The sequence below is a fragment of the Phoenix dactylifera genome, chromosome 10, assembly GCF_051530095.1.
Source record: "Phoenix dactylifera cultivar Ajwa chromosome 10, Ajwa_hap1_PhDact_Kaust_v1.1, whole genome shotgun sequence".
NCBI lineage: Eukaryota > Viridiplantae > Streptophyta > Magnoliopsida > Arecales > Arecaceae > Phoenix > Phoenix dactylifera.
The window spans coordinates 19,478,175-19,620,741 of NC_143199.1; the positions used below are offsets into that span (position 1 = coordinate 19,478,175).

A 142,567-nucleotide genomic window follows, 5' to 3' on the forward strand; every position below is an offset into this window, starting at 1 on the left:
CGTTGTCATTATCGGATTGTTTGCAAATGTTAAATATATTAAAATCTATAGTCATATTCCCGAATGACATTTTCATTATTCCATTTCGACAGTTGATCAAAGCATTGGAAGTAGCTAGAAATGGGCGGCCTAAGATGACAGGTATTGGAGTGGTACAGTTCATGACAGGCTGGATATCTAATACTATGAAGTCGACTGAAAAATAGAATTTATCAATTTGGACAAGTACATCCTCGACTACTCCTCTTGGTATCTTTATAGATCGATCTGCAAGTTGGAGAGTAACCTTGGTGGGTTTTAGTTCACCAAGTCCTAACTATTCATAAACTGAATAGGGCAGTAAGTTAACACTTGCACCTAAATCAAGAAGGACTCGTTGTATCCTGAAGTTTCCTATGATGCAAGATATGGTAGGACAACCAGGATCTTTATACTTAGGTGGGGTGTTGTGTTTGAGAATAGCACTCACCTGTTCAGTTAGAAAAGCTTTCTTTTGTACGCAAAGCTTTCGCTTTATGGTACAACGATCTTTTAAAAATTTGGCATAAGATGGGATCTGCTTAATGGCATCTAATAAAGGAATGTTAATCTTTACTTGTTTAAAGATATCCAGAATTTCTTGGTCAAGTATTCCCTTTTTAGCTACAAGCAAGCGTTGAGGGAATGGAGCAACTATCTTGTGATGGGGTATTGGATCATCTTGTTCATTATTATTTTCATCCTTTTTTTCAATAGATTTTTCAGGTTTGTCATCCTTCATTGGAATTTCTTTGTTAATTATTTTTCCGCTACGAAGGGTTGTGACAGACTTAACTTGTTCAAATTTTGGTTGGGATGAACTTGCTTCATGGACCTCATGTTGACCCTTTGGGTTAGATTGAGGTTGGGCTGGAAATGTCCCTTTTTCCCTAACATTGAGTTGAGCCTCAATTCTACCTACAGAATTTTTAAGTTCTTGGAGTGATTGCATTGTATTCTGATTTATTTGAGTCTGCCCTTGCATGAAGGTTTGCAAAGTATCTTTAAGGGATTTCTTATGTGGTGGCACATAAGGAGTAGGAACAGAATTTCCTTGAGATTCATTGGCAGTGGGTCCATGTCTCCAACTAAAGTTAGGATGGTTTCGCCAATTAGGATTATATGTTTTTGAAAATGGTCTTTTAAAAGTATGAAATTTGCTTTATCATGCAACACTTCTTGAAAAGCAGGGATTGTAGGACAATCCTTAGTCACATGTACATTACTATCGCAAATTCCACATATACTTTCAACAATAGTTTGTGCTTTTCCTATATTGGCCTTGCTTAATTCCATGGCTTCAACCTTCCTAGTCAGATTAGCAATTTTTACATTGACATCATTATCATCTTTAATAAGATATATTCCTCCTTTTGCATTAGGTGCTATTTTAGATTTTTCATTTTTATTTGTTGTATCCCAAGTTTGTGCATTTTCTGCTAAAAGATCAAAATAATCTCAGGCTTCATTTGGTTCCTTACTCATGAATTCACCGTTACACATCATTTCTACAAATTGTCTCATATTGGAGGACAAACCATCATAAAAGAAACTAATGACCCTCCAAATTTCATATCCATGATGTGGGCAAGCAAGCAAAAGGTCCTTAAATCTTTCCCAACACTGAAAAAATGTCTCTCCATCTTTTTGTGCGAAGTTCATGATATTTCTTCTAAGTGTGTTTGTTTTATGTGTTGGGAAGAATTTCTTTAAAAATTCTCGTGTCATTTCTTGCCAGGTAACTATGGTCCTAGGCCTTAAGGAGTGTAACCATGACTTAGCTTTTTCCTTTAAAGAAAAAGGAAATAACTTAAGCTTAACTACCTCTTCAGTGACATCATTGAAATGAAGTGTTGAACACACTTCATCAAATTCTTTCAGATGTAAATAGGGACTTTCAGAATCAAGTCCGTGAAACTTTGGGAGTAATTGGATTATTCCTAGTTTCATGTCAAAAGCTCCCGCAGCAGTAGGAATAACCATACAGGATGGGGTACTGGTCCTAGTGGGTTGTAGATAATCACGAAGCATTCTAATAGGTAAGTTATTTTGAAATTCATTATCTCCCTGATTACTATTATTATATTCCATTTAATTATTTGAATTTTGAACAATTAAATTTTTATCTCTTGATTCAACTCGAAATAATCTATTCGTTTTATCTCTCTCCCACAACAGCATATACTGAAATATATATATATATTGTTTTTTTTTATTGTTTTTTTTGGGTTGGTACAAGTACCACCTAAAGAGATCTAAACAAACACCCAAACAAAAATTTAATTAAAATTATGCATTAAAACATTACCCAACAATTTCTAATGTTTTTCTAAAAATTCTAGACAACTCCTAACTGGTTTGAAGAGGACACCTAAGCCTCCAATCCGGTCTAGTAATCTTAGTCGACCAGGTAAGCTCCCAGGTAAGTGGAGGGGTCACGATGCGTGTAGCAAAGGTCCCACTTAAAACCCACTTTTCTCGAACAGAAACTGTCTCCCTTCAATCACTTAGAGGGATAAAGCTTGCCTAGACATCGACCGGGCCACAGAGCGAAATTGGTGCAACTTTCAATGGTCTTCGTCCTATTGAGCTCGAATATCCTTAGGGGCCAACGTCTAGTTGATTTTAATTAGGCTTAGGATATTTATGCACTTGGATGATTTTTGGGCTAAGGACGAGTGATGAAATCCCGACCTTATCTTTTTAATGGGTTCAGCCCTTAGATTATTTTATGCAAATGCTTTATACTATATGCAACAATCAAGAAGATTTTTAACATTTTATGTCATGGCATTAAATTGCATTTAAATAGTTGATCAAACAAACTAGCTAAATTTTTATTATTTATTTATTTTTTTAACAAGAGTAAAATTTTAATCTAGGAATTATTAAAATAGGACTAGTATGAACAAAACAGGAAAAAAAATAATTTAAATACTCACGGCCGGAGTTCGTTTACTCCGGAAATCCAAAATGCGATCTTGATCTTCCTCGTTACTGGTCCCACTTCGTGTCGCCCTTGAATCTGAAAAGATTTGAAATTTCAGCCGTGTTAAAAATAAAGAAAGATTGAAGAACTAGAAATTAAAGATTGAAATTTGCAGCCTTGTTCTCGTTCGCACGTTGCAAATCCCCGGCAACGGCGCCAAAAACTTGCTACGATTTTAATCTTGCTCTTTTTAAAAGAGAAATTAAATGTAGAATACCCCAAGTATAGGGTGTAGCAAAGTAATATTCTCGGTGAGTCCGAGATCGAATCCACAGGGATTTGACCGTGAACAAAAACTAACTGCTGGATAATATTCAGATTGACAAAAATATAACTAAGGCATCAGAATTCAGCCTAGCACTTCATCATGCTTTTCTTAAAATCATCTATAATCTCAACTTAGATCTGAGTGAAGACCTAACCAAAAAGTGGAGCATTGAAAATATCAATTAATCGTTAATAAAATAGATTTAGTTTTATAGGCAGCATTACAGTAATTCTATTTTAAACTACAGGGATTTCTAAGCATCTATTATACCCGAAGGAAATAACAAATCAAAAAAATATATAAGTTTGAAATAATTTCTATAAATTTACTGCACCATAATTCAAATCAAAAACATTAAAATCCCATTGATGATTAAATGAAATACATGAAGAAAATGCTAGGCTTTTTCCTAGCCTTAGCTAAAAGAGATTTAGCTATCCATTTGAGATGCAAGCATTTTTATAAAAAAGATTAGCATAGAATAAATAAAATAAAGCATAAATCCCTTTTTTTTTTCTTTCTTCTCTTAAGAAAACAGAGTGCGCTGTTTTCTTTCTTTTTTTTTTTCTTTTCTCTTCCGATGGTTCCCTGGCTTCCTTTCTTCTCCCGAATCACCTTTCTTCCTCCTGCCTCCACCGGATGAATGATAGGAAGAGGAGATGAGATGTTTTGCTTCGCTAGTTCCCTTGGCTGCCTCCTCCTCCGTCGTCGGCTGCTGGCCTCCTCCTTCGCACGGCTCTCCTTCTCTCTTCCCTCGTCTGGCTGGAAAGATTGGAAGAGGAGATGCTCCCGGATGGAACCCCCCCCCCCTTTTCCTTGCTTGCTCGGCTGCCTTCTTATAGCATGTTGAAGAGGCTGGATGAAACGCGGCTGAGACGCGGGGTGGAGGGAGTTGCGAATATGGGAAGACTCCTCGCGGATGGAATTTATTCGCTGGGAACGGCTGGAAGAAGATAAAACGATCGGATGCATAGAATACGTGGGACGCGGAGGCGACTTGGGTTGATGGCTTGAACGCGGACGATTTGGGAGCTGTTCGGCTGCTGGGACGAACCGAACGGATGCATGGAATACGTGGATGGCCGTTGGGGTGTTGAGAAGACTCCTCGGTTGGAAGCTCTGTTCCGAAACAGAGGAGGTGGAATGGATGATCCGATTGCATGTGTTGGGAGGTCACGGACGGTTGGAAGACGCTGGGAAGCTCCTCACGCGTGCTCTGTTCGTTGGGGAGTTGCTGAGGCGGGATGCAAGAAAGAGCCAGTTTGGGAGCTGTTGGGAGCGGATGAGACACGGCTTGGGGACGTCGTGAGATGCCATGCTCGGCTGGATGCAGTGATATGGATTGCATGCGGATGACGGGCGACATGAGGCTCAGATGAGACGCTAGGGATTTGTTGAGCTCAGACTGCCAGGCATTGGGCTCAAACCCAGCGTTATTGGGTCTCTTGAATCACTTGCACTCAGACACAAATAAAACATTAATTAATCAATTTTATTAATAAAGATTAGCTATAATACTAATTAAGATAATATGAAAATTTCATTTTTATGCTCTCATCACTGGGAAATAAAATTTGTCTACCTTGACTAGGACGTCTTCAATTGTTCCTCGTGGTATTTTAACAGATCGATCAGCCAATTGCAGAAACACCGAAGTAGGCTTTAATTCACCTAATCCGAACTTCTCATAGACTGAATAAGGCAGAAGATTAACACTTGCCCCTAAATCTAATAGTGCACGATCAATCGAATTGTCTCCTACCACACAAGAGATGATAGGCGCACCAGGATCCTTGAACTTTAGAGGGGTTTTGTGTTGGAGGATGGAGCTTACTTGTTCAGTTAGGAAGACCTTTTTAGGCACATGTGTCCTAGATTTTTGTTTCTGGGGACAAAGGTATTTGAGAAATTTGGCATAGGATGGAACTTGTTTTATGGCATCAAGGAGAGGGAGGTTGATTTTGACTTGTTTGAAGACCTCCATTATTTCTTCCAACGAAGTTCCTTTCATGCCAAAGGGAGAAGGTGCTTTCAGACATTGAGGGAAAAGGGCCTTTGGTGTAACAGGTGTGGTCGATACTGGACTAGATGGTGACAAAGAAGAGTTTGGGTTCTCTTTAGGCACAGTCCTATTCTTGTCTTCATTTTCCTTATGTTCTTTTTCTCCAACCTTATTGTCCACTACACGTCCGCTTCTTAAGGTAGTCATGGCATTGGCTTGTTCATGGTGAACATCATTCGGGTGAGTCTCTTGAGCGATGTACTGCCCCCTTGGGTTACTCACTGGTTGGCTCGGAAGCTTGCCTTCCTCTCTCTTATTTAGTGGACTAGCTAGCTGCCCTAGCTGGGTTTCTAATTTGGCAATAGACTGGGTATGGGAGTGCAACAATTGTGTATTGGCTTCTAGTCCTTGAAGGGCAGTCAATACTTTTTGCTCAAAAGCCATATCTCTTTGGGGTGGTGGAGGAGAGACATGTTGAAATTGTGAATAGTGAGTAGGAGGACGGTTTGAATGAACATTCTGGAACGGTTGAAAATTTTGGAAATACGGTTGGGAGGTATTGGGAGTCTGCTGCTTCCAAGAGAAGTTTGGATGGTTGCGCCATCTCGGGTTATAAGTGGTGGAATACGGATCATTACCCAGTCGGGATTGTGTTTGGGCAGCATTAACTTGTTCTTGCACAAATTCAGGGAATTGAGCTGCCGAAGGGCACTCATAAACAGGGTGAGCCGGGCTAGAACAGAGAGCACACACCTGTGTTTGGGGAATGTTCGGAAACTGTTCTCTAAACATTAGTTGGTCCAATTTGCAAGACAGTGCATCTACTTTGTCAGATAGACCTATGGGCTAACTAACTTCATATATGGTCCCTTTTCTTTGGGAACTCGGAGGTGCTTGACGAGCGGAGGAGGCATGGTGGAGGAAATTTTCATTGAGATTTTCAAACAATTGCCATGCCTCATGTTCACTTTTAAGAATGAAAGTTCCCCAACAAGAAGCATCAACCATCTGACGGTTTCGTTCAGACAATCCGTCATAAAAGCATTGCACTAATTGCCACTTCGGTATTTGATGATGCGGGCATTTTCGGAGTAAGTCTCTAAATTTTTTCCAAGTTTCATGAAATTCTTCACCGTCAGATTAGGAGAAGCTCGTGATAGCACGCCTAAATTGGTTTGTTCTTCATATGAAAAAATATTTCTTTAGAAATTCATGTTGCATTTGGGCCCATGAAAGAATGGAATTGGCTTCTAATGAATGGAGCCACTGCTTAGCTCTATCCTTAAGAGAGAAAGGGAACAACCTAAGTTTCAGAGCATCATCAGTGAAGTTCTGAATTTTGACAGTAGTGCAGATCTCAAGGAACTCATCTAAATGTTTGTATGGGTCTTCATTGTTGAGTCCATAAAAAGAGGGAAGCATTTGGATGACACTAGACTTAATTCCAAATTGTACAGCAGAAGTGGTATCAGGTAGTCGAATACAAGATGAAGAGGTGTAAATAGAAGGAGTGAAGTACTCCTTTAACAGTTTGGGTTGTTCTTCAGCCATCTCGACAGGTGGAGCAGATCCTATGGTTCTATAGGTACGGATTTTGGCTCGAAGGGCCCTAATAGAACGCTCTATTTCAGAGTCAAAAGGTACTAATTCAGGAGATCTGGAACGACACCCTAGCATACACTAATACTCTTCTGATCAGTCAAGTACAGTCAAGCATGCACTAAAAAAATACATCAAATCCTTATGTTTGCCCTAAAATCACTAGACAGCTCCTAACTGGTTTGAAGAGGGCACCTAAGCCTCCAATCCGGTCTAATGAACTGACTTGACTAGGTAAGCTCCCAAGTAAGTGGGGGGGTCACAATGCGTTGCAAAGGTCCCACTTAAAAACCACTTGCCTCGAACAGATGAACTGTCTTCCTTATAGGGACAAAGCTTGCCTAGACATCAACTGAGCCATAGAGCGAAATTGGTGCAACTTTCGGTGATCTTCGTCCTATTGAGCTCGAATGTCCCTAGGGGCCAACGTCTAATTGATTTTAATTAAAGTGATAGCTATGTGAGAATTGATTCACCTAATTTGGGCAAGAATCTGGTGATGAAATCCAGTTCTTATCTTGTTGGGGTGATTGCCCTTACTATGTGCGTGATGAATTAAATGATGTGTCAAGCAATCATACACGCCTTACTCAAATTAAATCAAACAATCACAACAAGGATTTAAAGACAGGAGAGGTTTAGAGGTTACCAAGCAAAAATTGCAGCAGGTTAATTGATCAAACCTTTTCCATACGTGTCCTCTAGTCGTCCAAAATTCGTTCCTTCTTTTTTTTTTTCAATAATCCTAACAAAACAAATGATGATTAGTGCATCTCAAAAATATAAGAAAATAGATGTATCCAATCGCTAAAAAGAAACAAATAAAAATAAATAAACAAAAAGAAAACAACCGTGCTAGCAATCCCCGGCAACGGCGCCAAAAATTGATAGTCAGTTTTAAAGACCATGCAATAGCACGTATCTGGTAGGATAGTGATTACGGGTATCAATTATTTTCTTAAAAATAATATTTGAAAAAGAGAGTTTGTGAGGACTATTGAACTAAATAATTTAAAAGAAATGCAATTAAAATGATATCAGTTGAGAGAGCCTAGGGCAAGGAATTCACCACTAACATCGTAACAAGGATTATTTGTATTTTAATTCGTCTTGGATTATCATGCAAATTGGCTACAAGCCCTATAAGTATTCAAATAAAAATTCACTGAAGTAATTTTTAGGAAAACCCATCTTCAGTAGGCATAAAATGTTTACCCTAAAATAAGGTGGCAGGACACTGCATCTTCCTTAAGCATGGATTATCTTTATACTCACTCAGTGATCATGGAAAAATAGTTGTACGAACATCATATTTAAAGTCACAGAGATTAAATATGAGATGAAAGAAAAATATTTATTTAAGAGTAAGAGGATTCATACAACTCCAAGAACAGAAATTAAAGATACAAAAATCCTTATTTCTCTGTTACAGCTTCATCCAGCCCTAGTGAGGAGATCAGCCATGCATATAGTTGTGGACGACAGCAGCAGCGCGAAGAGCTTCCATCGCGACTAGAACTTTTTTCTTTCTTCCTTCGCTCTTTCCTCTCCCGTCGCAACTCCCCTCTCTAGCACTTCATTTTTTTTTCTTTCTGTGGGAAGTTCTTCCCAAAATACCCCAAAGTATTCTCCCTCCTTTTACTCTATGGGATTCCGCCTGAGAGAAGATTGCCACGAAGAGGAGAAATCTCCTCCTTTTATAGCCTCCCCAGCCCACTGTTTTTACCTCATGTGGCTGTTCCGAAGCAAGGGAGATAAGAACACGGGATTCATGCGAGAGCTGATCACAGGAAGTTGATACGTTGCTGAGATTCTGCTGGTTGGAATCAATCCGTGAACGAGAGAAAGGGTAGAGGCTGCTGACGTGGATGCAGGGGATGAGAGCGGAGTACCCAGACGCGGAAGGAACTGGGACGGCTGAGAAAATCCAGAAGGAGTTTGGGATGAATCCGGAAGAAGTTGGCTTGATTCGGAAGAGGAGATATACTCGGAGGGTACGCGGAGAGGACTCGATTGGGAATGCAGGGGATTTTGTTTTGAAGCAGGGGAACCCGATGCTGCTGGATGGAGTTGATCCGGACGCGTGGAAGATGAACACAGGCGCGAGGGGAAGAACGTGTGGATTCGGTTGGGATCATTTGAGCAGGGGAGATGCTGGGATTTGGGTTCATCCCATGGATCATGCGGCTCTGTTTCGAAACAGGGGAAGAAAGGGATGACTTGGAAGGAGCTTTGGATGCGGAACTAGGAACGGCATGCAAACGGGATGGAGATCCGATGGAAAGATGAACATGAGATGCTTGATTTTTGGAGAGGTTAGACTCTGTTCTGGGATGCAGGGGATCCGGAAGGCTTTGATTTGGATCCTTGAGGGGGCGGCTGGAGAATTTGGCTTGATCCTTGGATGCAGGGGATAATGTTCACGGTTGAGAGAAGATGCCGGAATAAGCGGACGCGCTCAGAAGATTGTTTGCTTGGCATGTATCGCGGGAGGAAGCTGGATAAGGATCAATCCGGAACACTGGGTTGGTTCGGAAGATGGCTGGGACGTGATCCACGGAATGGGAAGAGGATGACGCTGAAATGGAGACGTGAGAGGATCTCGGAGGTTGATGGGATGCTGGGATTCATTCATAACCGGGAAGAGATCTGATCTTGACATTGGGGCAAATCTCACGGATGGCTGGAACACATGGATGAAGGGAGTTTGGATTTGGCTCATGGTTGATCCGTGAGATAAAGATGAACTCGGAACAGGGGAACTGGGAGCTGATCCTTGAATCGCGGACGGGAGGGAAGACACGCGGAGGAAACACGTGAGATGAGCGGAAGCCTGGGCTTTATCCATGGGCGGTGGGACTCCGTTCCGAACGGGATGAAATCTGGGTGTTTCGGAAGGCTTATCCCGCCTGAGAAAGGAACTTGAGGGAACTCTGATACGTGGAAGGATTAGATGGATAATTTGTTTGCAAAGTAATCCCGTCATCCAAGTGTTCATGATCCTCCTTTTGAAATCCCATGTACTTTGGCATATAGGCATGTGTCACTCGGGATGGCCGCCACGTGTGCTCTAGCATGATCAGTCTTCATGGTTATGAGCCAGATAAATGATGGGTTCGACCCGACCTGCATACTTTGAATTCGACCCAAAATCAAACAAACCTGAATTACTTTTGATAAATTACTAGAATGCAACGTTGAAGGGAAATATATCTTTTTATAGTGAAATATGTGCATAATAATAATGATAAGTGCTATGATAAAGGGGTTAATTTATGTATTTTTAGCACTTATCAATATCCCAGCTGATTTCCTCACGGAATGGTTTTTCTCTTTGAAAGCTCTCTTGTGAGGATTTGATCTTTGGAAGCATGAATTTTGTGCATTTGGATTTTCTCACTTGTTCCTCTCCTTCGTCTCTTTGGCGCTCCTTTTAATTTATGGGCTACATGCTGACCAGGAAGTACCAACTAGCCGTTAGACCAAAAAACTATCCGTTGACACCCAGCAAAAATCCTGTTGAAAGTATCCGTTGGAGCTATCAAGATAACAGGGGTCGACTCTCCAAATTCAGGGGTCGTCCCATGTACTAAAGGGGACGGCTCACTAAGTACAAGGGTCGGCTCTTTCCTTCAATCTATAGAAAATTCCTGCGCTGGCCTCAAAGGGTCGACTCATCAATGTCGAGGGTCGACCCATGTTGATAGTGCGTCAGCTCATTAAACACATGGGTCGACTCTTCTAGTATATCTCAAGCGGTGATTCTTCTCTGTTTTTCTTGAACTGCACAGGGGTCGACTCATTTTTTGCATGGGTCGACTCATTCAGTCTGTCTCAGGCGGTGATTCTTCTCTGTTTCTCTTGAATTACACAAGGGTCGACTCAGTTACTATGAGGGTCGGCTCATTAAGTTTTTCTCAAAATTTTCAGAGACCTTTGATTTTATTTTTCTTGATTCTTTGAAGGTTATAAGTGCTATTTTCTTCTTGAAATTTAAACCTTCACACTTAAGCCAACATCATTAGAATACACATTACTCAATTGATTTTGTGATCATCAAAATCCATCCTTTAGGGTTAATAATCTCTCTTTTTTTTATGATGACAAAACTATTGAATTTAAAAGAATTTTGCAATAATATTCAGAGCACTTTTGTAATAAGGTTCAGAGCAAAAAGATATTCAGAAAATTCAGAACATGTGCATTCTTGAATCTTAAAACTTTCAATATGTAACTTTTATATGTATACGAGAAAATCTCCTCCTTTCTAATATGATTAAGTAAATTATGCTTCTCTCCTTTTGAAATTCTTTTACTTCTCCGAAATTCTTTCTTTTACTTCTCGCACTTTTTGAGATTCTTTTACTTTTCTGAAATTCTTTTACGTCTCCTCCTTTTTGTCATCAACAAAAGGGTGAGGGGTTAAAAATCTTTCTACTTTCAATTCATGAATAAAGCATTAAGAGTTAAAGAGAATAATTAAATAGAAGGTTCAGATTTGATAGCAATGCTATCAGTGCAGTAATTAAAGCAAGTAATTGATGAGACTTAAGCTATTTGGACAAGGTTTCAGAGCATTATTATTATGAAGGTGATTATGTATCACAGCATTTTAACTTATAAAAGGATTAGATTTTTTTTTAATGTACCATAGCTGTTCAATTTGTAAATGTATTAGAGCATTTTGATTTGTAAGTGTATCAGAGCTTTTTACTTCATAAATGTATCAGAGCTTTTTACATTTGTAAATGTATCAGAGCATTTTATTTTTGTTGCCTAGAAGACAACCCAAGAGGGGGGGCTGAATTGGGTACTAATTAAAATTAGATTCTTTAAATTTATCTATTGAGGATTATGAAGGCTTTCTTGATTTTAAACAAATGTTATCAAGTAATCTATAAGAAAGCAGTAAAGAAGTAAAGCAAGACAAACCACAACACAAATACAAGATTTTTATAGTGGTTCGGAGCCAACCTTGCTCCTACGTCCACTTCCCAAGCTTTTCTTGAGAGTTCACTATAATCTTAAGATTACAGTCCGGTTGTTTTACAAGCTCATAATCCAACTTATTGTTTTCACAGGATCACAACGAACCTGGTCGGTTTTCCCAGCTCACCGACTAAAACCACTCCATTTGTTTTTCCGGGCTCACAAACAACTTAATTAGTTTTGCGGGCTCACTAACAAACCTTAACATCTTGATTCAATTCTCTGATTGAATCAAGTAACAAATATCAGAGAAATAAAGTTTAAAGGTTACAAGTTTCTAAATAAGCAGATATAGCAGTGTAAGCAAATGTAAAGGAAGAAGCCCTCAAACAGAATTTGTTGATGCAAGACTTGGCTTCTCCTTTTACTGGATCCTCTCTTGAATGCACTAGTAGTTGAGGATCACTTCAATGAGCCTTTAATGTGAGGAGTGCTCTGAAATCACTTGGAATACAATAACTCCTCTTTTTCGCTTTGAAAGGCTCTAACTCTTCTTTGGTGGTTGATTCTCATGAATGCTCTCAATGGAATGACTATCTTCTTGTTGTTTATACTTAGAACTGCCTTTTATAACTTAACTCCTCAAAAACTAGCCATTAGATAGGAGAAAAGAGCCGTTCTGACAAAACTGCGCGTCCTGACAAAGTATCCGTTGGGATCGAAGTCGACTCACCCGTCTTGGAGTCGGGTCGGCTGAAACAGGAGATGCCTCAAGAAAATCTGGAGTCGACTCGAATTTGGGCTCTTATAGATAGGCTCTCTGTCGATCCTGTAACAGTCGGCTCGAAGAAATCGGGAGTCGACTCGCCCACGGCACCTTCAGATGTGAACTACCAGCTCTTTTTCAGGAGACGACTCGAGTAATTCCGAAGTCAACTCGCATCCTAGTCTGTGGAAAAATACTGTCAGCCATTTTCTGTAAGAGTCGACTCGTAAATAGTTCGAGTCGACTCGGCCACTATGCCGAAGAAATTACTTTGCGGCTTCAATTTGTGGAAGACAGCTCGAAACTTCTGGGAGTCGACTCGCGCACTGTAGCTCTATTCTTTGTATTTCTCTGTATGAGTCGGCTCTTGAATAGTTGGAGTCGACTCAAACACTGTGCCTTGATAACTTGTTCTCTAACTTTCCTGTAAGAGTCGACTCGTGATCAGTTGGAGTCGACTCGCGCTCTGCGACTTGAAAATCAGCTCTCTGTCTTTTCTATAAGTCGACTAGTGAACAGTTGGAGTCGACTCGCGCTCTGCACTTGAAAAAACTACTCTGTCTTTACTGTAAGAGTCGACTCGCCTCATCTGGGAGTCGGCTCAAAGAAATACCAGACAGTAACTATGTGCCAGAGTCGACTCGAGTATTCTGGGAGGCGACTCGAGTGCAAGGCAAAGACTTAAATAGTTCCAAACATGAGTAAAACTCAACTTAAAATCCTTGAACCATTTTCTAAGGCATTCTTTCGAATTTAAAAGTATTTTACCTGAAACACTCACTTGAATTTATTAGTACAATATGAAATATACTCAAGTATTTTGGGCTCATCAAAATCAGATAGGAAATCAACAATCACTCAGCAATCTCCCCCTTTTTGATAATGACAAAATATTGAGTATATGCAAGTGGATTAACATGTACTAAGTATTGAGCCAAAAAGATTAAAAAGAATATAATGTCTGAATTTAGTTTATCCAAGATGTGAAAGGTATGAACAATAAACTTGAAAACTTAAGGCTTCCCCTTTCATTTGGAATTGTATAAACATTCATAAAATGCATTTAATTGTTTTGCTTATACTTACTTAAATTATTCTTTTATTATTTTTTTGGCAAGTATACATATGTATTTTGCTTTTAGTCATATACTTGCAATCTATTCTTCAATTCTACTTGTTTTTATAGTGCTTCCATTCTTCTCCAATTGTTCTCCATGCTTTTCCAATAATTCTTCTCATGCTTTTACATTTTCTCCCCCTTAATTAATACATTCTTATACTAATTCTTCTCTCCTTTTTGTCATCAGCAAAAGATTAGTTATTAAGCAGCCAACAAGGAGGCATGGCACATGGGGCGAAGCATGACATGTGGTTTCCTAAATCTTAGGAAAAGCAATTAGCAATTTGAATTTAAATTCAAAGCCATGCGGATGAGCCATTTGAATTTAAAGGCATCTCTTGAAAGGAGGAGGATTTTTAGGCTTTAGAGTTGTTGTTTGGAATATGAAATTTGAGTTTGAATTATCTTTCATTTGAGGAGATGGCTGAGATCCTTAGGAGGTCCTATAAATAAGTCTCTCGTGTAATTTAAAAGCATCTTTTGAATGAATGAAAAATTCTAGGCATTAGCTCTAAACCGACCCATGGAAATAGGTGCTAGCTTGAGCTAGTCCTATCTCCAAATCCCACCGCCATCTTTTGATTTTTGGTACTACCCCAAGGTGGTCCATTAATCCCATCCATCCATCACGCCATCAAGCCCCAACCAGCCATCCTACCGTGGACATTCGTCCAATACTTTGGTGAATCCTAACCACCCAACACACCATCAACACATCACCCACCATCCATCGTTTGAGGGCTTGCATCATGCTGCCGCGAGGCTGCCTCCCGTTATGCCCTGAGGAAGACGGAGAAAGAATCGCGATCGCAATCCTCTGTTCTGAATATTTTTTCCTTTGGGCCATAGGCTGAAGTCGGCTGAGCTTGTTGGCTTCAGCCCATTTAGGGCCTATTCTGACACATTCAGTAGCCTGTCTTGAAATATTCCCTTCTTTCAAAGCTTGCTTATTATGGTAAATACTCATTCATGCAATTACCATAGAGGCAAATCATTAATTATGTTGTGAAAATTATAGAGTTAATCTAATACCAACAAGCCCACTTCTGCCAAACCGATGAATTCAAACAAAACATGCCACGAAATTATACAAAAAGAGAGAAAAAGAAAATTTTGTAAGACTACAGAGAAAGAAGCCATCAAAATCACAAAAAACACTGTCATTTGGTTCTAACATTAGGAGATAACTCCACGGATTGCAGCAATCCAGTTGGATTTTAGTTCGAAGGAGCTCCTGGAGTGTAGAACTACTCTCTCTGCAGAAGTCAAGATTATATAGTTAAAACACAGGCTTAATGCTCGAACACGAAAAAGAACAATTTATATAGTTAAGACAATCAGATTGACAAGTTCAAGGAATGATCAAGAACAATTTATGATGATGCTAGAAAACTGGAATTTAATTTCTCATTTAGAATAGTATAATATTCCAGTCACTGTTACACAACTGTAATAATCAAGCCTTACTGATAACCAGCCAGTTATGCAAATAGAAGACACCGTATCCAAATATGATGGGCATAACCTTACACATGATTGTCGTTTATCAAGATGGTTATCAGATAAGCTCCTAGCAAATTAACATGATATATTTGTTACCACCATCTAAATTCTTGTTGTCAAACTGGAATATTTGCAAACCCAAGGCAATGCATGTAATGTCATATAACAGAGTAACATATAATACACAAAAGGAGGCTGGGTTTAACCTTGTACCACTGTTCATCAACATGGCAACAGGATAAACTCAGAACAAATTGAGCTGATAAAACAACTTCAAGTAGAAATATAATAGTATCATTTGAACTCCTCATGTCAAACTGGAGAATTGGTAACCTCATAATTTCCTGGATGATTCCTCAAGCAAGAAAATATTTTGCGGAAAATTTTGCTCTTCCAATATGAAATGAACTCTACATTGGACATCTATTTCAAATTTTCAACATCTTACTTGAATTGTGCCTACGTGAGTAACCCACCCAAGAAAAGTATTACTAAAGCATCAATGAGAACCAAGTAGGCAAGGAATAACTCGGGAAGCTATGGAGAAGAGAGAGAATGGCACATCTCTCATGTTCAACAAAGAAACAAAAAAATGGAAAAAAAGAAGGTTGAGAGTGAGGGAACTCTGCGAGGTTGGAGTTGGTGTTCTTCTGTCCCATTGTTGAAATAGTACTGAAGAGAGTAATTGGCTTTGTTGTTGGTTTCAGTTTGCATAACCATATTTTATTTCTCAATTTGAATGTATCAAAATTTCTTCTGGCTTAATTCCTACATGGTTTGTCTAGTTAGAGGCTTTTCCTAGTGTTGGTGGTTTCTCTTGCAGTTCTCTAGAGCAGCCTCTCCCCAAAAAAACTCATATTAATTAATCCCTAGCAGGTTGGTTCTTGAGGTGCTTAGCACTTGGGAAAATTCAGTATTGTGTGACTTGATGCCCTACATTTCTGGTCAAGCCACAGCAGTATCAAACTATCCAGAAAAGTTTGGTTCCTCTAGGTTTGTCTCCATCTCAAGCTTTAATTCATAGGATTAAGAGTGATGCATTGCAACCAAGCTACAAGCGACATTATCATCTTAAAATACTAAAGTTGGATATCCTTAATGGGTTATACCTTGTGTGCTCTTGTCAGCTTATACATAACAGTTTAACAAAATAAACTACAAGCAATTTTCTAGTCAAAACATAGTTATGGTAGAAATTAATGATATTCCATTCAAGTGATTCCAATTTTTCTCCCCTAAATCTCCATTATGGATTTTGAGTTTCTCATAACAGTATTAACTGAATTTAGTTAGAGTAATAAAAGAAATCATGACCCAAAATTTCATCTAGAAAAAAAAAAGGTGGTGGTGTTATTGGAAAAGATAGACTTCCAGTGTACTTCCTGAGTATTGGCACTATATGGTATATGGTAAAACATGAGAGTTGTTTTATTTTGCTAATCCCTGATGAAACAATCATGACAAAGGAGTTAGGCCAATAGACATTTATACAAGAAGCACTCATTTAGTAAGAGTGCAAATATATGCAATACTATGAAAGCAATTCATTTAAAAGCATATTAAGGAACAAAAGAGTAAAAGTAGACGCATAAGACTTGTATACATAATAAAATGGTGGAACCTATAATTTTTTCTTGAGTAAAAGGGATGGAAGAACCGAACCTAATTTGTTTATGAACAGTAGAAAGAATGGGTAACCCACAATTACTACTATACAAAGCATTTCTTTAAAGCTGCATTGTATATGGGAATAAGAAAAGTTAAGCCTATGGAACAGCTACCCAAACGTTATTCCTATGCTTTTTGGCTACTATTCTGGAATTATTTTTGGAAAAGGGTGTTTTATCTAAAAACAAATGAGGCAAGCATAAACAATGCTTTTATAACAAGAATAGCTTTTGACAGCCTATCCCGGAAATAGTTATCTCTGTCATAAGTAGGGCTGTTAACGAGCCGAGCCGAGCCCGAGCCTCCTCGGGCTCGGCTCGGCTCGTCCCACAAAATTTTAGGCTCGGGCTCGGGCTCGGGCTCGGGCTCGGTACCGAGCCTTGTATCGAGCTCGGGCTCGGGCTCGGTAGGCACAACAAAGGCTCGGGCCCGGGCTCGTAAAGCCCGTTTGCCCGAACCCGAGCCGCTCGGGCCGAGCGTGAGCCCGAGCTCCGGGATGGCGACCAGGGGATGGGGATGGGCGGGCGGGGGAGAGAAGAAAAAAAAGAAAGAAATAAAGAAGAAGGGAAGAATGAAGGGAAAGAAAAAAAAAAGGAGAAGTGGACTCACCTCGTCGCGTGCGGCGGCCACCGGCTTCGGCCGCGAGCACCGCCGGCACGGCGTCGGCCGCAGACACGGCCGAAGACGCCATTACATCCTACCATGGCTAGGCTGAGGGGTGCAGGAGATGGGAGAGTGCAGTGGGGCGGTGACGTCTTTTAATGGGTGTTTGATTGCTTTTTCCTGCGGCGAGTAACAGTGGGCCAGTGGCAGATATTTTGCTTGAGGTTGAGGGAAGAGGGGGGAGCGCCGGAGTTTCCCATCGCTACACCAATATCGAAGCACTGGTCCTGTACGGCAACTGGGTCACTGGGTGTGAGCTTTTAAAAGCTAGCAAGTGCGGGTGGGCCCGTTGGGGGGAGGGAAGAGGGAAAAAAAAAGGCCAGTTCGATGCCCAGATCAACGCCTTGTTCGCGGCCATGTCCGCCCTCAAGTACAACGACGTTAAAGTCGTGGTCTCTGACACGGGGTGGCCGTCGACGGGGGATGCGAACGAGACAGGGGCAGGGGCGGCGTGCGGCGTGTGCTGTCAGGGAACGCTGGAATGCCACGGCGGCCGCAGGCGGACCTGGATGTCTGCCTGTTCGCCCTCTTCAACGAGGACCAGAAGCCGGAGCCCACCTCGGAGAGGAACCATGGCGGCATGTTCTCTTCTACCCGGAAAAACAAATCCAAAGCCGTGCGGAACTGGCTCGGCCTGCTCCGTGCTTGATACCAGGCAGGAAAGTCGCGAGCCCAAACGGGCTCGTGAGCTACTCGGGCTCGAGCTCGGGCTCGAGCTCGGGTTTAAACGAGCTTCATTTTAGGCTCGGGCTCGGGCTCGTTTGACTAACGGGCCGAGCTCGAGCCGAGCTTTTACCGGGCCGAGCCCGAGCCGAGCCCGAGCAGCTCGGCTCGTTAACAGGCCTAGTCATAAGCAAGAATGACCAGCATAACTATTCTTTACTTGTATGTACTTTTTAAATGCTGTTGGGCAGGGATAACCTTACTGCAAACCTTATGCCTACTTTATGCCTGAAAAATCTGTTGCCTGAATTTCTGACATTATGTCAACCATCTAACGCCCACCATTATAGTATTGTAAGAGAGAGCTACAAAGATTACAGATTTATTCAAATTATAGCCTACAAAAAACTCTCCACAAGATAGAAGAAAACATAATTGGAATTATATATGATTCAACATTATAACTCGACAAATAAAAGTGCTGTACATGACAAAATTTATAATAATTTATGGACAATAATGACTGCAATGATTTAAAAATACTACCTTATAACCAAGCAGGCCAAAAATGGACTTGATCACTTTTAGGAGTAGTGGAGCTTCCGACTTCCTACAACAAGAATGATACAATTAGAGTCCTAAAATTTCAAAAAATGGTGGATATCAGTGGACGAAGGTAGGACTCTGATCTATAAGCCTATCGAACAAAGATAAAAATGTGGCAGAAAAGTACAGTATATAACTCAAAATATTACCTCTTTTCTATTTCTCTACTAATGAAAGAAGGATGAGAAAGAAGTAAACAACAACAAGATTTACAGTAAAGAAAGAAATGTTAATTATCATACAAATTAGATAAGTAAATTATCCCATACTTTTGATTTTTCTTTTCTTTCTATCCTACCCTTGATTTTCTTTGGTCATAAACTATAAACTTACAGTTTCTTAGATTTCTTTCACTCATGAGTTTATTCATGGCTGCATTATGGAAATAAAGAGTGAACTCAATTAAAAAATGGAAACTAAATAAGGTGTATACCCTTCATCATTGTTTTCTTTGCTCACTCTTGGTTCCATTTTTTGTCTGTGTCAAAAATGTCAACACATAGTGAGATTCACCTGAAAAGCTTTTAACAAATAGATCAAAACTTTTAAATAACAACAGACCCAGTGGATGGAAATGAAGCATCAATCTCCTCAGCCTCCTTTTGAAAAGCTGAAAGACCTACTATGTCCTCCATCTCTGTACTGTTTGCAGAAAGTGCAGAACAACAAAAAAAGGACATTAAAGATTTTCAATTCTTAGTGAAAACAAGAAATACAAAAGCATCTATATTCCAAGCTTCATGATACTCATGAGTAGTCTACAAATCAATGGAAACAACTCATTTTATGGCATCCGTGTTCATCCCAGAATGAGTGTAAGATGTGTTTTTTGGCAAATGGACACTGCAGTCATTTGAGCAAAACAGAAAAGCAATGGTCATATCTATACACATGCACGCGCGTGCACACACATATATATATATATATATGGAGAGAGAGAGAGAGAGAGGCTGATGGGGACATCAGCTAGGTCCCCATTTTATTTGCATATTTGCTTATTGTTATTTCTGGGTTTATTTGTGTTTAGGGATTTATTTGTGGTTTATTTTATTCTGGGCTTATTTGCATTTTAGGGCTTATTTGTGGGGAATTATTTTATGTAAGGGGTTTATTTTAATTGTTCTTATGGGGCCCAATTTAAAGGGAACTTTTATGTTGATTAGGGTTTTAATGAAGAATTAGAAATTTTCTCCCCACCTAATCTCCTTCTCTCTTCTTCTCTTCTCCCTCTTCTCCCCCTCCTCTTTCTCTTCTCCCTCTTCTTCTGTTCTGGTTTAAAATCCCGCTGAAGTTCTTCCTCCAGATTTGGTCCGGCATCAACTTGGTATCAGAGCAAGGCTGGTTTTGCCCCTGCTGCCAAAGCCCCGATCCAACAACAGCCTTCCGGTGCTTCAAGGAGAACAGGGCCTTCCCTCTGTCAGCCTGTTCAAAAAAAAAAAAAGGATCACTGCCGAGTCTGTGAAGGCCCAGATCAACAGCCACCCGCATCCGACCCTTCCTCTCTCTCGGTCTGTGTTTTCATCAGAGCCAAAAAAAAAAAAAGGGTTCTGCAGCCGAAAGAGAAGAAAGAGCCACAGTCCCTGCGCCGGATTCTCCCTCGCATCCATCTGACTTGATCCCTCGGTCGTCGCCGTTGCCCCACCACCTGCAACCACCGGCAGCCGGTGTATGGCCGATCGTCGCCGGATCCCTAGATTTCTGTGGCCGCACGAGTATTACGCCGTACGTCGACCACGGACACCGGAGCGCGTTGAAGGACCGCGTGTGACTCCCGCTGCCGGAAAGAGGAAGAGCGTCGCCGATCTATTTGCCACCTTGTCCCTCGGCACTGTCGACGCACCCGCCGACCACCGCGCACAAGATTCCGGCCGCCACCACGACCAGCCGCCGCCTGTCGTCGCCGACAACGGAGCCACTGTCACCGTGCCGTTCGGCCGTTCCGCAACCACCGCCGAAGCGGCCGGAACGTCCTCCCGAATCGTTCGGGAGATTGAAGACGGAGACGGGTGGTAACGGGTAAGTTCTAAACCCGTTACCCCAAACCCGATAGCCCGGTTCACATCCAGTAAGTTAAAAAAAAAAAAAAAAAAAAAAATTTGGCACGTGACCCGCACGTGCTGAGTTTCACAGTTATCGGAGCGGGTTTCATTCGAAACCCGAAACCGATAACCCGAACCCGTTAGGGTTCAAAAAAAAAAAAAAAAATCCCGTAGGATCACGTGACCTGCACGTGTTTCCAAAAAAAAAATAAAAAAAAAAAAACTTACCTCTGTTTCTGTCGAACGGAAACCCTAGGGTTTCCGCCGCCGACGCCGTTGCCGCCGCCCCTGCCGTGCCATCTCTGCCGCCGACGCCTTCTCCTCCGTCAACCGAGCCGCGCCGCCTTGCCGTCGCCGTCCCCGCCGCTCCCACGACCGCTCGATCGCCACCACCACATCCTCGGCCGCCTCCTTCTCGCGGTCGACCACAGCGCCATCGCCCGAGACCTCCGCCGCCTCCTTCTCCTCCGTCAACCGAGCCGCGCCGCCTCGCCGTCGCCGTCCCCGCCGTTCCCGCGACCGCCCGATTGCCACCACCACATCCTCGGCCGCCTCCTTCTCGCGGTCGACCACAGCACCATCGCCCGAGACCTCCGCCGCCTTTCACCGCCTCCTGTTTCATCTCGCCACCGCCGCCAGAGCTCCACCGTCCGCGCCCCTCCGTCATTCACCACCGACTCCTCCTCTCACGAGCTCAGATCATCAGCCCGGCCGCCCCTGCAGAGCCCCTTTCAACGGGCCCCTTTCATTTGACTCCACAGACCGCCAACGTTTCTCTCCATTGCAGGCCAAAGCCCATTTTAGTCCAAGCCGTGCGCGTCTCCTTGAGCGCGGCCCAAGGCCTTTGGCCGCAGGCCCTGTTTCAGGTCCAAGCCAGGGTGTTCTTCAGCCCATTTCAACAGCCCAGGAAGCTTTGTGCTGTAGATCCAATTCCATAACTCCAGCTAGCTCTGCCCGGCGCCAACTTCGTGTTCGAGACTCCACACGCAGACGATTCTGGTCAACTGCATTCACCACAGGTAATAGGTTCTTCCTCCTTTGGGCTTGCTTATCTAAATATGTTCTAGTTCTCTTGCATGACAGCCCTATTTTGAAACTTATTTTCTTGTCAAACTGCAAAACCTAGAACATTTTCCACCACACCCGTTCTACCTACCAATTAAATCTAAATATTAAATTAGCACACCTTAGTGTCAGGACATCATCAACATCCATAGATCAGATTACTTTCAGACTTTGAATGACTGTAAAACGTGTTTGCAACCTAACTTCTTATAGTGACTAATTTTCTACTTTAATTCTGAAATAACCAAAGTACAAATTAGTAACATTTAATTTTAAGATTATTTTTGTGAAAAGTTGCTGATTTCCGAATTCATAGTAGGTTGCATTAGTGGGTTGCATCAGTAGGTTGTCCTGCATTACCTTTGGACAATTAGGGTTCATTAGTAGTATTGCATATCATATTACCAACTAGAGTAGTTCCTGTATGCCCACCCGTAGTGGTAGAGAGTACCTCCTCACTGACTCTCAGACCCCTTCATCCACCATGGACCCCAGAGTCATACAAGATATTCTGGAACAATTAGCTGCAATACGAGCTGATAACGACGAATTCAAACGTGAGATCCGTGCTCTAGTACAACACCCTAGGACTCCGGAACCATCATCCCCAATCGCAGCTTATCCCGAGTTTGGTTTGACCACACCGCCTGCAGCTTTTTCCCATCCCCCTAGGAACCAACATCATCCTGATCACCAGCGCGATCTTGACGAGAGACTACTTCGTACCGTGCGAGTAGAAGCCCCCACATTTGCTGGTCAATTAGAGCCGAGCGTGTACCTTGATTGGAGAGCAGCCATGGATAATTATTTTGAGTGGTACGATATGACTGATGATAGAAGAGTACGGTTTGCCAAAATGAAGCTTATTGGGCAAGCTCACTGGTACTGGCATAACGTTGAACATCGGCGTGAGACCCAAAGGCTTCCATGCATCACCACTTGGGAGGATATGAAAGAAAAACTGAATGAGAAGTATCTGCCATTCTCTTACCGACAATGCCTTATGGATAGGTGGCAGAAACTAACTCAAGGAACCTCAACTGTTGCCGATTACATTGCACGATTTGAGGAGTTTCACATGAGGTGCGGTGTAATCGAAGAGGAGACTGTTACTCTTTCTAGGTTTCGAGCAGGACTCCGCGAGGAGATCCAGAAAGAATTGATCCTCCGAGAGATTACTACCCTTGGCCAGGCATACCAATTGGCTCAAGACGTGGATAGTTTTTTACGAGTCCCTGTGGTGAGACGTACCGACTCACAGTTTTTACCTCCAGGAGCTCGACCTAATCAAAGCCATCTCCCACAACCCAGACCACTCTCCAACCAGCCCTCCCAACCCGGTTCTAGCCAAACACCGACTAGGACGTTCCCGGTGCATGCTCAAAGTACATCAACTGATAAAGGAAAAGGCATATTAGGGTCCAACCCACCCTTAAGAAACCAAACCCAGTGTTTCAGGTGCCAAAAGTTTGGCCATATTGCGTCCCAATGTAATGCCAAGACCTATTTAATGACTGAACTGGAAGCAGAAACCCAGGATACTGAATGTGTCGAAGAAGTCTATGAACCAAACTTCGAGGATTTTGTAGATGACTTTGGAGACGAAAAGACCGGATTAGAGTTTGTTCAGACTGAATACCAAAATGAGCCCACTGATAGGAATGACCAAAACCATAGGCTCCATGTGGTTAGGTGCACACTAGCCCAAACAAAGACCGAACAAGACTGGCGAAGAACCTCCCTATTTTATACACTTATTAAGATCAATGGTAAAACATGCAAAATCTTATTTGATAGCGGGAGTTGTATCAATGCCATTGCGTCTGGAGTTGTTTCTCGCCTTGGCCTGAAATCTACCCCTCATCCTAATCCATATAAAGTAGCCTGGGTAGATAAGACGTCCATTTCGGTTTCAGAAAGATGCCTTGTCCCGATTCAATTCCTATCTTATAAAGACGAGATTTGGTGCGACTGCCTTCCGATGGACGTAGGTCAAGTCATTCTAGGAAGACCTTGGTTATACGATAGGGACGTCACACTTCATGGTCGGTCAAATTCGTGTAGTTTTATGTTCCAGGGTCGGAAAATTATACTGAATTCATTGCCTCCTAGAGAGCCCGGCCCTGAGAAGAAGGATGCTACACCACAAAAAGAAGAGCCACTTCACATCATTACTTCGAAAGAAGTAATGAAAGATATCGAAAGCCATTCACCTGTGTTCGCCCTTGTGGCTAGAGTTATTAATGTGGAGTCAAATGTCGAACATCCGGCCGCCGTAGTTCCTCTGTTGGAGGAGTTTCGCTCTGTCTTCCCAACTGATCTTCCAGAGGCACTCCCTCCAATGCGTGATATCCAGCACGTAATTGATCTCATTCCTGGAGCGTCACTGCCAAATCTTTCCCACCATAGACTCAATCCAAACGAGCACACTGAACTGAAACGCCAAGTTGACAAACTCGTCACTCGAGGGTATATTCGTGAGAGTTTGAGTCCCTGTGCTGTACCTGCACTCCTCACTCCCAAGAAAGATGGCTCTTGGAGGATGTGCGTCGATAGCCGTGCTATCAATAAAATCACGGTAAAGTATCATTTTCCCATTCCTAGGCTGGACGACCTTTTAGACTATATGTCTGGTGCTACAGTTTTTTCCAAGATCGACCTAAAGAGTGGGTACCACCAGATTCGAATTCGTCCTGGGGATGAATGGAAAACTGCATTCAAAACCAAAGATGGACTCTACGAATGGTTAGTAATGCCTTTCGGATTAACAAATGCTCCAAGTACTTTTATGAGGGTGATGACACAGATCTTTCGACCTTTCTTGAACAAATTTGTCGTTGTATACTTTGATGACATCCTCATTTATAGTCAAACTCAAGAGCTCCATCTCTCACACCTAAGGCAGGTTTGTGAAGTCCTGCGGAAAGAAAGCTTCTTTGCAAACCCTAAGAAGTGTGCCTTCCTGACTGATCACGTCACTTTCTTAGGATTCATAGTATCTTCCAAGGGTGTCTCCGCTGATCCAGAAAAAGTAAGCGCGATAGTCGATTGGCCTGAGCCCAAGACCTTAGCCGAAGTACGTAGTTTTCATGGTCTGGCTACTTTCTATCGTCGCTTCATTAGGAATTTTAGTTCAATAATGTCTCCCATCACAGATTGCATGAAGAAAGGAGACTTTATCTGGACTAAGTCGGCATCCCAAGCATTTAAAGATATTAAGCATAGGATGACCGAAGCACCTGTCTTGCGCCTCCCTGATTTCACTAAGGTATTCGAGGTCGCATGTGATGCCTCTGGCGTTGGCATAGGTGGTGTGTTAAGCCAAGAAGGTCACCCTGTTGCGTTCTTTAGCGAAAAGTTAAGTGACGGCAGGTTGCGTTACTCCACCTATGATAAGGAATTCTATGCGGTAGTGCAAACTTTGCGACATTGGCGACACTATTTGCTACCGCAAGAATTTGTCCTGTATTCAGACCATGAGGCTTTAAAGTATCTCAATTCTCAAAAGAAATTAAACCTTCGACATGGCCGGTGGATTGAGTTTCTACAAGCCTATACTTTTGTGCTGAAACATAAAGCTGGAGTTGAGAATAAGGCTGCTGATGCGCTCAGTCGACGGATCTTCCTCCTATCCATGATGAGCACTGAAGTAATTGGTTTTGAAAGGATCAGGGAACAATATACCACCTGTCCCGATTTTAGTAATGTATACCTGACCTTACGAGATGGAGTAGAGAGAGAGCACGATGATTTCTTTTTACACGATGATTATCTCTTTCGCTCCGACCGTTTGTGTATTCCTCGAACTTCTTTGAGAGATTTTCTAGTATGGGAAGTACACGCTGGAGGACTGTCTGGGCATTTCGGGAGAGACAAAACCATTGAGATGGTAGAAAGACGTTTCTTCTGGCCGAGTCTCAAGAGAGACGTGGCCAAAATCGTCGCTCAGTGCCGCACATGTCAATTAGCCAAACAACGTAAACAGAACACTGGGCTTTACACTCCATTACCTGTTCCTGATTGTCCGTGGCAAGATGTTAGCATGGATTTTGTGTTAGGACTTCCACGTACCTCGACCAAACACGATTCCATTTTTGTAGTAGTGGACCGGTTCTCTAAAATGGCTCATTTTCTCCCATGTTCTAAGACTTCTGATGCTTCTAGGATTGCAAAACTCTATTTTGACGAAGTCGTTAGACTCCATGGTCTCCCTAAATCTATTGTGTCCGATAGGGATGTTAAATTTATGAGCTATTTTTGGAAAACTCTTTGGCACATGATGGGTACCAAATTAAAATTTTCCTCTGCCTATCATCCCCAAACTGATGGCCAGACCGAAGTTGTCAACCGAAGTCTAGGGAGTCTTCTCAGATGTCTGGTAGGTGAGCATACTAGGACTTGGGATCTCGTGTTACCAACTGCCGAGTTTGCATATAATAGTTCGGTCAATAGGACCATAGGCATGAGTCCTTTTGAAGTGGTGAATGGCTATAAACCTAGGCAACCCATAGACTTAATTCCCATGTCTCATCAACATAGAGTCTCTGAGTCTGCACAATCATTTGCTTCACACCTGCATTCATTGCATCAGGAGATCAGCAAACTTATTCACTCTAATAACTTAAAATATAAATCCTTTGCTGATTTGCACCGACGTTATAAAGAATTAAATGTAGGTGATTCAGTCATGGTAAGAATTAGACCTGAACGACTTCCTTCGGGGATGTTCAAAAAGTTGCAATCTCGTAGTGCGGGACCATTCCAAGTCCTAAAGAAAATCAGTTCGAATGCGTATGTTGTAGATTTTCCTGAAGACTATGGGATTAGTGCGACATTTAATATTGAAGATTTAGTCCCATACAAGAAATCAACATTCATTCCTTCTGACCCTTTTGTTGATACATCCACTATTGTTGGTCACCCTGCTCTAGCACCTGCTAGTGAGCCTCCACATCCACAGTTTTCATGCACGCAGAGAACATATAGAACATATATTAGATGAGCAGGTTATATCTACCAGGAGAGGAAGCTACCAACGTTACCTTGTTCGGTGGAAAGGTCGACCCGAATCAGATGTGTCGTGGATTTCGCGAGCTGAGTTGCAGCGCCTTGACCCGGATCTTCTGGAGTAGTACGACAGCCGACCCGATTTACACTCGACGGGGTCGAGCTTTTCTCACCCGGGAGGAGTTGATGGGGACATCAGCTAGGTCCCCATTTTATTTGCATATTTGCTTATTGTTATTTCTGGGTTTATTTGTGTTTAGGGATTTATTTGTGGTTTATTTTATTCTGGGCTTATTTGCATTTTAGGGCTTATTTGTGGGGAATTATTTTATGTAAGGGGTTTATTTTAATTGTTCTTATGGGGCCCTATTTAAAGGGAACTTTTATGTTGATTAGGGTTTTAATGAAGAATTAGAAATTTTCTCCCCACCTAATCTCCTTCTCTCTTCTTCTCTTCTCCCTCTTCTCCCCCTCCTCTTTCTCTTCTCCCTCTTCTTCTGTTCTGGTTTAAAATCCCGCTGAAGTTCTTCCTCCAGATTTGGTCCGGCATCAGAGGCTAATTTTGAGATCATTTGACTCCAGACGCTTTGTAATGAAAAACAGTTAAGACCTTCTCAAAATGATAATTAGCAATGTCGATCATGATTTACGATATATAAAATACTTAGAAACTAAAATATTTTATTTTAGACTGTTAGAAGTATGCCCTATAAGCCAATGTGGCTGACACATATTTGTAATCTGGAGCACAAATTTAAAATTTGACTCTTATTAATAAATAAGATTGGGCAATTTGTTTAGCATTCATGTTTGTATGTGTCTATGAATCGTCCAAGAAATTAATAGATGATGACACATTCTCAAGGAGTTGAGAATTTGAGGCATGTGTCATTAGGGATTAATTTCTAAATGCTCCTGATCAATGGATCCATTATGAGGGACGGTAATCGATCCGCTGAGATTAGTGCACAGATCACTTAGTCATATGAACGAGTCTCGAGTCCACGGTGTAGAGACACTGGAGTAATTGTGCAAGTACTTGTTAGAGAACAAGGTACTGAGCGTGACCAAAGAAAGTAGTCACATGGATGTCTATCCATTCGTCAGTGACTACTTGTGCTGCAGTTGTATGACTGGTCCTTTGACCTGTGATGCTTCAGCTATTCACCGTGAGGTTGCTGCAATTTGACGAGCACGCGGACTTGGGCCCTAGCCCTTCGGGTCCTTGTGGTGCGGATTGGCTGCAGTAGGTTCATTTTGGAATAGGGTTGCATCTAGATGAGATCTATCGACCTTGATAGATTAGGAGTGATCCTATGTGATTTATGAGACTGAGTTCGATAAATTTCTAGCCAGATATTTTGGAGAAAGAGTTTTCCATATCTCGAACTGGAAGTCGAATAAATTAGACATACGACAGATGATGGGGTTTGACGAGTTATCCATAACCTCCGTCATGTCGGGATCCATGATAGAGGGACTGTATCATACGTTAACTGCACCTAGAGGTTCAGACGTTCCATTCTGCTGGATTGCCACCACATACTGCTAGGTATCACTAGTGGATTGTGAGACTCGAAGGCATTCACTTGGTGATCAGTGAACCCTAAGAGTAGAACTGAAATTGTTTCAGTCCACTGAAAAGAGTTTCAGTGATATTGAGATAGAGATCTCAATATGTCTCACTACCAGATAGAATAGAACCTACGGGGTCACACACATAGAGGATTTGATTAGTCAGACTATCATAATTGTGATTTAGAATCACAATAGATGTCAATTATCAGTATGATTGATGATTGAATTAACCCACTGAGTGTTAGTGCGTTAATGGAAGAAGAATTGAGTGGAATTGATTGCAATTGGGCTGATTTAATGAGCCAAATCAAATTGGTTCGACCCAGATTGATTTGGGTTCATGATTGGGTCAACCTTGATTAGATCAGGATATGTGTGGTTTTTAAAGTCCACATGTCATCGTAGGATGAATATGACTTAAATCGTATTCACACTATGCGGACTTTAAAGACCACATGGCATCGTAGGATATAAATGACATAAGTCATGTGCGGACTTTAAAGTCCACATGTCATCGTAGGATGAAAATGACTTAAGTCATATTCACACTATGCGGACTTCAAAGTCCACTTGTCATGCAATGGTTGTATGGCGCCATGGATACATGGACTGAACAGTTGGCATTGATCCAAAGGTTGGGTGGTTATGTAGAGTTTATCTCTTAGTCTAGATAAGCTTTTGAAAATCCTAGACCCAATCTATAAATAGGAGGCGTGTGAGAGCATTATAGGGCAATTCTTCTTTACGCCTCATCCATCTTCCTTTCTCCCTTCTCCACGGCAGCAAAAGGAGCCATTCCTCCTCTCTCACGGCAACAAGGGAAGATCCTTCTCCCTCTCCTTCCAAGGCGTTGGAAGTTTGAAGAAGAAGGACAAAGGAAGAGAAGCTCTACACGGCAAGGAAGGAGTTCTTCCATCACGCCTCAAGCCTTCCTCTTCCTCCTTGTCCACGGCAGCAAGAGGATTCTTCTTCCTCTTCCTCCACGGCAGCAAGGCAAGGAAGATCCACGCACAAGCTTCCTCCTTCCTCTTCTTCCATTGCAAGCAAGATTGAAGAAGAAAGGGTTCTTCTTCAAAGAAGGTATGTTGCAGATTTTTCTTCCAATCTTTTGATAGTCATGGGAGGTCTTTGCAAGGAGCTAGCACTCCGGTAAAACCTTATCTCAGATGATTAGATCTTCGTGTGGATACCTGTAGAGGCCGAACACGTGTGCGGCTTAAACAGGAACCTAGAAAGACCATCAGGTTGCGGTGTTCTTCACCTGCAGAAATTTTGAAGATAGGATCTTCAAATTTACAACTTCTGATTTTTGTTTTAGTTTAATGATAATTAATCAATCTTCCTCAGATCCTAATCTCCCCTCCCTTATGAGTTCAAAGGTTTTCTGGATTTGGATCCAGAAAAATTCTTGAATTCTACAATTCCAAGCACGTTCATACAATGAGCGACATCTCATACGAAATTCCGCTGCGAATGTCGCATCGTGCGGGGCGTAACTCAACAGTGGTATTAAAGCCATGGTCCTAGGGAGCATGATTAGGATCAAAGGATTGATTACCACATTTTTAATTTGATTTTTTAAAGAATTATGCTTGCTGGATTTTCTGCGTGCTGAAATTTCAGGTTGCTGAAATTTTCAGCATGCAGATTTTTTATTTTCTTTTGATCTTGTATCTTGTCTTGGAATTGCAATTAGATTACAATATTTGAAATCAAGTAATGCATGATCTAAAATCCAGAGAATAGCATAATAGGTTAAAAGTTTCAGATCTAAAAATTATACATGAGAATCAAGGTACGCAGTACCGACTGTACCGACGTACTGGTGGGCATCGGTACCGGTACGGTACCGAACCAAACCGAGCCGAACCGGTACAGTACCGATGGGGCTAAAAGCCAAAAAAAATTTGGAGCCGGTACGAACTGGTCGGTTTGGGTCGGTACCGGATCGGTACGCGTCGGTACCGGATCGGTACGCGTCGGTACGCATCGGTACCGGTCGGTACGGTTCGGTACCGAAATATGTAGATGTACCGTACCGGTAGAGTCCGGTACCGGTATGTACCGGCCGGTACCGATCCGTACCGACCGGTACGGCAGACCATGCATGAGATGCATGTTGTAATCATAATGTTCATACTTGTTTATGGTTATGTTTAAAAACAATGTATGCATGAGATGTATATATAACTTAAACAAAATTTGTTTGCATGAGATGTGAATAAAACTCTTAAACAATAAGACATTTACATAAGATGTAAACTGAAACATTTATATCATTTACATAAGATGTAATCACATAATATATGAAAGGGTTTCATAAATACATAGGATGTAAACTTGAACCAATGTGACATTTACATAAGATGTAAATCGATTGACATATGGTATGGGGTAGATTGTTACATTAGATGTAAATCCCAAGAGACCTAAAACCTTCCTAAATCAATCGAGAGTGAACGATACATTGAGCTAGCCCTATTTGGATAATTGATCTAATTGGTGTCTAGAAAAGCTTAAAGGTGGTTACTTAATTAGGACCTTACTCTCTGAGTAAGGAGAGCCTCCCACCTGCTTACCTTGCCAATTGATCAATTACCTTCTATGAAAAGCTCAAAGTTGGAATCACTAAGACCTGATTACCCAATATTAAGTCAATTGGTCTTCCACCATAGTAGAGTTACTAAGGTCTTTTCAGCGTTGATTTGTCTCGGCTGGATACAGTAGGCAAGTTGCATCGGGGGATTGGACCTCTCTATTGACATGTGATGTTCTGGGGTAAAGATAGGGTTGGGCTCGAATAATTGTTAGGTGAGGACTCAATGACGGTTTTATTTTCGCGGGATATACAGTGGGTCTGACTTAACCAAGGAACGTGTCCAATAACTGTTAGATAAGGTCCTTATGACTTGGAGACCATGTTAGCTCAATTTGCTTATGAAGCATTGTACAAGAGTTGTACACTCATCGTCTATGTGTCTCCAATAACTGTTAGGTGAGGTGGCATGTAGATTGGTAGAACCGCAGCACCCCACTCGAAACCCTAAGTCGCAGGTTTCCGTATCTTTACCAGGAAAGTGTGAGAGATTCGAGAAATAGTGGGAGGATTTGATCCAATTTTGTTTTAAAAGTCCCTAAAACAAATTTATGTCAAATACAAAATTCTAATTAGAATCTTTACTCTCTGCAGATAATAATGGCTTCCAACCCGATAACTCGAATCCTAGATAACAATAGGTTGACCGAACCTAATTACAAGGATTGGCTCCGCAACTTAAAGATTGTCTTGAGTTATGAGAAGATAGCATATGTTGTTGATGATGAACTCCCAACGTTGCCATCCCGTCCAACCAATGAGCAGCATGAGACGCATGCGAAATGGGTGGATGATGACAATAAGGTTAGGTGCTATATTCTGGCATCCATGTCCAGTGAATTGCAATGTCAGCATGAGAGCATGATAACTGCCAAGGACATACTTGATCACCTGCAAGAGTTGTATGGTGAGCAGAGTCGCGCAGCGAGGTTTGAAGTGTCCAAGAGGTTCTTCAAAGCCAAGATGCGCAATGGGCAGTCTGTCCATGACCATGGTTTGACCATGATCAAGGATCTTGAGGAGCTCGGCATGACATGCACAAGGATTTGCAAACGGATTTGATCCTACAATCTTTGCCATCTTCATATGGGCAGTTTATTGTAAACTACCATATGAATAAAATTGATTGCACCAAGCTTGAATTGTTGAACATGTTCGTAACAACTGAGGGAGCCTTGAAAGGTTCAAGGGGCACAGTTCTCACTGCTGAGCTGGCTTCTACTTCCAAGAGAAAGTCTACTGGGAAGAAGAAGAAGTCTGCAAAGAAGCAGAAGACCGAGAAGAAGCCAAAGAAGGAAGTTTCTAAGAAGAAGGCCGAACCCAAAGGAAAGCGTTTCCATTGCAATGAAGACGGCCATTGGAAAAGAAACTGTCCTATCTACATAGGAGGTCTAAAGAGCAAGAAGGGAGACACGCCTTCTGAAGGTATGTCTAATATGCTCATCATTGAAACTAATCTAACGGTTTCTTCTATTTCCAGTTGGGTTATAGACTTTGGTTCTGGTGTTCACTTGTGCACTACCATGCAGGGCCTAAATGAAAGTAGAAGGCTTACAGAAGGTGAGGTTACCCTACGGGTTGGCAATGGAGCAAGAGTTGCTGCTGTTGCTGTGGGCACATTCCCTTTGCATTTACCGTCAGGATTTAGTTTGATACTTAGAGATTGTTATTTTGTACCTAGTGCTAGCAGAAATTTGATTTCTATATCTTGTCTAGTACAGGAACACTTTGAATTCAATTTCAATAAAGACTCTGTTTCCATTTATTTGCGAAATAAATTGTTTGGATGAGGTTTTATGATTGACGGTCTCTATCACTTATATATGGATGTATCTGTGGACGTATCCGAGCATACAGTGAGTACCATAGGATCCAAAAGATCTAGAGATGAGATAAATCAAAAGTATTTATGGCACCTCAGACATGGTCATTGATGAGAGCACAAAAGTGCAATCGTCATACCATCTTAATTAGTATTATAGCTAATCATTAATAATAAAATTAACTAATTAACGTTGTATTTATGTTTGAGTGCAAGTAATCCAAAAAACCCAATAACATTGGGTTTGAGCCCAACTGTGATTCCAGCGTGCCAGCCAGCAACAGCCCAAACCGTGCGGGCCCAATCCTGCCATGATCTAATTAAGCACATTTGCACCCAAACATCCGAGCCCGCGTGCGATCTCCCAGTGATCCTTGCGGATTAGCACCCGCACTCTTCCGGAATAGAAATTTCCACTCTCACTTCATCACAAAGAAAAAGAACTTTTTAAATCCTATGAAGAATAGCTGAAAAGACTATTCCTGAAATTATTATTCATGCTGAAAATACTGTTCATATGAACAGTGTTTTCACGAAACACTGTTCTTCTTCTTCCTCCTGCAGTGCATCACGGCCGTCCATCTTCCAGATCAGATCCCGCGGCCCCGTGTCCGTGATCAACGTGCCAGCAACAACCGCGTCCCAACCGGCATTGCAACCTTCCGCAACAGCCCTTCCCTCCCGTGCCAGCCCAGCTGCAAGGCATCTCCAAATCCATTGATCACGGGAGACCCCAGCTCCATTCCAGATCACGCCATCATCCCGTCCGTATTCATCTTCCGCTTCATCATCGGCACCTTCCGCGTCCGTGATCCAAGCAGCATCCCCATCTCCTCTACCCTTTCGGCCACAGCAGCGGATTCCGCATCCAGCTTCCCGAATCAGCGCCCCGTCAGCCGTGATCCAGCCATTTCCTTCTTCGTCTGCAGCTCCTCCGCCTCTGCCCCCTTCCGTTTCTTCATCCCGCAGACCCCGGCCATGGATCACCTTCCAGATCAGCCTTCAGCGCCCGATTTAAGCACCAGTCCACGGATCCGCTCCTTCCAGCCGTCCGCGTCTCTTCCGGAGCCGATCCAGCCTCCTCCGCCTCTGCTTCCGCTGTGATGCAGTCGAGATCCCGCGTCCATTCCGAAGAGGTGATCTCGCACACGACCGCAGACCGCGCCCTCCTCCTCTCCCGGGATCCATCGCTGGCTTCAAGGCTCGGGCGATCTATAAGAGGGGAGGAGGAGCAGAGAGGAAGGGCATCGGTTGGGGATTGGGGCCAAGGAGGGGAGAAGAAGGTGGTCGGCTGGTTCAAGAAGGAACAGGGGAGAGAAGAGAGAGTGCCTTGCTTTTTTATTTTTTTTAGTTTTAGCTTTCTGTTTTATTTTTTTAGTTTTATTTTAATTAAGAGCAATGTGTTGTTTTTAGTTTGAATTTTAATTGAGAGCAATGTGTTTTGAGTTTGAATCTTAATTGAGAACATGTTGTTTTGGGGTTTTTAGTTTTATTTTAATAGAGAGTTTTATTTATACTAAAGTTTTTAATTTCTGTTGTCTTTAATTTCCGTTCTTCAAATTCTGTAATCTTTCTTCTTTTTTATGCAATACATTAAAATTTCTTTCATGCAATCGATATTCCAGTCTTCAATATTCCTAGCACTGTTTTCATCCATTTTATGCCAGAGCTTTCTTTTTCATTAAATATATAAATGCTTTTCGAATTTAAGTACCTGTCTTTCCGTTAATTTCAAGTAGAAAACATTCTCTGGTAGCCCAGAGAATCATTCAAACATCCTCAAAGTAATGTTTTTCTTCTATCATTCAAAAATCGATTTCGAATCCGAGTGAAAGTTTTAATTTTTATGCAACTCCAATCGCCTCTCTGTGGATCGACCTCTTACGACCACTATTTTTCGAGTAGAAAAGATAAGAGTAAAATTAAATTAAACTTTGTTTGTCGGTTCTAACAACGATCTGTTTAGCATATTTTTAGGTAAACAGGAATTGGACAACAAAATTTTGGCTCCGTTGCCGGGAAGGCAAATCGAGAAGCAAGAACGATCACGAAGATCAAATCGAATTTTGGATGCCCGGAGTGAACGCACTCCGGTAGTAAGTTTTTTTTATTTTTATTAATTTTCCTTGTTTTGATTATTTTTAGTTAATAATTTCGTAGTTATTAAATTCTAAAATTTGAAAATCGGAATTTAAAGTTTAAAAAAAAAGTGAAAAAAAAATTAAAAATTCAAAAAAAAAGATAATCAAAAATTGAAAAAATTTCCAAAATTCTAAAATTTAAAAACTTTCAATTCAAAATTTTTATTCTGAAATTCGAAATTTGAAATTTTAAAAAAAAAAGGGTTAAAAAAAATTTAATTAAAAAAAAATTATTATTTTTGCTAGTAATTGATAGGGTGCAATCCCCCGAGGTGATCATACCTCTATTGGGGCTCCTCACGGAGTAATCTCCAGAGCTTATTCAACGGGCATTCGGAGATTGATTGACGCATAAGAATTAGTTTTTAGTTTACATTCAAGTTATTCCTATATAAAAATTTGAAAAAAAAACATAAAAAAAAAATTTAAAGAAAAATAAATATAAAAATAATAATAAAAAAAAGAGAAAAATTTTTGCTTGCTCATTTAATCAGTACAACCTAATGACATTCTATAAACTTTACAAAAATCATTGAATATTTGCTGCATTTAGTATTAAGCATTTGCATAAAATAATTTAAGGGCAAAACCCATTAAAAAGATAAGGTCGGAAAGTCATTACCTGTCCTTAGCCCAAAAATCACCACCTTGCTTACATATCCTAAGCCAAATTAAATTAAAATCAATTAGACGTTGGCCTTAGGGTTTTCGAGCTCAATTAGGCTCTTGAAAAGAAGCGGCTGAAAGCCACTGCAGTGAGAATTTAGTAATTAGTGATGTCTAGGAAAGTTTTACAACAGTGAGAACTGTTACGGGTATTGTGGTATCGGTGTATCCCTTCTTGCACCACCACACACCCCGGGACTTTCCTGGTAACTGGTTACTGGATCGCTTAACTGGTAAGCTCAAGCTTAATCTGAAAGAGAGATTAGGAGCTGTCTAATCTAGGAGAGAATTTCAGAAACTTTTTAACCTGATAAATCTCTGTGCAACTAGATTAAAAGCTACTAAACCTCACTTAATTCTAAGACTAATAGAGTCAAATTGTTGTGTGGTGTTGGTTGTGGTCATCTGTGTCTAGCCCTTCTCTTCTCTTCTCTTAGGATTTCGTTCATTTTAGGAGTCAAATCTAATGAATTGTTGATAATGTATGCATGGTAGAAGGTCATTAAGGGATAAGTTAACCCCATTTGATCCTGAGATTGACAGAACTTTTCATCACAACTTGCGAACTGTAAACCAACCGTCAATCTCTACAATGGGTGAACATATTAGAACTTTGAATGAGTTGTTTGCACCCGCATCCGCTAGTCCCCCTACTTGCATAGTATTACCAATTAATAATGCAGCCCAATTCGAGATTCAGGCTGCAACAATAAACATGTTACCCAAGTTTCATGGGTTCGAGAGTGAACAACCCAACATTCATCTAAACAAATTTTTGACAATCTGTCAAACGTTTAGAAATCAAAACTTAGATGAAGAGGGTATTAAATTAAGGTTGTTTCCCATGACTTTAGAGGATCGTGCTGTTGCATGGCTGTATTCCCTTGCTTCAAATTTCACCACATCATGGGAACAACTATCTAGAAAGTTCATGGCTAAGTTCTATCCCATGGTAAAAACTGAAAAAATTAAGGATGCCATCAGAACTTTTAGAGGAAAATCTGAGGAGGAATTTTCCTAACTTTGGAAAAGATTCCATGATCTTTTGGTCAAGTGCCCGCACCATGGGCTTGATAAGGCTGATCTGGTCCACTTCTTTTATAAAGGACTAACTCCGGCACATAGAAACATGATTGAGTCCATGCACAAGGATAGGTTCATGAACCAAACCCCAGATCAAGCCTATGAATTTCTTGTTGACTTAGCTGAAAATGCCCAAAATTGGAGTAGCTATAGTGAGGAAGTAAATAGAGATGAGTTCGGGTCTAGAAAATCAGGTAATTATGAAATGAAAGCAGACCCAGATCTAAAAAATGTCATGTCCAATCTGGTGAATGGAATGAACAACTTAAGTAAAAAGTTTGATGCTTTCACTATTTCCACTAGCTCGAGTTCATATAAAGAGTTAAATCCCATCATGAAAGTGGATCACGAGTCACATAGTTTGTGTCTTATGTAATAGTCCGGAACATCTAGTGGAGTGCTGCCCTAATCTGCCTACTATAAAGGCCGAGCAAGCAAATGCTCTAAATTCATATAGAGCCTTTAAGAAGCCCACCCCCAACTCGTTCAGCCCAGTTTACCACCCTGATAATAGGTTCCACCCAAATTTCTCATATAAGCAGAACGAACCTATTCAGCATCAAGGTGGTCCACCAGATTTTCAGAACAACTTTTCCATGATAGGGCCATCACAAATGAACCAACCTTTAGTTCTATCTGTACCTCCTTATAATGCCCCTATTCCACAGCAACCTTCACCATTAGAAACCATGATGGCTAATATGATGAAACAACAACAAGATTTTATCAAGCAACAACAACAGACCAATACAGCCCAAGCCCAGACTAACCAATTCCATGCGCAAGCAATTGCAAAACTTGAGGTTAGTCTAAGCCAAATAGCAAACTCTCTAGGGGATAGGAAGAAAAGTGAACTACCTAGTCAACCAGTGCCTAACCCTAGTAGACAACAAAATCAAGGTCAGATAGGTCAGTATCAAATCGATTCTAATGGAAATCCGACCTATGAAGTCCAGGCAATTACCACTTTAAGGTCTGGCAAGCAAGTGGACAATAAAGTCCAACTTCCTGAATATGAAAAAGAAAATAAAAATGAATCCGATAAGAACCCTATTCAGAAGAGGGGTCAAGAACAGGATAAATCAGAAAAAAAGGAAGAACCCATAAAAACATACAAACCTAAGGTTCTCTTTCCCAATAGACTTCAGGACTCCAAGAAACAATCTAACTTTGATGAAATAATGGAAGTCTTTAAAACTGTTCAAATAAATATACCTTTTCTCGATGCCATACGACAAATTCCCTCCTATACAAAATTCTTGAAAGACCTCACCACAGTAAAAAGAAAAACCAGCATTCCTAGGCAAGCTGTTATGGCTGCACAAGCCTCATCTCTCATTCAACAACAGATTGCCCCGAAATTCAAAGACCCTAGTTGCCCCACCATTGAAATAAAAATAGGAGAGACGATCATCCAGAGAGCCCTATTAGATTTAGGAGCCAGTGTGAACCTACTTCCCTACTATGTGTACCAAAAGTTAGGTTTGGAGGAATTAAAGCCCACAAAATTATCCTTTCCTTAGCAGATAGGACGGTGAAGTACCCCAAGGAGATTGTAGAGGATGTAATAGTGAAAGTAAACGAGTTTTACTATCCTGTGGACTTCGTTATCCTTGAGACTGAACCTGTAATACATCCAGACAATCACACACCTATAATTTTAGGGAGACCTTTCTTAGCCACAGCAAATGCTGTGATAAATTGTCGAAATGGCATGCTGAAGTTATCTTTTGGCAACATGAAAGTCGAGCTTAATGTCTTCAACATAAGTAGACAACCACCAGACAATGAAGAAATCAATGAAGTTGACATGATTGAAAGTCTGGTTCAGAAGACTTTCTTACAAACTTATAGTAAGGACCCTTTAGAGGCTTACCTTGCCCATTCCGAGGAAAGGGTCGAGCATGCGCTCCCTAATTCTGTTCCCCTTATGAGCATAGATCGTCATCAGCTGACTGTTCTTCCTCGGACTCTTCCAAAACCATTCTTAGATACTGGTTGAAAAAAAAAATGAATCTACATTTTGTCTGGCTGAAGACATAAAACTTAGCGCTCTTCGGAGGCAACCCAACATGTAAATATTATAAAAAAAAATATGAAAAAAAAAACAATAAATTACTAACATGCAGGTTTGGGGGATTTTGACCCAATTTTCAATTTACCCACCCATATCAGGTAACTTCTCCTCTGTCCTCTTACTGCTTTAAATTTTCTTTAACATTGAGGACAATGTTAGATTTAGATTTGGGGGTATTTTTAAGCATTTGGAATTTTATTAAAAAAAAAAATTTAGTTAAAATTTTTGAAAAAAAAATTCTAATTTCTTTACAACACACGAGGTATATACAATCTAAGAGCCCAATGACTAGTTGGAAGTAGTGCAAAGTGAGTTCTTTTTATTAAGTTCCTTTTAGTGAGTTGTAAGCTAATTAGTGCTTTGAATTTCACAACACATCTGGCCTGCATTTTCTAAGGTATAGGTTCGACATTGTGTTGAGAATATGGTAGCAACCTCGAATCCTGATAAACCATCTTTTTCTGATCCAAAAAAAAAAAATTATTATTTGGTGGATTTAGTCAGGTACATCGAAAAGGGTTACCTATTGTCAAAGGTCGGTGGGCTTGTGATGAGGAACCCGAGCATAGGTCCGTAGGGGAGTCTTGATGCCCGACACCTCATGCCAACTGGTGTGAGAATTGTCGACTAATTGCTCGCTACATGGAGGAATCATCACAGGAGTAAAAGTGCACAATATATACATTATCATGTTTCTTAAAATTAAAAAAAAATTAATTAAAAAAAAAAAGATTCTGTATATTGACCTTAAGAAAGACAATAGTGTGAAAGCCGTCGTTGCAAAAATTCGAGTAAACTAGAATATTACAGATAAAGCCCATGAGGTATTAAAGTAAACATCCACAGCTCTCGAAATCCTGCAGATAAGATGATTTTGAATCAGCAAATAGGTCTTGTTCGACCAATTCTTGGAAACTACTAGCATTAGTGATATTTTGGAGATCCGAAACCTTAGCTGGTGCATGGTCCAGACTTCACTGAGCACTCAAGTATAAATAAGTCTTATAACTTCCTAACGGAAAACTTAATAACTTCAACTTAAATTGCATACTAACCTAGAATTTGGGCTACTTAGTAATTAAAACCTTGTGTGTTTTCGAAATTCTTATCATTTATGTACTTGAAATTAGACTTTCATTTCAAAAAATTTGTTTTATTTTGTGATTGAAGTTTGTGGGTAACTTCACTGCAAACCCTCACGAGACAACACTCGTCCACTAGGATAACCTAGGGGTTTAAAGGCTTGTTGCACATGCTAAGTGTAATCGTAATGCTCTACGAAAGTGAGTATTTATCTTAGGTCATGTATTTATACAATAATAATTAATACTTTTGCACTCTCATTTCTGCACTAAATTGCTAGAGACTAGCAATAAGCTGGTTGGGGGGTGATGAGAGCACAAAAGTGCAATCGTCATACCATCTTAATAAGTATTATAGCTAATCATTAATAATAAAATTAACTAATTAACGTTGTATTTGTGTTTGAGTGCAAGTAATCCAAAAAACCCAATAACATTGGGTTTGAGCCCAACTGTGATTCCAGCGTGCCAGCCAGCAACAGCCCAAACCGTGCGGGCCCAATCCTGCCATGATCTGATTAAGCACATTTGCACCCAAACATCCGAGCCCGCGTGCGATCTCCCAGTGATCCTTGCGGATTAGCACCCGCACTCTTCCAGAATAGAGATTTCCACTCTCACTTCATCACAAAGAAAAAGAACTTTTTAAATCCCATGAAGAATAGCTGAAAAGACTATTCCTGAAATTATTATTCATGCTGAAAATACTGTTCATATGAACAGTGTTTTCATGAAACACTGTTCTTCTTCTTCCTCCTGCAGTGCATCACGGCCGTCCATCTTCCAGATCAGATCCCGCGGCCCCGCGTCCGTGATCAACGTGCCAGCAACAACCGCGTCCCAACCGGTGTTGCAACCTTCCGCAACAGCCCTTCCCTCCCATGCCAGCCCAGCTGCAAGGCGTCTCCAAATTCATTGATCACGGGAGACCCCAGCTCCATTCCAGATCACGCCATCATCCCGTCCGTATTCATCTTCCGCTTCATCACCGGCACCTTCCGCGTCCGTGATCCAAGCAGCATCCCCATCTCCTCTACCCTTTCGGCCACAGCAGCAGATTCCGCATCCAACTTCCCGAATCAGCGCCCCGTCAGCCGTGCTCCAGCCATTTCCTTCTTCGTCTGCAGCTCCTCCGCCTCTGCTCCCTTCCGTTTCTTCATCCCGCAGACCCCAGCCACGGATCACCTTCCAGATCAGCCTTCAGCGCCCGATTTAAGCACCAGTCCACGGATCCGCTCCTTCCAGCCGTCCGCGTCTCTTCCGGAGCCGATCCAGCCTCCTCCGCCTCTGTTTCCGCTGTGATGCAGCCGAGATCCCGCATCCGTTCCGAAGAGGTGATCCCGCACACGACCGCAGACCGCGCCCTCCTCCTCTCCCGGGATCCATCGCTGGCTTCAAGGCTCGGGCGATCTATAAGAGGGGAGGAGGAGCAGAGAGGAAGGGCGTCGGTTGGGGATTGGGGCCAAGAAGGAGGGGAGAAGAAGGTGGTCGGCTGGTTCAAGAAGGAACAGGGGAGAGAAGAGAGAGTGCCTTGCTCTGTTTTCAACTTCATTGAAAACAGAGCATTGTGTTTTTATTTTTTTTAGTTTTAGCTTTCTGTTTTATTTTTTTAGTTTTATTTTAATTAAGAGCAATATATTGTTTTTAGTTTGAATTTTAATTGAGAGCAATGTGTTTTGAGTTTGAATCTTAATTGAGAGCATGTTGTTTTGGGGTTTTTAGTTTTATTTTAATAGAGAGTTTTATTTATACTAAAGTTTTTAATTTCCGTTGTTTTTAATTTCCGTTCTTCAAATTCTGTAATCTTTTTTCTTTTTTATGCAATACATTAAAATTTCTTTCATGCAATCGATATTCCAGTCTTCAATATTCCTAGCATTGTTTTCATCCATTTTATGCCAAAGCTTTCTTTTTCATTAAATATATAAATACTTTTCGAATTTAAGTACCTGTCTTTCCGTTAATTTCAAGTAGAAAACATTCTCTGGTAGCCCAGAGAATTATTCAAACATCCTCAAAGTAATGTTTTTCTTCTATCATTCAAAAATCGATTTCGAATCCGAGTGAAAGTTTTAATTTTTATGCAACTCCAATCGCCTCTCTGTGGATCGACCTCTTACGACCACTATTCTTCGAGTAGAAAAGGTAAGTAAAATTAAATTAAACTTTGTTTGTCAGTTCTAACAACGATCTGTTTAGCATATTTTTAGGTAAACAGGAATTGGATAACAGTCATATAGGAGAAGACAGAATTAAGAAATTGGAGAAACATGGGCTTTTAAGCTCATTGACTTCTCAGTCATATCCGATTTGTGAATCCTGCCTTCAAGGAAAGATGGCCAAATTATCCTTTATAGGACACGGAGAGAGGTCCACTAAGATACTTGCCCTAGTACACACTGATGTGTGTGGCCCATTCGATGTGCAAGCTAGGGATCAAATTGTTGGGAATTGTATTCTAAGAGTCAACCGTCAGTATGTTGATGATTGAATTTTGTAAATGAATTAAAAAATTAATAAAGTGTTATTTGGCATTATTCATCATTTCATTGTACATCTTCAAATGAACTCTTATATGATGAAGTCCTTACTTATTTTTTGATAAAGGAGGATTTATCTTCAAGTCCTTAAACTTGTTTGCGAATGATATGCTGTTACTAGGATGACAGCATTATCGAGATTAGGTCGTTGTGTGACATATACATTGGTTGTCTTCTTAACCAAGGAGTGTGGAGACACTGATATATCACACAGGTGAAGTGTAAGAGTACATTTCACTGAACGTGACCAATTTCGGAACGCTCTACTGTCTAGAGATGTTCCGAGTGGATATGGGTGTAAGTATCCCTCAGACCTGAGATCACCATAGTGATTAGCAAGAAACTCACTGTACTTTGGTACCGGACTAGCAGAATTTCTAATTCTGGGACGGAAGGTTACTGGGTGCAGTCAAGTACTTGCGAAATTAGTGCGCGAGTCAAGATGGAATTGACCCCTCCTGAAAACAGGAGATAATGCTTTGTGTTCAATTTAGCAAAACCTTAGCCAGGATAATCCTTGTGATGAGTCACAGGATTTCTAAAGTTGATCACATAGTGGATGTACTGATTGGAGAGTTGACAGAACTCTGAGGTCATCCTAGCATTAGAAGTCAAAGGGATGAATTATACAGTAACCATAGTCCAGGGTTTCAGAATATTTGCTTCGCATATATTCGGCCTATCCGTACGTCGGGTACCATTGCTAGATGGTTACATCGATTAGTGTAGGAATTCAGAGAACGATTTCTTCTCTTTTTTCCAAGTGGGGTCGACTCGAGTTTTCTTGGGGTCGACTCGAGCAATCTGGGGTCGACTCTCTCAGAGAATCCAGAGAATGATTTCTTCTCTTTTTCCCAGGTAGGGTCGACTCGAGTTTTCCTTGGCATCGACTCGAGCAAGTTAGGGTCGACTCGAGCTATGAAGGGGTCGACTCGCTGGGCGTATCAGGGAAGAAGTTCTCTGTCGTCTCAGCCGGGGTCGACCTGCGAAGCTATGGGGTCGACTCGGGTCGACTTTGGAGTCGACTCGAAGGGAAAGGAGTCGACTCGAGGTGACTTGGAGTCGACTCGAGATCGGAAAGGTCGACTCCTTCTGAAAATCTTGGAACTCGCGAATGGGCTGAATTCGAGGGATTCGATCCGGAAGTGGATTTTCAATGAAAAGTGATGGAATTTGGATCGTGGGACATGTGGGAGAATGGCTAGATGATGATGGAATATCAGCACCATCTATTTCGATCCTATCTCACTCGCATGAACCATATATTGTTTGAATTTTGAATTCAAACAAGATAAGATCTATCTTGTTACAGCCAACCCCTTCATGCGCCAACAAGATACCAGATTTTTATTTAAATTTCGAATTCAAATGATCAGATGGCGTGCCTTTAAAAGGAAGAGTTCCAAGTGTCGCCAAGACCATGAAAAATGAATGAAAATTCAGCTTTTCCATTTTGCTGACTTCCATCTCCTCTAAGTCCATCTCGCCATAGCTGACAGGGATCCCTGAAAAGAGCTTTTAGATCAGATCTAAGTCCTCTTTAATCCCTACAAACCATTCCTCCAGGTTCTTCCAACAAGGCAAATCAAAAGTTGATAGCGTCGGGAAGAACGATTTTCAGCAACAAGGAAGATCCTGCGCAAGCTAGCACTTCCGTGGGATCGAATCTCTCCAGGAGCTTCGCATGGATTACTCGTAAAGACCAGATGAGTGTGTGGCTACGAAGCTCGAGCATCAGATTCATTACTTTCAGATTTCATAAAGGTATGAATCTAGATCCAAAGATATTTCTTGTAGGTTCCAATCCCCGAGGGCTAAACCTCTTTTGGGACTCTTCACAGAGTAATCTTCAGAGCCTATTCGATGGGCATTCGAAAATTAGTTGGGTGTTAGATTAATTGAGTTTAGAACTTAATTAATAATCTCATTTCAGATTTGAAATTAATCGTGCAATGATTTTAGCATAATCGTTTAAACGATCCCGACATATTGATCAAGAATACTTGTAGTGGTACTTTGAAATTTGATATCTTATGCATGATAGAATTAAAATGTTTAATTCGATTTTTCCGCTGCGAATTTCAAAATTAAAAGAACTACGTGTGGCTTGATCCCCCTTGTGAAGGGGTACGTAGGCAACCCGAACAGGTACAGCCATTGATTTTGAAAAAGTTTTAAATTTCAGCATGCTATCACTACTAGCATCATAGGATAGCTTTCAGTGGTATTAGAGCCAGGTTTACTGTTTAAACTTTTATGTTTTAATCATTGCAATTAAATCTGGAATCATGAACATGTTTGGATTAGATCTAAAGTATTTTTATGATTGATTTAATTGCTGATTATGCATGATTAACTAGATCTGAAATTTGAATGCATGTGATGCAATGTTTATGTTAACATATGTAACATGAATAAATCTGAAATCATAAAATTGTTTAGATTAGATCTAAATAAAATTTATGATTCATTTAATCTCTGATTTTGAAAGAAATATCAGATCTGAAAACAAATACAAAAGTTGTATAATGTTTAAATTAATTCATGACAGTTTATATATATGATATATGAACATAAATTGTAATGATTTAAACATGAATTAAAAGATGAATTACACATGATTAATTACAAACTCAGATCTGAAAAATATTTTAAGAACTGAAAGTTAATAATTAATGTGTAATTAAAAAGATTATGCAATGATCTAAACTTTCATAAGCTTACACTTAATTGAGAATTAAGTGATATGAAAACCTAGATCTAGAATTGTAACTCAATTAAATGACAATTGCATAAGTCTTTAGGCATTTGGGTTAGCTTGAATCAAGTTCTTAAGATTGGATTAGACCTAAGGTTAGAATCATTCATGGACTAATAGAATTAATTGATCAAATCTAATTAAGTAGTAACTAGATTAGGTCAAGGAAATTCTAGTTCAATTTACAATAGTTGTAGATTGATCAAATTCCATGTCTTTGATTAGACCAAGATGGAACTTGATTGAGGCTCAGAGGTAGAGCCCGAGTCATTTGAGTAATCAAATCGAAATTGATTAACCAGCCGGTGTCTAAGATAAGTTTGGCAGACTTGACCGGTGGTTTTTAATTGGGAGCTACTCGCACTGATTCGTCTTTGTCGAGTTAATGGCATATCCCTTCCACTGATCTCACTTACCTGGCTGACATGGTCAATCATATTTTGATTGGATCACTTAATGATTCGAGTTGATCCATGCCTTTAAGAAAAATCAGTATGACTGATTTAGGTGCCTCCTTAACCGGATTGAATCTAGTTCTTATTAATCTGACTTGATGAAGTCAGTGGGAGGATCTAGATTAACCGGTTCTTCTCATCTATTCTCAATTAAATCAAATCCTCTAAAATTATTAGGTCCTTAAAATGAAATAGTTATAGGGATAACTAGGTCATAGCCTCCCATTAAGTTGGATGACAATGGGTCCAATGGCTAGATAATCATTGGAGGCGCCACACGCCTGGTGATTATTTGATCATTAGAATTGTCATTCAATATATGATGAGTCGAGTGTACCTTCAATAGGTGATCAGGTGGGCCGAGCCACACTCGGGCTTGATCATCTATTAGTAGATTACACGGAACCTAGTCATTTAATGGTTGGACCTAACCAAAATTTTCGGTGAAGGCGCCACACGCGTGCCGAAAAGATTAGGGCAAAATTATCACTAGAAATTGTTTGGTGAAACAATTAGTTCAGAACCTACCAATAGGTGTATATGGGTTGGCCGAGCCACACTCGAGCTCATATGCGATCTATTGGGTTCTAGTGCCTACTAAAGAGTGAAGAGTAATTCTTTGAATTAGAGGTAAAGGCTACCAATTTGTATAAAATAGTGGGAGAACCTTTAGACTAAAGTCCAAGTCTTTAGGGTTTTATCAATTCATATACTTATAGCCAATTTTCTTTTTATGCAGAATGACCACTAGTTTGTCACTTTGTTCATTGGTAGATAATGACAAGTTGACTGGACCCAATTTCAACAACTGGTTTAGAAAACTTAAAATTGTGCTAGAGCATGAACGGATTCTTTATGTGATAACGGATCCGGCACCTGAGCAGCCCGCTGCTAATGCACAGGGTACAGTCAGAGACACTTATCAGAAGTGGCTCAGTGACTGTATCACTGTCCGCTGCATTATGCTCACTGCAATGAACGACGAGTTCAGTCGTAGATTCGAGAATGCCCAGCCTGAAGAGATCGTTCAAGTGTTGAACGAATCTTTTGGCACTCTCGACGACGTTGAAAGGCACAATACTAGTGCCATTTTCAGCGCACGGATGAAGGATGGAGCGTCGGTGACCGATCATGTATTGTATATGATGGAGTTAATCGAGCGCCTGAGCACTCTCGGTTTTCTCCTTCATGATCAATTGGGGAAAGATGCTATACTGAACTTTCTTCCTGGTTCATACCGCCCATTTCTCACCAACTTTCGTATGACGAAACCGGTAGTAAATTATCACCAATTGTTGGGTTTACTACAAACTTTTGAGAAGGATCACCAACTCCTAAAAGGGTCGGTGAATTTAGTGGAAGGTTCGTCCAGGGGTCGTGGTCCCTTTAAGAAAGGGAAGAAGAAAAATAAGAATTAAAAGAAAAAGGTGCAACATGCTAAGCCAAGTCAGACCAAGAAGATGAAGGCCGATCAAAGTAAGGCAGAGTGCTTCTTCTGCAAGAAGCAGGGGCATTGGAAGAGGAATTGTCCTCAATACATTGCCACACTTGACCCAAACAAGCCTAGGAGAAATGTGCAATCTGTTGCAGATCAAGGTACTTATATGATAACGCCTTGTAATTTTTTCATTTGTGATAATTCGACTTGGGTATTGGATACCGATAGTCCTTTTAACATTTGCAATTCGTTGCAGGGACTGCAAGTCAATAAGAGATTTGGAGAAAGCGAAAGATTCCTGAACGTTGGAGATGGAAGATCAGTTCCAGTTCTAGCTTTAGGAAGTCTGAAACTTGTATTCAATTCTCAAGAAATTGTCTTAAGTGACTGTCACTTTTGTCCAAGTTTTTTATTGAATATTATTTCTGTAGCCCTTTTGGCCATGAAAGGTTATGAGATTTCAATAAAAGAAAATTATTGTGATATCATTATGAATGGTGTTACTGTAATTCATGGACATTTGAGCAATGGAATTTATATATTGTCACAGCCTGTTAATGTAATGTACAAGTCAAGTAAGCGCCCTAGAATAGATAATGTCACGGATGTCTACCTTTGGCATCATAGGCTCAATGTTAATGATTGTGAATCATTGACAACCTGCGAGTCATGTCTTCTTGGTAAGATGACCAAATCACCTTTTACCGAAAAAGGTAAACAAGCCAGTGACTTATTGACCCTTGTACATTCTGATGTATGTGGGCCAATGAGCACAAATGCTTGAGGCCAATGAGCACCAGTTTGTTTACAGACGACCTTTCTAGGTATGGTTATGTCTATTTAATGAGACATAAATCTGAATCATTTGAAATATTCAAATTATATCGTAATGAAGTAGAAAAACAAACTAGAAAGAGTATTAAAACTCTTCGATCAGATCGAGAAGGTGAATACCTCTCCAGTGAGTTTTTGACATATCTAGGAGAAAATGGGATTCTCTCTCAATGGACTCCTCCTGGTACACCGCAATACAACGGAGTATCAGAAAGGAGAAATCGAACACTGTTAGACATGGTTCGATCCATGATGGGGTTTGCTGATCTGCCCATATCCTTTTGGGGATATGCACTTGAATCAGCCTGTTATATACTTAATAAGGTTCCAAGTAAATCTGTGACTAAAACACCACATGAGATGTGGACGGGATGAAAACTGGTACTTTCTCACCTTAGGGTTTGGGGGTGTCCGGCTTATGTCAAACGTTTGAAAGCAGACAAACTTGAAGCCAAGTCTGACAAATGTTTCTTTGTCGGTTACCCTAAAGAAACTAAAGGATATTATTTCTACCTTGCTGAAGAACAAAAGTTGTTCGTAAGCAATAGAGCTGTATTCTTGGAGAAGGAATTTCTTGGAGAAGGAAGTAGAAGCTCTAATGTAGAACTTAGGGAAGTTCAACATGTAGAAGACCCAACATCATCCACTGAACTAATTGAGTCAGATTTGATTAGATCAGATCCAGAACCCATCTTAGATGCACCATTAAGGCGATCTGGTAGAGTACCACGTCAGCCAGACAGATACTACGGTTTCTTGGTCCGGGACGGAGATCCTGTCGAACTTGATGAAAACGATGAGGATCCGATCACCTATATGGATGCAATGCAGAGGTATGACTCTGATAAATGGCTTGGAGCCATGCAATCCGAAATGGAATCCATGAAGGTCAATGATGTATGGACATTAGTTGACCCACCCAAAGGGATTAAACCCATAGGGTGTAAGTGGATTTTCAAAAGAAAACGGAGCGCAGACGAAAAGGTGGAGACCTATAAAGCTCGTCTGGTTGCCAAGGGATATCGTCAGCGTTATGGTATTGACTATGACGAGACATTTTCTCATGTGGCAATGCTCAAGTCCATTCGGATTGTGCTTGCAATAGCAACACATTTAGATTATAAGATCTGGCAGATGGATGTTGTCAACCCTAAAGGATGAATTTTGATGATTACAAAACACTTGAGATGATGTTGTGTATTAATGATGTTTTTAATTGTGAAGTTTTATAAGTCAAGAAAAATCAGAAAAAATGAAGCACTGCAAAATCATAAGTTCTTCGCAAACACTTCATTGGATATGTTCTTAAAGGAAAATGATCTTAATCTAATCCATGGAGATCAAAGATGAAGTCTAAAGTTTTCTGTCTGAAAAACTTGAGTCAACCCCTAAGCAAAAAGGACAAGTTTGAGTTGACTCTGGTATGTTCTCTTCAAGTGACACAGTCAATGAGTCGACTCTCGCAAAACATGAGTCGACCCTTGTGTAGTTCAAATTTAACAGAGAGCTTTTTCCGCTTGAGACCAAGTTTGAAGAGTCGACCCTTGTTCCAAATGAGTCAACCTCCAAAATTGAAGAGTCAACCCTTGTTCCAAATGAGTCGACCCCCGAAATTGAAGAGTCGACCCTTGCGTTTGAAGAGTCGACCCCAATTCAGTCTCAGCGTCAGCCAGAAAAACTAGTGCATGAGTCGACCCTTGTGTTTAAAGAGGCGACTCCTGAAGAAGATGAGTCGACCCTTATGGTTAAAGAGTCGACCCTTTGCAGTTATCACAGCAAGAGCCGTCTCAATATCTTGAAGAGCTGACCCAGGATAAACATGAGTCGACCCCTGAGTTACATGAGTCGACCCTTGTACTGCTGGGACCACAACGGAAAGCTTGCACCAACTTTTGTCTTCTTATGTAACAGAAAAGATTTCCATCCGAACGGAAAGAAAAGAATTCAAATCCTTCTGAAGAACTCGTCTATAAATTCAAGGAAACCTTAAAAAGAAAACAACAATGAAAGGAAAAAGATTCTATCAAGAAAGAAAAGTTTCCACCAAGAAAAAGAGAAGAAAAAGCTAAACAGTTCATCATCCTCACCGGCACTCATCTGAAACTTACTCCTATGAGGAAATCAATCGAAGCTTCTCATTGAATCGAGAAGAGCTGCTGCTCAAGCATTGGGATATTCTTTCACAGCCAACTTCTTCATCGGCTTCAGCTTTATTTTTATTGATTCGTACTATATATTCTGAAGCTTTAAGTTTTCCAGTTACAGCTTTCATTTATTTGGATTAAATGTTGTTGTAACAGTTTCATTCATTTGAAACTTGTAAAGGCTCTTCCAAGCCTTGATTGGAAGTTGCTGAATCGGAAGTATTCAGCAAAGGAAATAGTTTCTAGTTGGTTTGTCTGAAAACCAACTGGGTGGTTTGTGAGCCCGGAAAAACAAACGGTGTAAAGTTTTTGGTTGGTTTGTCTGAAAACCAACTGAGTTGTTTGTGAGCCCGGAAAACAAACGGTGATAGGTTTTCGGTTGGTTGCCTGGAAAAACCAACTGGATTTTTGATTGTGAGCCCGAAAAACAATCAGGCTATAATCTGCTAGGTTATAGTGAAATCTCAAGCTAGGCTTGGCGAGTGGACGTAGGTGCTGGAAATGCACCAAACCACTATAAACCTTGGTGTTTGTGTGTGTGATTTATCTCTCTTCCTCCACTGCATATTTCTGATTGCTTTCCTCATCTTATTCACTGCTTCGTTTGTGCAATGTTATTTCCGCTGCTAAATCTGCAAGTTATTGAAAGATAACAATAACTCACATTCTTCACACGTTTAACTTTAAAAGACCCAATTCACCCCCCCTCTTGGGCTGCACCTCTGGGCAACAAGTGGTATCAGAGCCTGGTACTCACAGTAACCTTTTGATCTAACAATCAAGAGTTAAAGATCATGGCAGCCACCATGGGATCCTCTGTTGCCGAAGGGCAATCTACCAGCAGACCACCTCTTTTCAATGGCACAAATTTTACTTATTGGAAAGCTCGTATGCGTATTTTTATTCAAGCACTTGATTATGATTTATGGACTGTTATTGTCAATGGACCTCACACACCAACTAAGATTATAGATGGCATCACCTTATTTAAACCTGAGATTGAATGGGATGACCATGATAAAAGAATGGCTCAGCTGAATGCAAAAGCCATGAATGTTCTTTACTATTCTTTAGATGCAAATGAGTTAAATCGTATATCTATTTACATGACTGCTAAAGAAATCTGGGATAGGCTGGAAGTTACACATGAAGGCACTAACCAGGTCAAAAGAATCTAAAATCAGTATGCTAGTGCATAAATATGAATTATTTAAAATGGAAAACAATGAGTTTATAACTGAAATGTTTACTAAATTCACTGATATTATAAACGGCTTGAAAAGACTTGGTAGATCTTACTCTAATAGTGATCTTGTTCGGAAAATTCTTAGGTCTCTTCCTAGAGCATGGGAAGCAAAGGTCACTGCCATCCTAGAAGCCAAAGATCTCAACTCTCTCATACTGGAAGAACTGCTGGGTTCCTTAATGACTCATGAGCTTTCAATGAAACAGAACCTTGAGGAGGACGAACCCAAGAAGCACAGAACCATTGCTCTTAAGTTCACTCTACATGAAGATGAGAGCGACGATTCTGAATCTGACAACAGTGAGAAAATGGCCCTGATTACAAGAAGGTTCAGAAAATTCTTCAGAAGAAATAAAGAAAACTTCAAGAAAAGGCCTGTAATCAAAGGGGAGCAAAGCAAAGAAAATAATCATAAGGAGCAATATGTTTGCTATGAGTGCAAAAAGCCTGGACACTTCAGAACTGATTGTCCTCTATTGAAAAAGGTTCCGACAATGTTAAGGAAGAAAGCTATGCTGGCTACTTGGAGTGATAGTGATGAATCCAGCTCTGGAGAAGAAGAACAGCAACAAGAAGCTGCAAATCTGTGTCTAATGGCGCACGAAAATGAGGTATATTTGAATACTGAATATGATTTCACTTTCGATGAACTTCAAGATGCTTTTTCTGAGCTTATGATTGAATATAAAAAGCTTAGTTTAAAGAATAAGGAGCTGAAGATTAAAAACCAATCATTGGAAAAAGAAAATGCTCTGCTTCTGGATAATAAGAAGGAACTGCATGAAGAAAATCAGGAGTTAGCTGAAGAAGTTGGAAAACTGAAACCTATAGTGGATAAATTCACCCTAAGCTCTGAGAAATTAAATCTAATTCTAGAAAGTCAGAAAGCTGTTTATGATAAAGCTGGTTTAGGATATAATTCTTGGAGAAAATAGAAATCATTGAAAAACATATTTGTGAAGCCAACTTATGTTCAACCGAAATCTGCACTGTTTAAGTTAAACAAACTGAAACAAGAATACACTGCATGCAATCCTAAAAGCCAAAAACTTGTACGTAATGTTTCAATTAAAAAAATATGGGTTCCAAAGGGAACCATCATTGCTAACATCCAAGGACCCAAGAAAGCTTGGGTACCAAAGATAAAGAATTAAATTTTTATTTTGCAGGTGTGTCTAGCATCCCAAGCATCAAACAGAAAATGGTATTTGGACAGTGGGTGCGCTAGACACATGACAGGGGATGAATCCCAATTTATGTCCCTCAAAAAGAAAGATGGAGGAATGGTTACCTTTGGTGATAATGGAAAAGGCAAAATCATTGGTATTGGTAACATTCGGATTACTCCAACAACTTTTATTGAAAATGTTTTATTGGTAGATGGATTAAAACATAATTTGCTAAGCATTAGCCAATTCTGTGATAAAGGATATGTTGTGACTTTTGAATCATCTATGTGCTTAGTTTCAAGTAAGAATGACAATGGTGCAATATTTACTGGACATAGACATGGAAATGTGTATTTGGTTGATTTAGATCAAATACTCATGAAAAACATGAATTGTTTGGTAGCTATGAAAACCAAAAATAGTGAAGCTAGCTGGTTATGGCATCGAAAATTAGCTCATGCAAGCATGGACTTAATTTCAAAACTTATCCGAAAAGAACTTGTTTTCAGCTTGCCTAAATTATCATTTGAAAAAGATAAAATCTGCTCTGCATGCCAACTAGGAAAACAGACCAGAGCTTCTTTCAAATCTAAAAATGTTGTCTCCACAAATAGACCTTTAGAGCTTCTGCATATGGACTTATTTGGACCAACTAGGACTGCAAGTCTAGGTGGAAAACATTATGGCTATGTTATTGTAGATGATTTTTCTAGATACACATGGGTTCTATTTTTGGCACACAAAAATGAAGCATTTTCAGCTTTTACTAAACTGTATAAAAAGATTTTAAATGAACATGGACTGCAAACCATTGAGATTAGAAGTGATCATGGAACTGAATTTGAGAATCATGACTTTGAAAATTTCTGCACTAAAAATGGTATTGATCATAACTTTTCTGCACCAAGAACACCACAACAAAATGGAGTTGTAGAGAGAAAGAATAGAACACTTACTGAAATGGCTAGGATAATATTATGTGAAAGTAACTTACCTAAGTACTTTTGGGCTGAAGCTATAAACATAGCCTGTCATGTTCTTAACAGAGTTACTATTAGGTCTATTATAAAGAAAACTCATTATGAACTTTTGAAGAATAAGTAACCAAATCTTTCATACTTTCATATTTTTGGTTGCAATTGTTTTGTTCTAAATAATGGTAAGGACAACTTGGAAAAGTTTGATTCCAAATCAGATGAAGCTATTTTTCTTGGGTATTCTTCATCAAGCAAAGCATATAGAATATTTAACAAGAGAACTCTAGTTGTAGAAGAGTCAATACATGTTATCTTTGATGAATCTAATGACCCTTCTTCAAGGAAGAATGTAGATCTCGATGATGATGCAGAAGAACTCAACAAACAAATCAAAGAGTTAACCCTAAAGGATGTTTCTGCATCTGAAAATTCAGAATATGATGAAAGTCAAGGAGAAGAAGATCAAATGTCTAAAAATAGAACTAGTCTACTAAAAGAATAGAGGTATGCACATAGTCATCCTAGAGACTTAATAATTGGTGATCCTTCACAAGGCATTAGGACTAGATCTTCTATTAGAGATGTTTGTAATCACCTTGCATTTGTTTCTCAAATAGAACCAAAATCTTTTGAAGAAGCTGAAAAAGATAATAATTGGTTAATGGCTATGCAAGAAGAACTAAATCAATTTGAAAGAAACAATGTTTGAAATTTGGTTAGAAGGCCTGAAAATATTTCTGTAATTGGGACAAAATGGGTTTTCAGAAATAAATTAAATGAGGATGGAATTGTAATTAGAAATAAGGCTAGATTAGTTGCTAAAGGATATAATCAAGAAGAATGAATTGATTTTGATGAAACCTTTGCACCTGTAGCTAGACTTGAAGCTATTAGGCTATTACTTGCATTTGCATGCTTTATGGACTTTAAATTATTTCAGATGGATGTCAAAAGTGCATTTCTAAATGGTTTTATAACTGAAGAAGTTTATGTAGAACAGCCACCTGGATTTGAAAATCATAAACTTTCAGATTATATTTTTAAATTGAACAAAGCACTTTATAGCTTGAAGCAAGCTCCTAGAGCTTGGTATGATAGATTAAGCAACTTTTTAATAAAAAATAATTTTTCAAAAGGAAATGTTGATAAAATTCTGTTTATTAAAAAGAAAAATGCTGATATTCTGATTGTTCAAATATATGTTGATGATATTATATTTGGTGCTACTAATGAAAGTTTATGTGAAGAATTTGCTAAGCTCATGCAAAGTGAGTTCGAGATGAGTTTAATGGGTGAACTCAACTTCTTTCTTGGACTCCAAATCAAGCAAAAAAGAGATGGAATCTTCATCTGCCAAAGCAAATACACAAAGGAAATCTTAAAGAAATTTGGTACGTAGGATTCATAATCATTAGGTACTCCTATGAGCCTCTCTTGTAAATTAGAAAAAGATGAGCATGGTAAATCCTTTGATTCAAAGCTGTATAGAAGAATGATTGGATCTTTACTTTATCTTACAGCAAGTAGACCTGATATAATGCATAGTGTTTGTATGTGTGCAAGATATCAAGTAAATCCTAAAGAATCACACTTAATTGCTGTTAAAAGGATATTAAGATACTTAAAAGGAACACAACATTTAGGTTTATGGTATTCTAAGACATCTACAATTAACTTAATTGGATATTCAGATGCTGATTTTGCTGGTTGTAGATTAGACAAAAAAAGTACAAGTGAAACTTGTCAATTTCTTGGAATAAACTTAATCTCTTGGTTTAGCAGGAAGCAAAATTACGTAGCACTATCTACAGCTGAGGCTGAATATATTGCTGCAGGAAGTTGCTGTGCCCAAATCCTATGGATTAAGCAACAACTCGAGGACTATAGTATAAAGCAAAATAAAATTCTTATAAGGTGTGACAATACTAGTGCCATAAATTTGATTAAAAATCCCATACAACACTCAAGATCTAAACATATAGAAATCAGACATCATTTCAGAAGAGATCATGCTCAAAATGGGGATATAAAAATGGAATTTATAAATACTGATAAACAAATTGCAGTTATATTCACTAAACCTCTTAATGAAGAAGTCTTTTGTAAATTTAGAGGTGAATTATGCATTTGTGATCCTTTTTGATGACTGATTATGAATGATAAATTGCATATTTTAAGTGACTATTATTTGTTGAATTTTAGTTGATTTAATATATGGTTTACAATTGATTTTTAAATCATATTTAAAAAAATTTTGTCTCTTGAACTGTCTGAGGAGACGACTCATGTGAATGAGGAGTTGACTCATGTAGTAAGGGACGACTCTTAAGTTAAAAGGGTCGACTCCTAACCTACAGGAGACAACTCTTAAGTTAAAAGGGTTGACTCCTAATCCACAGGAGACAACTCATTAGTTGAATGAGTAGACTAAAGTAGAAACTATTTGAAACGGATTCTAAAAGCCCTCTCTCTCTCTCTGAAACGTTGAACCTGAAACGTTTAATACCTCTTAGAACGCCTTTTAGTCTTCAAACTATCTTTCAAGCAAAAACCTCCAAAACCCTAGAAAGCCTTTCCAAGGTCCTGATTGATCTTCCAATGGTGAGAAGAAAGCAACTTACATCCAGACCAAAGAGGAAGAATACCACTCCACACACAAAGAGGAGAACGAAGGCTAGGGCAGAGAATGAAATGAATCCACAAAGGGAAGAAACGCCACCACCTCAACCCGTTACGACCCCTCTGTCACCTCCTTCCTCAGTTTCGAAACAAGGTCCCCTCTCCATAAGGAATGTCTCTACCGGAAGAAGAGTGGATTTTGAATTTTTAGAAAAAGAAAACTTCCCATTAGGGCAGAGTTTAAAGGAGATGGGTTGGGAATATCTTTGCTCACTGAATATGCCGACCTACCCAGATTTGGTACGAGAATTCTACAATAACGCCAGATATGGACAAGGACAAATCTCGTCCAAAGTTAAAGATATCCATAGTGATTACAGAAGAGATTCTTAGAGATGCTCTTCGGATTCCAAATGATGGAGAGAATGGAGATCATTTAGAGAATAGGAACGAAGGGATAAGCACCATTCCCAACAAGAAAATCACAGAAGATTGGACTGAAATCAGTGCCAATCAACTGAATGCTGAGATGCGTCTGCTGCATCACATGATTAACAAAATGTTTTTCCTGAAGACAGAGAAATTTGATCATGTCTCAGAAAGGGATATACTAGTAATGCATCATGTAATACAAGGACTCCCACTGAATCTACCCTACCTAATGCTCAGATACATGGAAGCTCAAGGACAGAGAAAAGGAGCTTCACTTCCCTTTGGTATGGTTCTGACTTTAGTCTTCACCTATTTCAATCTGTATCTAGAAGGGGAAACCAAGAAGGAACTACTGTCTTCAGATATCTACAATGACAAATCACTGAAGAGAATGGGATTTGTCAAAAATGAGGGAAAATGGATTCATAAGGGGAAAGGAATTCAAGATGAAAGTGGTCAAGACACTCCAACACCACTTAAAGGCAAAAGAATCCCTACTCAAGCACCTCTAACAAAGCCTCCAGTCAGTCAACCTCCTCCAATCCAAAGACCATCAGATCCTCCACTCAGACTTGAGAAGTGGCAATTAAAGTTTATTGGAGATAACATCATAAAGGAACTGTTCAATTCTGGAGTCTGCTGGAATTCAGTTGTTAACCTCACTGACTTGGTAAAAGAAGTAAAATCTGAACTGCAAGGATTGAGGCAATTAGCAACTAATCAGCAGAGGAGAATTACTGAAATTGAAAAATAGTTGAGAGAACAAGAAAATTCTGTTCAAGGCTCTATACAAGAACTGAAAGAAGAACACACACAGCTTACTGGCTCTATCTTTGCACTAAACAACAAGATTGAGAAGCTGATGGAAGAGCCAAAGGAAGATCAGTCTGGACCTTCATCTTCAAAACCTTGAACCTAGATTGACCTTAGACTGAACCTAACCTGAGCTTAGACTGAAACCCATATTTTTCAAAACATAAACTTGTACTAAGCTAAGTTTCATATCTATGCGGCACACTTGTACACTGACTGATACCAATTGTATCTTTTTTATTTATCAAGTGTACTTCATTTATCAATTCCAATGAATACTTATCTTTCTTGAAATATATGTTTTCTTGGATTGTATGCTGGTCTGATACATCTATTGAGTCTAATACCCTCTCTCCTTAACACAACTGTTAATCCTTAATGATTAAGCTCACAAAAAGAGAGAAATTGAAATCATTTTTCCTTCCTTTTGTTGATGACGAAAAGGGGAAGAAAATTAAATGTGAAAAGAATTCCAATCTGAGAAATGAGAAAATGAAATGTGAAAAGAATTCAGAATTCCAATCTCTACACTAAAAATAATATATAGGGGAAGATTTAAATATACAGATATGGAATGGTCTACACTATTAATTAAAAAAACTTAAGAAAAAGAAGAAGAAAAAGGACTCCGCATAATTTAAATGTTTGTCACTGATAGGGGGAGATTTTTTTTTTCTCCTTAACTTGTTGAAATTATGCATATATCTCTGAATGTCATATTTGCTATGAACTTTATTACAAAATTCTTATAATTGTTGTGAAATTTATTGCTAAATTTTTTTATACTCAATGGTTTTGTCATCATCAAAAAGAGGAAGATTGTCAACCCTAAAGGATGAATTTTGATGATTACAAAACACTTGAGATGATGTTGTGTACTAATGATGTTGGCTTAATTGTGAAGTTTTATAAGTAAAGAAAAATTAGAAGAAATGAAGCACTGCAAAATTAAAAGTTCTTCGCAAACACTTCATTGGATATGTTCTAAAAGGAAAATGATCTTAATCTAATCCATGGAGATCAAAGATGAAGTCTAAAGTTTTCTGTCTGAAAAACTTGAGTCAACCCCTAAGCAAAAAGGACAAGTTTGAGTTGACTCTGGCATGTTCTCTTCAAGTGACACAGTCAATGAGTCGACTCTCGCAAAACATGAGTCGACCCTTGTGTAGTTCAAATTTAACAGAGAGCTTTTACCGCCTGAGAGCAAGTTTGAAGAGTCGACCCTTGTTCCAAATGAGTCGACCCCCGAAATTGAAAAGTCGACCCTTGCATTTGAAGAGTCGACCCCAGTTCAGTCTCAGCGTCAGCCAGAAAAACTAGTGCATGAGTCGACCTTGTGTTTAAAGAGGCGACTCCTGAAGAATATGAGTCGACCCTTATGGTTAAAGAGTCGACCCTTTGCAGTTATCACAGCAAGAGCCATCTCAATATCTTGAAGAGCTGACCCAGGATAAACATGAGTCGACCCCTGAGTTACATGAGTCGACCCTTGTACTGCTGGGACCACAACGGGAAGCTTGCAACAATTTTTATCTTCTTATGTAACAGAAAAGATTTCCATCAGAATGGAAAGAAAGGAATTCAAATCCTTCTGAAGAACTCGTCTATAAATTCAAGAAAACCTTAGAAAGGAAACAACAAGGAAAGAAAAAAGATTCTATCAAGAAAGAAAAGTTTCCACCAAGAAAAAGAGAAAAAAAAGCTAAACAGTTCATCATCCTCACCGGCGCTCATCTGAAACTTACTCCTGTGAGAAAATCAGTCGAAGCTTCTTATTGAATCGAGAATAGCTGCTGCTCAAGCATTGGGACATTCTTCCACAGCCAACTTCTTCATCAGCTTCAGCTTTATTTTTATTGATTCATACTATATATTCTGAAGCTTTAAGTTTTCCAGTTACAGCTTTCATTTATTTGGATTAACTGTTGCTGTAACAGTTTCATTCATTTGAAACTTGTAAAGGCTCTTCCAAGCCTTGATTGGAAGTTGCTGAATCGGAAGTATTCAGCAAGGGAAATAGTTTCTGGTTGGTTTGTCTAAAAACCAACTGAGTTGTTTGTGAGCCCGGAAAAACAAACGGTGTAAAGTTTTTGGTTGGTTTGTCTGAAAACCAACTGGGTTGTTTGTGAGCCCGAAAAACAAACGGTGATAGGTTTTCGGTTGGTTGCCTGGGAAAACCAACTGGATTTTTGATTGTGAGCCCGAAAAACAATCAGGCTGTAATCTGCTGGGTTATAGTGAAATCTCAAGCTAGGCTTGGGGAGTGGACCTAGGTGCTGGGAGTGCACCGAACCACTATAAACCTTGGTGTTTGTGTGTGTGATTTATCTCTCTTCCTCCACTGCATATTTCTGATTGCTTTCCTCATCTTATTCACTGCTTCGTTTGTGCAATCTTATTTCCGCTGCTAAATCTGCAAGTTATTAAAAGATAACAATAACTCATATTCTTCACACGTTTAATTTTAAAAGACCCAATTCACCCCCCCCCCCCTCTTGGGCTGCACCTCTGGGCAACAGATGTCAAAACCGCTTTTCTAAATGGGGATTTAGAAGAGGACGTGTATATGATACAACCTGAAGGTTTTACATCTGCAGATGAGTCTAAAGTGTGCAAGCTTCAAAGATCCATTTATGGATTAAAGCAAGCTTCACGGAGTTGGAATATACGTTTTGATAAGGTTATCAGAACATATGGCTTCATTAAGAATGAAAAAAAACCCTGCATTTATAAGTGGGTCAATGGTTCAATAATTATATTTCTAGTTTTGTATGTGGATGACATTCTATTAATTGGGAATGATGTCCCTGCATTACAAGAAATAAAGGTCTGGTTATCATCTCAATTTGCCATGAAAGATTTGGGTGAAGCATCTTACATCCGAGGGATGAAGATCTATAGAGATAGATCTAAAAGATTGCTTGGATTATCCCAATCTACGTACATTGATACTATGCTGAAGAGGTTCATCATGATTAATTCCAAGAAAGGCTATCTTCCGATGGGCCATGGAATTAACCTCTTTAAGAAGGATTGTCCGACAACTCCTCAAGAAAGAGAGAGTATGAATAGAATTCCATATGCTTCGGCAGTGGGATCTATAATGTACGCCATGACATGTACTAGACCAGATGTGGCATACTCACTAGAAGTAGTGAGTAGATACCAGTATGATCCAGGTAGCAATCACTGGAAGGTTGTAAAAACCATCCTTAAGTATTTGAGAAATACTAAGGACCAGTGGCTTGTCTACGGTGATTCTGATTCAAAACTTGAGGGATATACTGATTCCAGTTTCTAATCAGATTGAGATGATAGCAAGAGCGTGTCGGGTTATATCTTTACTCTTAAGGGTGGTGCTATCTGCTAGAAGAGTTCCAAGCAGCACACAGTGGCAGTTCTACATGCGAAGCAGAATACATCGCAGCATCTGATGCTGCCAAGGAAGCTGTATGGTTGCGTAAGTTCATCACCGAGCTCGGAGTGGCACCCTCTATTAATGGTCCAGTTACAATATTTTGTGACAACATTGGAGCCATAGCTCAAGCAAAAGAACCCAAAGCAAATCAGCGGACCACGCATATTCTGCGACGCTATCACCTAGTTCGGAAAATTATAGAACGACGTGACATTGATCTACAGAAGATTGATACAGAAGAAAATCTGGCTGACCCATTTACCAAAGTTCTCGGCATCAAAGAGTTCAACGAATACAAGTCGAAGATGGGTATTAGATACTGTGCCGATTGGCTTTAAGCTAAGTGGGAGTTGTTGGGAATTGTATCCTAAGAGGCAATCGTCGGTATGTTGATGATTGAATTTTAAAATGAATTGACAAATTAATAAAGTGTTATTTGGCATTATTCATCATTTCATTGTACATCTTCAAATGAACTCTTATATGATGAAGTCCTTAGGACTTATTTTTTGATAAAGGAGGATTTATCTTCAAGTCCTTAAACCTGTTCGTGATCAAATGATATGCTGTTACTAGGACGACAGCATTATCGAGATTAGATCGTTGTGTGACATATACGTTGGTTGTCCTCTTAACCAAGGAGTGTGGAGACACTGATATGTCACACAGGTGAAGTGTAGGAGTACATTTCACTGAACGTGACCAATTTCGGAACGCTCTACTGTCAAGAGATGTTCCGAGTGGATATGGGTGTAAGTATCCCTCAGACCTGAGATCACCACAGTGATTACAAGCAACTCACCGTACTTTGGTACCGGACTAGCAGAATTTCTAATTCTGGGACGGAAGGTTACTGGGTGCAGTCAAGTACTTGCGAAATCAGTGCGTGAGTCAAGATAGAATTGACCCCTCCTGGAAACAGGAAATAATGCTTTGTGTTCAATTTAGCAAAACCTTGGCCAGGGTAATCCTTGTGATGAGTCACAGGATTTCTAAAGTTGATCACATAGTGGATGTACTGATTGGAGAGTTGACAGAACTCTGAGGTCATCCTAGCATTAGGAGTTAAAGGGATGAATTATACAGTAACCATAGTCCAGGGTTTCAGAATATTTGCTTCGCATATATTCGGCCTATCCGGACGTCGGGTACAATTGCTAGATGGTTACATCGATTAGTGCAGGAAGTCGTTCCTGTACTACCGGCTTAGGTTCGAACCTATGAGGTCACACGCATAGAAGTTTCCTGATTGATCAAGATGGCTGATGGATGATTGAGAATCATTCAGGGATAATTTGGTCAATTTGATTGGCAAATTATCCTATAAAATAATTAAAGTAATTATTGGAGGATTACTAATAAACTCAATTTGATGGAATAAATGGACTAAGGATGAGCCAAATTAAATTGGATTCAATTTTGGATTCAATCAGGTTTTTGACCTGATTAGGGTCGACTCGAAGTAAAGAGGGGTCGACTCGAGATGGGCTGGGGTCGACTCAAGCTTGGCTGGGGTCGACTCTCTCAGAGAATCCAGAGAACAATTTCTTCTCTTTTTTCCAAGTGGGGTCGACTCAAGTTTCCTTGGGGTCGACTCGAGCAATCTGGGGTCCACTCTGCTTGGCTGGGATCGACTCTCTCAGAGAATCCAGAGAACGATTTCTTTTCTTTTTTCCAGGTAGGGTCGACTCGAGTTTTCCTTGGGGTCGACTCGAGCAAGTTGGGGTTGACTCGAGCTATGAAGGGGTCGACTCGCTGGGCATATCAGGGAAGAAGTTATCTGTCGTCTCAGCCGGGGTCGACCTGCGAAGCTATGGGGTCGACTCGGGTCGACTTTGGAGTCGACTCGAGATCGGGAAGGTCGACTCCTTCTGAAAATCCTGGAACTCGCGGACGGGCTGAATTCGAGGGATTCGATCCGGAAGTGGATTTTCAATGAAAAGTGATGGGATTTGGATCATGGGACATGTGGGAGAATGGCTAGATGATGATGAAATATCAGCACCATCCATTTCGATCCTATCTCACTCGCATGAACCATCTATTGTTTGAATTTTGAATTCAAACAAGATAAGATCTATCTTGTTACAACCAACCCCTTCATGCGCCAACAAGATACCAGATTTTTATTTAAATTTCGAATTCAAATGATCAGATGGCGTGCCTTTAAAAGGAAGAGTTCCAAGTGTCGCCAAGACCATGAAAAATGAATGAAAATTCTACTTTTCCATTTTGCTGACTTCCATCTCCTCTAAGTCCATCTCGCCATAGCTGATAGGGATCCCTGAAAAGAGCTTTTAGATCAGATCTAAGTCCTCTTTAATCCCTACAAACCATTCCTCCAAGTTCTTCCAACAAGGCAAATCAAAAGTTGATAGCGTCGGGAAGAACGATTTTCAGCAACAAGGAAGATCTTGCGCAAGCTAGCACTTCCGTGGGATCGGATCTCTCCAGAAACTTCGCGTGGATTACTCGTAGAGGCCAGACGTGTGTGGCTACGAAGCTCGAGCATCAGATCCATTACTTTCAGATTTCATAAAGGTATGAATCTAGATCCAAAGATATTTCTTATAGGTTCCAATCTCCGAGGGTTAAACCTCTTTTGGGGCTCTTCACAGAGTAATCTTTAGAGCCTATTCGATGGGCATTTAAAGATTAGTTGGGTGTTAGATTAATTGAGTTTAGAACTTAATTAATAATCTCATTTCAGATCTGAAATTAATCGTGCAATGATTTTAGCATAATCGTTTAAACGATCCCGGCATATTGATCATGAATACTTATAGTGGTACTTTGAAATTTGATTTCTTATGCATGCTAGAATTAAAATGTTTAATTCGATTTTTCCGCCGCGAATTTCAAAATTAAAAGAACTACGTGTGGCTTGATCCCCCTTGTGAAGGGGTACGTAGGCAACCCGAACAGGTACAGCCATTGATTTTGAAAAAGTTTTAAATTTCAGCAGGCTATCACTACTAGCATCATAGGGTAGCTTTCACAAATTTTTTACTTTATTACTTTTACCAATGATTTCTCACGGTACGGTTATGTCTATCTTATGAGACATAAATCTGAAGCATTTGAAAGGTTCAAAGAATTCAGATGTGAAGTAGAAAAACAGACATGGAAACTCATTAAGGTTCTTCGAGGAGGTGAATACCTTAGTGGAGAGTTTCGCGATTATCTCAAAGAAAATGGTATAGTTTCACAATGGACACCTCCTGGTATACCTCAACTCAACGAGATGTTAGAAAGGAGGAATCGGACCCTATTGGATATGGTCAGGTCCATGATGAGCTTCACTAACTTACCCTTATTCTTGTGAGGAGATGCCCTAGTTACAGCTATCTACATATTGAATAGAGTTCCCTCTAAGTCCGTTCCTACCACACCGTATGAGATATGGCATGGTAAGAAACCAAGTCTTAGTTATCTCAAAATTTGGGGATGTCCGGCCTAAGTCAAGCGACAACAGGCAGACAAGTTAGAGGCTAGGACAATTGGTGCTCGTTTCATAGGATATCTTAAAGAGTCGTTAGGGTACAATTTTTACATTCCAGAGGATCACAAAGTGTTTGTGAGCCGGCATGCCATCTTCTTGGAAAAACAGTTTATCCTTGATAGAGGCAGTGGGAGGAAAATTGAGCTCGAAGACAAAGTCTCTGAAGAGCAACGAGCAATTGAGCCTAGTAAACCTATTCACATTGAGCCAATACATGAACAACCTTATCCACTTCGTAGATCCAGTAGGATCTCCCATCCTCCTGAAAGGTACTTAGGTATGCTTACAGAGGAAGTAGAGGAAGAGTTCCTCATGGGAGAAAAGGAACATGGTGATGATCCCAAAACCTACAACGAAGCGATGTTAGACATCGACTCCGAGAGATGGATGGATGCAATGAAGTCAGAGATAGACTCCATGCATTCCAACCAAGTTTGGACCTTAGTAGATCTACCTAAAGGTATAGTACCTATTGGGTGTAAATGCATCTACAAAAGGAAAATAGATTCGGATGGCAAGGTAGAGACCTATAAAGCAAGGTTGGTGGCAAAAGGTTATAGTCAGCGCGAAGGCATTGACTATCAGGATACTTTTTCACCGGTAGCTATGCTGAAGTCCATTCGAACGTTGCTTGCTATTGCAGCTTATCATGATTATGAGATATGGCAGATGGATGTGAAAACTACATTCCTTAATGGATATCTTGAGGAAGATATCTATATGGAGCAGCCTCTGGGTTTCACTTCCAGTGATGGTGATCACAAGGTCTGCAAGCTGCAAAGATCCATTTATGGACTAAAGCAAGCATCTCGGAGTTGGAATACTCATTTCAATGATGTGATCAAATCGTTTGATTTCATCAAGAACGAAGAGGAACCATGTGTGTACAAAAAAGTCAGTAGGAGAGCTATAGTATTCCTCGTATTGTACGTGGATGATATACTCCTGATTGGGAATGATATTTCCATGCTCACATCGGTCAAATTATGGTTGTCTAAGGAGTTCTCCATGAAAGACCTAGGAGAAGCATCATATATTTTGGGGATTAAGGTCTATAGAGATAGATCTAAAAGGATGCTAGGCCTGTCACAGAAGATGTACATGAGAAAGTGCTGAAGAGGTTCAGCATGAAAAACTCTAAGAGGGGATTGTTACCTCTAAGGTATGGGATAAATCTCTCCAAGAAGATGTGCCCCAAAACATCTGAAGAGATTCAGCGCATAAGCAGGATCCCTTATGCTTCGGCAATAGGGAGCCTCATGTATGCCATGCTATGTACTCGACCTGATATAGCACATGCTGTGAGTGTTACGAGCAGATATCAGTCGAATCCAGACGAGGAGCACTGGATAACTGTGAAAAATATCCTTAAATACTTGAGAATGACTAAGGATATGTTTTTGGTCTTTGGGGGAGGCACTGAGTTAAAGGTAGAAGGATATACTGATTCAAACTTTATGACTGACCCTGATAATAGAAAGTCTACATCAGGATATGTATTCTTATGCAATGGAGGATCGGTAAATTGAAAGAGTTCCAAACAACCGATTATTGCAGATTCTACCATGGAAGCAGAGTACATTGCCACATCAGATGCTGCGAAGGAAGCGTTCTAGTACAAGAAGTTTGTCGAGGAGCTAGGTGTCATGTCATCAGATGCCATAACCCTTTTCTGCGACAACAACGGTGCCATAGCACTCGCTAAGGAGCCAAGGTCTCACCAGAAGTCCAAGCACATAGAGCGGCGATTTCATCTAATACGTGACTACCTCAAAAAGAAGTATGTAGAGGTGCAGAGAGTAGACTCCACTGACAACGTGGCGAACCCATTCACTAAGCAGCTGAGTCAGAAGAAATTAGAAGTCCATCTTAAGAAGATGGGGCTTAGATACATGTCTGATTGGCTTTAGTGCAAGTGGAAGATTGTTAGAAGTATGCGCTAGAAGCCAATGTGGCTGACAAATATTTGTAATCTGGGGCACAAATTTATAATTTGACTCTTATTAATAAATAAGATTGGGCAATTTGTTTATCATTCATGTTTGTATGTGTCCATGAATCGTCCAAGAAATTAATAGATGATGACACATATTCTCAAGGAGTTGAGAATTTGAGGCATGTGTCATTAGAGATTAATTTCTAAATGCTCCTGATCGATGGATCCATCACGAGGGACGGTGATCGATCCGCTGAGATTAATACACAGATCACTTAGTCATATGGACGAGTCTTGAGTCCACGGTAAAGAGACACTGGAGTGATTGTGCGAGTACTTGTTAAAGAACAAGGTACTGAGCGTGACCAAAGAAAGTAGTCACATGGATGTCTATCCACTCGTCAGTGACTACTTGTGCTGCAGTTGTATGATTGGTCCTTTGGCGTGCGATGCCTCAGCTATTCACTGTGAGGTTGCTGCAGTTTGACAAGCACGTGGACTTGGGCCCTAGCCATTTGGGTCCTTGTGGTGCGGATTGGCTGCAGTAGGTTCATTTTGAAATAGAGTTGCATCTAGATGGGATTTATCGACCTTGATAGATTAGGAGTGATCCTATGTGATTTATGAGACTAAGTTCGATAAATTTCTGGCCAGGTATTTTGGAGAAAGAGTTTTCCATATCTCGAAGTGGAAGTCGAATAAATTAGATATATGACAGACGATGGGGTTTGACGAGTTATCCATAACCTCCGTCATGTCGGGATCCATGATAGGGGGACTGTATCATATGCTAACTGCACCTAGAGACTCAGATATTTCATTCTGCTGGGTTGCCACCACATACTGCTAGGTGTCGCTAGGGGATTGTGAGACTCGAAGGCATTCACTTGGTGATCAGTGAACCCTAAGAGTAGAACTGAAATTGTTTCAGTCCACTGAAAAGAGTTTCAGTGATATTGAGATAGAGATCTCAATATATCTTACTACCAGACAGAATAGAACCTACGGGATCACACATATAGAGGATTTGATTAGTCAGACTATCATAATTGTGATTTAGCATCACAATAGATGTCAATTATCAATATGATTGGTGATTGAATTAACCCACTAAGTGTTAGTGAGTTAATGGAAGAAGAATTGAGTGGAATTTATTGCAATTGGATTGCAATTGGGCTGATTTAATGAGCCAAATCAAATTGAGTTCGACCCAAATTGATTTAGGTTCATGATTGGGTCAACCCTGATTAGATCAAGGTATGTGCGGTTTTTAAAGTCCACATGTTATCGTAGGATGAATATGACTTAAGTCGTATTCACACTATGTGGACTTTAAAAACCACATTGCATCGTAGGATATAAATGTCATAAGTCATATGCGAACTTTAAAGTCCACATGTCGTCGTAGGATGAAAATGACTTAAGTCGTGTTCACACTATGCGGACTTCAAAGTCCACTTGTCATGCAATGGTTGCATGGCGCCATGGATACATGGATTGAACACTTGGCATTGATCCAAAGGTTGGGTGGTTATGTAGAGTTTATCTCTTAGTCTAGATAAGCTTTTGAAAATCCTAGACCCAATCTATAAATAGGAGGCGTGTGAGAGCATTATAAGGCAATTCTTCTTTACGCCTCATCCATCTTCCTTTCTCCCTTCTCCACGGCAGCAAAAGGAGCCATTCCTCCTCTCTCACGGCAGCAAAGGAAGATCCTTCTCCCTCTCCTTCCAAGGCATTGGAAGTTTGAAGAAGGACAAAGGAAGAGAAGCTCTACGTGGCAAGGAAGAAGGAGTTCTTCCATCACGCCTCAAGCCTTCCTCTTCCTCCTTGTCCACAGCAGCAAGAGGAGTCTTCATCCTCTTCCTCCACGGCAGCAAGGCAAGGAAGATCCACGCGCAAGCTTCCTCCTTCCTCTTCCTCCATTGCGAGCAAGATTGAAGAAGAAAGGGTTCTTCTTGAAAGAAGGTATGTTGCAGATTTTCTTGCAATTTTTTGATAGTCATGGGAGGTCTTTGCAAGGAGCTAGCACTCCGATAAGACCTTATCTCAGATGATTAGATCCTCGTGTAGATACCAGTAGAGGCCGGACACGTATGCGGCTTAAACAGAAACCTAGAAAGACCATCAGGTTGCGGTGTTCTTCACCTGCAGAAATTTTGAAGATAGGATCTTCAAATTTACAACTTCTGATTTTTGTTTCAGTTTAATGATAATTAATCAACCTTCCTCAGATCCTAATCTCCCCTCCCTCATGAGTTCAAAAGTTTTTTGGATTTGGATCCAGAAAAATTCTTGAATTCTACGATTCCAAATGCGTTCATACGATGAACGACGTCTCGTGCGAAATTCCGCTGCGAATGTCGCATCGTGCGGGGCGTAACTCAACATAGACGTCTCTTATCTATGAAACATCGGAAGAAAATGAATAGTAGCAATATATACAATTTGCAATCCCAAACCATTTTTCTTGATGTAAACATTCCAGAATATACAGATTAAATCTCAAATATTTTGGACATTTTCACGCTACATATCAAACCAAAACATGATATCATACTATTAAAATGGTTAGTTTTGTTTCCATTTGATGTAAGAGTAAAATATCATAAAAATTCATGATTTCCTTTGATTTCTAGCCAATTTCAATGTCATAGATCAAGATCAACGATGTTGATTTTCATTTTGAGAGGCCCTTCGTTGATTTCCACTAGGAAAGATTTGGAGCCAATGCTCTTAGAAGCATCCAGACCTATACAATGTATGAATGTATGCCAATAAATTCTTTGGCATAGATAATTTTAATATTTACAAAAACCTCACTCACATAATGTAACATCCAGGCCAATTTGACCAACCAGAATCGTGATAAACTTCCACCCAGGCCGGACATGTGCTCTGTACGCGACGGCACTGCACCAAGACTCCCCATGCGACTCAGATTTTTTCGACAACTCCCGACTGGATTTGGAGTTCCAGGACACTGAGTCAACATAATCCCTAGGTTTTCCTCTATATTAATCTTTCCCCCTCCCCATTGATGCACCCATCACAACCAGCTACAAGCCTTTCCTCTTCCTCATTGTTTTTCTTGGAAATTTTCTCACCTGTGCCTCAACCAAACCCCTTGCCGAAGTTGAGTTATCACTCTCCCACCAAACCCCTTGCCGGAGTTGAGTTATCACTCTCCCACCTCTCTAACGCTCCTTTTTGTCCCCACCGGCTAGTCATAGCCATTGCTACCATTGGATTACACTAGAAAAAGCCACCCTGTTCCATTTTCATGCTCTATGGTCGCACGATAGAACCTCCACTGCCGGCAAGCAAGCCAAGTTGCTATGAAGCTCACAACCCCTGTTCTAGGTTGTTCCCCTATTTTCTTGTTTTCTTTTTCCTCCTGCCGGCCATCCGCCCTCACTATCAACATGTCGTCGGTCTTCTAGCCACTGCTTACCACCACCATCACTGGATCATTATCCCTCCTACTTTCTTTTCCTCTATTCTAAGAAAGAATCAGAGAGGGTTTTCCCTTTGTTTTCTATCTATTTCTCCTTCCTCTTCTCTCTCCCTCTATAGGGTCCAGTGGACCCAACAAGAGGGCCCCATACTCTTTCTATGAAGACCCCATGTTGATTCCCATAGAGGGCCTTAGACCAGCACTGCTACAACCATTCAACGCGTCAACCTCCACCTTGGCCTCTATCAAGCATCCTTAAACCCCATCATTAACAATGCTTGTCGTATCCCCTTTGAAGTGTTTGGATTCTTGCATTGTGATCAACTGGTGGAGTCACCAGGTCTAATTTGCATAGGCTACTGGACACCGTTATCCGACTAGCCATATTCTTCCTCTCTCATAATTTTTCCACTATTGACCATAATCACTTTATGACTTCTCCTAATTGTTGGTTTTGGTTATGAAGTGGAGCAATTGTCCGAACAAGAAGATGCTGAGCAAGAGAATTTACAATAGCTCTTAAATCGGGGAATAATCCAAATTTCTTAATTATTTATTTAGTCTTGAATTAAGTCGGATAGAGGAATTAGATTCAAGTGTAATTCATATATTAGATCTCTAGAAATAGGAAGCTAACAAAAACTTATTTATTTCTTATGTTAATGGTCAATTAAGGATGAGTTGGATTTATATTGATTAATTGGACTTGCTAAGTGTGGATTGGTAAATGTTGTTGTCTTTCCCCTCTATTTTTTCGGCATCATCTACCTATGTGTATATTTTAAGAAAAAGATATGAATATTTCAAAGGCTCTCAGATAGCTATGTATGAGCCCTAAAATTGAAAAAGAGGGACACCTAGAGCTAGCATCCATATGAACACAGGCCCGGCCAACGGGTACAAAGTTGGCATACAAAACATGATATTGTGTCAATTACAAACACAGACCCTGTCACGGGTATAAAGTAACCATAGCACGAATATCTGTGAACAATGCTTTAAACTATGATATGACTAAATGACAAAAAATGATTTATGATTTTCTTTGTACAATATACTTGGAACCATGCTTAAGAAATATTGATGATTTATGCATGATTGGCTTTATGTTTTGTTTTATCATACTGTACTATGAAATGCTTTATTTTTGTAATACCTGCTAGTTTCTTTAGATGATGTATTGTCATTGAAAAACTTATGATTGATCCAATAAGGTAGTATAAGGTTTACTTACTGAGCTATATAGCACACATCTATTTATTTTTCTTCTCTCTTTTTAGATGAAGAGGGACACTAGGAATGAAGGATGGTCCAAGCATATAGTTCGCGCTAGCAAGCTTGGCGATTTTGTAGCAAAATTTTAGTTCTCTAATTAATTATGAATTTGTAGTTGATGACTTTCTGAATTTTGAGGTTATGGATTTTTAGTATTTAAATTTGGATTTAGTCGCTCTAGACCAGCACTTATTTAATATTTAATGGATGATGGATTTGGATCATTTTGTTCTATTTTATTTATGATGGATTTGTGGGCTGATTACAATTGTTGGCTTCGTGTTATCATGGACTGTACCCCATGGTAGCATGGCAGTATTATATTCCAGATTTGTGGTGTGAAAGTTTCAAACCGAGGCATGAGGTTTTGGCACGGGAGCACGGAGGTACCAAATCTAAGCCACGAAGCAGGCAGGTAACTACACAGTCCAATTCAGTACGCCCCAAACTAGCCAATTCGTCATGGTTTGGCGAACGATAGTTAGAAGTTCTGATTCATTAAGTTGTAATCATAGTAGACCAATATATGGCTCAAATGTATAAAATTAAGAAAGAAGTGGATATTCACTATATGTTATAAAAGGAAAGAATTAAATTCATACTTTTCACATATGTGAAGACAAATTATAGACCATTGGATAATAAGAATAACATGATTTCTTGTCTTTTGCTCTAGAGAAAAAATTCTGTACACCAATTAAGCTTCCTTTGGATGTGTATTTAGCATAATATTCTTAACTGTTTATTGAATGCTTTATCTTTTATCTATCATTCTGCTCTTTCTTATTTGTCCTTTCTCCTTCATGGTTATCTAAAGCATAATATTGAGTTGATATCAATTCTACCACAAACTGCCATGTATATGTCGGTGTCAAGAGGACAGAGAAATAATATTATATTTGCCACTTGCTATTCTTCTCTTTCTTCTTTATTACTATGCAATTTTACTTTCTAGTAAGACAGAGATAAATTTAGAAAAGAATGTGTTTCAAAATTGATTCCACTATCAGGAATAACTGAAGAAATATGCATATCTAGTAACAGTTCTAACCAAATGAAAATGTAATGAGGAATATGGATATCATTATCTAGAGGAATAGAACATGGAAAGAGGGAAAAAACTCACCAAGTTGATAAAGTGGAATCATAGGTCATGCTGTCTGCACTGGAGCTTGAATGACATATTAGCTCTTTCTTTGAATCGGTACTATATCAACAATGGAACACATTCAGTAGTTAATCATCTTTGTTCATCAAAAAAATTCTATATTACGTATAAAAAACCTGCTGCTTTTCAAACATATTCAGCAAAACATAACTAGTTGAAGCTAAAAACTACTTGCTAATAGTTAAGTAATACTGACTATTTCACTTGCCACTTCTTCATATTATTTCTTGTTTTTGTTTCTGTCCTGTATCAACAACAGCAGTAGATAATTTGGACTTAGTAATATGATTTTTTTCTTGCAGTATGATATAAGAGTGGCATCAAGTTTCAGCTAATTGATGAAAACAACAGGAAAAGGAAAGGAAAAAGTCTTGATTGTGCAGGAAAAGTAAGAAAGAATGTTCTTCTCTCTTATTTGTATAATTAAATTTCTTACCGTCTCCAAAACAACATGCATGCACCATCATTGAACATGGAATTACCCTTAATTTTGTCAATATTTTAAAAATGAAAGATGGTAATCTTAGTTACATCATACCTCGAATTAGCTGTAGAATATGTACAGCCTTTTCCTGAGTTACGTGGAAGCAACTGAATAGATGTATTCTTCCTTGACTCCAAATTTTCAAGGCATTTCGGTGAAATAGAATCAAAATGAGTTTTTGGAAAGAATATACCTTCGAATTTCTTGCAAAAGAAGGAAAAATATGTCAATCATTGTAAATTAGTATGATCTAGTGTAAATGGAAAACAAGAGCACAAATATTAAAGAGACTAGTAAATAAATAAGATTGATTACAGAGATAAAATCTTGTGCCGTCATTAAGCTCATAATTTATGATAAATTATGTAAATAATTTTAAACAATACAATATTTTACATAGGAAAAGATAAAAAATTTGCATTAGTCTTCCTCCTAATTTCCAATGTCCAGAATAAAAATTTGAAGACAGGCAGAACTTTTCAGGCAAGCGTGAAAACGATCCCGTCACATTGGTAATCAAGGATCTTATCAAGGAGTTCTAATGATGGCCTTCGATAGTATGTGTCATATGGTCTGTACAATACTACTCTGAGATCCTTCTTTATTGTGTCTGCTTCTCTCCCTTAAGTCATTGGTCCAGCAGGAAGTTATAGTAGGATAATTACTCCAATCATTCAAACAGGGCCTAAATCAGAAGAGTATACAGCTAATGGTCAACCCTCATATCAGCTATTGAAACATTGTTTGGCATGAACATGTAAGGATGCTAAACCCACGTCTGCCAGGGATTGATTAAAAAAAAAAACAAGAAGAAAAGAAGAAAAAAGCCCACACATGTGATAATGACATGAAATTTAAGATATTTTTTCAGAAGAAATTCTGTTGCTGATGATTGTGATTAATTTAAGGTTAAAAAGGGAAAATATGTGGAGGTGCAAAGGCTAGGACCCAGTAGATGCCCTTTCCTTCTGTAACCCTCCTCCAAGGTAGCGAGGCATCAACATATAAAGAAAGGAGAATATAAACAAATGAATTGCTGGCTAGACCTCTAAGAACTACTCAATGGCATGCAAGGCATCCCCATTATGTAGACGAAAATGAGAGAGCTTGAGATCTGTGCATGGAAGAAAAAGTATAAGTTCTCTCCTTGCCATTCTTGGACGTACTCACAAGCAGCACATTCAAGGTTTCGCAGTGGCCTGGATGGAAGCTACATTTATTAAACAAAGCTAGGTTCAACTATTAGAGAGTTTATTGCATACTATACTTCACAAAATAGTAAAAAAAATTTACTATTTTCTTCTCCTAGTCCAGTCACTCACTTAAACAGGGAATAGTCGACTCCTATTAAAGGGTGGAATAGTTTAACCCAGCATACACCATTTAATCTAGATAATTTTGATCTTTTACTCTCAGAGCAAATTAGAGGAACTGATAGATCGTGATTTATACAGATAAGCAAGTAAAAAGCCACTTACAAAAGACTTTGGAACTAGAGTAAAGCTTCAGTTAATTCATCCATATCTTCTATTTGGTTCTTCAGCTCATCAAGGAAGCAGAAACTATATCATGTATTTACTATTTGCTCACTTCATCAGCCATAGTTAAATGGATCCTATAGTGATGGTGATTGATGAAAAAATTCTCAGCAAGTTATCCATTTGGAATTGAAATGTGCAAGCAATGTAAGTTCAAAGGAGAATGGTAAACTTTGTGATAACTACTTATGGGCTATCCAATACATCCCTTGATGGTTGAAACACCAAAAAGAAGAGAAGACAGACAATGTGCCACCCCTGAACCAATTATGACCCTTAAATCGATATAACATACGCATTTGCACCCATCTTGTCAGGTATTAAAATAGTACAAGTTCATGTGATAAACAAATAGGCAGGGACTACACATTTTGTGATGAACTCTACAAAGATAAAAATCTATGCTAACACTGTTCAGTGCATTCTTTGGCATATAGTATGCCAAACAAGCATAGAGAAACAAAAAATATATATAGAATCTGAAAAGAAGTTACCATGACAATTGTGCTACTAATGACCTCTTAATCAAATCACATTTCAGCATTCAGGCATTATCAGAGTTCACCTAAATAGAAAAATAATAATAGAGACTGTACCTTCTTCCCTATCTTATTCAGGTGTAGAGCATCAGTGATTGCATTGGCGATGGCCTCATCTTCATTTGCATTGAAGAAACATCCACGATCCCTTGCATCACAGACTAACTTCTCCCAGATAGATCCACTGTTAAGTAAGGTAGGTCCATTCCCCAGAATCCAAAGACAATATCTGCAGCATAAAAGAACAATATTCTAAGCAACAATGGCATGAGAAACTATGACAAAAATATATGTTGATTTAACAAGGTACCTTGCTCTGGTCAAAGCCACATTTGCTCGCTGAGGATTAGAAAGAAAACCAACAGAACCAGAGGCATTGGATCTCACAGTAGATAATATGATCACATCCTCCTCACTACCTTGAAACCCATCAACCGAACTGACTTTCACAGCAAAGTCTGAATTCTTCCAACAATCTTTTCCCAACATCTCTTGAATTGCAATAACTTGGGCAGTGTAAGGGCAAATGATCCCAACACTAAGTCTTTTCTTCATTCTACCACATGCTACATGGTAATTTGGAGTAGTTAGTATTCATAAAAGAGAGCTTGTTAGAAAAGAAAAATACTACTGCAGATCAATTAGCAAATTGTTGATAGAGAATCCTTTCTTTAAGGATATATATTTATGTAAGAATCTGTGAAAAACCTACAAGTTTCTAAAATGCATGATTTCATGACGCTAACTATCACACCCCAAATTCGGGACATAGCACGGCCATGGTACCGAGGGTACAGCCCACAATAATACAAAGCCAACAATCAAAATTAGCCTACAAATCCATCACAAATAAAGTATAGCAAAATGATCCAAATCCATCATCAATCAAATACATAAATAAATGCCGGTCCAATTCATCATCCATTAAATAAGTAAATAAGTACAGGTTTAGAGCGACAAAATCCAAATTTAAATACCAAAATCTATAACCTCAAAATTTAGAAAGTCATTAATTATTAATTCATTGTCAATTAAAATATTAAAATTCTTCTAAAAAATATTCAAGCTTGATAGCATGAACTCCAAGCTTGGACCCTCCTTCGTTCCTAGTGACCTTATTCGTCTGGAAAGAAAAAAATAAAAAGAGAATATGAACTACATAGCTCGTAAGTAAACCTTTTACTATCTTACCGGATCAAGCATAAGTTTGTACATGCATCAACAAATCATTTAGAGAAAATAAATGCCGTTAAAAATAGGATATTTCATAATAACAGTATAATCTTAAATCAATCATGCTCTTGCATTTGCACAAATCATGAAAATTACATAAATATGGTTCCTAGTGCATAAACAAAATCATAAATCATGCTCACTTTATAAAGTCATAAATTATTTATCATTTTTTCATATCATAATTCATAATAATTCTCTTAGACAAAATACTAGGATCACCTTATACCCGTGATAGGGCCGTAATCAATATCATGCCAACTACTATAACCCGATGGCGAGGTTGTATGCCAAGTTACTATAACTCACTGGCGAGGGTCGTATGCCAAGCTATTGTAACCCACTGATAAGGACCGTATGCCAAGCTACTTTAACCTGCTGGCAAGGTCCGTATGCCAAGCTACCGTAACCAGCTGGTGAGGGCCCTATGCCAACTACTGTAACCCGTTGGTAAGAGTTGTACATAGCTATCTAAGAACCCATTGTTATATTTTCTTAAATCATATTTTCTCAAGTCATATTTTCTTAAATCATACTTTCTTATATCATATATGAGTAAATCGCTAAAAAGCTATAAAGAGATCATAGTCCATAATTAAACATTCAATAGTAGAACATTCATGAAATTATTTTTTCATAACAAAAATAAAAATTTTCATAATTTAGAGTCCATAATTCTTTAATTCGTAAAGAAGTCATTAGCATTAGAATATTCATGGAACAAATCTTTAACAACAAATTATGATTTTCATAATGTCATATGCTTGATCCTTAATTTTAAAAAAATGAGATATCATCAATATTTAACATTATTTTCATATTTTCATATAAATCATAAACATGAAAAATATGTGAAAATTTGAAAACTAATAAGGAATATCAGGATTCCTTACATCTTCCACCTTAGACTTTCAAACTTCGCTAGGCAAACCTACTAAACCTATATATGACATCAACGACAAAATTAATTCCTATTCAATGACTTGAATAGAATTAAAATACAAGAACAAGGATGATTGGACCGAAGATGGTGTTCGGCGGCTTTAGATGGATCGGATCTAATCAACTGGAACAATGAATCATGAAACACGGACTAGATCAAGATCAAGCTTGTTCAACAAGGTTCATCAACGGTAGGGTATAGAGACACTCAATAGGATCGGGGTTATCGGTCCGGAAGGCTGCTCGAGCACCCGGACAATTCAGGGCCTCTTTTTGGGGGTCAACTCAAGTCCGTCGAAAAATCGATGGGACCCTGTGCTGGAATTCATAGGTCTGTTTAGAGAGAGAAACAAGGAAAAGAGAGAAGAAGAGAGAGAAACTAGAGAGAGGAAAAAGAGGTTGAAATTATCAAAGGTCATCCCAGAGGACATGGCCGGCGGTTAGAGGTGGTGGACAACCGATGGCAGTGGCCGGCTGGCGAAAAACCCAAGAAAAAGGGACCAAAAAAATAGGGGACCAGGGGGTTTCTCCGCTTTTTGGTCGTTGGCCGATCACTGGCGACCATGGCTCTGTTGGAAAGGGTTGTAGGAAGGTCGGGGCATTCGTTTGGAGCTCTAGCACGAAGAGGTGGCAACATTGGTGGCCAAAAAAGGCAAGAGAAATTTGACCAAAAAATAGAACGGAGTTTTCTAATCAACTTTTCGGCTGATTCCTTAGCCGGCGATGATGGTTTAGGACCATAAAAGGAAGAGAGGATAAAGAGGAGGAAGACCGAATCCTTACCTTGGCTCCTGTGGCGTCGGCGACCTCATTTTCCAGCGAGCACGACGACAGTTTATTGCGATTTCGAAGGGAGGAAAGATGGAGAAAGAGAGTCGTTGCTCTGTAGTGGAGAGTCGTAGAGGGGAGGGGCTTCCGTTTTATAGAGAAGACCTAGGGTTCCGACAGCCCTAAGTCTCCGATTTGAGCTCAGTGTCGCCAATGCTCACAGAGGGAAAGGAGACTCCCATCGGCAGTCTGCTATTGCTCGTCACATGCAAAGCACACGCAGGAATAGTGATGGACCTAACCTAGTCGGGCCGGTCAAGTGGACTGGGCCCTGGACAGGCTTTCACACTAAGAACAACCCGTGTCAACCAGTTCTCCACTCTTTAGTCAACTTCAAGAGAAATAAAGAGCCTAAGTTCATAACATGTAGGCGATTCTCTGCTCTTTAGTCAACTTCAAGAGAGAAAACAACAAATTTCAATTGCACAATTAGTGTTGGTGTGAAGATCTTGGAAAATTTTGTGGATCTATGGTCCCATAGTGTTATATTTTACTTAGAAGTTTCAATAAATAATTTTGTCCAGAAAAAGCCAGCACCTTAAGGACCGCTTAAGTTGCCCCTAGTTGATTGGGGAAGGGGGGGTGTGGGGAGAGAGAGAGAGAGAAGGTGTACACAATGCTTATTTTGCTGTAAGAAGAAGTTTATGGTCAGTCTGGTGGTTAAAGCCCATATGGAGTTGAGATTGTATTTGCTACAAATAAAAAACAAATCAAAATTAGTATACGAAAGAGATGAATACGAGTTTTTTTCTTTTTGTTGTAAACATGAGAGCAAGTTTTTCAATATCTAGGGAATTGGCAGATTCTATGCCCAATTTATAGTTGAACTGAGAGTGATTAAGGGACAGAAATACCATCTGGACTAGTTTACAGTAGCGAACAGTCATGACACTGAAATTTCTTTCACTTGTAAGATGTGTTGTAGTCTTGAAAGCCCAGATTGTAGTTCAAACAAAACAACAGAGAGAAGCATATGATATCATGTGAGAATAAACAAAGCATATAACATTGTTAATAATGGATTCAATTGTAAAATGAGGTTTATGACTTGTAATGGCCTTCATATATTGCAGTCAGAAAATTAGATTAAAACCTGTTTCTTCCAGTTTTTGTGCATTTATTTTTCCCTACAAATAATTGAAATGCTTCTGGAGATTGTTACTGGAGATAGCATTTACACTGGAATTCATTCATTCCTTACTTCTATTTTCACTTTTTTTTTTTGTAGAGCAATAAATCTTTGATTCTAAAATCTCTAAAGGATTTAGAAAAAACCGAAAAAACAAATTTTCAGCCTAATTCAGTTTTCTTCAATTTTTGTTAAAAAAAAACAGAAAACAGAAGCAATAACAAGCAGGCCCCGAGTTCCTTAATATTGTTTGCCCACAAGAAAAGGAGATTTCGATGTGATTATGGTAAATTAACAATTGGCTTTTGTGTACTGCAAAAGGAGTCCCTGATGTGACTACAGTAGATATTTTGTTTCGTCATTGCTCATAGCTAGAAAGACCTGACAAGGTTTTAGGAATGAAGTTTGTTGATAGACTAGCTAGTATCTCAATGAACGTCCACAAGTCATGTTTCATCTATTAAGTTGAACAAGATCCATGATTTTAACAATTGATATTAGATATGAATAAAAATATTAAGAAATGATTCACTATCAAACATTCTATTTTGCAAAATAACTCAATAATACAATGAACGTACCCTGACGGAGTTTCCCCAATATTTGCAAGGTAACAGCTACCTCAATCATATTTTTCCTGCTATGTCCAAGATCATCACTTATCTCCTTTCCAAATTCAATATTTAGAAAAGAATAGGGACCATACATGCGTCCAGAAAGATATATTCGTGAATGGTTGTTATGAATGACATTTGGAGCATCCAAAATTTTGTTGTCATAAAAGTTGGAATTAGGAAAAATTCTTATGGAGGTATGCATCCTATACTGCATGTTAAGAAGGTGTTTCTTGTGTCCCAATGAACTCAACCTCTCAAATAGACTCCTTCCAAACAGTGCATTCTCAGCAACCTAAGGAAAAGAAATACAGACATAAACTTCTTGAAACATGGAAAACATTATGGTGAAGGGTCAGAAGTTGCAGAAATGTCATAGAATATCTTCAAGAGAGGGAAACAAATATAGGATAATGAATATTTTGTGTGGCTTATGTATAATAAATGTAACGCTGTTCTTTAGTAAACCAGACAATAAAAATAGTTTGAAATAAGAAGGGAATCTGTTGCCTATTAAATGAGGATAGAGGACCTGACCTTGCTTTTTACTGTTGCAGACAATTGACACTCATCACCAATAAGAACAGCATGCCTTATGCCACAGAGTTGTAAGGGAATCAACGATTCACACTCCTTCAACTGGGCAGCCTCATCAATAACTAGCACCTCCAATGGTTTTTTCATCCTCACGTTGTACAATTTGGATGAACTAGAAGTTGTACAGAAAATAATGCAAGCACTTCGCAAACAGAAATCTGTAATGACAGCTTTGGATGAGGTTATGGGAAGATTAAGTGATTCTTCAAGAGTTTTTAAGATTCCACAGCAGTCAGCTCTAGTTTTCCGAAGCCTTGATGTTGTACTGGAATCATTTTTCCCAGAACTAAGCATACCATGAGATACAGATGCTATACCTTTTTCTTCATCAGTAGAAGCAAAGATCTCTTCAAGACTATTGCCAACATATTTCTTGTGGAGAAGTCCTCTGAAAATTTCGATCAATTCAAGAACCATATTCATGTTTGTGGTGTTTGCTTCTGAAATGGAAGTGCTTGGCAGATGCAGATGTAATGTCTTTAAACATTTAGTTAATTCTTTCGAAAAAGTAGCAAACTTTCGTCTAGCAAAATCCTGAAAAGTTATCTCAACAGTATCCTCTTTACTTTCCAAATATGACCGGTACCAAGTAAAACCATCCTTGAGAAAACTTGTCATTGTATTCAGACAATGCTTCCAACCAGTATTTGGTGCAAAACACTCTAAAAGCCTATGCGCACGAAAGTCCAAAAATACGTCTTGAAGAATGCCATCTACACTCATCCGATCTTGATTTCCATACAATATAATATCTCCCAAGGTGCCATCCGACGAGTACTCTTTAACCAATCTTAAAAGACGCAAGGCAATTTCCTTGATAGCAATATTTGTAGGTGCACATGCAAGTGTTCTGCATTTCATTTCTTTCAGAATCCATAGCAAGGCACTAATTGTTTTAGTTTTCCCCGTGCCAGGCGGCCCCCAAATAAGGTTAATGGAATTATTATTCTGACATTCTCTTGCTGAAATACAAGATAATATTGCATTAGTTTGCGATTTGTTGAGCTTCAATGCAGACAAATTGTTCTGTATGTTTCTGTCATGGATGTATCTGGATGCTTCAGACAAAGAGATATCATCACATCTGGTAGCCTGTCAGCAAAAAGAACATCAAACAATGTAAAGAATATGTAACAGCTGAACCGCTCTTATATGCTTCATCAGTTACTGCAGTCCCATTAATGGCTATGCCTAATGCAAGAAAGCAAGCAAATGTCATCAGAACAGGCCATATTGAGAGAAAACACAACAAGATTTTGTATTAATATCCGAAAGCTGATAGATGATTCTCATGATTGTTTTCATTGCCATCAGTGGATACTGTTTTTTGCCCTGGCACAACAGTCTTCAAAAGAAATATTTAAGCCACACAAGCATCTGATGGCCAATAAAAACATAAAAATACAATAAAGTAACCAAAAAATAAACAAGCTATAACATTGATAACATGTTCATACCGATGGATCAAAATTGAAAATCTTCTTGACAAGGTTCAGATTTCGAAGAACAGACAACTTAAAGTCCAGTGCCTTCCAAATATGACGGTATGTTGTGATGTTTAACAAGTAAACAGCACAAAATGGACTTCTTTTCTCGTTCTGTTTTCTATATTCTGAAACTTCTATGCTGCTTGATGCTCTAATTACAAACGTATTAGGTGGTAGGTCATCGTATTTTCCACCCCTAATAATTAAGGCAATACGATATGATTTCCCATTTCCAGTAAGATCAGAAACGTGAACAGGTCTCCTATCTGACAAGACAAATATATCACCCTTGTTTGGAATGTAGTTTCTATTGACACCAGGAGATGGAACATTTGCAGGAGCATCACCAACGATAATCTGATATGTACATTGCTTATGTCTCTTAGTACTGTCAAGTGACAATATTTTGACAGAAGGTACTTGGGATAAAGCTTCCAAGCTAGAATACATGTCGGCACGTATTTCTTCAATCAAAGGAAAAGTGTATGAACTCAAGTAGTTCTTCAAAGAAGTGAATGTACTGGGTATCTTCACCACCTGTATATATCCACAAGTAGCAGAACTCAGAAGAGTAACTAGACAACATATATAAAAATTTTAACAGTATTAAAGATTGCTATTAAAATTTTTAACAGTACATTGTACATGTTTCACATCCTTGATTGTCTGTAACAACATTGATTTTATGCGAATCACCTATTTGAATGAATAAGTTATGGAAGGAAATTGTACACAGTAATGGAACTTCAAAAAAAAGATATAGAGAAACAATTCCAAATAAAATCCTACAACATAATCAAATCTTAGATAAAAGAAAACGTATCATAATATTCAATTTATGTGAAAATCAGCATCAGAAGAGATTAGGTCTAATTACGTACATTACTAAGAATAGTTTTTGTTTATACTTTTCCATTAAAACAACCATCCAGTAGGGATTAGTGTAATATTAAGAATAATTTCAGTTAACCATCACTTGATTTCTGTACAGTGGACTTCTATGAAACATGTTAACTTGGAAGTTACTTCCAGAAAGCAATCATACTTCTGGTGCACTGCAATTCTGCTCATCAATTAAAATTTTCAAAATTTGGCTTGAAATTAAGAGCATTCTTACATTGAAGTGTTTATATACTCGTGCACTTGGGTTCTAGTGCAGTTGATAGAAAGGCTTGATGTACCATCAGAATAATTAATTCAAGTATTTTTGTATTTTTCAAAATAACAGGCCCAAAATCAAAAATAAACTGCCTACATCATATTGCAGACAAATGAAAAGTACCACAAGATGCTTTGAAATTAAACTTGAAAAGAAATTCGTCGATGGCAATGATGTGGTTCTTCCACTGTTAAGGCAAGCAGCTGAGAGTATTAGATAAGAGCACAAAAGGGCTCTCTAATCTCATATGTTACTACAAATACAATTTGGATACTGATGCAGATACACCCCAAAAATAAAACCACCACTGTTGTAGAATAGGCACATTGTTGTCATACATAATACTCGATTACTGTCACTATAACATTATATGCTGAAAACCAAGGAAACACCTACACTAGCTATTTTTTGATGTAAAAGTTTGATGAAAGTTTTGTGCCATCACCTGTATTATCCTTATAACATGTCCATTAGAAAATGTCTTGGCAATTCTATGGAAGCTTCAAGGAAAAGAAAGTACCAGATTGCAAACATATCTTGTTAAATCTAGGAAAACTGACAAGTTGAGGATACACCACAGAATGAAGAAATAACTAAACAAAGAAGAAAAGACATACCAGAATGTACTTTCAGGCATATAATGCCACCCCCTCGCGCCCCAAAAAAACAAAAGAAGAAGAAGAAGAAGACATACACTCCTATGCATGGAAATAAAAAAAAATGAATTCCGAATTTCATAATAGGCAAAACAAAGAGATTTTCTGGGGTAAAAAAGAAAAATTGAAAACATTAAATTGTTAGCAATTTGTGGAAAAGGCCAAGTCATGGGGTGCATAAAAAGTTAGACTATAGTAAATTAATGAGTTTGTAAAAAGACTTTAGTAATATTACTAATAGACCATGACTCTATATGTAAGTATAATTGAGTGTGAATCATCCCAGCTTTGGCAACTTTGCATGAGACAAAATTTTGCTCGACAGCATTCCAAGCTATGAGAAATAAATAAACTTACAAATATGATAGAAGAATCACCCATAAAATCATCAATGATTTGTGTGGAGTGATTGAGTAAACCCCTAATTGATTTTGATGAGCTCAAAGCATTTGAGTATGTTTTATGTTGTTCTAATGAATTCAATCTAGTGTTTCAGGTAAATCTTTGTGAATTTCTGTCTAAGTACCTCGGGTTTTGGTTCAAGATATTTTGGTTAAGTATTGAACTCTATTTGAACCAAAGTCTGAATCACGAGTCGACTCCTGAACCTTGCGAGTCGACTCCTGCACACTTTGAGTTTCTGGCACAAGCTCGAGTCGACTCCGGGACTCTCCGAGTCGACTCCGACTGAGAACAGACAGAAAGACAGAACGATGATTTTTGGACCCTGTTAACGAGTCGACTCCAAAAGGTTGCGAGTCGACTCCGATGCTTGGCGAGTCGACTCCAGATGGTCCCGAGTCGACTCCAAAGGGTAACAGACAGAAAGACAGAACAATGAATTTTAGACCCTATTACCGAGTCGACTTCAGAAAGTTGCGAGTCGACTCCGATGCTTGGCGAGTCGACTCCCAGTTTGTCCGAGTCGACTCCCAGAGGAAAGCAGCCTGAAAGGCAGAGACTCAGTTTCGGAGACCCTGTGAACGAGTCGACTCCAAGTGTTTCAGAGTCGACCCCCAAGTTAGCCGAGTCGACTCCAACAAGGCCCGAGTCGACTCCGAGGCAGATCAGTTCAAAAGACAGAGAATAAGTTTTTGCGGTCTCTGAGAACGAGACGTCTCCTGAAGATCTCGAGTCGCCTCTCAAGTCAGCCGAGTCGACTCCAAGTAAACCCGAGTCGACTCAAGGAAGAAAAACAGAAAGTTGGATTTCTGAAACCCTGAGAACGAGCCGACCCCTAAGTGTCCGAGTCGTCTCCAGCTATTGGCGAGTCGACTCCAGTTTGGTCCGAGTCGACTCCAGGACGAGGCATGCACTTTAATTCAAATCTGGAACAGCGGGCGAGTCGTCTCCAGTAAAGCGCGAGTCAACTCCAGTAACAGCCGAGTCGACTCCAGATCGCACGAGTCGACTCCGATCCCAACGGATACATTGTCAAGATGTGCAGACGGAACAGAACGGCTCCAAATCACTCTCTAACGGCTAGTTTTCGAAAGGAACCATTTAAATAGCCTGAGTGAACAGTAGTAGACAACAAGAGAGCTAATCCATTTGAGCATTAAAGCATTTCAACCACCAAGAGCTTCAAAAGAGTGAATCCAAGAAAAAGAAGGAAGAAGTGCATTCAACTCAACCAAAAAGTGCTTCCTTTGCATTCAAGGCTCTACTACTGTCCTCCATCCTTCGGCACATTCAAGAGGAGACTCAGAAATCGAGAAGCCCCCACTTCTTCATCTAAAATCTGTTTGAGGGCTTCTAACTCAACTTTGTTTATATTGTCTCACACTTGCTTTTTAGAAGCTTTCTTGAGAACTTTTAAACTCTTGTTTTTCCTACTTGATTCAATCAGGGGATTGAATCAAGGGTTGTAAGGTTTGTTGGTGAGCCAAAGATAAAACCAACGGTGTAAGGTTGTGATTGGTGAACCGGAAAAAACCAACTGGGTTTGATTGAACCCGGGAAAACAATCGAGTGGTTATAGTCGGTGAGCCTGTCAAAACCAACCGAGTTCGTTGTTACCTCGTGAAAACAACAAGTTAGGTTGTGAGCTTGTAAAACAACCGGCTGTAATCCTAGGAATTATAGTGAACTCCCAAGTGCGGCTTGGGGAGTGGACGTAGGAGTGAGAGTTGGCTCCGAACCACTATAAATCTTTCTGTGTTTGTATTGCATCTTGTCTCTCTCACTCTCTTTACTCATTGCATCTAGTGATCTAACTAATTCTCTGGGAATATATTTAGTTAATCACTAACCTTATTTTTAATTGATCAATATTTAATTAAAACCCCATTCACCCCCCCCCCCCCCCCCCCCCCTCCTTGGGTTGTCTCCTTGGGCAACAATTTGCTAAGCCAACATGAATGAGAAAATAGATAGATAGATAGATAGATATGATATAACTTGAAACGAGCTAATGGTTCATAGGATAACTGTCGTAGAAAAGTAAGAAGGAATGTGGAAAAGCAGGCTTTAGGCAAGAGCACATTATTGAGATCATCTCTAAAGGTAAATCTGCAATAATAATCAAATGGGAGTAAATTAATTGGTTTTGCTGGAAGAAGGGGCTGGAACAGAGGAATTCCATCTCCTCTTGACCCTTCATTTCAGCTTCAAACGTTCTTCAGTCTATTAAAAATAGCATTTAACAAAGATTTGGGTCATGTAATTCCTTCAAAGCAGGTATGAAATTCTAAGTATGAGAATGACATGCCATTATCTTGCAGATGATTTAAGCCCATTAATCTAACTTGAAGTTGGTTGCATCTTTTATTTGTTTCCAGTTTTCACAAAATAGTTCGAACTTTGAAGTCAACACGCAAGTCAATGAATTATAAAATCCACAACCTTATGATCGCTTGTTAACTTCAAACAAAATCCCATTCTCAGATAACTTTGCCACTGGTTCCCGATTGATAGCTTCAACAAATGTCCAGTAGATGGCATTTTCGACAAATATTTATATATATATACACTCCTTAATTACATTTACATTGTCATGGTTCTTAATATACAAGTGAAATGGCATTTCTGTGCTTAGTGTTAAGCATGAAAAGAGTAACGAGGAATACATGAGAATAGATTATTCCCCCTGAAAACTAACCATTGTGACTCCAGCAGCGCTAGTAAACCAGCTGGGATCGAAACAGAACTGGACCGGAAGCAGCTCAGAAATGGAAGGGAGGGTCATATTATGAGTGGAACGGGAGATGTTGTTCGATATTTATTTTATAGAGGAAGTTACACCAAAGGAAACATATAAAACAAGATTAATCACAGACTCATAACAATAATATAATTCTAGAGTCATAAAATAAAAGAACAAAATACGTGAGAGAGACCTCGTCTTTGAAGAGATCTTGGTTGAAGACGTCTTCGAGAGACCAAGAGAAGATTAGTTTCGCAAGATCTCCTTCCCGTTTCTCACCCTTCGCCATGCCTTCCCCTTCTACTACCAACTCCTCTTTAAGTTATGGCGATAACAATGGGGTGTGGTTATTATTTATTCTGAGGATCGTGGTATATATCTTTCGCACGAAAGGAAACGGATTCCCTCGAGCCCGGGGACCGTTGGATTATTCACTAATCGCTTTCAGATCTGTGCAGTGGATGATCCAACGGTCTCGGAGCTCCAGGGAAGGATTATCTTTCTTTGGCGCGAAGGATACAACCATGATCTGGTAGTGTGAACGGACGCTTGTGCGCAATGGGAATTATAGAAGCTTATGTGCGACGGCTGGAAAATTGGACCACAAGTCGGAAAAAGAATAGCCGGCTACATTATTATTATTATTATTATTATTATTATTTTGGTACAATGGTACTTTATGCTAGCCTAGCATGAACGCTACCCTCAGCATCAAAAAAAATAAGACGGCATAAAGATAAGGGGGCAGAATCGGACTCAGTCCATAGAACCTCTCCCGAATGGTGAGCAGCATAGGAGGCGACCCAGTCTGCAATCCTGTTCGCCTCCCAAAACATATTGGTAACCTGAATCGAACGGCAGACTACCACTAGCCTGTAGATATCCCTGAGTATAGGGTGGTCGTCTCCCTGGCGCTCGACATCACAAATCCACTCGGTCACCATAGTAGAGTCTCCCTCCAGAATTGGGCAGTCTGCCCCAAGGCTCCACCTCGCATAGGTGACTCCTTCTCATGTTGCCTTAAGTTCGGCTCTAATAGCCGTCATATCACAGGTGTGTCTTCCGCCTGCCGCCACAAGTCTGGAGTCATGATCCCAGATCACAAACCCAGTCCCTCCTTTATCTCCTCCTGCTGAGGCATTACCGTCAAAGTTCACCTTGAGGTGGCCAGTGGGTGGGGGTTCCCAAGAGACAAGAGTCACTCAGGACACTGTAGCAGCGAAGTGGGAACCCCAGATGTCCCTAGCCAGCTCCGGTCAATGATCTCAGTCGCGTGATGAATGGCCGTGTCCACCACGACGTTCGGAGGGGTTCTCCGATCCTCAAAGATGTGAGCATTCCAATCCAGCCAAATATGATATGCTATATAAACGCAGAAGATGCCTCTCTCCACGGTACCCGGTGAGCCTACCAATAGCCTCAAGTTGTCCAAAAGATCCTCCGCCGACTCCACATCCCGCAGAAAGAAAATGGGCGCCTGCTGTCAGGCTTTCGTAGCCCGAAAACATCCAAGCAGAGCATGGCTGATAATCTCCTTTGAGTCCATGCACTCCTCGTACATCGAGGTGACCCTGACTCTCCTGCTCGCCAAAACACCCTAAGTTGGTGGACACCCTAAGCCACCTTTCATAAGAATAGGGCCACTCAGGGGAGCACCTGCATCCTCCATATCTATCTGCCACTCAGGGGAGCCGACTACTTTTTGGAGCACTTCTTCGGAACACGAACAAGCTGTGTATATATTTTTTGCCATATAACTAAGAAAGAAATTCTCCTGCATCCATGGGACTTTACTCTAAAATTCACTGTTTCCTCTTATTTCCTTAAGGACCAAGGAAAGCAAAAGAAAAGTCAAGCAGAAGTGGCAATGCTTTTGGAGAAAGGACTTGACCAACACACAAATATCGTCCTGCGATGGTTTTAATAAAGCCAATAATATACCTGATCGGCTCCCTTAGTCGCTCCATCATGCAATCCTACGGATCTGGTCCTAACTCAATGGCAATTTATGGAGCCCACCCCAACACTTTTGGTCTTCCTTTTACTTTTGTTTAGCCTTAATGCATCATGCACATCATCACCTACATCCCATCCCATAGGAAAAATTATTGCATCCACTTCATTTAAGTATTTTGATGTATTGAATTAGAAGAAATAGCATTTACTGTCTCTAGTTGTGTCCTAGCTTGTCTAAGAGCTAGATTTGCTTCAATTGCTTTTCTCTTACCCTCAGCTCTACTCAAGTTAGCTTCAGCTATTTCAATGTTTGCTGAGCTTCTTACGAATCATTGTCAGTACTCATCTCTACGTCATTTCTTAAAATGGTGATATCATTATTATCTATTCTAGTGAAATCACCTATCAGAGCCACCTTAATCATTGGTCGTTGAGGCGTATTCTCAAAAGATCTACATCTACAACCATGGCAATAGGGGCGTGGTTTGGTAATACGGCAATTTGGCCACTATTAGTAGATAAAATAATTTATTTCACTTCTAAATTCCAAATAATTCGATTACAAATTGGTACACAAAGATTTAAGGTCATTTCTTCAATTTGCTCTCTTCTAAGTTCGCATGCACGACTACACTGGTGCACACCATCAACGATATGATATGATATATATTGTGAAAATTTAATCAATCCTCTATAATCAACGAAAAGATGAAGCCACAAAGGGGTGCTCTATAATTTACCCTTTAATCAATCCATGATTGCATACAAACCCATAGGATGAGTTATTCTTTTTCTCATGCATGCATGTGTATGGGATCAATCTTCCTCAAGGGAAAGCTGGTCAAAGCGGCTAGAAATCTCTCCTAAATAGAGTAGAGCTTTGGTTGTAATGGTTTTGGTGAGGAAAGATACTTATTTGTTTATATTAATCCATGCTTGCATACAGGACACTAAGGTCAATGCTGAAAGAACATGTCAGTTGCTAATAGGACGGAACATAAACTAATTATTTTGGATTGTCAAAATTCTGGACATGTTACATAGCATAGATCAGGGGCGATGATCAGGGGCGCGGTTGCAGCTGAGGGGCTCTTCAATTGGCGAAAATTTAACTTGATCGCAGCAGCTCAGTGGACCTGAACTTGGCAACTCTGAAAAAGATTTGGTGGGCCTGATGACAGTGATCCGTTTGCATAGAAGAAAGGGACCTGCAGGTTGTGAGCCTGATGGGGTTTGGGCCAAATGGAATGAAAGCTTGTTGTGATGGCAAGATGAAGGAAAAGAGCTTATTGGGCCCGTGAATTGAAGATATCACGCGGGCCTGTTGGACCTCTTGGCGGGAAAGGTGGCGGGTTGGCCTTCGGGCTTGTTGGGCCCGAAAGGAAGGAGTGTGGGAGGTCGTGTGAAGTCGGCCCGTGGAGGAAGGATGGGGCGTTTAGATGTGTTGGGTTCGAGGGCCTGTTGTCGGGTTGGGTTTTGGGGCTGGTGGGTGAACAAGGAGCGGGAGATGTGAAGGGGGGGGGGGGAAGAAGGCGGCGCCGGCAGGGTGAAGCGACGCTCTGCCGGGCTCCGGTGGGCTTCGGTGGGGTCAAAGAGGGGGGGGGGGGGGGGGGTGTTGGAGGCGGTAGAGCTCGGGGAAGGAGAAGGGGGGGCCGACGGCGAAGGGGAGAAGGGTTTTGTGCGGCGGAAGCGGAAGATGAAGGGGAAGCTACGGCGGAGTTCGAAGGCTATGATGCGGCGCAGGCGGAGGCGGATCGGCACGAGCGGAGGCGGCGGTGTTGCTAGGCCGAGAAAACGGCGGTGAAGGCGGAGATCGGCGAGGGGAGGTAGCGGTGGAGGCGACGGCAGCGGGCGGGGCGGCGCCGCGGGCGATCGCGGAGGGTAAGCGGGAGACGGCGAGGCGGAAGCGGTGACAGGCGGCGCGGCGCTACGAGTCCGGTGATGACGGTGAAGGAGGGGAAGGCCGCGGGAAAAGAAAGAAGATGAACATGTACACTTTTTTTCTTTTTTTTTCTTTTTTTTCTTTTTTTTCTTTTTTTTCCACTCAGATCCGGTTGGATTCGAGTTATCGGGCGCGACCTGTTCCGATAACCCGTTACGGATCCATCACATGCAGGTCACGTGACACTCTTTTTTCTCTTTTATTTATTTATTTATTTTTTGGGCGGAGCCAGGCTAGCGGGTTAACGTGTTTGGAGCTTACCCGTTAGTGCAGTCAGTCTTCAACCACCGACGGACTCGACAGATCATGGTCTTCATGGCGGCGGTTGTGTGATAGGTAGAGGATCCGGCTGCGGCCCATGGCCTGTGGCGACTGGAGCAATCGGTCGTGGGCTTCCGACGGCTGGCGTTTCTTCCGACAACAGCGAGGCACGGCGAAGCCACCGTGGGGTGCGACGTTCTCCGGCGGCGACCCAGAGCACGACGGCATGTGGCGGCGGGGCGCTCGAGGGCGTGCGGCGCTCGGACAAGGAGAGGGAAAGGGGTGGATCGGAAGATGCGCTGGGACGAGGAGAGGGGAAGGAGCCAGGTGTGCGGTGAATCGATGAAGGGATCTTCTGTTTTTTCTTTTGTGAAGCCTGATGAAACGGGTGTGAGGTGTGGGCCGGATGAAAGAAGACGGGACTGGGAGATAAGAAAGAGGAGGAGGACCTGGGGCTTTGGTAATAGAGGCAAAGCCTGGCCTACTCTGATACCAAAGTTGATGCAGAACAATGCAGAGAAGAGAGAGAGGAGGAGGAAGAAGAGGAAGGGAGGAGAGGCGGAGGAAGAACCAGGCTTCGTACCTGCCCTGAATGTGGCTTCACACCAGGGTTTCAAAGAAAGAAGGAGGCTAATTCATTCAATCAATCATCAAACTTAAACAAGTGTATGGACATATATATATAGGGTCACAAAATGACAAATAGACCCCTACAAAGAAAATAATCCCAAAAAGCCCTAAAATAACAATATGCAAACAAGCTCCTAAAATAAAACAAAATTAACATAAAATCAATCCAAAATAAAGTCAAGCTGGCTGGACCCTGTGAACTGGCTGGACCCTGTGGCGATCGTAGACTCGAGCGCTGGCTGATCTGGCACTGGTGTCCACACCAACTATGCCCCAACCTTCCGCCAGAGTTCTAACATCGTTAATGGCGAGCGAGAAATTACTAATTTATTCTTTTATTTTAAAATCCATTTCGAGGGAAAAACTGCCCAACACCCTACTAATCCAGTAATCCCTAATCCATACCTACCATCTTTTTTTCCTCCATTTCGGCCGCGCATTAGAGCTACCCCTCGCCTTCCTCCTCCCTTCCGGTCGGGTGTCCGATGCATGACCATCTCAGCCCGACTAAGCCCTCCTCCAACATCTTCGTTCATTCTCATTTCCTCCTGCTATCTAGCTATGCAGCCCAAGAGGGGGGTGAATTGGGCTTTTCGAAAACTTAAAAGTAATGTATCTGGATTAAAAGCTTGACAGATGAATATTAATATTAGCAAATGAGTAATAAGTAAATATGCACAAATTAATGCAAGCAAATCAAATGCAAACACACAAAATTTATAGTGATTCAGTGCCAACCCTGCACCTACATCTGCTTCCCAAGACTTTCTTTTTGAAAATTTCACTATAATCTTTCTAGAATTATAGTTTGATTGTTTTACACGGACTCACAATGAATCTAGTTGGTTTTTATAGGCAATCAACCAAAACCTAGACTGATTATTTTACTCGGGCTCACAAACAACCCAATTTATTTTTCCAAACAAATAACCAAAATCTATACCGAGCCTAACTCAGGCTTAACACTATCCAATTTAAGATTTGGATAAACCTTTTTTCAAATTTCAATTTCTGAAACTTGGTACGATAGAGTATAGAAAGAATTAAGTGCACGTATAATAAAATACAACCTTAAACAATAAACACAAAGAAATAAATGTAGCTTGACTTTGTTAGTTGGCTTTGATTGATCTTGAATGCACTTCACCAATTCTCAGCTATAGAAGATGTGATCGTTCATCTCACTATAAATGCTCTTAAATAATTTTCTCTTTGAAGCTCTCTTCCTTTTTCTTTCTCTTTCTTGCTCTAGTAAATTTTTCTTTGTACTACTTGAGCTCATCTTATCCTTTGGTGTTCCGATGCATTTATACCATTTGGAAGAGGCTGGAACAGACTCCTAGCTTTTAGACAGGTAAAAGAGCTGTTGTGAGATAAAAATAGTCGTTCTGACTCATAGAAGAACCAATCGTTACTGTGGATAGGCGTAGAGGGGTCGACTCAACATCTTTTGAGGTCGACTCATGATCTCTAAGAGTCAACTTGTGATCTTCAGAGGTCGACTCGAGCATGTTTCTACTTTTACTGCACTCTGTCTTTCTTCTATGTATCCTGTGGAGTCGACTCTCTAAGTGTAGGGGTCGACTCGTCTAGTGACAGAAGTCGATTTATTGTTTTCTGAAGTCGACTCTTTAATGAACTAAGTTTTACTATTCTCTATCTTTCCATTGTAGTCGTTCAGGGACTCATTATTTTTTGGGGTGACTCTTGTTTGATTAGAGTCGGCTCGTGACTCCTATGGGTTGACTCGCCAATGCGATGAATTTTTTAGCTCTTTGTCTTTTCTCTTAGGCATTCAGGGGTTGACTCGCTTGTCTCTGGGGTTGACTCTTGTTAGACTAGAATCGACTCGTAAACTTTATGGGTCAACTCGCCAATGCGATGTATTTCATGGCTTTCTATCTATCATCTGAGATTGTTCTGGGGTCGACTCGCGATCTGCTAGAGTCGGCTTGTGAATGTGTATTAATTAACGATAGTGTGTTAGGGTCGACTCGTAGCAAACTTAGTGTCGACTTTTGAAGTAGCTCAAGATGAAATTTTCTGTACCTACATATGAGCTTCCTAGGATTGTTTTCATGGCTTTTTTGGAGTTGTGCTTCTTGATATAGAGCTTCAAATAGATGATTTTCATTTGAGAGTTTTCTTTTTTACTTCCTGAAATCAATCAATTAAAACCAAGGCAATAGTAATTATCATGTTACTCAATTATTTTATATCATCAAAATCAACCTTTTAGGGTCAACATTCTTCCATTTTTTAATGATGACAAAATCTTTGAGTTCCAAAAGAGAGTGATATAAATCAGTAATAATATTTTTTAGAACTGAGTGTAAATTTAGAGAGGAGATATAAGCAGGAATAACATCTGATTTTATATTTCCAAAATTCTACAGTGATAATATCCTTTTAAATTGAGTTTATATTTGCTTGATACCATTCACTCTCTATACTTAATTGATTGAATTTACTTTTATCATAAGGTTTATAAGTAATTCTCCCCCTTTTTGATGTACAAATATAACTTTTAAAAGAGAATTTCAAATTAACATTTTCATAGATTTTATATTAACTTGCTTAGTTTTCTTACCTCCATAGCAGTTTATATGCTATACTTATAGCTTTGTTATTGATGCCATTTTTTCATTCTTGTATATCTATTCTTTTTTTGCTTAAACTTTTCTCACCCTTTTTACTTTTCTTTTGATCTTATTTTGAACTTTTTTGCTTTTTTTCTCTCCCTTTTTGTCGTTATCAATAAGGAGGGAACTTAAGAGATGATCATTTCACAAGATAAATAAGGAGAAATACTTGAACATTCAAACTGAAATATTCGTTCATTAAATAGAATTACAATATTGAAGCATATAAAATAGATAATCAAGCACATGCCACAAAAACAGATAAACACATGTCATTTCAACTTAAACTGTAGATATTCATTAAGTAACTAAGTTCAAGTACAAGTATAATTCATTAAATCTGTAGGTATGGTGTGTAGGAGTTAGTTTTAAATCAAAACTTAGGAATCTATACAAAATGAGAAGGAAAGGAAGGTTCCTAAGCTCTAGATTCATTTGAAGAGGTGGAAGAAGATGAGGAAGATAGCGAGCCACGATAAGGACGATAGATGGTGGATCTTTAGGCCCTAAACTCTGGTGGAGGACGAGGTGGACGAGAATGACTAGGTTGATGGGCTTGACTAGGTCTCGGCTTCTGGTAGAAGCGATCGATCATCTCAATAAAAATAGAGGCTGAAGTAGTAAGAGATTCTGTCAATCACCTTGATTCATCTCAAACTTCTTTGAGCATCTCTAGAATCTGTTCATTGATCCTCTGAGCACTTGCAGTGAATTCGCTGATCTCTCTTTTCATAGATGCCTGCAAGTGTCTAGTCTCCCCCTCAATCTCTGCAATGCTCCTATACTAACTAGTCACCAAAAATTGTATGTAAGAGACTTCATGCCTCAACTCAGCAATCATCTAGGTCAATAAAGAAACATAAGGCTCCAATCTCTGATCTGTAGGAAGAGTGCCATATGGTGACTTAGGAGCTTGTTGTCTCCTGACCAATAAAACCAGAAGTCATCAGTTCGGCAAGCATTTGCTTAATAATGGACTTCATTTGCTCCTCATCGATTCTGATAGTGTGGCTCGAGCTGCTCTCTAGATGTGGAAGTTGAAAATCGAAAGATGCCATGAAGTCCTCACCTCTAAGCTCCGTAGCTGAATGCATCTTCATGGGTGCAGGTGGCTCAATGTGCTCATCAATATGGGCTACAGGCTCACTAGGTCCAACCTCTGCAGCCTTATCACTTCTGTGCTCATTATGTCTCCCAGCACCACCACATCGCACCTAATGACCATCAATCTTGTAATAACCCATTCGATGCAGAGATCGGTCATTGTAGGCATCGGTGTGCAGTAGTACTCTCCAGGTTTTCTCGTCAAGTACTACACCATGTTCCTTAAACACCAAGGTCAGAATCATGCCATAAGGTAGAGATACCTTCGACCAGCTTGTTGCCCTGTGTATGTGGCGGAACATAAGTGAAGGCAGATTCAAAAGACTCATCCTGAGCACATGAAACATCACCAAAATATCTCTCTCTGAGACAAAGTCAAATCTTTCCATCTTAGGGAAGAAAATTCGGCTGATCATGTAATGAAGAAGTCTCATTTCCATGGAGACTTGGCTCACACTGACTTCTTTCATCTTATTTACTTTTTCCAAAATGAGTTGCAGTCCTATCTGATGCTCTTCAAGATAGTCATCTGATGGTCCAACAATCGATATGTGAAAGATTCTTTCCAAACTTAATATATCTACCAGAATACGAGTCTTTGACTATGGACTCCAAGCTCCCAACCCCACTTTACATTTCTCTAAAACTCTCTTACTAGGTTGGGGTACATAGGAACATCTAGAGAGCACATAAACTCCCAACCCATCTACTTTAGCTTGCTTCCAATCAAGAAACCCTCTCGTTCCAAAAATTTGAAATCAATATTCTGATCAATAGTTACTATTCTTGTAGAGAGGGGTACTGGACTTGTAACAGCTTAAGGAGGACCTGTTTCTTCAGTCTGTGGGGGCACTCGTCCATCCTAGCTTTGGTTCTTCTTTTTGACGGTACTAGAGTTTCCGTTCTCTTCATCCGTTAAGCAATTTGCTTCTTGAGAGCCATTGAGAGACCAATCCACCCGAAAGGAAAGAAATTTAGGTCGAGGATGAAATGATTTTGGAGGAGACGAGGGTAGAGCAGAGTTTCAAACGGAATAAAGGAGAGACAAAATGAAACATAATTGAGATGGTTCGGATATAACATCCATCTCCCGACATAGGGGTCGGCTCGAACTCACTTGCAAATTGGCTTCTAAGTGGTGTGGTCATCCCCTCAATTTCTAAAAGTCAACTCGTCCATAGCTAGCAGAATTTCAAGTTAACTCTCGAGTCGACTCGAAGCTCTCTCTTACTCCAAGAGGTCAGCTCCTCATGATCTAGAGTTGACTCCTTAGATTAAGAGTCGGCTCACACAGAAAAAAAATTCATGATTTTCAATAGAATGCAATCGAAATAGAATTAAAGATAATTAGAAGTTTAACAAATAGATATTAACAAAAAGGATTAATTCATCTCTAATCAAACAAAATTTGTTTACACTAAGAGGTTTTGTAAAAATATCAGCTAGTTATTTTTCAGAACAAACAAAGTCAATTATTACATCATTAATTTGCAAATGACCTCTTATGAAATGATGCCTTATTTCAATGTGCTTAGTTTTTGAGTGCTAAAGTAATTTTTCTGTTAAATTAATAGCACTTGTATTATCACATCTTATGGGTATTTTATTAAGTTTTATGCCATAATCTTCAAGTTGTTGCTTAATCCATAAGATTTGAACACAACAACTTGTGGTTGCTATATATTCAGCCTCAACTGTAGATAAAACATTGTATTTTGTGTCTTGCTAAACCATGAGATTAAATTAACTCTTAAGAATTGACAAGTTTCATCAGTACTTTTTCTATCAATTTTACAACCAACAAAATCTATATTTTAATACCCAATTAGGTTGATTGAAGATTATTTAGAGCATCATAAACCTAGATCTTGTATTTCATTTAAGTATCTTAATATTCTTTTGACTGCAGTTAAGTGTGATTCTTTGGGGTCAGATTGATATCTAGCACATAAGCAAATACTAAATATGATATCAAGTCTACTAGCAGTAAAATATAACAAAGAACCTATCATGCCTTTATAAATTTTTAAATCAATGCTTTTACCTTGCTCATCTTTGTCTAATTTACAAAAGGAGCTCATAGGGGTACCGATGAGCTTTGCTTTCTCCATGTCAAATTTCTTAAAGATTTTTTCTGTATACTTGCTTAGGCTAATGAAGATTCCATCTCTTGTTTGCTTGATTTGGTGTCCAAAGAAGAAGATGAGTTCACCAATCATGCTTATCTCGAATTCTTCCTACATGAGCTTAGCAAAATCTTGATATAAAACTTCATTAGTTGCGCCAAATATAATATCACCAACATATATTTGTACAATTAGGGTATCATTAACTTTTCCTTTTATAAAAAGAGTTTTATCCATATTTTCTCTTGAAAAATTATTTTCAAATAGAAATTTGCTTAATTTTTCATATTAAGCTCTAGAAGCTTGCTTTAAACCATGTAGTGCCTTATTTAATTTGAAGACATGATTTGAAAATTTATGATTTTCAATCTAGGTGGTTGTTCTATATAAACTTTCTTAGCAATAAAATCATTTAGAAAGGCACTTTTAACAACCATTTGAAATGGTTTGAAATTCATGTAACAAGCAAATACAAGTAATAATCTGATAGCTTCTAGTCTTGCTATAGGAGCAAAAGTTTTATCAAAATCAATGCTTTCTTCTTGGTTATATCTTTTAACAATAAGTCTAACTTTATTTCTTACGACATTTTTATTTTTATTTAGTTTGTTTCTATATACCCATTTTGTTCATTTTACTGAATAATTCTTGGGTCTACTTACAAGTTCACAAACATTATTTCTTTCAATTCTTCTTGCATGGCAATTAACCAATTACGATCTTGTTCGGCTCAACACTATCTAATTCAAGGTTTGGATGAATCTTTCTCCAAGTTTCAATCCTCGAAACTTGTTACAACAGAGTATAGAAAGAATTAAGTGTAAGCACAATAAAGTATAGCTCCTAAATAATAAATACAAAGACATATATGGAGCTTGACTCTATTGGTTGTCTTTGATTGATCTTAAATGCACTTCACCAACTCTCAGTTGTAGAAGATATAATTATTTAGCTTACTATGAATGCTCTTGAATGATTTTTACTTTGAAGCTTTCTTTCTTTTTCTTTCTCTTTCTTGCTCTAGTAAATTTTTCTTTGTAATGCTTGAGCTCATCTTATCCTTTGGTGTTCTCATATATTTATACCATTTGAAAGAGGCTGAAACACACTCCTAGCTTTTAAACAAGCAAAAGAGCTGTTATGAGATAAAAATAGCCATTCTGACTCACAAAAAAACTAGTGGTTATTGTTGTCAAGCATAGAGGGGTCGACTCGACACCTTCCAAGGTCAACTCGTGATCTCTAAGAGTTAACTCGTGATCTTCAGGGGTCGACTCGAGCTTGCTTCTACTTTTGCGGTGCTCTGTCTTTCTTCTGTGTATATTGTGGAGTCAGCTCTCTCAGTTCGGGGTCAACTCATCTAGTTTCTAGTAATAGGAGTTGACTCGTTTTCTAAAGTCGACTTTTCAACGAACTAAGTTTTACTATTCTTTATCTTTCCACTATGGTCATTCAGAGGTGGACTCATTATGTTCTGGGATTGATTTTTGTTTGATTAGAGTCAGCTCGTAATTCTTATGGGTTGACTCGCCAATGCGATGAATTTTTTAGCTCTTTATCTTTTCTCTATGGCCATTCAAGGGTCGACTCGCTTGTCTTTGGGGTCGACTCATGTCAGACTGAAATCGGCTCGTGAACTTCATGGTTTGACTCGCCAATATGATAAATTCTATAGCTTTCTGTTTATTTTCTGAGACTGTTCTGGGGTCGACTCGTGATCTACTAAAGTCGGCTTGTGAGGGCGTATCAGTCAACGACAGTGTGTAAAGGTTGACTCGTAGCAAACTTAGGGTCGACTCTTGAGATAGCTCAGAATGAAATTTTCTATATCTACATGTAAGCTTCGAAAGGTTATTTTCATAGCCTTTTTGGAGTTATGCTTCTTGATGTAGAGCTTCAGATAGATGATCTTTATTTGAGAGTAACCGAAGGCTTTCTTCTTTGCTTTTTGAAATCAATCAATTAAACTTAAGTCAATAGATTAGTTATCTTTTTACTTAATTATTTTGTATTATCAAAATCTATCTTTTAGGTTCAACACCTCCTCCTCGTCTATTTCAACTCTAGCCCTCTCATTCCCTCCCCACCTCCACCACCACCACCCCCCCGACTATTGTCCTTCTTGCTACCCTCCTTCCACTATTTCCATCCACACGGTCGAGGTGGAAGTCATGCCCTGCTGGTGCTCCGGCATGCTCAAGTCAAAGGCTATACTTGAACCCTCAAATAGGTAAGAGAATTATAGGGTTCTATGCATTTTTACTTGAATATTGCTAAGTGTGCCTTTTAGTTGGTTTGAATATGTGATGCTATAAAAAATTTGTGCCCTACCTTCAAAGTTATTGTTTATTCTTGTTCAAAGGGAGACAGAAAAGCTTTGTCTTCATTGTACTCTTCTAACAAATAAGAACCTGCAAGGACCATAATCCCTGCAACATAATATTATCTCCATCCTCTAGAATGTTAGAGGTCCACAAGGTGGGATTATCCCTCAAAAGTTGCATAATCTAGGTGCTACCTTTTTAAGATTCTTCAATCCATGTGCTGGTAGTTTTAAGTAATATCAAGCTGCAATACTTTGGGGTACTACAAACATGCACAATAAGTTAAACTTCTGGTTGAATAACCCTTACCTTTTAGCTGAATTCATGACTTCATAACCACATGCTGGGGACCACATAATTGTTTATGTTAGACTTTATGGCTTTATCACCATATGACCACATGACCACATGGCTTCCACAGCTATTAACACTATTTTCTATAAATAGAGCATGGTGTTTGAGCTTTTCACTTTTGAAAATCCACCATGGGGCTCCCTTTGTTTCGCCCCCATGATGCAGAATGTGGGTGGTTCTGTCAATTACTACGATAATTGTGACCAAGATGAGCCTAATTGAGATAAAGAATTTGACCAAGGATCTCGACTACCATAAGATTGAATGGTTGTATTATTTAGTCCTTGAGTAGTCAATGGAAGAGGGACTAAGAATACTTAATAGTGATATGGGTATGTTGAAGATGATGGAGGATACAAGAGTTGTGAGCAATATAGCAATACACATAGAACATGGCATGGATGAAATTGATTTGGATCTAGTGGAGGCACCCCCTCCACTTCTATCTACTCAGCAAGATGAAGAAGCAGGACCTGCTCATCATGTTGCACCATAGGTTAGGGCAACAGAGCATTCTACGGAAGAGGAGGGTTTAGTAAATGTAAATATAGATAGGGGAGGAGATGAGGTAGCACATGAATAGGGAAGAAGGTCTAGTAAGAGACCTCTACAAGAAGTACAAGAAGATAGTAGTAGTGGGGCAGTGGTAATGGTAGTGACCTTTTCTTGAGTGACTTCAAGAAAAATGATGAGGACGATGATGACCTCTTTGAGCATTATATTGATGCCTCTGTTACCGAGATAGAGGTCCACAAATAGTAGGGAGGAGAAACTGGAGAACAAAGTAGGCAAGAAACTGGACAGGCAAATGATGTGTTTTTTGGTAGGAAAGTTAAGTTACCTAATAGTGATAAGGTTAGAAGCTTAGGTAGCTTTCAGAAGAATTCGGAGTTCAATGAGAAAATCAACATTGGTAAGCCTATTCAGCTGAAGATTTGCATGTTTGTTGCTTTAGTGCATGTATTTAGGAAGGCACTGAGGTGATATAGGAGGGCTTTGACCATGTTTACAAATACAATGAGAGGGCTAGATTCACCGCAGTGTGCAAGAAAAACTGTAGATGGAGGATCCATGTCTCTCCCCTTTAGAGGGCAGAGACATATCAAATTAAGAAATTTGAGCCTACTCATAATTATGGTAGGCATTTTGAAAACCACAATATAAATTCCAAATGGCTTAGTCAAAAGTACATGGAGGATATCAAATTTGATTCCAATTGAAGTGCTAAAGGATCTGTGGATTGGATCAAAAGAGAAGTCAAAGTACAAATTTCTAAGGCCCATATAGGGCTAAGAAAAAAGCACTTATGGCCATTCATGGGTCACATAGTGAGGAATATGGGGAGCATTGGGAGTACTATGACATCATCAAGAAGACAAACCCGGGTAGCACCATGCTTATGGGAACCTTACCTAGGAAAGCAGACCAGCCCATCTTCCAGAGGCTTTATGTTTGCTTTGATGCATGCAAGAGGGAGTTCTTAAATGGATGTCAACCCATTATAGGCTTGAATGGGTGCCACTTGAAGGGTACCATAAGAGAGCAGCTGCTAGTAGCCGTTGGGAGAGATGGAGAATGATGACATATTTTCTATTGCATGGGCAGTGGTGGAGGCCGAGAACAAGGACAGCTAAGGAGTTGGTTCGTTACGAATTTTTTGGGAGATATAGGGTCGGTGGAGGAGAAAGGATGGACATTTATATCAGATAGGCAGAAGGTGAGGCTTAGTTATTCATTTTTTTATCATATTAGCCACACTAATCATAAAGTGGTAACCTTTGTTTTGGTTTGTTGCATAATATTATTTTTTTATAAGGGTCGGTGGAGACCTTTAAGTCCATCTTGCCCAATGCCGATCATAGATTTTGCATAAAGCATTTACATTTGAACTTTAGAAAGTTGTGGAAGGGCAAGAACTTTAATGATGCAATGTATATGCAGCAACAAGGGATTTCACGACCTCTAAGTTTCAGTCTAAAATGAAAGTTTTGGCTGATTTGGACTCAAAAGTAGCTGAATGGTTGATTAGACAGGATTTATCTTTGGGGTGTAGACATGCATTCAGCCCTAGACCTAGATGTGAGGCTTATTTAGTTGTATGCTTAGCACATTGGCCTTACTAATCTTATTGCAGTAACCTTTATTGCATTATTCTATAAATTTTTTATACGAGTGATATAATTTTAAACAACATTTGTAAATGTTTTGATAGCTACATCATGGAAGCTAGGGACAAGCCTATTATAACTTTAATGCAGATTATAAGAAATCTTCTTATGCAACGCTTCCAGTTTAAGATATAGGCTTTGCATAGGTATGGAGGTCCAATATGTCTTAAAATCCAAAAGAAAGTTAAACTCGCTAAACTGCATGCAATGGACTACCATGTTACTGTTGGTTACCCTGGTGGTCGCATGCATATATTTTTAAATTTTTTTACAGCGGAAGCATGAATTAAACTATTTAATTCCTATGCATGCTAGAGATCATATCTCTACAACAAAAATAGATCCAGAACTTTAAACAATTATCCTAAACAAGTAGGCATGATTCTATGTCTAACATGTAGTCATACAGAATTTCAGCAACCTAGTTGATTTCTAATTTTAATTTTTAATGAGATCAGATCTCATACCTTTTTGCTTTGAGAACTTTGATGATGCCTTGATCACCTTGTATAGCCGCACACGTGTCCGGCCTCTACGGATAGTCCACGCGAAGCTCTAGGAAGATCCACAACTGCAGGGTGCTAGCTCGTACAGAGGTGCTGCAGTGGCTGAACTTTTCTCCCTCGAAGCACTCAATTTTTGATTCTTCTTCGAGAGGATGAAGGATGGAGATGAAGGAGAAGAAGGAGGAGAGAAGGTGGCTGGCTCTCAGAATTTTTTCAGAATTTAGAGCCCTTTCTAACGACCATCTTTTTCAAACCCTAAGTGTGGGGGTCCTTTTATAGCCAAAAGACCTCCCATGCCTCACACCTCTTTTGGCCAACGAATTTGGATGATAAAATTCCCAAAAAATTCTGGTGAATCGGCAGCTAAGAGATGAACAAATTCTATTGTAATCTTGTGCCAAGAATCCCTAAAAATTAGAGGGTTATTGCGCCCCAAACTTCAGCTGCACGTCACCCCGCTTGATGCGTCATGCACTCCCTACAAATTAGGGATTTGATTCCTATCTTTTTAGGAAGATTTGAGGAGCCATATTTTTCTGAAAAATAACCCCACGCCTCCTCTTTCCTCACGCCAAAAATTGGCCAAAAATAAAGAGGATAGGCACCACTGCTTTTAGGGATAACGATGAGGTGTCTTTCTTCTTCAAGAAAGAAAGCTAGGGTCCTAAATTTTAGGAATTCTTCTCCATAATAAATTCTGATTATTTGGACTCTTAATCCTCATCAAATAAGGACTCTTAATTGACTTGAGTCAATCCCAATCCAATTGGGTCAAGTCCGATCAATTAGGTTATGCCCAATCGGCTCGGGTCGAACCCGATCGAATTAGGTCAAACCCTAATTTAGCCCAAATTAAATCTAATTCAATTTGGCTTAATTAAAGTCCAATAATTCAATCAAATTGAATTTATTAGTAATCCAATTACTAATTAACGCTCCAATAATTCAATAATTATTTTAATGCAACTTTTGCTTAGGATAATTTGTCAATCGAATTGACCAAATTATCCCTGAATGATTCTTAATCATCAATCAGCCATTTGATCAACTTAGAAACTTCTATGCGTGTGACCCCATAGGTTCCAACCTAAGCCTGTAGCATAAGAACAACTTTTTGTACTAATCGAAATGACCATCTAGCAATGGTACCCGACGTCCGGATAGGCCGAATGATTGCAAAGCAACATTCAAGAACCCTTGGACTATGGTTACCGTATAATTTATCCCTATGACTCCTAAATGCCAGGATGACTTCAGAGTTCTGTCAACTCTATAATAAGTGCATCCATGATGTGATTCAACTTTAAAAATCCTGTGACTCCTCACAAGGATTACCCTGGCCAAGGTTTTGCTAAATTGAACACAAGGCATTATCTCCTGTTTCCAGGAGGGGTCATTCCATCTTGACTCACAACTGACTACGCAAGTACTTGACTGTACCCAGTGACTTTCCGTCACTGAATTAAAAATTCAGGTAGTCCGGTACCAAAGTACAGTGAGTTGCTTGCTAGTCACAGGTGGCGGTCTCAGGTCAGAGGGCCAAACTTATACCCATATCCACTCGGAACATCTCTTGACAGTAGAGTGTTCCGAAATTGGTCACGTTCAGTGAAATGTACTCCTACACTTCACCTGTGTGACATATCATTGTCTCCACACTCCTTGGTTAAAAGGACAACCAACGTATATGTCACACAACGACCTAATCTCGATAATGCTGTCGTCCTAGTAACAACATATCATTTGATCGCGAACAGTTTTAAGAATTTGAAGATAAATCCTCCTTTATCATAAAACAAGTTCGAAGGACTTCATCATATAAAAGTTCATTTGAAGATGTACAATGAAATGATGAATAATGCCAAATAACACTTTATTTATTTGTCAATTCATTTATAAAATTCAATCATCAACATGCTGACGATTGACATTTAGGATACAATTCTCAACAACTTCCACTTAGCCTAAAGCCAATCGGCACAGTATCTAATGCCCATCTTCGACTTGTGTTCGTTGAACTCTTTGATGCCGAGGACTTTGGTAAATGGGTCAGCCAGATTTTCTTTTGTATCAATCTTCTAGAGATCAATGTCACCTCATTCAACGATCTCTCGAACCAGGTGGTAGCGACGTAGAATATGCTTGGTCCGCTGATGTGCTTTGGGTTCTCTTGCTTGAGCTATGGCTCCAGTGTTGTCACAAAATATAGTGACTGGACCATCAATGGAGGGTGTCACTCCAAGCTCAGTGATGAACTTCCACAACCATACAGCTTCCTTGGCGGCATCAGATGCTGCGATGTATTCTGCTTCACATGTAGAATCTACCACTGTATGCTGCTTGGAACTCTTCCAGCATATGGCCCCACCCTTAAGAGTAAAGATATATCCCGACACGCTCTTGCTATCATCTTGATCTGACTGAAAACTTGAATCGGTATATCCCTCAAGTTTTAAGTCAGAATCACCGTAGACAAGCCACTGGTCTTTAGTATTTCTCAAATACTTAAGGATGGTTTTTACAACCTTCCAGTGGTTGCTACCTGGATCAGACTGGTATCTGCTCACTACTCCTAGTGAGTATGCCACGTCTGGTCTAGTACATGTCATGGCATACATTATAGATCCCACTGCCGAAGCATATGGAATTCTATCCATACTCTCTCTTTCTTGAGGGGTTGTCGGACAATCCCTCTTAGAGAGGTTAATTCCATGGCCCATCGGAAGATAGCCTTTCTTGGAATTAAGCATACTGAACCTCTTCAGTATAGTATCAATGTATGTGGATTGGGATAATCCAAGCAATCTTCTAGATCTATCTCTATAAATCTTCATCCCTAGGATGTAAGATGCTTCTCCCAAATCCTTCATGGCAAATTGAGATGATAGCCAAACCTTTATTCCTTGTAATGCAGGAATGTCATTTCCGATTAGAAGAATGTCATCTACATACAAAACAAGAAATATAATAACTGAACCATTTGCCCATTTATAAATGCAAGGTTCCTCTTCATTCTTAATGAAGCCATACGATTTGATCACCTTATCAAATCGTATGTTCCAACTCCGTGAAGCTTGCTTTAATCCATAAATGGATTTTTGAAGCTTGCACACCTTAGACTCATCTGTAGATATAAAACCTTCAGGTTGCATCATATACACCTCCTCTTCTAAATCTTCATTTAGAAAAGCGGTCTTTACATCCATTTGCCAGATTTCATAATCTAAGTGTGTTGCTATCGCAAGCATAATCCGAATGGATTTGAGCATTGCCACAGGAAAAAAATGTCTCGTCATAGTCAATATCATAATGTTGACGATATCCTTTGGCAACCAGATGGGCTTTATAGGTCTCTACCTTTCTGTTTGCGCCTCGTTTCCTTTTGAAAATCCACTTACACCCTATGGGTTTAATCCCTTTGGGTGGGTCAACTAATGTCCATACATCATTGACCTTCATGGATCCCATTTCGGATTGCATGGCTCCAAGCCATGCATCAGAGTCATACCTCTGCATTGCATCCATGTAGGTGATCGGATCCTCATCGTTTTCATCAAGTTCGACAGGATCCCCATCCCGGACTAAGAAACCATAGTATCTGTCCGACTGACGTGATACTCTACCTGATCGCCTTAATGGTGCATCTAAGATGGGTTCTGAATATGATCCAATCAAATCCGACTCAATTGGTTCAGTGGATGGTATCGGATCTTTTACATGTTGAACTTTCCTAAGTTCAACATTAGAGCTATTAGTTCCTTCACTAAGGAATTCTTTCTCTAAGAAAACAACTCTATTGCTTACGAACAACTTTTGTTCTTCAGCAAGGTAGAAATAATATCCTTTAGTCTCTTTAGGGTAACCGACAAAGAAATATTTGTCAGACTTGGGTTCAAGTTTGTCTGTCCTCAAACGTTTGACGTATGCCGGACACCCCCAAATCCTAAGGTGAGAGAGTACCGGTTTCCGTCCCGTCCACATCTCATGTGGTGTTTTATTCACAGATTTATTTGGAACCTTATTAAGTATATAACAGACTGACTCAAGTGTATATCCCCAAAAAGATATGGGCAGATCAGCAAACCCCATCATGGATCGAACCATATCTAATAGAGTTCGATTTCTCCTTTCCGACACGCCGTTATACTGCGGTGTACCAGGAGGAGTCCATTGGAAAAGAATCCCATTCTCTTCCAGATATGTCAAAAACTCATTGGAAAGGTATTCACCCCCTCGATCTGATCGAAGAGTTTTAATACTCTTTCTAGTTTGTTTTTCTACTTCATTACGATACAATTTTAACATTTCAAATGCTTCAGATTTATGTCTCATTAAATAGACATAACCATACCTCGAAAGGTCGTCTGCGAAAGTAATGAAATATGCATATCCGCCTCTAGTATTTGTGCTCATTGGCCCACATACATCAGAATGTACTAGGGTCAATAAGTCATTGGCTCGTTCACCTTTTTCAGTAAAAGGTGACTTGGTCATCTTACCAAGAAGGCATGATTCACAGGTTGTTAATGATTCACAATCATTAACATTGAGGATTCCCTCTTTATTTAATCTGTTCATCCTGTTCTTGTTAATATGACCTAGCCTATGATGCCAAAGGTAGACATCCGTGACATTATCTATTCTAGGGTGCTTATTGGACTTGTACATTACATGAACAGGCTGTGATAATATGTAAATCCCATTACTCAATTGTCCATGCATTACAGTAACACCATTCATAACGATATCACAGTAATTTCTTTTTATTGAAATCTCATAACCGTTCATGGGCAAAAGGCCTACAGAAATTACATTCAATAGAAAAGAAGGACAAAAGTGACAGTCACTTAAGACTATTATTTGAAAATTGAATACAAGTTTCAGAATCCCTAAAGCTAGAATTGGAACTGATCTTCCATCTCCAACATTTAGGAACCTTTTGCTTTCTTCAAATCTCTTACTGATCTGTAGTCCCTGCAACGAATTACAAATATTAAAAAGACCTCCGGTATCCAATACCCAGGTCGAATTATCACATATTGAGAAATTACAAGGTGTTATCATATAAGTACCTTGATCTGCAACTGATTGCATCTTTTTCTTTGGCCTGTTCGGGTCAAGAGAGATAATGTACTGAGGACAGTTCCTCTTCCAATGCCCTTGCTTCTTACAGTAGAAGCACTCTGCCTTACTTTGATCAGCCTTCTTCTTCTTAGTCTGACTTTGCTCAGCACGATGCACCTTTTTCTTTTGATTTTTGTTTTTCTTCTTCCCTTTCTTAAAAGGACCACGACCATTGGACGAACCTCCCACTAAATTCACCGACCCTTTTAGGAGTTGGTGATCCTTCTCAAAAGTTTGTAGTAAACCTAACAATTGGTGATAATTTACTACCGGTTTCGTCATACGAAAGTTGGTGAGAAATGGGCGGTACGAACCAGGAAGAGAGTTCAGTATAGCATCTTTTCCCAATTGATCATGAAGAGGAAAACCGAGAGTGTTCAGGCGCTCGATCAACTCAATCATGTACAATACATGATCAGTCACCGATGCCCCATCCTTTATCCGTGCGCTGAAAATAGCACAACTAGTCTTGTGCCTTTCAACGTCGTCGGGAGTGCCAAAAGATTCGTTCAACACTTGAACGATTTCTTCGGGCTGGGCATTCTCGAACCGGCGACTGAACTCGTCGCTCATTGCAGCAAACATAATGCATCGGACAATGATACGGTCACTGAGCCACTTCTGATAAGTTTCTCTGACCACACCCCGTGCATTAGCAGCAGGCTGCTCAGGTGCTGGATCCGTTATCACATAAAGGATTCGTTCATGCTCTAGCACAATCTTAAGTTTCCTAAGCCAGTTATTGAAATTGGGTCCAGTCAACTTGTCATTATCCAACAATGAACGAAGTGACAAACTAGTGGCCATTTCTGCATAAAAAGAAAATCGGCTATCAGTATATGAATTGACAATACCCTAAAGACTTGGACTTTAGTCTAAAGGTCATCCCACTATTTTATACAAATTTGTAGCCTCTACCTCAAATTCGAAGAATTACACTTAAATCTTTAGTGAGCACTAGAACCCAATTGATCGCATATGGGCCCGAGTGTGGCTCGGCCAACCTATATGCACCTATTGGTAGGTTCTGAACCAATTGTTTCACCAAACAATTTCTAGTGATAATTTTGCCCCAATCTCTTTGGCAGGCGTGTGGCGCCTCCACCGAAGATTCTGGTTAGGTCCAACCATTAAATTACAGGATTCCGTGTAATCAACTAATAGATGACCAAGCCCGAGTGTGGCTCGGCCCACCTGACCATCTATTGAAGGTACACTTGACTCATCATATATCAAATGACAATTCCAATGCCCGATAAGCACCAGGCGTGTGGCGCCTCCAATGATTATCGAAACATTGGACTCATTATCATCTAACTTAATGGGAGGCTGTGACCTAGTTATCCCCATAACTATTTCATTTTAAGGACCTAATAATTTTAGAGGATTAAATTAGGATAGATAAGAAGATCCGGTTAACCTAAATTCTCCCACTGACTTCAACAAGTCAGATTATAAAGAATTAGATTCAAACCGGTTAAGGAGGCACCTAAATCAGTCAAACTGATTTTTCTTACAGGCATGGGTTAACTCGAATCATTAAATGATCCAATCAAAAATGATTGACCAAATCGGCCAGGTAAGTGAGATCGGTGGAAGGGATATGCCATTAACTCGACAAAGACGCATCAGTGCAAGTAGCTCCCAATTAAAAACCACCGGTCGAGTCTGCCAAACTTACCTTAAACACCGATTGGTTAATCAATTTTGATTTTGACCATCCTAATGACTCGGGCTCAACCACGGAGCCTAAATCAAGTTCCATCTTGGTCTGATCAAAGACATGGAATTGATTAATCTACAACTATTGTATTTGACCTAGAGTTTTCTTGACCTAATCTAGTCACTACTTAATTAGATTTGATCAATTAACTCTAATTGGACCATGTTTGATTCTAGCCCTAGCTCTAACCCAATCTTAAGAACTTGATTTGAGCTAACCCAAATGCCCCATGAATTATGCGATGTCATTGAATTGAGTTCACAATTCTAGATCTAGATTTTCATCATCACTTAATTCTTAATTAAGTGTAAGTTTATGAAAATTCAGATCATTGCATTATTCTTAATTGCATACTAACTACAAAGTTTCAGTTCTTAAAACTTATTTTTCAGATCTGAGATTTGTAATTAAGATTTAATTCATGTTTAAATCTTAGATGATTTATGTCCATATATCACATATACAAACTCATATGAATTAACTTAAACAACATACATCATATGCATTTGTTTTCAGATTTGATTTGTCAAACAAAATCAGAAAATAAATAAATTATAAATTTTATTTAGATCTAATCTAAATAATTTTATGATTTCAGATTTATTCATGTTCTTTATATCACATATACATCAACATGAATTTACCTAGATCTCATGCGTCACATGCATTCTATTTTTCAGATCTAATTAATCATGTAAAAACAGCAACTAAATCAATCATAAATCTCTTTTAAATCTGATCTAAATATATCTATGATTTTAGATTTAATTATAAAGATTAAAACTACTTTTAATCTTCTTTTTGTGGTTCATCTTCAAGGATTGAATCACAGTGGCACCCCTACACGCCATAAGAGATCCCATTGAATGGCAAAAGAGGGTTATGAACCCTTCTTTCTCCTATGACTGGACGGCCTGGTGATCATTCCAATCAGATTACTTGACTACTAGGATTAGAAAACTTGTTTTTGGCATAAATGTTTAAACTACTTTGAACCTGGCTCTGATACCACTGTCGGTTACCCTGGTGGTCGCATGCATATATTTTTAAATTTTTTTACAGCGGAAGCATGAATTAAACTATTTAATTTCTATGCATGCTAGAGATCATATCTCTACAACAAAAATAGATCCAGAACTTTAAACAATTATCCTAAACAAGTAGGCATGATTCTATGTCTAACATATAGTCATGCAGAATTTCAGCAACCTAGTTGATTTCTAATTTTAATTTTTAATGAGATCAGATCTCATACCTTTTTGCTTTGAGAACTTTGATGATGCCTTGATCACCTTGTATAGCCGCACACGTGTCCGGCCTCTACGGATAGTCCACGCGAAGCTCTAGGAAGATCCACAACTGCAGGAGTGCTAGCTCGTGCAGAGGTGCTGCAGTGGCTGAACTTTTCTCCCTCGAAGCACTCAATTTTGATTCTTCTTCGAGAGGATGAAGGATGGAGATGAAGGAGAAGAAGGAGGAGAGAAGGTGGCTGGCTCTCAGAATTTTTTCAGAATTTAGAACCCTTTCTAAAGACCATCTTTTTCAAACCCTAAGTGTGAGGGTCCTTTTATAGCCAAAAGACCCCCCACGCCTCACACCTCTTTTGGCCAATGAATTTGGATGATAAAATTTCCAAAAATTTTTGGTGAATCGAAAGCTAAGAGATGAACAAATTCTATTTTAATCTTGTGCCAAGAATTCTTAAAAATTAGGGGGTTATTGCACCCCAAACTTCAGCTGCACGCCACCCTGCTTGATGTGTCATGCAGTCCCTACAAATTAGGGATTTGATTCCTATCTTTTTAGGAAGATTTGAGGCGCCATATTTTTATGAAAAATATCCCCACGCCTCCTCTTTCCTCACGCCAAAAATTGGCCAAAAATAAAGAGGATAGGCACCACTGCTTTTAGGGATAAGGATGAGGTGTCTTTCTTCTTCAAGAAAGAAAGCTAGTGTCCTAAATTTTAGGAATTCTTCTCCATAATAAATTATGATTATTTGGACTCTTAATCCTCATCAAATAAGGACTCTTAATTGACTTGAGTCAATCTCAATCCAATTGGGTCAAGTTCGATCAATTAGGTTATGCCCAATCGGCTCGGGTCGAACCCGATCGAATTAGGTCAAACCCTAATTTTGCCCAAATTGAATCTAATTCAATTTGGCTTAATTAAAATCCAATAATTCAATCAAATTGAATTTATTAGTAATCTAATTACTAATTAACCCTCCAATAATTCAATAATTATTTTAATGCAACTTTTGCTTAGGATAATTTGTCAATCGAATTAACCAAATTATCCCAAAATGATTCTTAATCATCAATCGGCCATTTGATCAACCCAGAAACTTCTATGCGTGTGACCCCATAGGTTCGAACCTAAGCCGGTAGCATAAGAACAACCTCTTGTACTAATCAAAATGACCATCTAGCAATGGTACCCGACGTCCGGATAGGCCGAATGATTGCAAAGCAACATTCAAGAACCCTTGAACTATGGTTACCGTATAATTTATCCCTATGACTCCTAAATGCCAGGATGACTTCAGAGTTCTGTCAACTCTGTAATAAGTGCATCCATAATGTGATTCAACTTTAGAAATCCTGTGACTCCTCACAAGGATTACCCTGCCCAAGGTTTTGCTAAATTGAACACAAGGCATTATCTCCTGTTTTCAGGAGGAGTCAATTCCATCTTGACTCACAACTGACTACGCAAGTACTTGACTGTACCCAGTGACTTTCCGTCACTGAATTAAAAATTCAGGTAGTCCGGTACCAAAGTACAGTGAGTTGCTTGCTAGTCACAGGTTGCGGTCTCAGGTCAGAGGGCCAAACTTATACCTATATCCACTCGAAACATCTCTTGACAGTAGAGTGTTCCGAAATTGGTCACGTTCAGTGAAATGTACTCCTACACTTCACCTGTGTGACATTCAGTGTCTCCACACTCCTTGGTTAAGAGGACAACCAACGTATATGTTACACAACGACCTAATCTCGATAATGCTGTCGTCCTAGTAATAGCATATCATTTGATCGCGAACAGTTTTAAGAACTTGAAGATAAATCCTCCTTTATCATAAAACAAGTCCTAAGGACTTCATCATATAAAAGTTCATTTGAAGATGTACAATGAAATGATGAATAATACCAAATAACACTTTATTAATTTGTCAATTCATTTACAAAATTCAATCATCAACATGCTGACGATTGACATTTAGGATACAATTTTCAACAGTTACATGGGGTGGTGGAGACAATTTCGAGGTTGATCATCTAGATGTCACTTTTGTAGTTGACTTAGAGAGAAGAATTTGTGGGTGTCGGAAGTTTGACTTACTGGAATCCCCTTTTGCCATGTAGCTGCAGCTATCATGTTTTCAAGGAAGGAGGTAGAGCATTGTGTAGACCATTGGTACTCCAGGAATATGTTCTTCAAAGTCTATGAGCAATTATTAAGCTTGTCCATGGTATTCAGTTTTGCTTATTGTCTGACTATGCAGCTTAAGAGTGAGGGTGAATTGGCCTTTTCAAAAACTTTAAACTACAAGTATAGCGGAATGAAAATTTAATTTGTATATGAAGTACAATGGGAGATATGAGAAATAAATAAGTGAATAAGTACAAAGAATAAAGCACACAAAACAAGCATCACAATCACAAAAGATTTACAGTGGTTCGATACCAAACCCTTCACCTACATCTACTTCCCAAGACACCCTTCTTGGGAATTTTTACTATAATCTCTTTAAGATTACAGCAAGATTGTTTTGAACAGGCTCACGATCAACATAGTTGAATTTTTACAGAAAATTAACCAAAACCACCTCCGAGCCTTCTCTAGGCTTGATACACTCCAATTCAAGGTTTGACTAGATCTTTTATCCAAGTTTCAACCCTTGAAACTTGTTACAATAAAGTATAAGAATTTGTAATGAAAATAAACTAAAGCTCCTTAAAAAGAATTTGATAGAAAATTGATGGAGCTCTTGGAAGCATTTGGTTGGCCATGAATGGACTTGAATGCTCTGCATCAACTCTCTTTGATAGTGGAAGATATGATCTTTAATCTTACACTTAATGCACTTGAATATTTCTCGTTTTTCTTTTTTCCATTTTCAGCTCTTTTTTTCTTTTTATTGTCAACTCTTCTTCTTGTTGTCTTCCTTAGGCATTTCCATGCATATATAGCTTTAAAAAGTGGTTGGAAGATATTTCTAGTCGTCAGATAGGCTGAATAAGCTGTTGGGAGGCGAAATTGCCATTTTGGTTTTACAGAAAAATCTGTTGTTACTGTTGTCAAGCGCAAATGGGTCGACTTGACTTTTCAGGGGTCAACTAGTGATATTTAAGGATCGACTCAAGATAGCTCTTATTTTTACTATGCTCTACTTTCACCTGTGGTCATTGTAAGGTCGACTCTTCTATTCTTTGGTGTCGACTCATCCATGACTGGGGTCAACTCATTGTCCTGCATGGTCGACTCGCTAATATGCTAATTTTGGTTATTTTTTATCTTTTATCTGGGGCCATTCTAGGGTCAACTCATCAAGTTTTAGGGTCGACTCTTGTTCAACAGAAGTCGACTTGTGATCTTAAAGGGTTGACTCATGAAAGTGTATGTTTTGACCTCTTTCTGTCTTTCTTCTAAGTTTGTTCTAGGATCGACTCGACTTATCTAAGGGTCGACTCGTGAACGCGTGCTAGTCTTTGTTAACATGCCGAGGTCGACTCGTGTTTTTCTTGGGGTGACTCTTAAAACTGCCCAAAATTGAAGTTTTCTATTTTTGCTTGTGGACATTCAAGAGTCGGCTTGTAGTATTCTTGGGGTTGACTTCTCTTAATTCAGAGCTTCATAAACTTGAGTTTCATTCTTCCACATTAAGAGTTTTGGATTGATATCTTCTTGGCTTATTGTGAGCATTCTAACACACTCTAAATAGATAATTAGTAAACTTTTTACTCAAACATTTTGTATCATCTAAATTAAATCTTTTAGGTCCATAATCTCTCCCTTTTTAGTGTTGACAAAATCTTTGAGTATCAAAAGAAAATAGTATCAAAGAAAATAACAACCTTTTTGATACTAAGATAATTTATGAAATTCACTAATACTCTTAATTAAATCATAAGGAAATAGTACTTGAATCGTGCAAATAAAGTTTTTCAATTTCTATGGACTTACATTTCCTTAAAAAATTTCTTTAAAATTTTGCATCTTCTTGATGTTTAAAATTTTGTTTAAAGATTTTGTAACTTCTTAATGTTATAAATTTTCTTTTAAAATTTTGGTTATCTCTTACTACAATAATTCTCCCCCTTTATAAATTCTTCCCCTTTGTGTCATAATCAAAAAGATATGGTGAGGGAAAGTAAGAACTTGAAAGTAAGCATCATGCAAAGAGGCATATACACAACATAGATAATTTCATTGCATTCTCAATATATTTCATGCATTTTCTGCTGAACATAGAATAGAAGTAAGAATCCCACAACACTACATTAGGACAAAGTCATCCGACAAAATAAAGTCATTCATGAAACTTTCCAAAAGTCCAAAATACATAAGGACAAATATAGGAGCAAAACTACATAAAGGCAACATAAGAACACATTACATAAAAACACATGTAAGAACTAAAAATGTAAACATCTTGCAAAGAGGCTAATAGATAACTTCATTGTATTCTTCTTTTAAGAGCACATACAATAAGTTGTATTTCTAAAATCTTTAGGAGTCTATACACAATAAGAAGATAAAGGTTTCCTAGGTGACTAATTAGAAGATGAAGATGAAGATGATCTTCAATGGGGACGGTGAATGGTGGAGTGCCTAAACCTATGGGCTGATGGTCTAGAGGGATCAGGATGAATAGAAAAGTAGAGTTGACAGGTTCTCATCTCCTCAACGAGAGTAGATGAGGATATAGTAAGAGACTCGGTCAATCGACTGGACTCATCCCAAATCTTCTTGAGTATACCCTGAATATGTGCTCTAATCTTCTATGCTTCAAAAGTAAATTGCTTGATGTCCTTCTGCAAAGAGGTTTGCAAGGTCCTTATCTCCCTCATATTATCCTTGGTCTTCTTGAGCTACCTAGTCACCAAGAAGCAGATGTCCAAGATGTCGTGCCTCGAGACTTCTATCAACTAGGTCAGTGAAGATACATGAGGCTCCAACCTCTGATCCGTAGGCAACAAACCATGTGGTGACTCAGGGGCTCTCTACTCCCCCTGACTAATATCTCCGGATGCGATCATCTCGGCAATCACCTGCTCAACTATAGATCTCATCTGCTCCTCATCCAATCTGATGGTGTGGCTTGTGTTGCTCTCGAGATGTGGAGGCTGAAAGTCTAATGATGCCGTGAAATCTCCAACTCCACGCTCTACTGGAATCTCTGGCTCTGCTGAAGGCATCTTCATGGGGGTAGGTGGTTTGGTACCCTCATTAGTGGGAACAACAGGCTCACTGGGTCTAGCCTTTGGACAGGTCAAGCGTAGATGAGTCGACTCAAGTTTTTCAGGGGTCAATTTATAATCTTCAGGGGTTGACTCAAGATAGCTCTTGTTTTTATTGTATTCTATTTTTCACTTGTGGTCATTGTGGGGTCTACTTTTCTATTCTTTGGTGTCGACTAGTCCATGACTAAGGTCAACTCATTGTCCTTCAGGATTGACTCGCTAACATGCTAATTTTGGTTGTTTTCTGCCTATTCTAGAGTCGACTAATCAAGTTCTAGAGTCAGCTCATGATCTTCAAGGATCGACTCATAAAAGTACTGATTTTAACATCTTTTTGTCTTTCTTCTGAGACTGTTCTAGAATCGACTTGACTTATCTAAGAGTAACTTGTGAACGCATGATAGTCTTTGTTAATGTACCGAGGTCAACTCATGTTTTTCTAGAGTCGACTTTTGAAATTGCCTAAAATTGAAGTCTTCTGTTTTTGCCTATGGACATTTAGGAGTCACTCATAATGTTCTTGAGATCAACTCCTCTTAGTTTAGAGCTTCATCGACTTGAGCTTTATTCTTTCACATTAAGAGTTCTGGATTGATATCTTCTTGGCTTCCTGTGAGCATTCTAGTACACTCCAAATAGGTAATTAGTAAACTTTTTACTCAAATATTTTGTATAATTAAAATCAAACCTTTTAGGTCAACATGGAAGCCCTCACAGTTTCATACATTAGTTGCACCTCCCTTGAGTAGACCATCTGGTAGGTCAAAGAAGTCTAGAAGAAGGGAGGATGATGATGTGCAAGACCCACATAGAATCAAAAGAAGTGGCTCCTCTCTTAGATGTAGCAATTGCTTGAAGTAGGGCCACAATACCAGAATATGCAAAGGTCTTAAGAAGGACAGACCTCCTAGAAAATAAGGGGCCAATAGGGGAGAAAGTTCCTCAAGCCAAAAGGCAAAGGTAGTTGGGTGGTCAAGTGCTAAAAGGGGGAGTCCTAGAAAAGACACGAGAGAGAGAACAACTCATCAGAAGGCAAGTGTTTCCTTTTCAAGTGTTTGGTTTTTGAAACAATATTAACAATTGGTTTCTAATTGCAGGTGGCACACTCCGAACAACAATCTGGCACCACCCTCTAAAGAGTTTCTTTTAAGTGTTTGTTAATGGATGCATCATATTTGGCATATAATTGCATTTTGTGTTTGTTGATGGTTGCTTCATGTTTGGAAGATACCTTGCTGTCATTTTGCGTTTGGCATTATATTAAAGTGGCATTTTACCTTGCTATCATGTTATGGCATTCGCAATATAAATTGGGTTGTTTATATTAAAAGAAATGTGTTTGAGTTTCTAGGTTGTAGAAAATCCAAGTGTGCCACCTCAACAGTAGCATATTCGAAGCACTCAAAAGCGATATTTTGGGATTGCTAACAGAGATGTCCCAAGATACACATGGAGGGGCTAACATTTCACTACAACCAGTCAATTACATAGAGCAGCAGCAGCCTCTAGGAGCAATGGAGCAACAACAACATCAGCAGCACCACCAACAGCAGGCCAAGCAGCACGAAGAGGAGCAGCATCAGCAGCCCAAGCAGCATCATCAACACCAGCAGCTGTAGCACCAGTAGCATCAGCAGTTGTAGCACTAATAGCATAAGCAGAACTAGCAGTAGATCGTTAGAATCAGTAGCATCAGCAACACCAGCAACACCACCACCACCAGCATCTTCAAGAAGTCAATACTCTTAAAGGCTTCTATGGAGAATTTGATAGTTGTCTCATTTTGATACCATTCTGCATCATTTTGATACCATCTTTTTGTGATACCATTTTGTATTTATGATATAGTTTGATACCTTTTTGTTATACTTTGTGATACTTTTTTATTATTAAATATGATACTTTTTGGTTTATGGTAGCTTAGTTGAAATGTTATACCTTTTGTTTCAGTTGACTATAACACTTTCAATTTTGTTTTAGTTGAATATGACAAGTTCAGTAGCTTGGTTTATTTTGTAGAATGTTTAGAACTTAAATATCAGTCCAACCTACTAATACTTAAATATCAACTTATATTTCAGCAGATTGGATTGGTTTGCAGAATGTTTAGAACTTAAGTATCAGCAGGTTGGGTTGATACTTAATATCTACTTATATTTCAGCAGCTTGGCTTGCAGAATGTTAGGTTTGTTTTATTTGTACTGCTAAAATTTAAGAATCAGCAACTGAAGTTATTCTATAACCTTGTTCCATAAATTGAAATGTGATTTCATACCCTTAGTATCAATTGTAGTTTCCTTAAGTATTAGCTTGAGTATGAGCTAGTTAGTGCCCTTAAATATCAACTTTAGTGGCTGAAACATGATTCTATTATGTCAAAAGCATCATAAACATGACATAGCTAGCACCAGATAGCAAGAATTTCTATTCACTGCATTCTCAGGTTATTATACACAGATCCTAAAAATTTATAGTAGTAACACACAGACCCCACAAGTTTACAATAATAACACTTAGACTCCAAAAGTTTACAATAGTATCTCTTAGTCCTCCTAAACACTTACTATATATATATTGGAACCCCAAAAGCAACCTGTGTCACTAGTGATTCCATGGTTCAGAAAAGTTATAGCACATCATTCTTGTCTTTAGACATAAGATATAACAACATACTTAGTCCCAAAAAGCAAACATTCTCATTCATTGCATTCTTAAAATATTACAAATAGATCCCATAAGCTTACAATAAAAACATTGGGATCAAAACTTTCAAAAAATTACACTTGGCCCCTTCCCTAACTGCTACATTTACAGTTGCTTGTGGGATAAAATCCTTTATATTAATTGTCCTGTCCCACTTCCTAGTGCTCCATTTCAGTGCCAACAAACCTCCTATGACTACCCAAGAAGCAACTAGCACCATGTCAAGCATTTTTTCCTCAATCTGCAAGCTTGGATCTCATTCTCTAGATTTCTATGTTTCTGCATCAACTTGCATATCACCTCTTTGGAACATGGTGAAGATGGAGGATCATACCATTCAAAAAATCACATTCTCTTCTTACTTGTATTATCATATTCAGGAGATTTGCGAGAGATCTTGCTTGAAAAATTAGTTAAAAACTACATCCTCTTCTTACCTCGTACATGGAGCACCAATAGAACTATCGTTCGGGATTGGTTGTGGTCCATGAGGTCTTCAATGGATCCCTCAGCCCACAGCTGTAGAAAATAGGAAAGAAGTGATGGGAACGTTGGCCAGAGCTTTTGAAGGAGCATTGGGTAGAGTTCATACTTGAAGCCATAAACGATTTCCAGGTTCCTCTTTTCTCCCTCTGCTCTCTCCCCCTTTTTTTCCCTTTGCTCTCTCCTCCTCTCCTCTCCCTTTGCTCTCTTCTCTTCTCTCTCTTAATCAGACTCAATCAGATTGAGAAGCCCTTATTCAGAAAGAAAGAAAGAGGAAAGGAAGGAGTCACCTGGTCGCCATGTGATCTTCTTCCGATTCCGCCAAAACACATCACTTCTTCTAATCCAACCAACAAGGGTATTATTGGTATATTATGTGTAAACTTATCTCACATAATAATTATATCTTCACATATCCTGATGGAGATGGACGACTAGGGCACATAACTGCTTCGTAACTTTTGGGGTCTTACTAAAAAAAATAGAACTTTTGGAGTGTAACTGCAAATTGCAAGATGTTGAAGGGGTGCCTCTATAATTTATCCTTAATTTAAATGAAGAGCAACACATCTTTACCCACCATAACCATTTGATCCAAGCTTCATTCTCTCTTGGTAAGGTTTCTAGCAGACATGTGCAAAACTATCTCAAGTCGGCCGATGTTGGAGGGGCTTGAGTTAGAGTTTTATAGCTCTAATCACAAGGCATAAAATCATAAGTTAGAAAGATAAAAAGAAAATCATGCAAGAGAGCGAATGCTAAGGATATGGGTGGTTTAGATTTGGTTACTTCACTAGCTATTGTGAGATTACCATTTCAGTGAAATGTGAATAACTCTTCTTAAAAACAGTATATCAAGTGCCTTACTATCCACAAGGGGAACCACTCCAAAGATGTGTATGAGCACCATCCCCTCCCTTTAAGAGTAAGAAAAATACAGGTGCCCCTTCAAAGACGTCATGCAATGAAAATCCGACACCATCCCTTGCCTTCTGCTAAGGGCAAATCCTAATGTCTTGGTCTCCCTGGAATAGTATATAAATCATGCACAATCTACATACCTTTCATGGGCCCATTTGACAAGTTCGCCTCTGTTGAGTGATTGTTGATCCCCTATTTGATTTTGATGAGACTAAAACACTTGAGTATATTTCATATTGTACTAATGAATTCAAGTGAGTGTTTCAGGTAAAATACTTTTAAACTTGAAAGAATGCCTTAGAAAATGGTTCAAGGATTTTAAGTTGAGTTTTACTCATGTTTGGAACCATTTAAGTCTTTGCCCTGCACTCGAGTCGACTCCCAGAATTTTCGAGTCGACTCTGGCACATGGTTACTGTCTGGCACTTTCTCGAGCCGACTCCTAGATGAGGTGAGTCTACTCTTACAGAAATGACAGAGAATAGTTTTTCTAGAGTGTAGAGTGCGAGTCGACTTCAACTGTTCATGAGCCGACTCTTACAGAGAAAGAGAGCTAGTTTTCAAGTTGCAGAGCTCGAGTCGACTTCAATTGTTCACGAGCCGACTCGTATAAAGAAAGACAGAGAACGAGTTTTCAAGCTACAGTACGCGAGTCGACTCCTACAAAATGCAAGCCGACTCCCGCAGAAAAAGATAGAAACCCAGTTTTGAAGACCCAAGCTCGAGTCGACTCCCAACAAGCTCGAGTCGACTCCAAGCCTGCAAGAGCCGACTCCAAATCTGCTGGAAGGCATAACGGCTAGTTTTCACGGCTCCAACGGCTAGTTTTTCACGGCTCCCAACGGCTCTATTTTATCTCTAATGGCTAGGAGAAGCTTTCCACATGTTCTTAAGGCTATAAATTTATGGAAACACCATCAAACAAGAGAAGGGAGAGCTCCACAAGATCAAATCTTTCAAGAATCCTAAAAGAGAGGGCATAATGCCAATATCCACAAAAAGGACCAAACATTTCAAAAAGAATTGAGCTATTCAAGTTAGGATCAATCAAAGCATACACCAAGAGCCTCAAGATCACATTCTCAACCTCAACAAATTGGTGAAGAGCTTCAAAGATTAACCACTTCACCAATCTGAGTTTTGCTCCTTTTTATTTGTGTTTTATATCTTGAGCTTAACTCTAGTGTGCTTTAGTTCTTTTAATTCCTTGTAAAGGTTCTTCTAAACCTAAATTGAAAGTTGTTGAATCAAAGAGATTCAACAAGGAAAAAGATTTTGGTTGGTGTGCCTTGGAAAAAACCAACAGGGTTGTTTGTGAGCCCGAAAAACAAACATTGAAAAGATTTTAGTTGGTGTGCCTTGGAAAAAACTAACTGAGTTGTTTGTGAGCCCGAAAAATAAACGTTGAAAAGATTTTGGTTGGTGTACCTTGGAAAAAACTAACTGGGTTATTTGTGAGCCCGAAAAATAAACGTTGTAAAGATTTTAGTTGGTGAGCCTTTGAAAAAATCAACTGGGTTGATTGTGAGCCCGGAAAACAATCGGAATAGATTTTGGTTGGTGAGCCTGGGAAAACCAACTTGGGTTCGTTGTGATTCCGAAAAAATAACGAGTTGGGTTGTGAACTCGTAAAACAACCGCACTGTAATCAGGACGGATTATAGTAGAAATTTTTAGAAGATCTTGGGGAGTGGACGTAGGTGTAGGTTTAGCACCGAATAACTATAAAATCTTTGTGTTTGTGTGTGTGCATTGGTTTCTTTGTTTACTGCATTTACATTACAGTTATTTATCTTAAATTGTTTTATTGAGCTTATTTATCCGCTGCTTAATAGTTCTAATCTTGATTAGATAAGAATTAATTTGTTGCTAAGTTTAAATTACATTGTTCATCCATATAACTTAGCTTAATTAACGCAAAAGTTTAGAAATAGTTAAAAAGATTTAAAAGCCCAATTCACCCCCCCTCTTGGGCTGCATATCTGGGCAACAAGTGGTATCAGAGCAGGTGCTTTAATATTAGTTGTTGACCTAACAGTCAAAAGCCAAAGATCATGGCAGCCCCGCACATTGATTTATTTTCTGAGGGATCTTCCACAAACAGACCCCCACTGTTTGTTGGAATTGATTATGGGCAGTGAAAAGCTAAAATGAAAGTTTTTTTTCAAGCCCAAAACTATAACTTTTGGATCATTACAGTAAATAGCCCTCACATACTCTCTCAAACTGTTAATGAAAAAGACTTAGCACAATTGAATGCTAATGCTATGAACATATTATATTGTGCTAATCATGAAACTATATTTAATGAAATCTCTGCATGCTTATCTGCTAAGAAGATCTGGGATACTTTAGAAAATATTTATGATAAATCTCAGATCAGCTCACATATGCTTCAATTACATACTAACAGTGAGCCTACAGGAAAAGCTTTTGAATCTCCCAATCAGGAAGAAAGAGCAATAAATGAAGATTCGGTGATGAAAACAAGGATCCATCCTCAAACACCGAAAAATTCAAAAGCTTCTTAAAGACAAAGAAGAAGACGAAGCAAGAAGAAAGAAAGAAAGAAATTAAAAGCAAGAAAGCCTTGACTAAAAGAGAGTCAAGCAAGAAGATAAAAGGTAGGAGCAACAATGAACTACAAGAGGTAACTAACTTGTGCTTTATGGCACAAGAAGATGAGGTAAAATTTAAATCTAATTTTACATTTAGTGATTTTCAAGAAGAATTCTCTTTTGATGAACTACTGAATGTTTTTCATGATTTGTATGGTGAATTTAGAAAACTATCTATGAAGAACAAACATCTTAAAAAGCTAAATCTGAAAATTTCAGAAGAAAAAAATTCTATTGCTGAAATAAAAGACAAATTAAATTCTGAGAATGAAAGATTAAGAATAAATTCAGAAGAATTGATTCAGAAAAATCAAAATTTAATTAAAGAAAATCAAAACTTAAGTAAAGAAGTTAACCAACTGAAATTCTTTGTTAACAAATTCACTGTAAGTTCAGAAAGATTAAAAATGATGTTTGAAAGCCAATATGCTATTTTTGATAAATTAAGACTTGGCTTGACTCCCTTGCTTAACCTTAAACCTCTAAAGAAAAGGATTATAAATTCGTCAATCAAAGCATTAAATAAGGTAACTTATTCCAAATATGTGCATAAAAACTTTACCTATAGTTCCAATACAAACAAATCAAATGGTAAAGTTATTACAATTAAACAGATTTGGATTTCAAAAGAAACCATATGCACTAATCCTCAAGAAGCCAAGCAAGCTTGGGTACCTAAAATGAAAATATGAGGGTGTAGATATAGGTGTACCAAGCTACCCATAGAACAAATAGAACTTTCATGCAAATGGGTGCATTGACACATAATTAAAGATAAATCTCAATTCATTTATTAAATCTAGTATAAGGTTTAATGTTCTACATCGTGTATTGAGATTATTTTTATTTGAAATTGCGATACTCTCTGCATCAAAGCTTTAAATGCCTTATATGTATGTTAAATTTTATCTCAACGATCTTAGCATGAAATTATCTAGTGCTTGCATATGATAAAAAAATAATGAATAAATATGTATAACTTTCTTCTTAAAGTTTTCAAAATCTAAATTTTTTCTCTAGTACAAATGTTTGATGCTAATTTCATGCCTTCATGTTAAAACTTTATTACGCATAATACTTATAAAATCTTATTTCATCATTTGTGAAGGTATGAATATAATTTATCATTATATCACTTATTCCTTATATGATTATTTGAAATATATTATGATTTGCTTTATAAGTCGCATGTATGCATCATATGTTAAATCATAATCAAATCATAATTGTTTCAATTATAAATGATTAATGTGTCGTGATCATAATGGGACACTCTATTAAAAAGTCTTATAACAACGGATTATTTTTTTTTTACAAGTAATTCTCAAGACTATTCTAAAAACCTAAAATCAATAAATTTGATTTTTAAAGTGTTTCATTGAGTATAATCATTGTATTCTTGATTGAATGATTAATATCCTTCCATAAAATTATCTCAAATTCTACTGATTAATTTTAATACGTCATGTTTAATCTGAGCATAAAAATCTTTTAAAAATATGAATATTAATTCTTTTGAACTATCTCTCATAAGTCAAAAATAAAATCTTATTTGATCTAAAAGAAGATTGCTTATCTTCCTGAAACATGATTATTTGTATTAAAAGCTGAATCATAATCAGAATTTTGATAGAAACAACTGTTTAAGATAATTTGATTAAAACTTAACTGGTATATCCTATTGATAATTATCTTAAGCAAATAGAATTTAAGCTAAATTGATTCTGAAAACAAAAAATTGATTTGACCTTGATAAATCTTCTTATTGCCTCACATGGGTGTTTTTGAACTATTTTGTTTAATGAAATTATCTCTTTAGTTCAAGTGACCTGTGCTTATTTTTGGAAAAAAAACTCTCATGAGTAGTGTGACTCAATACTTAATTAATTTTATAACTTATGTTGAGTCATCCAATTAAAATTTATTGTATGAACGTTATGTACTTTGACAAAACTGATGACCTCTCTTTCAAGAAAGAAAAAGAATTTTGTTAATAATGCAGGATCCTTGAGCAAGAAAATGAAAAATTTCAACTTAAAGGACCTCTATACAAGATGCATAGAACATTCACAAGCAAACAAGAGAGAGGACCTTCTTCAGTCAAAAGTTTACATATAAGAAATCTAAAAGGTATATAGCTTGAAGAATGCAAAATATGCTGGTAATTCTAAATTCTTCTCTTGTGAGTTAGTTGAGCAAAGTCAATAACTTAAATCTTAATGTGGCATGATTAAAGCCTTTAATTATTAATTTCTTAATATTATGTCTACATATATATTGATTGACTTATGCTTTTGAAAATTGTCTCATAGTTTATTTAAATTGACATATGCCTTTGTTTATGTGATGCATAACTATAAAATACACAAGTTTATGCTTCAAATCTCTAATTCAAAATAACTTGTGATCCTTGAGCATAATGAAAATGTTGTTTGCATGCATGATGTACATTCATATGTTATGCAGCATAATAAATCATCTCTTTATTCTGCTCTTTCATAAAAATCACTTAAAAAATAACAAAAAGAAAGAGAGATAAAGAAAAAAAAATGAACATTGTTCAAGAAAAGTAAAAGCTAAGTAAAATTAAATACTCTAACCATAAGTAAAAGCAAAACAAGCATAATATATTCAGCACATTCATGAGACTTGTTTTTGGAAGGGATAAATCTATAATTAGTTGTATTTAAACAGGGAGAGTTTGGAGTGAACACTTTTTTGTTAAAAGGAACGATTTGACTTTCCTATATTGCTCATCAAAGGGATGGTGCTAATGGGGAGGCTAGTGGTAGTATCCGGCACTATTTGACCCAACTATTCGGTGTAGGGTATATTAGAAACGACACAAGAGGAAAGCTAGTGGTAGTACCTCGTGCCCTTTTTCAACTCCACCGGATAGGAAGCAAATAGAGTATAGAGCATAGAAAAGTAAAACCAAAAATAAATGAAGATAATGAAAATGTACATTGATTGCTTAAAGAAAGAAATTCATAAAAATGAGGAAATGAATGACAAGATAAATAAAAGTATATAAGAAGTTTGTGAAAAGTCAAATGAAGTTTCAATCACTTGAAAACACATCTTAAGGATAAAATCAGTGCAGAATTACATTTAAGTAGGGAGAGTTTTACTTGAAAAGAATTGATTTTGATCCTTAACATGATTGTTCTTAATGTTTTAATACATAATGTTATGACTTAATGCATATTATGTTTTGCATGTGACATAATGTTTTGAATTATGAATTCAGATAACAAATATCTTCTTTAAATATAACTTGTAATGCTTCATGCTTGAACAACTTGTTTGAAACATGTTTCTACCAATAGCAATTTTATTTTTCTTTTTATGACATTCATAATTTGAAATAGGCTTTAACTTTGCATACAAGTTTTTGCTTCAACTTTGACTTCGAAATAACTTGTGTTCCAAAGCCTAATAAAAATTATTTTCACTTACATTCCATACTCATCAATGATATTTTGGATTCCTCTTGTACTCTTCTGATCAAAAATTTTCTTATTAAATCAGTTCCAATGCTTGAATATTTGAAATATTACATAAAAATTTTTCTAAAGTATTTTTGAAAGAAATTTCAGATTTGTCGTTCATGATTACCTTTGAAATCTGAAAGTTGAATATATTTGCAAAAAGGAGAAGAGAAGGCTACTTCTATTTTAATGAATATCTTCTGAAAAATATAAAAAAAAAATCTGAATTTGCAAATTAGGCAGAATGAATTGATTCTAATTTATCTTTCAACTTGCCTAACATTAGTACATAATGTCCTTCAATTTATACCAAAATTCAATATGAATTACAAAGATTCTGGATGTACTCTAATATTTTTGAAATATGTATTTTCAATCTTAATAATTTAAGATGAGCTACAATGTAGAAGATACTTATCTTAAATTATAATCTTGAAATCTTTCTTGAAAATTTTTATGAAATTCAGAATCTGATTTTATATAAAAGCTTAAACTTAATTTAAAAATGCTTCTATCGTTGCATTTTTGTAACTTTAGTTATATGCTTCAATGATTGCATCATTCAAAAGAATGACTCAATATGATCCCTAGATGAAAACTACAGTTTAAGAAAAATAGAATTAATTTTGATGCCTTTGTTGATTGCCTTGATACACATCTGAAACATATCATTTTTTATCTTATAAGTATACTGAAATTGCTCTAAATGATGCATGTTTCAATGATCTTGATTGTGAACAAATATTCTTATATATATAATTTTATTTTGATATTAAAAAAATTTATTGTGTTTCATGCATACATTGCTGTGAAACTATGACTAAGAAATCAAATTTTATAAATATACACTTGAATGATCTTCTATATATTTTTTCTCCTGCATAATTAAGAGCTTCTATCAGTAAAAAAAAGCTATTTTTAAAAGGAGAGTGAATGATCTTAAAACTAGAAATATTTTAATTCACTCAAATGATTCTTGAAGAAAAGAAAATGTAATTACTTTTGAAAGAGCTTTGAGCTTCAAAAGAATTATTTTCTGATTAATTTTTTAGTGCATATTCTCAAAAATTAAGAGGAAGCATAACTTGTTCTTGAAAGATTAAATACAGTGATTGCTATAAATTTTGAAAAACTCTAGATCACTCTACATTCTTGATATCATAGAATTTCAGTTTTATTCACGCTTATCATCAAAATCTGAAATTCAACAAAAGAAAAGAATGATTAAAGAAGAATGTATTTTTTGAGGGAGAGCTTTAAACATTCAATCTCTTTTTATTCAAAAGTCACTTTCATTTGATGCATACTTTGAATGTTTTATTTAAAAAAATATCTTCAAATTCTAAACTCTTAAATAGAATGATCAATTAAGGGGGAGAAAGAAAATTTCAGGAGGAGAGATATAGAACTTAATCGCATAAATTCATAACTAAAGGAGAGAGAAAGAATACTAAATGAGAAGTGATCCTAATACTCTCCAATATGTATCATCCGAAATTTAAATCTAAAAATCTTTATGATACACCTTGAGGCTTGCTATTTGGTTAATATATCTTGTGCATCAATCATGAACCAAATTGTAATTCAAATAGATGATCTTAAGTGCCTTTAATTTAATAAAAAAAAGAGGAAGAAAAATAAAAGAGAAAAATTAACCTAGAACGTAGTGTTTTATGTTTGCTTCATGATCATTGTTGTCGATATCTCAAAGCATGAATAGATCTCAAGAGGCTTACATAAATGAAAGAAGAAATGCATGTTCTTAAAAGCTAAATCATTAAAAGCTACTCTATGAAAATTTAGAAAAGATCTTAGTATGCTTTTAATGTCTAATTGACATCAACTTCAGCATATTTCGGTATCACTTTATCTTGGTATCAAACTTTGTACTTCATTAAATATCTTTTGAAAGCTGGATTTCAATTTGTACTTAAATTGGTAAATCATTTATTTTGAAAACAAATTAAAAAGGATTTCATTTGTCTCAGCATCAAAAATTTATTTTGGAATCTACTAATGGATTGTTATTAGCTTGCACTTTACTGTTTCAATCTTGTGCCAATTCATGTTACTTGATTTTGATGCCTTGATTTTTTTTAAAAAAAATAAGAGAGTTATCAAAGAGCTCTAAAAGAACCTTCAAAGCTTTGAATTTTATGTATGATCAAATATATATCATGAAAGAATTTTGACTTCATTAAGAATTAATTCTTTAATGATTCAACATAATTTCTTTTAGTATATAAGTCTTGATCTTATACCATACTCTGAAACTTAATTAAATTGCTCTCATGCTGGTATATATGTAATATATTGAGAAAAAGAATTTAAATAAAAAAATAAACAAAAAAAACTTTCATATGCTATTGAAGAACTTTCAAAAAGAAGGAAAAAAGAGGTTGGATTTTCATTTGTGCTTTAATTGAACATCATCCTTGCTACTCCTTGAAATAAATTGAAAAAGACTCCATCTGCACTTGATTTGAAAACTATCTTTGAAATTAAATTTGATGTGCTCTCATTATAATTTGCTCTGAAATCATCTTAATTGGCTCTGATCTATGCTCATTAATCTTGTTCTGACATTATTGCCTTGAGTTTCATGATTCTTATTCTTGCAATCCTTTGACATGCATTAAAAGAAATGTTGCTTTGTGCTTAATGCTTCATTATCTTGCAACCTTTTTGCTGATAACCAAAAGGGAGAGAAGAATTAGTATAAAAATGTATTAATTAAGGGGGAGAAGATTGTAAAAGCATGGAGAACAATTGGAGAAGAATTGAAGCACTATAAAAATAAAGAAGAAAACAAGCAGAATTGAAGAATAGTTTAAAAACTAAAAAAATAATTAAGTATAAGCAAAACAATTGAATGCATTTTATGAATGCTTATATAATTCCAAATGAAAGGGAGAGCCTTAAGTTTACGAGTTTATTGTTCAGACCTTTCATATCTTGGATAAACTAAATTCAGTCATTATATTCTTTTTGATCTTTTTTGACTCAATACTTAGTATATGTAAATTCACTTGCATATACTCAATGCTTTGTCATCATCAAAAAGGAAGAGATTGTTGAGTGGTTGTTGATCCCCTATTTGATTGTGATGAGCCCAAAACACTTGAGTATATTTCATATTGTACTAATAAATTCAAGTGAATGTTTCAGGTAAAATACTTTTAAACTTGAAAGAATGCCTTAAAAAATGGTTCAAGAATTTTAAGTTGAGTTTTACTCATGTTTGGAACCATTTAAATCTTTGCCCTGCACTCGAGTCGACTCCCAAAATTCTCGAGTCGACTCTGGCACATGGTTACTATCTAGCACTTCCTCGAGTCTACTCCCAGATGAGGCAAGTCGACTCTTACAGGAATGACAGAGAGCAGTTTTTCCAGAGTGCAGAGCGCGAATCGACTCCAACTGTTCACGAGCCGACTCTTACAGAGAAAGACAGAGAGCTGATTTTCAAGTTGCAGAGCTCGAGTCGACTCCAACTGTTCACGAGCCGACTCGTACAGAGAAAGACAGAGAACGGGTTTTCAAGCTACAGTGCGCGAGTCGTCTCCTACAAAACGTGAGCCGACTCCCACAGAAAAAGACAAAAATCCAATTTTGAAGAACCCGAGCTCGGGTCGACTCCCGACAAGCTCGAGTCGACTCCTGTTTCAGCTGAGTCGACTCCAAGCCTACAAGAGCCGACTCCAAATCCGCTGGAAGGCATAACAGCTAGTTTTTCACGGCTCCAATGGCTAGTTTTTCACTTCCAACGGCTCTATTTCGTCTCTAACGGCTAGAAGAAGCTTCTCACATGTTCTTAAGGCTATAAATTTATGGAAACATCATCAAATAAGAGAAGTAAAAGCTCCAGAAGATCAAATCTTTCAAGAACCCTAAAAAAGAGAGCATAATACCAATATCCACAAAAAGGGCCAAACATTTGAGCCAGAATTGAGCTATTCAAGTTAGGATCAATCAGAGCATACACCAAGAGCCTCAAGATCACATTCTCAACCTCAACAAATTGGTGAAGACTTCAAAGATCAACCACTTTACCAATCCGAGTTTTGCTCCTTTTCATTTGTGTTTTATATCTTGAGCTTAACTTTGGTGTGCTTTAATTCTTTTAATTCCTTATAAAGGTTTTTCCAAACCTAAATTGGAAGTTGTTGAATTAGGAAGATTTAACAAGAGAAAAGGTTTTGGTTGGTGTGCCTTGGAAAAAACCAACTAGGTTGTTTGTGAGCCCGAAAAACAAATGTTGAAAAGGTTTTGGTTGGTGTGCCTTGAAAAAAAGCAACCGGGTTGTTTGTAAATCCGGAAAACAAACGTTGAAAAGGTTTTGGTTGGTGTGCCTTGAAAAAAACCAACTGGGTTGTTTGCGAGCCCAGAAAACAAACGTTGTAAAGGTTTTGGTTGGTGAGCCTTTGGAAAAACCAACTGGGTTGATTGTGAGCCCGAAAAACAATCGGAATAGATTTTGGTTGGTGAGCCTGGAAAAACCAACTTAGGTTTGTTGTGATGCCGGAAAAACAACGAGTTGGGTTCTGAACTCGTAAAATAACCGCACTGTAATCAGGGAGAATTATAGTGAAAATTCCCAGGGGGTCTTGGGAAGTGGACGTAGGTGCAGGGTTAACACCGAACCACTATAAAATCTTTGTGTTTGTGTGTGTGCATTGGTTTTTTTGTTTACTACATTTATATTAAAGTTATTTACCTTAAATTGTTTTATTGAGCTCATTTATCCGCTGCTTAATAGTTCTAATCTTGATTAGATAAGAATTAATTTGTTGCTAAGTTTAAATTACATTGTTTATCCATATAACTTAGCTTAATTAACGCAAAAGTTTAGAAATAGTTAAAAAGATTTAAAAGCCCAATTCACCCCCCCTCTTGGGCTGCATATTTGGGCAACAGCCTCCCCTTCTTATAACCTCTCCCATTTCCAAAGTACATGAGGAGGTTTAAGATAATGTCAGCCTCAACTGATCTCTTTTAAGTACTGCACTAAAATTATTCTTCACATCCATCTATTAGAGCTCATGCGGGCTTATTTAGTCCCATGTCATTTGTAGGGCTTAGGACCTCGCCTAAAAATGCTACTCAGTGTTGAGTTACTGATCGGTTCTTTCAATTTTGAAAATAAACCACGCAATAGCACGTATCCTGTAGGATAGTGATTACGGGTGTCGGTCCACAGGGATTGGAGAATAAGTTATTTTTCCTAATTAAATAATTACTTCAAAGGGCATAAGCTAGAGTAAATGATAAAAACTAAGAATTAATATGAATGTAGTAGTATGAATTATCTATGGAGGGAGGTGTTTAGGGCTAGAATCCACCGATAGATTTATATTCGTGATGCTTTCAATGATTGAGTTGTATTTAAGACTTGATTGCTTCCGACTACAAGCCAAAGCAATCATAAAAGAAAATTATAACTAATTCCCAGCATGAATCATCTAAGTCTAGCACAAACCATCTACTCTAACGATAAGCATGACGTGTCTAACCTAGCATGATGCATCTGATCATTAAATCATTAAACATGAAATCGATGTCACATGAATATCTCCTCCAAACCACAGGTGTTGGATTTGATGAAATAGATCAATCTATGTAAAATATTTTATGCAAGATAAATGATTCACATAAATTGGATAAATCATGAGATCAATTGATAAATTCTTCATCATGCAACAATCTTACAATACAAACTCAAATCAATAAAAATGAAACGAATACTCCTCTATGGCCTCATCAAACCCCTAAACCGAGGTTTAGCTGCTCATGATGCTCGGCGACTTTGATCGGCTTGCTGAGATGCTCCACGCCATCCGTTTCAAGTCCTTCCTTCTTTTTCTTTTTTTTTTCTTTTTTTTTCTTTCACTAACTCATCCGCTCACAGCATCCCTCTTTTTTTATTCTCCCTTCTCGGCACCATAACAGAGCATGCTCTGTTCTTTCTTTCTTCTCACCGTCCTCCCCCCCTTTTAACCGAACGCCATCCTCCTCCTTTTATAGTTGTCCGGAGTGCTCATTCGGGAAGGGAGAAGAGATCACGGGCGGCTGATTCCGGGGCGTGATACCGGAGGGCAGATTGCGGACGAAGACGGTGAATGGCTGGTTCTTGGGAGGAAAGCGTGATCCGTGGAATGAGGCGGGACGGCTGAATCATAGGTTGCTGGGATTCCGGGGCGTGATGCCGGAGGGCGGATTGCGGACGAAGACGGCGAGAAACGGGAGGCTGGGTTGTGGGCTGTAGATCCGTGGCTGGAATCACGCTTCAAGGCTTTCTTTCTTTGGACCATGGGAGGCTGGTTGGATCTCGGGAGGAAGGCGTGATCCGTGGAGCGGCTGGGACGCAATGCTGGGAGGAGCGGAAGAAGAAGGTGGCCGGATCCATGGCGTGATACACTGGGAGAATGCGGAGCCTGTCTCGGATGCTCGGAACGGCAGCTGTGCGGAGGCGCTGGATCTCGGCTGCTGGGAAGAGGGCTGGCCGCGGGATCGACGGGGAGACGCCGTGGAAGATCACGGCCGTGATGCACTGCGGGAGGAAGAAGATAAACAGTGAACTGAGTTTTTTTTATTATTATTATTTTTTTTGTAACACTGTTCATATGAACAGTGTTTTTTCACGGAACACTGTTCATATGAACAGTGATTCCAGTAATTTTTTCGATATTTAATTATTTTTTTTTAGTTTTAAAATTATAAATTTTATACAAAGGTAGGTAAGGAATTGGTTGGGAATTGGCTTTGGATTTGAGGTGGGTCATGATCGTTGATTTGCTTGAACTTGTTCTCGAGCCCAATGTTATTTAAATTTAATTCTTGCTAAACTGCTTCAGACCGAACTCGATCAGATAAAATAAACAAGAATGTGACTTAATAAAAAGGATTAATCAAACCTTTTTCCTCATACAAAAATAATTATCTAATCAGGACCAAAACCTGTTTAATCATAGCATTAGCTTGATTACAACTCCATTAGGTTACTAAACCGGGTCAACACAATCTTCTCCTTATATGTTTTCCTGTATTTTTCATGAAAGATCGCAACCAAGAGAGAGACAAGTTCAGAGTCTGGTTTAAGAAAAAGAATTATTTACTTCTTACCATATTTTAAATTTATTTCAATGATTATTCAATTTTATGATAAAATATGTATTTATCAGTTTAAGAACATTGATAAGTGCTATGGAAAGATAACTAAATTATAGATTATTAAGCACTTATCAGTTACACCCCATATGATGCGACGTTCGCAGCGGAATTTCGCACGGAACGTCGTTCATCGTATGAACGCGCCACGGATCATAGAGTTCAAAAATTTTTTGGATCCAAATCCAGAAAACCTTTGAACTCATGAGGGAGGAAAGATTAGGATCTGAAAGAGGTTGATTAAATATCATAAAACTAAAACAAAAATCTGAAACAAAGATTTGAAGATCCCATCTTCAAACTTTTGTGCGGGTGGAAAAACACCGCAGCCTGATGATCTTAGGAGGTTCCTGTTGGAGCCGCACAAGCGTCCGGCCTCTACAGGTATCCACACGAGGACTTGATTATCTGAGATCAGATATTACTGGAGTGCTAGCTCCTTGCAGAGACCTCTCATGACTATCAATAAAGATTAGAAGAAGATCAGCCACATACCTCCTTGAAGAAGAACTCTTTCTTCTTCAACCTTGCTCGTGATGGAGGAGGAGAAAGGATGAAGCTTGCACCGTGGATCTTCCCTACCTTGCTTCTATGGAAGAAGAGGAAGACGAAGCCCTCTTGCTACCGTGGAGAAGGAGGAAGAAGCTTGGACTTGAGGCGTGATGGAAGGAGAGAAACTCTTTCTCTCTAAGTGCTAATCAACAATTGATTGGATTGATCTCTTCACACCAACAAGGGGTCCTTTTATAGATGGCAGATGGAGGGAGCTAAGGATCAGATCAAAGCTCATAATCCAAGGGATTAAGGCTTATCAACAAGGCTCCTAATCAGATTAGGATGACCCCTCAAACCGCCCACCATGGATGAATGCCAAGTGTCAATGTATGGCGCCATGATCAAAAGTTTCAGCCCAATCCAATTGGATTTGATCCTTTCCTATGGCGCCTACCTCCACATGATGACATGTGTCATTTGATCAGGAGATTAGAGCCTAATCTTATTAGGCTTAGACCTCCTTCATGCCGCCCACTTAAGGATGAATCCATGTATCCATGGCACCATGCAACCATTGCATGACAAGTGTCCATGGATCAAGATCAAGGTGATAAAAATCTAATCATGAACCTAATTCCTAATCACATTAGGAGAGAGGGTGGGCCGCCATGCGTCATGGGATGCCATGTCGACTTTAGAGTCTGCATGGTGTGAACACGACTTAAGGCATTTTCATCCTACGATGTCATGTGGACTTAAAAGTCCGCATAGTGTGAACATGATTTATGGTATATTCCAAGAATATACCCTGATCTAATCAGGGTTGACCCAATCATGAGCCCAACTCAATTTAGGTCTAACACAATTTGATTTGGCTCATCAAATCAGCCCAATTGCAATCCAATTGCAATCAATTCCACTTAATTCTTCTTCCATTAACTCACTAACACTTAGTGGGTTAATTCAATCACCAATCATATTAATAATTGACATCAATTGTGATTCTAAATCATAATTACGATAGTCTGACTAATCAAATCCTCTATATGTGTGACCCCGTAGGTTCTATTTTGTCTGGTAGTGAGACATATTGAGATCCCTATCTCAATATCACTGAAACTCCTTTCAGTGGACTGAAACAATTTAGTTCTACTCTTAGAGTTCACTGATCATCATGTGAATGCCTTCGAGTCTCACAATCCACTAGTGACACCTAGCAGTATGTGGTGGCAATCCAGTAGAATGGAATGTCTGAACCTCTAGGTGCAGTTAGCGTATAATACAGTCCCTCTATCATGGATCCCAACAGATGGAGGTTATGGATAACTCGTCAAACCCCATCGTCCGTCATATGTCAAATTTATTCGACTTCCAGTTCGAGATATGGAAAACTCTTTTTCCAAAATACCTGGCCAGAAATTTATCGAACTTAGTCTCATAAATCATATAGGATCACTCCTAATCTATCAAGGTCGATAGATCCCATCTAGATGCAACCCAATTCCAAAATAAACTTACTGCAGCCAATCCGTACCACAAAGATCCAAATGGCTAGGGCCCAAGTATACATACTCGTCAAACTACAGCAACCTCACAGTGAATAGCTGAGGCATCGCAGGTCAAAGGACCAGTCATACAACTATAGCATAAGTAGTTACTGACGAGTGGATAGACATCCATGTGACTACTTTCTTTGGTCATGCTCAGTACCTTGTTCTCTAACAAGTACTTGCACAATCACTCCAGTGTCTCTACACTGTGGACTCGAGACTCATCCATCTGACTAAGTGATCTGTGTACTAATTTCAGCGGATCGATCACTGTCCCTTATGATGGATCCATCGATCAGGAGCATTTAGAAATTAATCCCTAATGACACATGCCTCAAATTCTTAACTTCTTGAGAATATGTATCATCATCTTATTAATTTCTTGGATGATTCATGGACACATACAAACATGAATGAATAATAAATTGCCCAATCTTATTAATTAATAAGAGTCAAATTACAAATTTATGCCCTAGATTACAAATATGTGTCAGCCACATTGGCTTCTAGGGCATACTTCTAATTAATGGGTCCGCCACGTTGTCAGTGGAGTCTACTCTCTGCACCTCTACATACTTCGTTTCGAGGCAGTCACGAATTAGATAAAATCGCTGCTCTATGTGCTTGGATTTCTGGTGAGATCTTGGCTCCTTAGCCAGTGCTATGGCGCCATTGTTGTCGCAGAAAAGGGTTATGGCATCTGATGACATGACACCTAGCTCCTCGACAAACTTCTTGTACCAGAACGCTTCCTTCACAGCATCCGATGCGGCAATGTACTTTGCTTCCATAGTAGAATCTGCAATAATCGGTTGTTTGGAACTCTTCCAATTTACCGATCCTCCATTGCATAAGAATATATATCCTGATGTAGACTTTCTATCATCAGGGTTAGTCATAAAGTCTGAATCAGTGTATCCTTCTACCTTTAACTCAGATCCTCCTCTAAAGACCAAAAATATATTCTTAGTCCTTCTCAAGTACTTAAGAATATTTTTCACAGCTATCCAGTGCTCCTCGCCTGAATTCGACTGATATCTGCTCGTGACACTCACAGCATGTACTATATCAGGTCGAGTACATAGCATGACATACATGAGGCTTCCTATTGCCGAAGCATAAGGGATCCTGCTCATTTGCTGATTCTCTTTAGATGTTTTGGGGCACATCTTCTTAGAGAGATTTATTCCATGCCTTAGGGGTAACAATTTTCTTTTAGAGTTTTCCATGCTGAACCTCTTCAGCACTTCCTCTATGTACATATTCTGTGATAGGCCTAGCATCCTCTTAGATCTATCTCTATAGACCTTAATCCCCAAAATATAGGATGCTTCCCCTAGGTCTTTCATGGAAAACTCCTTAAACAACCATAATTTGACCGATGTGAGCATGGGAATATCATTCCCAATCAGGAGTATATCATCTACGTACAATACGAGGAATACTATAGCCCTCCCACTGACCTTTTTGTACACACATGGTTCCTCTTCATTCTTGATGAAATCAAACGATTTGATTACATCGTTGAAACGAGTATTCCAACTCCGAGATGCTTGCTTTAATCCATAGATGGATTTTTGCAGTTTGCAGACCTTGTGATCATCATGGCTGGAAGTGAAACCCAGAGGCTACTCTATTTAGATATATTCCTCAAGATATCCATTAAGGAATGCAGTTTTCACATCCATCTGCCAAATCTCATAATCATGATAAGATGCAATAGCAAGCAACGTTCGAATGAACTTCAGCATGGCTACCGGTAAAAAGGTATCCTGATAGTCAATACCTTCGCGCTGACTATAACCTTTTGCTATCAACCTTGCTTTATAGGTCTCTACCTTGCCATCCGAACCTAATTTTCTTTTCTAGATCCATTTACACCCAATAGGTACTATACCTTCAGGTGGATCTACTAAGGTCCAGACTTGGTTGGAATGCATGGAGTCTATCTCTGACTTCATTGCATCCATCCATCTCTCGGAGACGATGTCTAACATCGTTTCGTTGTAGGTTTTGTGATCATCACCATGTTCCCTTTCTCCCATGAGGAACTTTTCGTCTACTTCCTCTGTAAGCATACCTAAGTATCTTTTAGAAGGATGGGAGATCCTACTGGATCTACGAAGTGGACGAGGTTCTTCACGTATTGGCTCAATGTGAATACGTTCACTAGGCTCAATTGCTCGTTGCTCTTTAGAGACTTTCTCTTTGAGCTCAATTTTTCTCCCTCTACCTCCATCAAGGATAAACTGTTTTTCCAAGAAGATAGCATGCCGGCTCACAAACACTTTGTGATCCTCTGGGATGTAAAAATTGTATCCTAACGACTCTTTAGGATATCCTATAAAACGAGCACCAATTGTCTTAGCCTTTTAACTTGTCCGCCTGTTGTTGCTTGACTTGGGTCGGACATCTCCAAATCTTGAGATAACTAAGACTCAGTTTTTTACCATGCCATATCTCATATGTGTGGTAAGAACGGACTTAGAGAGAACTCTATTCAATATGTAGATAGCTGTAAGTAGGGCATCTCCCCACAGAAATAAGGATAAGTCAGTGAAGCTCATCATGGACCTGACCATATCCAATAGGGTCTAATTTTTCCTCTCTGACACCCCGTTGAGTTGAGGTATACCAGGAGGTGTCCATTGTGAAACTATACCATTTTTTGAGATAATCGTGAAACTCTCCACTAAGGTATTCACCTCCTCGATCTAATCGAAGAGCTTTAATGAGTTTTTCTACTTTATATCTGAATTCTTTGAACCTTTCAAATGCTTCAGATTTATGTCTCACAAGATAGATATAACCATACCGTGAGTAATTATCGGTAAAGGTTATAAAGTAGAAATAATGACCCCTAGCTTGCACATCGAATGGGCCACACATATCGGTGTGTACTAAGGCAAGTATCTCAGTGAACCTCTCCCCGTGTCCCACAAAGGGTAATTTGGCCATCTTTCCTTGAAGGCATGATTCACAAATTGGATATGACTCAGAAGTCAATGAGCCCAAAAGCCCATGTTTCTCCAATTTGTTAATTCTGTCTTCTTCTATATGGCCAAGCTTGAGGTACCATTAATACTTTTGGTTTATCTCATCTCTAGATCTTTTGGATCTGATGGTACTCACTGTTTGCTCAGACACGTTCACAGTTACATCTATATGTAAGTGATAGAGACCGTCAATTATAAAACCACGTCCAAATAATTTATTTCGCAAATAAATAAAAATATAGTCTTTATTGAAATTGAATTCAAAATGTTCCTATGCTAGACAAGATACAGAAATCAAATTTCTGCTAGCACTAGGTACAAAATAACAATCTCTAAGTATCAAACTAAATCCTGAATGTAATCGCAGAGGATAGGTGCCCACAGTAACAGCAGCAACTCTTGCTCTATTGCCAACCCGTAAGGTTACCGCACCTTCCGTAAGCTTTCTACTTTTCTTTAGACCATGCATGGTAGTGCATAAGTGAACACTAGAATCAGAGTCTATAACCCAACTGGAAATAGAAGAAACCGTTAGATTAATTTCAATAATGAGCATATTAGACATACCTTTAGAAGGCGTGTCTCCCTTCTTGCTCTTTATACTCCCCATGTAGATAGGACAGTTCCTTTTCCAATGGCCATCTTCATTGCAATGGAAACACTTTCCTTTGAGTTCGGCCTTCTTCTTAGGAACTTCCTTCTTCGGCTTCTTCTCGGTCTTCTGCTTCTTCGCAGACTTTTTCTTCTTCTCAGTAGACTTTTTCTTGGAAGTAGAAGCCAGCTCGGCAGCGAGAACTGTGCCCCTTGAACCTTCCAAGGCTCTCTCAGTTGTTACCAACATGTTTAACAATTCAAGTTTGGTGCATTCTGTTGTCGAATTTCCTGTTTACCTAAAAATATGCTAAACAGATCATTGTTAGAACCGACAAACAAAGTTTAAATTAATTTTACTCTTACCTTTTCTACTCGGAGAATAGTGGTCGTAAGAGGTCGATCCACAGGGAGGTGATTGGAGTTGCTTAAAAATAAAAACGTTCACTTGGATTCAAAATCGATTTTTGAATAACAAAAGAAAAACATTACGTCGGGGATGTTGAATGATTCTCCAGTCTATCAGAGAATGTTTTCCATTTGAAAATAACGACAAGACAGATACTTGAAATCGAAGAGCATTTATAAATTTAATAAAATATTTAACTATTCAAAGAAAAACTTTGGTATGGATGAAAACAGTGCTTAGGAAGATTGAAGTCTGGAACATAGACTGAATGAAAGAAAGTTTAATGCATTGCAAAAAAAGTAGAAATTAAACTGAACCTAGAACATGGATTGCATGAAAGAAAATTAATTGATTTCATAAAAAGAAATAATTACAAAAAGTAAAAAGATTGAAGATGAAGCCTAATGCTTCTTTCTTCTACAAGTAAAAAAAATAAAAATAAGAAATTTTATTTCCTCTCCCTTTCTCTCCCACGGTGGACTTTCAACATAAAACACCCTTTTTTCTTTCTTTCTTTCTTCTTCCCAAGAACAGAGCTCCCCTGTTTCTTCTTCTCTCCCCACCGAACCGAGCCCTCTCTTCCAAACCAAACCGGGAACCTCTCCTCCCTCCTCTGTTTCTTGGCCTCCACTGAGCACACCTCTCTACTTTTCCTCCTCTCTTATATAGATCCCATCAGCAAGCACGTGGAGAGGATCGTGATTGATGGGAGCTGATCATGGTTGAAGATCCGGCGCGGATGCAGGGATCGGCTGGGCGGTGCGGGATCGTCGGATCACGGAAGAGGGGCTGGGATCGCCGGTGATTGCGGAGGATTTGGAGACGGGCGTTGTTGGCATGCGGTGGGGAAGCTGAAGATGCGTTTGAAACGGGCGCCTGGGTTCACGGACGCGGGATCGACGGGGAGGAGCCGATCGTGGAAGAGATCCGGTGCGGATCGGCTGGAACACGGGATGCTTGCATCGCTTGAAACGGCAGCTGGAAGCAATGCGGACGGCTGTGAGGCGGGCGTTGCTGGGATCACGGAAGAGGGAAGTCATCCGGGATCTTTGCTGGGAGGAGCCGTGGATCACGGGATGAGATGGGAAACAGAGGAAATGGGAGGCTGAGACGGCGGCTTGATCACAGCACGGGATCACGGAAGATGCTTGGACGCGGCTGGACTCTTGGGCTGCTGGGATTTGGGATTTGCTGGCTGCGATCGCGTTGATGGCATGGAGGATTTGGAAGGGATGCCATGGCCGGAATGCTCAAATGGAGAAGGAACGGGGACCACGAACGGCTGGGATGCGGCTTCGGCTTGATTTGGGAAGGAGCTGAGGGACTCCTTGAAACGGACGGCTGCTGATCGTGGGATCTGGATTACCGGCTGCTGGAATGGATCGCGGAAGATGACGTGGCTTGGGGCGTTGGGATTGAAGGCTGAAGATGATGGTGATCTGATGGACGGCGCGGATGCTGGCACATCGCTACATGTTGAAGACGTGATGCTGATGATGAACCGTGGGATGGCTAGCACAATGTGGGGAACGAGCTGATTGGGCTACTTGCACAAATAAAATATTAATTAGTTAATTTTATTATTAATGATTAGCTAAAATACTAATTAAGATGGTCTGACGATTGCACTTTTGTGCTCTCATCACACCCCCCAACCAGCTTATTGCTAGTCTCTAGCAATTTAGTGCGACGATGATAAAATGGGAGTGCAAAAGTTTTATTTATTATATGTAAATATACATGAACTAAGATAAATACTCACTTTCATAGAGCATTACGATTGCACTTAGCACGCGCAACAAGCCGTTAAACCCCTAGGTTACCCTAGTGGACGAGTGTTGTCTCGTGAGGGTTTGCAGTGAAGTTACCCACAAACTTCAGTCCCAAAATAAAATTTGTTTTATGAAATGAAAGTCTAATTTCAAGTACATAACTGATAAGAATTTTAAAAGCACACAAGGTTTTAATTACTAAGTAGCCCAAATTCTAGGTTAGTATGCAATTTAAGTTGAAGTCATTAAGTTTTCCATTAGGAAGTTGTAAGACTTATTTATACTTGAGTGCTCAGTGAAGTTTGGACCATGCACACGCTAAGGTTTTGGATCTCCAAAATATCGCTAATGCTAGTAGTTTCCAAGAATTGGTCGGACAAGACCTATTTGCTGATTCAAAATCATCTTATCTGCAGGATTTCGAGAGCTGTGGATGTTTATTTTAATACCTCATGGGCTTTATATGTAATATTCTAGTTTACTCGAATTTTTACAACGACGGCTTTCACACTATTGTCTTTCTTAAGGTCAATATACATATTTTTTTTTCATTTTTTTTTTGCATGAAAGAGAAATGATAATGTATATATTGTGCACTTTTACTCCTGTGATGATTCCTCCATGTAGCGAGCAATTAGTCGACAATTCTCACACCAGTTGGCATGAGGTGTCGGGCATTAAGACTCCCCTACGGACCTATGCTCGGGTTCCTCATCACAAACCCGCTGACCTTTGACAATAGGTAGCCCTTTTCGATGTACATGACTAAATCCACCAAATATGAATTTTTTTTTTTTTTGGATAAGAAAAAGATGGTTCATCAGGATTCGAGGTTGCTACCATATTCTCAACACAATGTCGACCCTATACCTTAGAAAATGCAGGCCAGATGTGTTGTGAAATTCAAAGCATTAATTAGCTTACAACTCACTAAAAGGAACTTAATAAAAAGAACTCACTTTGCACTACTCTTGACTAGTCATTGGGCTCTTAGATTTTATATACCTTGTGTGTTGTAAAGAAATTAGAATTTTTTTTTTATTCCAAAAATTTTCACTAAAAACTTTTTTTTTTATAAAATTCCAAATGCTTAAGAATACCCCCAAACCTAAATCTAACATTGTCCTCAAGGTTAAAGAAAATTTAAAGCAGTAAGAGGACAGAGGAGAGGTTACCTAATATGGGTGGGTAAATTGAAAATTGGGGCAAAATCCCCCAAACCTGTATGTTAGTAATTTATTATTATTTTTTAATAGAAGATATTTAAATGTTGGGTTGCCTCCCAAGAGCGCTAAGTTTTATGTCTTCAGCCAGACGATTCCGATTTACTCATAATAGACAGGGTCGGTGAGAAGTGTCTCCTCAACTTCTGGACTCAGATAATCGAGGTATGGTTTGAGGCGATGTCCATTAACTTGAAAAGATCTGCCATCCTTCGTACTGCCTATAATTATCGCACCATGTGGATGCACTTTCTCCACAATGTATGGGCCAGTCCAACGGGATTTAAGTTTTCCAGGGAACAGATGTAATCGAGAGTCGTATAAAAGAACTTT

At 38.9% G+C, this 142,567-nt stretch overlaps 1 protein-coding gene, 1 non-coding gene and 1 pseudogene across 11 annotated transcripts; 2 read left to right on the top strand and 1 right to left on the bottom strand.

The window, feature by feature from the left end:
- The first annotated feature begins 1,591 nt into the window (after window positions 1–1,591).
- Window positions 1,592–1,698, top strand: LOC120105845 (small nucleolar RNA R71). Its single transcript, XR_005508116.1, has one exon. It is a non-coding gene; the product is annotated as a small nucleolar RNA R71 (small nucleolar RNA).
- A 12,959-nt stretch (window positions 1,699–14,657) lies between these two features.
- Window positions 14,658–86,912, bottom strand: LOC103708036 (putative ATP-dependent helicase C29A10.10c). Of its 10 annotated transcripts, XM_089925789.1 has the most exons (14): window positions 86,676–86,911; window positions 86,438–86,485; window positions 81,493–82,059; window positions 79,976–81,127; window positions 79,406–79,733; window positions 75,003–75,258; window positions 74,750–74,921; window positions 72,670–72,818; window positions 72,328–72,375; window positions 72,090–72,170; window positions 19,356–19,436; window positions 19,228–19,272; window positions 18,735–18,798; window positions 14,658–14,947 (listed from the first exon to the last, which is right to left on the bottom strand). In XM_089925789.1, the coding sequence occupies exons 1-14, from the start codon at window positions 86,769–86,771 to the stop codon at window positions 14,939–14,941; spliced, it is 3,096 nt and encodes a 1,031-aa protein (XP_089781915.1). In that variant the 5' UTR covers window positions 86,772–86,911; the 3' UTR covers window positions 14,658–14,938. The 10 variants fall into 10 exon arrangements, with proteins under 10 accessions (XP_089781915.1, XP_089781917.1, XP_089781916.1 ...); XM_089925791.1 differs by lacking the exon at window positions 72,328–72,375 and having other exon boundaries at window positions 86,676–86,912; XM_089925790.1 differs by lacking the exon at window positions 86,438–86,485.
- A 14,089-nt stretch (window positions 86,913–101,001) lies between these two features.
- LOC149752719 (uncharacterized) lies at window positions 101,002–102,124 on the top strand (annotated as a pseudogene).
- The last annotated feature ends 40,443 nt before the right edge of the window (window positions 102,125–142,567 follow it).

What these genes read in the sequence shown, in the direction of transcription:
- LOC103708036 (XM_089925789.1), bottom strand. Translation starts at nt 86,771, where the DNA reads ATGGCGAAGGGTGAGAAACGGGAAGGAGATCTTGCGAAACTAATCTTC. An exon ending in TTTTCAATTTTGATCCATCG is followed by an intron (nt 81,128 to 81,492) that starts GTATGAACATGT and finishes TTTTGCTGACAG; the next exon opens with GCTACCAGATGTGATGATAT. An exon ending in AAAGAAAACAATGATGAAGG is followed by an intron (nt 18,799 to 19,227) that starts GTATACACCTTA and finishes TTCTTGTTGTAG; the next exon opens with GAAGTCGGAAGCTCCACTAC.